This window comes from Eleutherodactylus coqui, chromosome 5 (genome assembly GCF_035609145.1).
Source record: "Eleutherodactylus coqui strain aEleCoq1 chromosome 5, aEleCoq1.hap1, whole genome shotgun sequence".
NCBI lineage: Eukaryota > Metazoa > Chordata > Amphibia > Anura > Eleutherodactylidae > Eleutherodactylus > Eleutherodactylus coqui.
The window spans coordinates 53,505,824-53,650,002 of NC_089841.1; the positions used below are offsets into that span (position 1 = coordinate 53,505,824).

General features: G+C 42.7%; 1 protein-coding gene across 1 annotated transcript; it reads right to left on the minus strand.

Annotated features, from left to right (window-relative positions):
- Positions 1–32,457: 32,457 nt before the first annotated feature.
- Positions 32,458–93,530, minus strand: ONECUT2 (one cut homeobox 2). The gene is made up of 2 exons (XM_066601834.1): positions 92,429–93,530; positions 32,458–32,744 (listed from the first exon to the last, which is right to left on the minus strand). Exons 1-2 carry the CDS (start codon positions 93,528–93,530, stop codon positions 32,458–32,460), a joined length of 1,389 nt encoding a protein of 462 aa, XP_066457931.1.
- Between the last annotated feature and the right edge of the window lie 50,649 nt (positions 93,531–144,179).

Genomic DNA, 144,179 nt, shown 5'->3' on the forward strand with positions numbered 1-144,179 from the left:
GATCCATGGTGACGGGGACGCTAGCAACGGAGCAGGTAAGTGAATAACTTCTGTATGGCTCATATTTAATGCACGATGTACATTACAAAGTGCATTAATATGGCCATACAGAAGTGTATAACCCCACTTGCTGCCGTGAGACAACCCCTTTAAACTTACAAGTCTTTAAAGTCTTTGCTTCCCAGGGGATAGGTGACAAATAGGACACATATCAGCCTCAGCTGCTCTCTCCAAATGTGAACATGTTTTTATGGGCTTACACATTTCGTTGTTCCAGTCTCATCCTCGGGTTTCAGAACTACCCATACATTAGTTCATTAGGTAAATCCCTGGTTTAGGATTGGACAGGGAGGTAATAAGTGGGCAAATACTATGAATATTAAACACTCCATCTTCCTGGGATCCCCCTCCTTCCTGCAATAGAAGTTCTTGGCCAGTTCAAAGCTTACAGAAAAAAAAAACAAGTCAACCCTGTGGGCATTATATGTACACAAATGTATACATCCATGTTATATTTTCATCACAGAGGTGTCCATCACTTTTTTTGGCTATTGGCCATAGCCATCAGCACCCCCTACCTCCTCCTGCCATTGGGCATGGCCAGCGTTTTGTTGCCCATGTTATCTGTGGCAGATACCACATCTCTTCTCAGTTTCCTGGTTTCCATAGAGTGCAAGCATGCACCCAGTCTTCCTCTTAAAGGGCCAGCATGTGCATCCAGCTTTCAGTCCCCAACTAATCCTGACAGTTCCTGGGTTATATAGGGCTACTAGTCCCATCAGCAGGTGCCTGAGCTATCAGTTTCTAGTGTGCAAAGGTGCTAACTTGTTTCTTATCTCCTGGTAATAGACCTATGCCTGAACCACACAGCTTTTCAGATTTTCTCTATTCCTGATCCCGGCCTGTTTCTCTATTTAGCAAGACATCTGCCTGCCCTGTCCCTTGGTTTTCTCCTATGCAAGTTATACATCAGGCCTGAGTCCGGTTTGTTCCTTAACTACATCTCTGCCTACACCCTCTGGTACTGCGTTACGGAAAACCTGACCAAGTGTTTCAGCTGTCACTTATCTGAGACAATTTCTGGGGTAACAGTCTGGGGTCCCCATAGCAAAGACTAGATCTAATTGGCGGAGTGAAAATGTGAAAACTAGGGATCCTCAGGTGTTGCCCCTTGATCTAGCCCCAAGTCAAATCAGTTCTGAAACTAAGTGGATCTATATCTCCTGCTGTGGCACCATGATTATTCAAAGGGGAGGTTGTTTGAGATGCTAGAAAGTTCAGTGGTCCTGACCATTTGCCTGTGTAAGGTGCAGATATATAGGATGACTGATGGTGACCCTATATGTCATTTCTGAATATAATGGCATAACCACCTGGTTGAACCACCTACAGAAGTATTTGATATCGATTATTGAGGATTATTCGCCCATTAATTTATATAATATCATAGTACATGCACTGCTTGTTTCTGCTCCAACTATAACATCTTCATTGGGTTCATCTCTTTGACAATTACATAGTTAAAAAGTATGTAAGGCCGAAAAAAGACATATGTCCATCCAGTTTAGCCAATTACCCCCTAATGTTGATCCAGAGGAAGGCAATAAAACTTTAATGAGATAGAAGCCAATTTATCAAATTAAAGGGAAAAAATTCTTCCTGACTCCAATCTGGCAATCAGAATAATCCCCGGATCAACAACCTTTGTGAAGTTATTAATGATTATAACATGTAATATTGTATCTTCCAAGAAAGAACCCCAGGCCCCTCTTGAACTCTTTTATCGAATTTGCCATCACCACGTCCTAAGGCAGAGAGTTCCATAGCTCACTACTCTTACAGTAAAGAACCCTCTTCTGTGTTGGTGCAGAAACCTTCTTTTTTCTAGACGCAGATGATACCCCCTTGTTACAGTCACAGTCCTGGGTATAAATAGATGATGGGAGAGATCTCTGTATTGCCCCCTGATATATTATTACATAGTTATCAGGTCACCCCTCAGCCATTTTTTTTCTAAACTAAATAATCCCAATTCTGATAACCTCTCTGGGTATTGTAGTCCGCCCATTCCATTTATTACTTTAGTTGCCCTCCTTTGTTCCCGCACAAGTTCTTATATGTCCTTCTTGAGTAACGGCGCCCAAAACTGTCCACAATATTCCATGTTTGTTCCAACCAGTGACTTGTAAAAAGGAAGAACAATGTTCTCATCCTGTGCCCCTAGACCTCTTCTGATGCCCCCATGATCCTATTTGCCTTGGCTGCAGCTGCCTGACACTAGTTGCTCCAGTTAAGCTTACAGTTAACTAAAATCCCCAAGTCCTTTTCCATGTCAGTGTCTCCCAGTGATTTACCATTTGGTGTGTAATGGTGACATGTATTTCCTCTGTCCATGTGCATTACTGTACATTTATCAGTGTTAAATCTCATTTGCCCCTTTTCTGCCCCAACTTATCCAGATCCTCTTTCAACCGCCTTGCATCCTCTCTTGTTTACATATTTTTTTGTAATCTGCAAATATTGCTATCTTACTGTGCAGTCCTTCTACCAGGTCATTAATATATATATATATATTAAAAAGAATAGAGCCCAAAGCTGACTGCTGTGGTTCCCCACTAGTAACGGTGACCCCCTCCAATACTGACCCCTGTAGTTTACCCACTAGTAACAGTGACCCAATCAGAGTATGTACCATTTATAACCACCCTCTGCTTTTTTAATGCTGACCAGTTACTTACCCACTTACACACATTCTCGCCCAGACCAAGCATTCTCACTTTATATACCCACCTTTTATACGGCACCGTATCAAATGCTTTGGAAAAGTCCAGATACACAAGATCCAGTGACTCTCCGGTCCAGACTAGAAATTACCTCCTCGTAGAAGCTGATCAGGTTGGTCTGACAGGAGCGATCTCTCATAAACCCATGCTGATATGGAGTTATACAGCCATTTTCCTTGAAGTACTCCTTCAAACATTTTACCCACTGTAGAAGTAAGACTTACCGGCCTTTTTCACCCCTTTTTGAATATCGACATCACATTGGCTATGCGTCAATCCAGTGGAACAGACCCAGTTAGAGTCCTTAAATATAAGAAACAAGGGTCTGTATACAAATTACTTAATTCCCTTAAAATCCGGGGGTCTATGTCACCGGGACCCGACGATTTGTCTATATTAATCTTTTTAAGATGGCTCTGCACTTCTTCCTGGGTTAGACTAGTGACATTTAGTGGAGAGTTTACATTATCACTCTGCATCTCATCTGACATTTCATTTTCCTCTGTGAATACACTGGAGAAAAAAACTATTTAATAGATTTGTTTTCTCCTCAGCACTACAATTTCTCCTTCATTATTTATTAAAGGTTCCATTAATAATCTCAAATTGTCCAGATCCTGAAGCAACAACCACCTCCACACCATTACACGACCACCAACACTTTGTCAGCCCATTCTACAAGAAGCTCATACTTCTTACTGGGTCTGGTTCTTATGTTAGGGGCAATACTGGAGGAAAGAATTGCCCTGGCTCCTTCCCAGGTTTACCTGATACAGCGAGGATCCCATCCATGGCAGGATATGGTACTGCAACTTAGTCCGATTCATTTGAAAGGGGCTGCTGACCTGCACTACCATCTACAACTGCAAAAATCGGTCCCTTTGTTCAGTCAATCAGAAGTAGACCTGGTAGTTGGCTTCCCACCAATCACACACTGAGGTCCTAAGTATGGGTCATCAATTTCTAAATTCATAGCTACCATGTTTGTTATAGTTTCTGGACAATAAAAGTAAGTGTCCCTTTTAAAGTGAATGCTCCCCAAGCTTTAACCATGTTCAGCCGTTCACCCCCTCCTCCTCTTAGAATGATCTTTTCTTATGTTCTCATGATCCATTCAGAGCCAGGATAAGGCCAACTTGTGTAGTCCCCCACATCCCCATAGCCTCTATTGCAGATGAATGATCTCTGGGGTATATATGCTCTTGATTATAGGGAAAAACTTGGATAATTGCATTGATAAATGTATGTAATAACACACAAATATGGTATTAACCCCGTGGGTATCGTACAGGTTTTTTTTCTATGCATTTTGACAGTCATAACTTTTTTTTAAAAAATTTGTGACTATATGAGGCTTTCTTTTTGTGGGATGTGTTGTACTCTATGTAGGTGACATTTTTTATATAGTTGCAAGAAAAACTAAGTGAACTCTTTGGAATTTCCTGGATTTCTGTATTGATTACCAATCAACTGTGGTCCAATTTTTATCAAAGTCAAAATTATAGAAAAACACAATGCAACATAATACACAGACAGTTCATGTTATTTATTGAGTGCATTAAGTAATTATCCATAGTGCAGGTAGAAAAAGTCAACACTTGAATCTAATAACCTGCAGATACCGTACCCCTTTAGCAGCGATCACCTCCATTAAATGTTTCCTGTAGCTACAAATAAGATTTGCACAACACTGAGGAGGAATTTTGGACCGTTCCTCCCTGCAAATGTGTTTCAATTCATCACTATTTCTGAGATGCCGTGTGCGCACAGTCCTTTTCAAGCAATGCTACAACATCTCCATAGGGTTAACATCAGGACTCTGACTAGGTTATTCCAAATCATCTTTTTTGGCCAATCTTTAGTTGATTTAGGCCCAATGCCCACAGGCGGATTTTCGCTGCGGAATTCACGGCCACACGCCTGCCACGAATTCCGCAGCAATGTCCACCCGTAGACATGCTATGCTAAAAGATTCTTCCCTGCCCAGGAGCGGAAATCAACTGTGAATTTCCGCTTGCGGGTGAGAATCGCAGCATGTTCTATTTGGCACAGAAAACTGCACGGATGGTTTTCATTGCAGTCAGTGGAAGACGTCCATCCTACAGCACTTCCGCAGTGAGCACTGCAGAAGTAATGTGGGAATCCGCCTCATAGCCCAGCGCATCATGCCCTGCACTGCACATGCGCGCCGGCTCACCAGCCGACACACTGGCCGCGGATCTGCACAGGTGAATATGGGTCTCTGGGGGTCACTGCCGGGGCAGCGGGTCTGATTCCACTATGAGATTTCGCAGTCAGAATCCAACCCAGATGTGGGCATGAGGCCCTACTTGTGTGCTTTGGGTAGTTGTCTTGTATCACCCACCATCTCTTTAGGTTGAGATCATAGATTGCCGTTACAGTTGTAACAATACCAAATATGGCTATATTATTTTATATTATGGGGCCTATATTTTTTATTTTCATTCTTTAAATTTTCCATAATCAAACAAATACATATGTCATAAACACAGAAATACCCGAGGTAAACAACCTTACCTACCCACTCACTCTTGCCCACTGCTCCTAAAAGCATCACTCCAACAGGCCACAAAGCAAGCATCAAATAGAGGAATTTGTTATTATAGAGCCATTAGTATAGATGTGCAATATTATACTTCCTTCCAATATAGATTTAGCTTTGCAAATCTCCACATCCTATGGATCAGATCTACTTTTGCCTAATTACATATATCCTTCCCTCTACATACAGTTGTTCAGGCCACAAGGTGTACAGTAGACTCTGGATCAGATATAGGTGTGATGTACATTGGGAGGAAAACAAAGACCAGCCAGAAATGTTCCTTATTGCATCTTTCCACTCTTCTTCATATAACACACCAGTATCCTCCTGCCATCTTAATTTAAAAAGATCTTGAGTGATGAGATTCGAGCAGCCTTTCGATAACCAATATACCTTCCAGATGCAACCCCTACATTGATATTCAATAGGATAAATAGCTATTTAAGGCAGGGTTTCCACATACCTACCTACAAAAGTGTGCCAATGCATCAAGCATGTATAAGAAAAGTTGAGCAAAATCTCTATTTGTAATATTGCATAAACATTAGAGATGAGCGAGCACGCTCGGATAAGTCAGTTACTCGAGCGCTCTTCTCGAGTAACTGCATTCTTGTCCGAGCGTGCTTGGGGGGGCGTTGGGGAGTGGCGGGTGGTAGCGGGGAAGAGAGTGAGAGAGATCTCTCTCTCCCCCCGCTGCCCCCCGAGCACGCTCGGACAAGAATGCAGTTACTCGAGAAGAGCGAGGCTCGCTCGAGTAACTGACTTATCCGAGCGTGCTCGCTCATCTCTAATAAACATGTAAAAACATGTCAATCAAATGATGGAGCGCCATCTCTGGAAGGATGAGCATATGATGAATACATAAATAATTGGACAAAATATGTATGAAAAATTATACAAATAGAGGAATTTCAATAGAAACTTGGCCTGCAATACCAAGCTGGATCACTGCAGAGAGCGGAGTTGTCTGCCTCTGGTAGAATTCAGCTCAACAGTTCGGTGAACATCTGATAAGTGGGGATCCCAAGTGGCAGACTCACACTGAACAGCTATTGATAGTCTGTCTTGAGGATAGGCCATCAATAGCTCATAATTGGACAAGCCCTTTAAATAAAAGCACACAAAGACTGGTTACAGACAAATCTTTTTCTCTCAAAAAAGCTGCCGTCCATGACTTCAAGTTGAAGAGAAGTTGGTTGATCCAACAGGACAATAACCCAGAGCACAGAAGTCAACTTAGATGAATGAAAAAGAAGATTGTGTTCTAAACTTAAAACAGGTTTCCAGGGACATAGTGGTACAAAAAGTGCGCTCAGCTTGCAGCAGTAAAATCACAGAATACATACTCCTCCTTCCGTTTCTGTCTCTCCGGTCCTTACTGAACTTCACTTCCGAGAGGGGAGTGATAACAACCTGACACTAGGGCACATGAGTACTACAGCTGAAGGCAGCCAGTGATTGGCTGCAGTGGTCACACGGCCCTTTTGTCCAAGACATTATCACTGTTATTATGTTACATAGTGAAGAACAGCTGAGTTTGGAAACCCAGCAAGTTGGGAATGGCGGGGGCGTGCGAATGGGTGAGTATGTAGTCTGTGATTTTATTGCTGCAAGCCGTGAAAGCTTTTGTGTAACACTATGTCCCCAGATAACCCCATCAACCCTATGGAGATACTGTGACATGACTTGAAGAGGGCTGTAGACACAAGGCATCCCAGAAATATTAATGAACTGAAACACATTTGCAGGAAGGAATGGTCCAAAATTCCTCTTCCACATCGAGTAAATCTTATTTGCTGCTACAGGAAACATTTGGTGGAGGTGATTGCTAAAAAGTGGGTCCACGGGTTATTGAATTTAGATAACAATTATACCACATTTTATTAGTAATCAATGGAGGAATCCAGGTCACTCCACAAGGTTCACTTGCATTTTCTTGCAACTGTATGACCCCATACTCCATCATAGGCCATATTATGTAAGTATTCTACCCTCAAAGCTTCTAGAATATGATGCCTTATAGAGGCATATAGCAGCATATGGAGTATATGGAAGCACATGGAGTGCCTATAGGGGTGCCACAAAAGAACCATAAGGACTCTGCATGCTGCTGTGTGGTCCCCATGCCAAATTCATGGGCCCTAAGACTATCTGTATCTATTTTAGACAGAAACATGGGTACTGTCTTCTTTCATATCCTATCCTGTTCTCCAGTGATACCATAGGCACCCGTATATCAGGAAAAGATGCCAACAGCTGCATCTCCGTGATCCGCTTGGTTGTTGATGACTTACATTCTGAAGCGTTGCTTTTTTTTTTTCTTTCATCACTAATGAATTTTCCTTCTTTCCCTGACATACTTGGAAGTGCACTCTACTATGCTACACATTAAACTCCTCTCCGCTCTTGTCTCCCCCCCCCCCCTCCTGTCATTTTAAGTATGATGCACAATGTGTGAATATCACCCACTGCAGAAGCTATATTATGTTCCTCTGGTGAGCATGGTGCATTTCTGGAGGAAGTCTTAATCGAGCACTTAAGCTGTAATACTCTGGAGGAATGCCCTGCGGAGAGCTCAGTATCCTGAGCACTGCTGAGCTGGTTTCACCACTTTCCCCTAAGCACTTTTACTGCAAGCTGATTAGACCATTAGGGTTTACGAACGTCTTTTACTTCCTTACATGCCTTTTGTTTTCAAGCTTAGGAGAAAGTGTTATGTAATTTGATCGCTTTAGATGCTCTTGTTTGTTTCAATCTACTGTATTAATTTATATTGCTCTTATTATTGCTTTACCAAGAGAGTATATAATTGGAATCCTTTAGATAAAGTCTTACTCAGACTGATCAATATGTTACAATTTGGTATCATACGACCAGAGAGCAGTTGTCTTTCTATAGATGTGGTGCATCGCGAAGGTGTTCAGCCCTCTATAAAGATTTATCTGGGTTACAAATGGCGCACATAGTTTTTTAGTCAACGGGGCAAAGTTATTAAACTGTTTAGGCCAGGTTGCTGGTGTATAAAAATCACATATATTGGCGAATGCCATCTTGTGTGCTCAAATGTGTTACTTCTACAGGGTCGTAGCTTCCTATGGCCCATCAGAGTTACTACAATGGACTCAACTGGTGGAAGTGGAAATCTACGCTAGCACATACGAGAGGAGATGTCAGTTTAGGCACACAGGGAGACAGACATGAGTCTAATGTATGAAAGAGCTGCGCACTTCTTGGTAAATTTGTAGTAGTGTTTTCAAGTGCACGTGAAATACCAGTCTTAAATATGCCTTAGGCCTCAGTCAGACGGGCGTTTTGTCGCGCGATTTGCGCATGCGTCCGGCGATTTTATAAAACCATTGCTTTGCAATGGTATCGAACACATGAGCGCTTTTTATGCGCTCGTCCGATAAATTATAGAACAGAAATCCCAGATCGCACCTATCTGTGATCTGCGATTCCTGTTCTCTTCTCTATATGCGCTCAATGGGGCATAAAAATATATACTCACCTTGTCCCGGCAGACGGAGATCAGCCGCGGCCGCCGGCAGTTCTCCTGAACTGCTCTGAGTAGTATTCAGCATTTAAAATCCCCGCCTGCTGAATGACCAATCAGAGGCAGCTCTCACTCACACCCATTCATGAATTCATGAATGGGTGAGTGAGTGCTGCCTCTGATTGGTCACAGCCCTCACCAATCAGAGGCAGCTCTCACTCACACCCATTCATGAATTCATGAATGGGCGTGAGTGAGAGCTGCCTCTGATTTGTGAGGCTGTGACCAATCAGAGGCAGCTCATTCAGCAGGCGGGGATTTTAAATCCCCGGCTGCTGAATACTACTCAGAGCAGTTCAGGAGAACTGCCGGCCGGCCGCGCTGAACTCCGTCTGCCGGGACCAGGTGAGTATATATATATTTTTTATTTTTACACATTTCTGGATGAATTTCCAGGAAGGGCTTATATTTTTAAGCCCTTCCTGAAAATTCATCCCGCAATCGCCCGCAGCGCATTGCTTTCAATGGAGTCGGCTGTATTGCCGGCTCCATTGAATTCAATGCGCTGGACAGCTCCGGCCCGTTTCTATTGAAACGCAGCTAGGAGCAGTTTTTTCGGGCGATTTTTCGGCCCCGGTCACGCGATTTGCGGATGCGCATCCGTCATGCGATCCGCAAATCGCGGTAAAAAACGCCCGTGTGACTAAGGCCTAAGGGGCTAAACAAACTCCGTTTTATGTACAGATTCCAGAAGTGTGTCCCAACTTGACCGTGGGTCTCCTGACCCAAACTCCGAGCATCATACAAGCGTACGTTCAGGTCAAGAGACCCGCAGTCAGGCTGGGACACACTTCTGAAGTTCGTACATAAAATGGAGACAACATAAAGCAGTTTGGTTAGCCCCTAACTCGGCTCACACCGCATTTTCCATACAGTTGGCAATATATGTCTGAAAGGTGACCGGAGCATGTACTATACAGTGCCCACTGACTTCTACAGGACAGGTGTATTCCAAAACTGTGTGCTCTGACCATTTGTCTCTGAGGTTTATGTCTAGATATGACTATGCTTTTTAGTTCAATCAATATCCTGGCAGAGTGTGTGCCAGACAATCCCATCCAAGTGTATGCCAAGAAAGACACTTGTTTGACAAACATCTGCCCATTAATATTGAGGGACAGGGCTCATGAAATCCCACCAATGACCTATCATAAGGAAAAGCCATCAAGGCCCAGAAAGCCCCTTTAACCCCTTAGTGACATGGCCCAAGGACGCAACGATTTTTGGGGGATTTTTATTTCCACCCTTCAAAAGCCATAACTCTTTTATCTCTCTCTTAACATGACCATATAACAACTTATATTTGGCGTGGTGACCTGTAGTTTTTATTGGTACCATTTTTTGCATATAATCTATTGTATACATTTTATTACATTTTTTTAGACTACAGGAAGAAAAAAACACTTCAATTCTGCGATAGTTTTTTTTTTCTAGAGTTAATCATGCAGCATAAATAAATAATTCATTTTTTTCTGTGGTTTGGTACGATTACGGTAATGCAAAACATATTTTTTTAAGTTTTTCCAATTTTGCTGTGTTTTTTTGCAGGTGAATTCAATAAAAAAAGGATTTTGGCTCCATTTTTTTTATAGTTTTTGCCTAACAGGATAAAATATCTGTTCAATTTTTGGTACGGGTCATTACAGATGTGACGATACCAAATGTGGGTTTTTTAATTTCTTAAGGAAAGTGTGCAAAAAAAGTTTTTTTTTCATACTTACTATGTTTGTGGTTTTTTTTACTATCTTTATTTATTTTTTGACATTTTTATCCCCCTGTAGGGATCTTGAAGCTGTGATCCTATCATTGCCTCTGTACTGAAATGCATTATTGCTAATCATAGCGATCACAGACCATTGCAGATCTGGACACCATTGTCTGGCATCCAGTTACCATGGCAACCCACTGGCCCTGCATGATTACATGGAAGCAGTTAAGGTTACGTTTACATGTAGCAGAATTAGTGCAGATTTTCCACCATGAAAACACGCCAAAATCCACGCTATTAGGTGCAGATTTTGACTTGGATGTTGATGTAGATCTGCAGCAGACTTCACCCATTCAATTGGCAGGGTAAAATCAGTCGTGGATCCGCATTATAACCGTATTGAAATCCACAACATATGATGTGGATTTTACTGCCGATCCACATCAAAATTAGCAGCGCAAGACATGCTCCAAATTTTGGTTCAAATCCATCCTAATCTGCTACGTCGGACAACCCCTTCAGGAGTTATCCCAAGACTTATTTCATGAACTGTGTTAATAGATGTTTTACAGTTAATTGCTTTGTGTGTCGCCCTTTTTGGGTATCTTCACATGTAGCTGAACGGTTGCAGAAAATCCACACCAAAATCCGCTTCAAACTCCAAGCCAAATTTATCCCTTCAACTGAAAGTGTGAAATCTGCTGTGAATCCACATCAAAATCCGCACCAAATGAAAGGTACTATCTGGTAAGCAAGTGAAACTGTAATATCAGCTGGTTGTTTTGGCTAAGGGAAGGAACCACCATTTGTTTTCTATACGGTTGTGCTTTTGCCATATTACTAGAATTGTGCCTCTCTATAAAAAACATCAAGCATGACCTGCCTCTGTGAATCAGAACTGTAACCACCAAGCGTGTATTAGAAACCAGTTTCTGCTCAACTTCTGTGTCCTCGAGTCATTAAACCGCCAGCATGCCATTATGCAGCTATAGTTTAGATTCCTAAAGATGACTCTGTGACAATTGGTCGTTTCTACAATATCAAGAAGGTGTCCAGTTGAAAACTATTGATGGTCTATTCCTTAGGATAGGTCACCAATGGAACAGCCGTGGGGGTCTGTCGCCCAGAAACTTCGCTAATCAGCTGTTCGCTGGTTTGGTGCACTTGGGAACTGAGCTGATTTCTGCAGGAAGCAGACAGCTCTGCTCTCACTGCAGTGGTCAAAGAAGGTATTGCAGGCTAATTTACCATTCATTAGAACTTGGCCTGCAGCAATCATCTTACTGCACATATTCAGTGCCCCAGAGAATTGCTGGTGGGATCCTGAGCGTAGACCCTGCTGATCTACTATTGATGCCCTTTCCTGAGGATAGACCATTTATAGTTTTCAATTGGACAACCCCTTTAAAACTTACCAAAGATATGCCTGGGAATCTCCAATAGCATTGAGTGCATGAGCATTGCATATTTGAAGCCAATGACCGTACAACACAGTCCACTGCACAATTTTGTGCACAACTTCTATTGCTCGCAATAGTAAAAAAAAACTACTTTACCAATATACAGCTCCCTCCATCGTACAAACATGTGACCCAAGGTGCAGTATTTGAGGTATAAATCAAAAAGATATTGCTGTATTCATTTCAAGAGAACTTCACAATTGAAATTAATTAAAGAGTGCTCATCTTGCAGTTTTTGATGCTTTTGTAAGGTTAATATTTAATTGCAGGTTTATTTAATGAGTACAAGCGATTAGATAGAGCTGACGATGCAGCCATGATAATGACATCCAGCACACCATCCTAATAGATACTTTTCTTCGATTCTAAGCATTTAAGGTCTTGCTCACACTTGCTTTTATCTCTGTTTTGCATTCCCATTTCTCTGTTCCATTTTTGAAGAAGGGAAACTAAATAAAAGCCGATCAGTTTTTATCCCATTGATTTCAATGGGTTTTGAAAAAGCTGAATGCTTAGCATTGGCTTCAGTTTGTCGCATTTCCATTTTGCTTCAGTTTTTTAGTAGAACATATAATGCGTTCGTTCACATCTAGCGCTGATTTCCACTAGAAAACAGGATAAAATAGTGCAACACGCAGTATTATTTCATTCTATAGATTCCAGCAAAACGCTAGACTACTGGCTGGAAATCGAACTGACCCATTATGGTCAATGCAGGTCCGTCGGTCCTGGAGCAGAAAATTGGAACTCCCGAATGCTGATGTGGTAAGCCCTTATTTGATCCAGTAGAAAACAGAAGCAATTAATTTATGTCTCCAGCTCCGTTGAGTTAAAGACACCATTAGAGATGAGCGAGTATACTCGCTAAGGCACATTACTCGAGCGAGTAGTGCCTTAGCCGAGTATCTTCCCGCTCATCTCTAAAGATTCGGGGGCCGGCTGGGAGCGGCGGGGGAGAGCGGGGAGGAACAGAGGGGAGATCTCTCTCTCCCTCCCCCCCTCCCCGCAACTCACCTGTCACCCGTGCCGGCCGGCCCCCGGATCTTTAGAGACGAGCGGGGAGATACTCGGCTAAGGCACTACTCGCTCGAGTAATGTACCTTAGCGAGTATACTCGCGCATCTCTAGACACCATGCATTACAGACACTGCACATGCACCGCACTTCTGGGAAAACTAAGGCAACTAATAAGAGGTATATAGACAGTCAAAAGATGCACCAAATTTATCATCCAGTAGAGTCAATGTGCTTTAAGGCTAGTCTAAGTTTGCACTGTCTAGCTATTAGACAGTATTAGTAAATAGTGTTGATTGAGCCAAACCAGTAAATCCTGTATTAAGTCGAACTTTCCTAAAGGTTCGGTTAGGTACGAATTTGAACCGAGCTTTAGGAAAACTTCTACCCAAAACAGGGCTCTACTAGTTTGGTTTGCTCAACACTAGTCCTGACTACTCGTGTATAACATTGTAAAAGAGTCATAAACGCCCTGTATAACACTCTGAGAGTGTTATACAGGGCGTTTCTGACTTTTACATAGTGTTATATACCAGTTTTAGGGGTTGCGGTAGACTTTTGGTTCGGTTTGAACTAATTCAGACTTAGACAAACATTTTGTAAAAGTTCCGGAAATAGGCTGAACTCAAGTTTTCAAAAGTTTGCTCACCACTATTAGTAAAAATGAAAATTTCTTTCTATCTGCACAAAGCAAAATACCCATGGCCAAAATTTTCTTGGTAAAGTGTAAACCGAATAACAAGAGAAATGCAGTGCCAGGGTTTGCTGAACACATCTTTAGGGTTTAACATCGTTACCTTGCTGCCGTTTGGTTCCCCAGCCAAATTTCTGTTTAAATACCTGTTTCATGATGTCATATGCTTGAGACTGCCAGTCACAGTCTATTGTGATGACATCATTATGAATGACATATCATCATGCACATGTATTACGGGGGTATTCAGCGTATTTACTATTGATGACCTATCCTCAGGATTCCCACTGATCAGTTGATCCTCCAGCCCACTGTCAGTGTTGTGGGCTGGATGTCCACATTGGTGGACAAGGACAAAAGTGTAATCAATGGCATCACACCCATAGAATTAAAAGAGAGCGATGCCTTTTAGTACAATTTTGGCTTCTCACTGCAGTGAGGAGCTAATACAACGCATCAGTCTAATACAATGCATCACTGCCATTGATTTCAACAGGAGTGACGCCATCTATTGCACTTCCACCCCTGACCACTGATGCGGACGTCTGGTCCCGCCGCTCTGACAGTAGTGCCAGAAGATCAGCTAATTGGTGAGGATCCTGAGCGATGAATTCCTGCCAATCAATTATTCAAGACATATATTTAGGGTAGGTCATCAGTAGTAAATGTCCAGAATACCCCTTTAACAGGAGAAAAAGACTTGGCAAGGACAACCAGGTAGGAAGCTCCTCTGATTAAAAAACAGCAGATTTGGAAATTCTTTTAAAAGATCTACTATCAGTATATCTGGATTTATTCTATGGCTGATAATTAGAAATATCTGTCAGCTCTTATTGATGGTGGATTAAAGAACGTTTACGACACCAGTCAGATGTGTGAACCTCCAAACTGTCAGGTAAAGAGGGGATATAAAATTCATAGGGTATATTTATGCATTTTTGATGGCTGTGTTTTTTAGTTTTTTCAATACTGATACATCTATGTAATCGGAGCGTTCATACAGAAAACAAATCATCCAATACAAGTGAATTAAAGCTGTTTATTTGACATTAATTGCAGAATTTACAGCACTACCATTTAATGATAGGAATTAAATAATCAAAGAAACCAATTGAAGCAACATTGCAGACAAAACATTCATGTGTAAGAATGATGGCATCATACAATCAAATAAATAAAAAACAATAGCAAAATACAAAATATTTTTTTCAACACTTTTTTTGACTTGCTAGAAGTATTCTGGGGTTTATCCAAGGATTTAAAGTGCCCCAATGTATTGTTGGCAACCCAAATATCTGTATTCAATCAGTGCAGTTGCAGAAAAAAAGTAAAAAGTTGTAATAGGCCCATTTACGATTCTTCAAAAAAAAAAACATAAATAGACAAAAAACTGTATAAAATGCCTCGAAGAGAAAAGGAAATTACACTTGAAGCAAAGCCCCACCATACATTGTGACAACATGATACCCTTTGGCAAAAAATATAAATAAAGTAAAGTATTTAAGCTAATGTGCTACTAGTTATGACATAATGCCAGTTAAAATGCAGATTTGTTCCATATAAGAGAGAACTTTTTGAAATTCACTATATATATAATTTGAGGTCTATAGGTTAATCCTGGACAAACTCCCAATATTCTATGACTGTTGTGCTTTGTCTCCACTTTTATCTATTTATTCCTTTTTTGCTAATCTATACAAAGTAAAAAAGGGAAGCTGATATTAAGAATTTCCGATTTTTCAACGATACAGCAAGCTTAAAAAATGTAGCACCAAACCCTACCGCCCAGGGGTGTAACTATAGAGGGTGCAGGGGATGCAGTTGCACCCGAGCCCAGGAGCCTTAGGGGACCCATAAGACCTCTCTTCTCCATATAGGGAGCCCAGTACTATTAATAAAGCATTATAGTTGGGGCCCTGTTACAGGTTTTGCATTGGGGCCCAGGAGCTTCAAGTTACACCTCTGCTACCGCCTATCAGGAAGCTGCCAAATTGGAAGAGCCACAATGGTGATAATTAAAAAGTATTTCTCCACCACTAATTGTTATTTACTCAGAATTTTCAATTTCTAAGTTTAGCAAAAGTATTTTCTTTATATTTTTGTATTTGTTCTCACATCCTATTGTGTCCCTCCTGGAAGATTAGTGAGACACAGAGGCAATCAGCAGTTAAAACTCTCTCATTTGATTACAACTGCTTATGCATAAAGGAAAAGTATAGAAGCCGCTGTGCAGGTATAGATATATATTCATCTATTGGTAATAACTTTGTTGACCGTGCATGTGTTATGAATGGGGAAAGCGGAATAAGGGCGATCGGCCTGTGTAAACAGGCGTTCATCTATGTAGGACAGTCTGTTTACTGAGAGTAGAGGTGGGCAACCAAAATGATCTCCTCCCCACTTCGCCTGCTTTTATTGAGCAATGATCGATACTGCGTGAAAGCACAGCAGCGATTATCATTGGGACAATTGTTGGATGCTGAAATGCTCGACAATCATCTCATATAAAGGCCCCCTACCCACTTCCAGACACTTTTGCTGGTGGCTTCTCCTGAGAACAAAAGGATCAAGCATTAAAATTCAACAGGCTTGATCCTTCTTTTCTCCGACACATAAGACAGCTGATCCCACTGAAACATTGGGTCAACTTTTTGCTTATGTTTACGGTGGACTTTATAGATTTAAAAAGGTTTTTCTAATCACATCAATGACATTTTGTCTCTTAATTGTCAATTAGATATACCATAAAAGTTTTTTAAGTGATGATCTAACTGCTAAAGCTGCAATTGAGCTTGAGAAGAGGGAATCAAACTCCTAAGGAGAAATAGTCATTACTTTCCATTAAAGTAGAAGCTATATAAGAAAAGGAGGACCCACTCTGATTAGCTGTGCACTGGCCAATGTCTTTATGCATTGAGCTAATTTTTGGAGGAAGCAGACAACTCAATTCCTACTGCGTTAGCAAGACTTGGTATTACAGCTTCAATGGGAACTTGGGATGCAATACCAAGCCTGGTCATTGCAGTGGGAATTGAGCTGTCTGCTTCCTGTAGAAATCAGCTCAATACATAAGGGCAGTGACCAGCAAACAGCTGATTGGCAATGGTCCTTGGTGACGGCTTCTCCCTCCATAGACTATTGATGGCCTATCCTGTTATAACCGGACAACCTTTTTAATGGGCAGTCACCACACAATATGGAACCCTTTTCCCAGAATTATTGTCAGTCTTAGTAATAAGAAATTGTTTATGGCATGTATGGTTGATGTGCCAGGCAACTGTATAATATTAGAGCCTCTGTAAACTGTGAAGTGTTGTTAACGTGAGGGCACTATGAGATATATCATGGTAGTCAACAAAATAGAACAGTCATATGAGTAAAATATACTTAAGTAGTTAATATACTGTAAATGTTTCAAAAATGTTTTGGAATATCAAAAAAAAATTCTCTTACATGGAACAAAATTAGTAATTCTACAAATTAACAGCAGTTGATCAATGACACTGATGATAAAATTAGTTGCTAAGTTGTCCCATTGAGTCATATGGCTACTATGCCAATACATCATGGCTGAAAAGTTAACATTAAGTTGCAGTGATAGTCATTATTTTGAGTTAATAAGATGAGCACCTAAACTGCAAAAACTCTAATATGAGCACAGACAAAATTTGACCAAGGGATGGTCCACTCCCACAGATCAATATGTGCATCTAGTATCAGCTGCAACTATTAGGTGAAATAGCTAATATAGACATACCAATGTAACAACTTTTACCCCCCCCCCCCTTCTTTATTTCAGCTAAGGAGCTCAAAATTTAAATTTGTGTTCATATTATAAAGTTTGAGAACTTGACAGCCATATATACTGTATATGAAGAGGAATATTTGGCCACATTTTAAATTATAGCTTCAGACAAAAACAGAAAATTCAGCAATAGGCTGGCCATATGCAATAGATAGCTGTCTGCTGATATTAATAACTGTCCACCACTATCTTGGTTAATGCCGCCATACATATGCAAGAGTGGTTGAGCGTGCATGTGTTTCGAATGTTGGAAGGAGAGAAAGCTGATGCCAGACTCTTCTGCCAAGGGCTTAGCTTCCAGAGAACAATAAAATGGGGCAATTGTCATCTAACTACCCAATCCTTACTTCTCTCAACATCTGCCAACTGGGAAGAGTTGGTATACCTCCATACAAATTAATTGATTTGCTGGACACAGCAACATTGGCAGATGCAGCATTTAGACATCTAAAGCGTATGGCCAACTTCAGACCTCAATAGATCTCAAAAAGTTTATTTATCCAAACATTTGCAGAAATCTCACTGTCCTTTACCAGGCTGCAGCCAAAACCTGTGTCGGCCCATTACAGATATGACATGAGGCAGCTGGCAAACAGAGTAGGAAATATTACAAAAGCTAACCACGGCAGTATTGTTTCCAGTGTCGCCTGCGAGGTGCTCCATGTCAGAGTTTCTTGGCTGTCATGTTGCCACAACCAACACAGGCTTAATCGCAGACACGTTGGGCACTATGTAAATCTATGGGATTGGTCAAAAGCTGAATTTTCATGTTATACATTAAAGGGGTTATCCAGCCCCCCAAAATATTATGAAATTGGCTCGGCCTGCTGTATAAAAATAAAAAAACTCACAGAACTCAATCCCCTGACCTAACTGTTTCAACTCTACCAGGCCCCATGCTGCTACTTCCTGCAGTAGTAATCACATCACCAAAACACAGACATGTGACCACTGTAGTCAATCACTGGCCAATCACAAGTGAGTTGGTGATAGGTGGCAGCCGTCACATGTCCCTGAGCTGGTGACATCATTGCTGTTGAAGGAATCTAGAGAGCAGCTGGGGATCAGGCATTGTTGAAACTGGAGTGGCAAAGGATCAGGTGAAGTGAGTAAACATTTTTTCTATGTTTTAACAGCAGGCTGAACACATTCTAATATTTGTTTGGCTGGTTAACCCCTTGAAGTAAAGTTCTTGCCTACTTTTTACTTATTCCACTTCAATGGGACTGAGCATACAAAATACTATTACTGTCTAATAATTATAAAAGGAATCCTTCAACTTAATAAGATTTTTTTTTCCACAAGAATCAACACATTAAAATTACATACAAATTACACCCGGATTTGGCAAATAAACAAAAAACTCAGATTTGACACATAGAAATTTATATATTTACGTAAACAATTCGATTTCGCATTTTGGTACAAGTCTTAAAAAGAAATTTACAGAAAGAAAATAACAAAAGTTGCATTAGAGGAAATGAAGGACATTTTGGATAAAGCTTTGCCCACGATCAAAGTGATGGAAAAATGTTATTTATACATTTTACACAATTTGCCCTGTCTTCTTTATGGTCCAGTTAATTGTGTGGCTAAATAAATAAATAAATAATGAGTTTCTTTGGCAAAACAGCGAATGAAATATCAGTCAACCACCCATTACATTAAGGTAAACATTCGGAATACTGGAAAAATAGAACATAAAATGTAGTATTCTAAATTGAAAATCAATACACGAGCATTAACTTAGATGGCATTTTCTTTGGCAAAACTTGGCGCATGTTTGTGGACCGTATCTGTATACATTGTACATAAATGTGGCCGGATACACGTCAACTGGTGGTGATGGAAGAAAGTTTGGTAACACTGGAAATGTCAATGTATACATGAATATCCTTGATTAAATCTATTTCTTTGGCAAAAAAGTGACATATATATTAACACGCACATATACAAATATTAACATGACATTAAATAGGAACTTTCAGCAGACAGAAAAGCACATGAACCTTTGGTATTTTTAGCTGTTGATTTGACTGCCCCAGTCATATTGTACAGTTAGTGAAAAAAAACGGAAAAAATCTGTACAAAAATTAACTTTATTAGGAACAAAATAATGAGGTTGTGAGGAGGGATGAAAAAGCCAATGCTGACATGCAAGATGTGAATTAATCTGTATTACGAGAAATTTGCATATAATTTGGGGTAAGAGTTCACCCTATCTAAGATGGTTCAACTATCTTGATATTTGGTCTAAAGGTGTTCAAGGAGTACTACACTAGATAGATGATAAATAATAGATCAGTGGGGTTTCCATTGCTTGTCCCCTTACTCCATCCAGCTACAAAGTAGAGTATGATTGCAATCATGGGTATTGCCAGTCCATTATGGGAGTGACAGAAACAGCCAAATACTCCAGTGATTGGACCTTTATCAATCTGACATGGATCACCTGCCTAGTGGATTGGTGATGTTTCAGACAGGAATACCCCTCTAAAGAGGACAATACATGATGCAATTTCTCAGCATAATGCCAGAAATAAGTATCAAGAATGTTGAGATATTGAGTATATTTAAGCATGCCCCTCACGATACAAGTGGCACCTACAATCAGAAGGTGTCTCATTGATCATTGGTGTATTGCCAACATCAAAGAGATGAAAACCCATTATCAAAAATAATAGGAGTTTTTGGTTACATCTCATCGATTACGTCTTGGACTTTTACTGTTAGAGTGGCCTTGTGTGATCTTACCATGTATAAGGAGATATAGATCACTTCTCATAGGGAAAGGGAAGACTTGCTTTTCCTCAAGGCCAATAGCACCTTGGAGTCTAAGAATGGAGGAGATGTCTCAATGTCTGAAACTACGATCAAGATATCTTAAAAAAAAGTACCCAACAATAATAATGGTGTCAGGGTATTGATGGGCATAACCTCCATTATAATAAGACTCTTACTGTATCATTTTATTCTATGAGGCCTTATGGCTATCTCACGCTACAGACGTACAGGCACCAATGGATAAAGAGCAAGTTGTAGACTTCAAATTAAGGAAAACTTCTGAAATTACCCAGAAGTCATAGCAAAGATGGCCCTAATTAAAAATGGCACAATGCAATGTATAAAGATAGTCTCTGGTATTTAACATCTTAATGATAAACATTATGCTTTGCTATGGGGGCTGAAGTATTGACTGTAAAGAATGAAATCTTGAGAATTACAAAAACGTGGTACAGTTCAAAAAAAGTATGGTGTATTCAGTGGCAACGATCTATGGGTGGTAGACACCGATTAGCTGCTGCTATACATAGGACACTTTATGCATTGGGTATCAGGTAGATATCGTATGTGCACTTGTTTTATGTATGAAAGTTTGGTGATACTTATGGTGGTCTTGTGATTTATGTACAAGTAAAACTTAGAATTAATTAAATATTGGACCCAGTACAATAAAGGTACATTATAAAATATACCCCATTTGCCATCTTAGTAGCAGTTTATTTTTAAGTCCAAAATTCTGTGCTGATTCATTTTTAAAAATACTGTATCTTTAAACCACCTGGAGCTCCATTTAATCCTATGCGTAGCTACAGCATTAAAGGAGGTCATCTGAAGAAGTTTTTTGCTCTGTATTGCGTAAAAACATAAAAAAGCATATGCATCCCACCAGATGCCCCAACGCTCCATTTTTGATGGGCTCCCATGCACTCTACTTCCTGCTGCAGTGATGGTGTCCTGCATATGATTGCTAGAGCCAATCATCAGCTCGCTTCGACAAGTGATTGCTGTAGTGGTCACTAGTGATGAGCAAGTATACTCGCTAAGGGCAATTGCTCGAGCGAGCATTGCCCTCAGCGAGTACCTGCCCGCTCGAGACAAAAGGTTTGGGTGCTGGTGGCAGGCAGGGAGCTGCGGGGGAGAGCGGGGAGGAATGGAGGGGAGATCTCTCTCTCCCTCTCTCCCCCCCGCTCCCCCCTGCTGACTGCCACTACTCACCGGTCCCTCGCGCCGGCACCCGAACCTTTTCTCTCGAGCGGGCAGGTACTCGCTAAGGGCAATGCTCGCTCGAGCAATTGCCCTTAGCGAGTATGCTCGCTCATCGCTAGTGGTCACATGTCCCTTTGTTGGGAATTCATTGCTGTGGCAGAAAACAGTAGGCGGAATATGCCTTCTTTTATGCTTTTACATCCAGAGAACTTTTCAAGAAACTTTTTTTTTTACTTATGACTATGCCGTTAAATAAGATTCTAGTGTGTACAAACACCACTAGGGGGAGCTAGGGATCTTTTACATACAGACTTGAGTTGACTGGAAGATGTTCGCAGTACGCTCTAAGCTCTCTTTCTCTCATTGTGACTAAAAGCAGTTCGCATTGTATTTATTAAATCTACTCTTGAAGGTGATCAAGGACGTTGGAGCTCGGTAACTGAAAAATGGAGCTCCAACCCCCGTAGAGGTGTAATATGAAATTTATCAGCAGAGTTATAAACCTATTTAGGTAACCAAAGCCCAAATGGTGATGAAAGATGGACGTTCACTCCAGTGCACGGTGTAACAGTATTAAATGATATAAGTAATAGAGATGAGCGAACACCAAAATGTTCGGGTGTTCGTTATTCGTAACGAACTTCCCGTGATGCTCGAGGGTTCGTTTCGAACAACGAACCCCATTGAAGTCAATGGGCGACCGGAACATTTTTGTATTTCGCCGATGCTCGCTAAGGTTTTCATGTGTGAAAATCTGGGCAATTCAGGAAAGTGATGGGAATGACACAGTGACGGATAGGGCAGGCGAGGGGCTACATGGTGGGCTGCATCTCAAGTTCACAGGTCCCACTATTAAGCCACAATAGCGGCAAGAGTGCCCCCCCCCCCCACTGTCAGCATAAAGATCGTCCTCCTCTGGCACAGCTGTAACAGCTGTAGCAGAGAAGAACGATGTTTGCCCATTGAATTCAATGGAACCGGCAATACAGCCGACTCCACTGAATGCAATGGGCTGCCGGCGATCGCAGGATGAATGGTCGGAAAGGGGTTAAATATATAACCCCTTTCCTGCAATTCATCCAGAAATGTGTTACACTAAAAATATATACCGGCGTATAAGGCGACGGGGCGTATAAGACGACCCCCCAACTGTCACCTTATACGCCGGTAATACAGTGGAGCAAAGAATAAAAAGCATTACTTACGTTTTTAGATGATCTGCGGCGCTCCTGCAGGCTGTCACTCCCTCCTAATCCACGGCAGACAAGCTTTCTCCACGAAAGACTTTAAATCCCTGCCTCCAGAAGCACATGTGCCTTCAGCCAATCACAGCCAATGACAATGATGTCATTGAATGGCTGTGATTGGCTGTGTTTCTGGAGGCGGGGATTTCAAGCCTTGAAATCCCCGCCTCCAGAAACACAGCCAATCACAGCCATTCAATGACATCATTGTCATTGGCTGTGATTGGCTGAAGGCACATGTGCTTCTGGAGGCAGGGATTTAAAGTCTTTCGTGGAGAAAGCTTGTCTGCCGTGGACCAGGAGGGAGTGACAGCCTGCAGGAGCGCCGCAGATCATCTAAAAACGTAAGTAATGCTTTTTATTCTTTGCTCCACTGTATTACCGGCGTATAAGGTGACAGTTGGGGGGTCGTCTTATACGCCCCGTCGCCTTATACGCCGGTATATATTTTTAGTGTAACACATTTCTGGATGAATTGCAGGAAAGGGGTTATATATTTAACCCCTTTCCGACCATTCATCCTGCGATCGCCGGCAGCCCATTGCATTCAGTGGAGTCGGCTGTATTGCCGGTTCCATTGAATTCAATGGGCAAACATCGTTCTTCTCTGCTACAGCTGTTACAGCTGTGCCAGAGAAGAAGGATTTGTCTTCTATATGTTCTCAATGGGGTCAGCGCTGCTGCCGCTGGCCCCATTGAGCGCATATAGAATGCATCCATAGCGAGCAGCGGGAGGGGCAGACTTTCATATCAGGCGGACACCTTATCTCCCCAGCCACTCACAGCAGGGGGGTGGTATAGGGCTTAAACGTTGCAGGGGGAAGTTGTAATGCCTTCCCTGTCTTTATATTGGCCAAAAAAAAGCGCTAACGTCTCAGGGAAGAAAGTTTAATTTACCAGAACACCGCATGGTGTTCGTTACGAATAACGAACATCCCGAACACCCTAATATTCGCACGAATAGCAAGCTCGGACGAACGCGTTCGCTCATCTCTAATAAGTAAGTATTCTGAATTTGGGTTACATCAATAAGATTGTAGTGACCAAAGAGGCTTTGAGGTCCAGGATAACAAGGGAATGTTATATGAATCTAATTGGAATAGACGATTCTTGGGCTAATATTGACTGTTAATAAAATAATAATATGAAGCATGGGTGTGTACAATGAGCTGCTACTTGGGGGAAACAGATACAATGAGGGTATAATGATAATTCATTTTTAGGAATGCATGACTTTTGGATCACAACAAATGTAAAAAATATCCATTTAAACTGTATCTGTCCTATAGATTAATTTTTAACTGAATTATTATAAATACTGGCTTTGCCTAAAAAAAATGGCTACCTTTTAAAGAGACAGATACATTTTAAATGCTTAGCTTTCGGCTAGAAATATTTATACAGCAATACAGAACAAGCTAAAAACGAAGTAGCACAAATGTTGAAAATATTTGTATTTTTTCAGTTAAAAAAGGGAAAAAAAATTACAATAAATTAACCCCTTGCAGGCTGGAGCCTATTGCTCAGCAATACAAGCTCACTTGACTAGCCACGAAGGGTTTAATACAGATTGTTTCTTCAGCAAAATAAGAAAAACTGTAAACGTTTGGGCTCTATTTCTGCAACTCTTCCCATTTATCGAATAAATAAATTATGTAAAAAAAAGAAAACGAAAAAACAACGTACATCATTTCATTATGAAGCGCACCTTCTCGACTATTACAAAAGCACAACCTAGAACGTATAAAGCTTTTTTTTTCTTGAAATCACGTTTACTAAAAGAAACAGCGAACCATTTATTACATACGCTATAATAACATTACTCTAAACACTATTATCTATGAGGTATATCTGAGAAAATTCGGTAAGGAATTTGTGCGGCCTACCTGCGTTACATCGCTGCCTGTTTTCATTTTAAAGCTTTGAAACCGTAAAAATATCAAGTAAAACAATCTATACACAGTAGTAGACATTGACAAGACAAGGGGATTCCAGGGTAGGAGGAACTTTGGTATTATTACTTTTGTTTTTGGTTTGTGTTTGCTTCTTTTTTATTACATTTCTGTTTTTTGATGGTATTCTTTGCAGAAAAGTGAATTCATTCCATGTAAAATATCCTGGTAAGGTATGGAAAATAGGGATCTACAGTTGTAGAAATGTATTTGGTTCAAGCAAGGCACTCATACCACAGTTATATTAAACTCGGAGTGTGTATATCTCTGTAATGGGGTTTATTCATACAATTTTTGCTCGGAAAGTAAAAACTTACACCAGTGGCCCATGGTCTAACTTATATATAAGAATGCGAGGCTGATTTGGACATTATTTCAAAAAAGGTGATGGGTATTATAACACCGAGTTTTTATCTATCAGTTGTGTCCGGAGTATGTTTTTACACCAGAACCGGACGCAACTGATGCCATTTTGGTGCAGTTTTTGCCCCAATCCGACATCTATGAATAGCTGGCCAGGAAAACACTGCATGCAGTGTTTTTCTACCCGGTTCAGTTAGGCAAAACTGATGCACCAGATGCCATTACCTGTCCCATAGAAAGCTATGAGATCAGATCTGGCATCAGTTTCCTTCTGGCATTTCACTACAATGCCAGAGGGAAAAAAAGCAGAGTATCTGACATATTAGAGCCCAGTCTAATTGCAGCGAACAAGGACGCGGACTGCACCAAAAACACATTGGCTCAATTTTTGGAACTTACATGGACTTTTGCACATGTTACATGAAAGATTCAAGACCTAGCTTATTTCTCAAAGAGTTTGGTTATACATGTTCAACCACTTTTACTCACTCATTTATTTTTAGACCTGTCCAATTCGAGGTGGGGGGGGGGGGGGGCATTTTTTTTGCTGCACATCAATAAAGCCAGCAACCTTCAACACTTTATTTTTTTATGTCTATATAGAATTGCCATTATGTCCATTTTATTACTGATACTTATGGAGTTTTAGTTTATTTAAATCTGTCCTATTAAACAAATCAGAATATATAAAGTATTTGTAATTCTATTTATATGGAATGTGATGTAATTAAAGTGGGACTTAGGGCTTAGTCAGACGGGCGTTTTTTGCCGCGATTTGCGGATCGCATGACGGATGCGCATCCGCAAATCGCGTGACCGGTGCGCGCAAGTCGCCCGCAAATCGCCCGAAAATCTGCTCCTAGCCGCGTTTCATTAGAAACGGGCCGGAGCTGTCCAGCGCATTGCATTCAATGGAGACGGCAATACAGCCGTCTCCATTGAAAGCAATGCGCTGCGGGCGAGCCCGGGATGAATTGTCGGTAAGGGCTTAAATATATAAGCCCTTACCTGCAATGCATCCTAAAATGTGTTAAAATAAAAAAAAATTGCATTCTCACCTTCTGCCTGCAGCTCCGGGCAGCCGTCCTGCAGTGGGTGTGAAGGGGGTGTGAGTCAGACCAGCCCCCTGATTGGCTCAGCGCTGAGCCAATCAGAGGCATGCCTCACTCACACCCATTCATGAATTCATGAATGGATGTGAGTCAGACCTGCCCCTGATTGGCTCAGCGCTGAGAGGCAGCAGTCACTCACCCATTCATGAATTCATGAATGGGTGTGTGAGTGAAACCGGCCTCTGATTGGTCAGGCTGTGACCAATCAGAGCAGATCATTCAGCAGGCGGGGATTTTAAAGCCCCGCCGGCTGAATAGTGCCGAGAAGCAGTTCAGGAGAACTGACAGCGGCCGCGGCTGGACTCCGGCTGCAGCGGAAAGGTGAGTATACAATTTTTTTTTATTTTAACACATTTTAGCATGAATTGCAGGGAAGGGTTTATATATTTAACCCCTTCCCGACAATTAACCCCGCGCACGCCGGCAGCCCATTGCTTTCAATGGAGCGGCTGTATTGCCGCTCCATTGAATTCAATGGGCAAACATCGTTCTTCTCTGCCACAGCTGTTACAGCTGTGGCAGAGAAGAATGATTTGTCTTCTATATGTTCTCAATGGGGTCGGCGCTGCTGCCGCCGGCCCCATTGAGCGCATATACAGAAGCGAACAGGAATCGCAGATCGCAGATAGGTGCGATCTGCGATTTTTTGTTCTATAATTTTTCGGACGAGCGCATAAAAAGCGCTCATGTGTCCGATACCATTGCGAAGCAATGGTTTTAAAAAATCGCCGGACGCATGCGCATGCGCAAATCGCACGAAAAAACGCCCGTCTGACTAAGCCCTTATGGAAAAAGTAGTAAGTCTAAAATTAAATATAGAAATAATACTAAGAACAATGGGTTAAAAGAACTACTAAAATGACACAATGCTTATTAGAATCATTAGCAATGCTTTTATGTTTAGTTATTAAATCAGAATTTCGAAAAGCGACAGAAGATTTGCTTTGATCAAGTGATTAAATGATTGTGTCTGATATTAAATACAAACTTATTTGGTTGCTTAAATGGACCTTGGAAGAAATATTGTCTTTCTTCGTGTTTTCATATTTGGTTATTTTGAGGTGTTCTAACACACAAAAAAAGCATGCTGCAAAAATCTGGACTGATCAGTATCAATTTGCCTTATGCATGTACAATTTTGCTTGATGCAGAAAGTATAACTGTAGCAACCTTTAACTTGACATTAACCCTTTCCAATCCAATTTGTACCCTGGTTTTCCTAGGGGGCTTACTCTTTTTCTGCCATTATACAACGACGCTATCTGCTGGCTAAAGCCAGTACTGCATGAGGTGACACGTTGGATAGGCTCCAACAGCAGAGAGGCTGGCAATATACATTAAGAGAACCCAGACGGACGTCTTCCAACATTGGAGCTGTACAGCCTTAAATCATAATGTCTTCAGAGGTCAGACAGTGGATTGGAAAGGGTTAAAGATGAATAGAACGCAGTGTGTTAAATGCCACATTAAAGTTTGCTGCATCTGGATGAATCTAGTGTACTTATATAGAGATGCAGCAAACATTAACTTGATATTTAACACATTATAATTTAACTACAATGCAGTAAATTGAGTTATCACGATGTGCCAGCCATGTTAAAGATTGCTAACCTGTAAGTAGGCTTTTTTGGTTAATTTATGTTTTGCTTTCACACAGAGTTTTCTTTGGGTTATCTAAGCTACAGCTGTATATATGTACAAAAATGTGGAGCTTATTTGGTGAAAGAAGGGCCTAGGATATTCTGCCATGCTTTACGCTCATGTCTAACACCAAAGGAAATAGGAATATTGAAAATGGAGCAGATGCTAGCAGTAGACCGCACAAGTGAAACAAATCTTTGGTATCTTTGGTATCATCAACACGATTTAAATTACAAAAAGGAAAAAAGTCAGTGAGGTAGCCTATTCTTGGTTCTCACTAGGAATAGATTTTCTTTTCTTATAACACACATAGTTCATTCTTGGAAGCAGCTAGTTTAAGGGTTCTCTCTCTTTTTTTTTTATTTTTGGTTTGGAATGTTTTTGCATTTTTTCATTTCCCTATAGCTTATAGAAGAAGCTGGAAAAATATAGTTTCTGAAAACAAAAAAATCTTTGGTAAAGAAAACGGGTAGTGTTGTTGTAATGTTTTCCGACATTTACAAACTTTCAAGCCATGATCCATCACTTGTCTACGAAACTTCACTCTGTTGTTTTGGTCAAACAAAATAATTTAGTGCTTAAGTTGTTTTAAATAACAAATATAAACTATACAAGCGCACCTTCTGCGAGGAAGCGGAATAATAAATTAAATAAATAAGTTGCCCTACGACATAAAAATGCCGAAAAAATATTTGTCTCCCCCTTTCATAACAAAATAGTTGAATAACTTAAATAATTTAATTACAGATCATAAAAAGATATTGTAAAATTAAATATTAAATTAAAATATTACATTTTTGGATTTTTTGGGGGAAAAAAAAAAAGTTTTGTTTCTGGAACCTGCATTGTCCCTGTGTGTAACAAAATTTGACTGCTTTGCAAAAAGCAGTAAATTAGGGACAACAAATGTATCTTTAAATCGTTTAACCTTAGTGTAAGATAAAATGAACAACAATTTTTATCTTAAATGTCAATGCAAGAATTGACATAAAATAATAGTATAATAATTATATTTTGGAGTACAGGGAAAATAAGATTAAAATATTGAGTGATTTACGTTAAATTATAAATAATTAAATATATCAATTATAATAAATAAGTATAAGCCAATGTAACCAATAAATTATCACAACTTCAAAAATAATGCTTTTGTGACAAGCAGTTAGCAATTTTCTTTTTGCTTACATGAGAAAGGGTTTTTCTGAGTCTCAATTGCCTTGTCTGTAATGCAGAAAGGACTGTAGATCTCTGTAACACAAGCAGGTTTCAGTATTTTTAGTTTTTTTCCCCACTGGTTTAGTTATTGTCAGGACTTTGGATTTAGCGTTTGTTAAAAGACATTTAAATAAAGCTATTCAACCATATGAAATAAACACATTCCTTTGTTCTTTCATGGATAATTAAACAATACCCAAGATTTCTTGAAAGTTGAACTCATCTTGGCTGTGCCCACGATATTAACTGACAGACTTTGCATAAGATGTTGGGATACTAAACACCATTTCTTGAGGATTCTTAGCTCATGGTTAAAAGAACACTCCAGGAAAAACAATGCACAGTCCAGGCCTTGGAGAGGCAACTTTTGGCCTTCTTTCGAGGTCTGAGTAGTGCTGTGCCTCTACAAGGCCTGCACTAAGTATTACAGACTTATCAATTTTTCCTGTAATATTGGTTAGGTTGGTTTCACATTTGCGGGGGGAATTCTGCTTTCCTGCTCTGTTTGGGGAGCAGAAAAGGAGAATCCCAATGACCAAATAGCTCCGTCTATGGATGGAACCGAACCGTACCGAGCGGATCACATTGACTATGGGGTCCACCGGCTTTCCGCCCAACTTTTGGATCAAAGAAAAGTGCTACATGCAGTGCTTTTTCTTCCAGTATTTTAAGACGCATCTGTGATGAAACTTCGGTCCATAGGTTCCGACACAGATGTGAAACCACCCTCAAGCCATTAGTCATTTAACTATTGACCACACTAGTGTTTTCCAATTGTGACATTTAATATACATTTTTAGGGTATTGGAAATTAATAAAAAACACAAAAATCAATTATATAAATATTATTGAAGACATTTCATCGGTTGAATATATATGATATATTCAGATTAGTATTTGAACATCTCATACTTTCCAACAGGGATGAATAAATAACGTAAATTCTGTAAGCAAAACATCAATTATGTTTGCTGTTGTAAATTATAAATTTTGATTAATAGCTCAAAAAAAAAGAAAAATCCAGCCAACTAATTTTGAAAAAATAATTTAGAAAATTTTGGATTTTTATATTTAACACCTACTTATTAATAATAAGAAACTGAAATGATTTTTGTGTAAATACCATAACAATTTTTTAAAAATTTTCTTTTGTAGGTTCAGTTTATAAATCAGACCTTATCCTAATGCAAATTTAAACCATTAAGCAAGTAAATGATCAATTTTAGTGCTAGATTAAATACAATGTTACACACCCACCCTGAATTACTAACGGACAAGCCATGGGTTAAACATTCCTCAGCCTATAAAATGGCCAGAATCCGTTGACCACATGGACTTTACCCGGGATTAGTAAGTACATTATTAACCTAGGAACAAAACAGCTGCCATCATTGTGTTTATAGAAGTTGTGTTTAGACAAAGCCCATCCCTTTAACAACTATCCCAACATCTTAGGCCTTAAATCTGTTGTCATGAGTTATTCCAAGCGGTAATATACAGTGTGTGGTGTAAAATAAACCATTTTCTTTTTCTTTGTTCAAAAAAGACAAAAGTATCACTAACAAAGCTTACTAGTGGCACTTGAAGCCATGTAGCCATGCAAGAAGACAATTATGAACTGAAAACAAAAAGTTGTGAGAACTCATCTTTGGTATTGCAGCTGTTGAGGTTCATGTCGGTCAATTCCTTGTTCTTTGAAAAAACTGCATAGGCACAAAATAAAGACAATCTTCAACTTTAAGAGGACTAAGTTGTTAGATGAAGCAGCGAGCACATAGTGTAGATTTTCTTTTCTTGGTCGCATTTTTCCTTCCAACCCTTGTAAACCCTTATTTCAGAGATCTGCTTCCTAAGGTGTGTAAGAGGTCTATCCAAACACAGTGTGTTGATACTTTTCCTGACGTGCTTCCTTTCTTTCGATGGAACAGTTTTGTTTCAGAAGAATTAGGTGCAGAAAAAAGTTTCTTTGGTTTCGATTAAGTAGTACATAAAAAAACAGTCTCAAGTGTCTTTAAAGGAACATTATAGCCTTTGGCTTTTGCTTTGGAACACAGACTCGAGTTTTCAAGGAGAGGGCCATCCACTGGTAAAACGTCAACACAAAATATTAGATTTGATTTTGAAGAATGTCTATGAAACGGGAAAGGCTGAGTGCCCAAAAGAGACATTGTATATTTTTGGTTTTCTGTAGAGTAAACTTCCAAAAAGAAAAAAAAAAGAAGGAACATATACTGGAGAGTTGTAAGCTATCTGGTTTTCTGAAGTAATCACAGTACGTTTAGGCTGTAAAACTTTTGGTTTTACTTTTTCTTTGGTTTGTTGTGTTTTTGGTTCTTTGGTGTGTACGGTACCTTCTTCTCCAGATAGAATGAAAGAAATAGATAAATGAAAGACTATTTTGGTGGCACTGAACTAAGACCTGACACAATCTAAGTACTGAAAAAAAAAAGAATTGAAATGCAGATATTTTTTCTTGTAGCTACCCATCTCCGTTACATAGATAGAAATAAAGATCGCTAAAGTGTCATGATGAAACGGCAGAAAGTAAAAAAAGGAAAAAAAGAATAATAAAAAAGTAAACAATATGTCTGGTGATCTACTGTGCAGTTAAGGTGTCTCCTGAGTAACTATTGTATCCTTAAAAAAATGCATAAACCATGGATTATTAAAGATTATGTACTGTAGTAAGGAAATAGAACAAGAGCCAGTGATTGTTTCTTGTATCTCTATAAATGAACGTCCTTTTGTGCTTAACACTGTACTTTTACAATTGTACTTGTGAGGTTTGAGAGAATTGCCTGAAAATAATACGGCTGTAAAATAGATGAAAACATTAGAAAATAAGCTTAAAAAAATAAATGAAAAACATTAAAAATAAGTCTTTGGATTTTTGACATTGTGCTCAATTATGGCCTTTGTGTAAGATGAAAAGAAGAGATGTTTTTGTAGAACTCTTGTGCTATGGATAGAATTGGATGAAACGAGTTATTGTGTTTTGCTGGCTTACATGTTAAACCTGACGCCATGGTCTGTCGAGCATGTGACGTGTTGTAATGACTTGAGTATTATTTGGGGTTTCCAATCAATGTCAAGATGTGGACTACTTGGAAAATGTCGAGAATTACTTTGCTGACCCGGTGGACTCTTCTTACCACCTCCATGGTTCCCAATGGCAGATGAGGCCTACTAATAAGCTTTTTGTTTTTCCCACTTGAGCCCAGTAGAATTTTTCACGAAGAATCAGATTGTCACCAGTGAATGGCCCCACCAATAACAACAAAAATATATTATATATATCCTTTTTTCTCTTTTTTTTTGGGTTAGAATTGAGTTGTGCCCACTAAGAAGCCATTATCCCCCTCATGCTTTGGTACAAGTGCTGGAGTTTGATGAACTTCCCCCTGTACTTAAATCGTCCTGCCATTTTTCCAAGCTCCGCCTCCTGGCATTCATGAAGAAGTTACTGACTGTAGTGAGTTCCAAGCCCAACTGCTGGGAAATAGTGATTTGCATTTCTTTGGACGGGCGCTTGTTTTCTTTAAAGATGGCAAAAAGTGTTCTTCGTTGGAGATCTGTGAAAACTAGGCGGGATTTCTTCTGTGTGTTGTTTCTGTCTTTGTTCGGTTCTTGCTCTTTGCGTTTACATGCTTTGAGAAGGAGAAAAAAAACAACAAAGTATTAAGCTGACAGTAATCACTGGGCTGAGTAATAACTAAAACTGCATTGTAAGTACACGTACGGAATATTGAGAGCTTAGAATGATAAGAATTTGGGGTAAAATTCACATTTCCCATAGAGGATATTGGTCATAATACTGTATATATTATAACTAGAGATGAGCGAGCATACTCAATAAGGCAAACTACTGGAGCGAGTAGTGCCTTATTCAAGTACCTGCCCGCTCGTCTCTAAAGATTTGGCTGCAGGCATGGGTGACAGGTGAGTTGCGGCGGTGAGCAGGGGGGTGCAGAGAGATCTCCCCTCTGTTCCTCCCCGCTCTCCCCCGCCGCTCCTTGCCCCCTGCCAGCACCCAAATCTTTAGAGACAAGCAGGCAGGTACTCGAATAAGGCACTACTCGCTCGAGTAGTTTGCCTTATTGAATATGCTCGCTTATCTCTAATTATAACTCCTTAGGCCTTAGTCAGACGGGCGTTTTTTCGCGCGATTTGCGGATCGCATGACGGATGTGCATCCGCAAATCGCGTGACCGGTGCCCGAAAATCGCCCGAAAATCTGCTCCTAGCCGCGTTTCATTAGAAACGGGCTGGAGCTGTCCAGCGCATTGCATTCAATGGAGCCGGCAATACAGCCGCTGAGCCAATCAGGGGGCAGGTCTGACTCACACCCCCTTCACACCCACTGCAGGCCGGCCGCGCGGAACTCCGGCTGCCGGGAGAGGGTGAGTATATATATTTTTTTTATTTTAACACTTTTCTGGATGAATTGCAGGGAAAGCCTTATATATTTAAGCCCTTCCCGACAATTCATCCCGCGCACGCCGGCAGCCCATTGCTTTCAGTGGAACCTGCTGTATTGCTGGCTCCATTGAATTCAATGGGCAAACATCGTTCTTCTCTGCCACAGCTGTTACAGCTGTGGCAGAGAAGAAGGATTTGTCTTCTATATGTTCTCAATGGGGTCGGCGCTGCTGCCGCCGGCCCCATTGAGCGCATATAGAGAAGAGAACAGGAATCGCAGATCGCAGATAGGTGCGATCTGCGATTTCTGTTCTATAATTTATCGGACGAGCGCATAAAAAGCGCTCATGTGTCCGATACCATTGCAAAGCAATGGTTTTAAAAAATCGCCGGACGCATGCGCATGCGCAAATCGCGCAAAAAAACGCCCGTCTGACTAAGGCCTTAAGATGTAGAATAATTCTGGGCTATTTTAACATGGGCTCATTTAAATAGTGTAAGCGCAAACATTTTGGACATTTGTAATATGTAGAGCTGAGATATCAGACACTCATTCTAGAGATTTCAACTCAAAGGCCATATTGAAATACCAAGTAACTTATGGAATACCTAATGTATTGAAAAAAAAACAATCAATACAAAACTGTTTTAGAAGTAATCAGTACAATCAATAATGTTTTTGTTGAATAAAAAACTAAAATATTCTATAAACGTTTTTTTCCCCACTGCGCCAAAAATTTCCCATCTTTGATCACAAAGTGCTATTGATTATACAAATGCTCCTAAAAGTTACCAATAAACTGTTTTTGATAATGAGGATTTTGAGGTGATTTTCATGTTTCTGATGTCTGATATCCTCTAAGAACTGCTGTGATCTGCAAGGGGTTGTTTTAAAAAAAAGCTAAGACTGCTTTGAAATCATGAAAGAAGTAATACTCATTTTACCGATCTTCTGCCACTTTTGTTCTGATGCGTACCGGAATCCTCCACCGGTTTCTGCTGACACACATATGTGACTGCTGCAGCCAATCATTGGCTGTTCTGGTCCCTGTTTTTATAAACATGTGATTACTGTAGACAATCAGTGGCTGTAGCAGTGTGATTAGTGATTGGGTGCAGTGGTCACATGTCTGTGTCAACAGAAACCAGGAAGTACAAAGACCAGTGAGGAACCCCAGGAGGCATCAGACTGAGCGATTGAGTATTCTTTCTTGTATTATTTTAAAGCACTTTAAGCATTTCTTTTTTATTTTAAGTGGATGGACAACCCCTTTAATTGAATCTCCCTACACCAGATAAATGATGGTATCAGACACTTCCATTAGTGATGTCCAAGTATATAGACAGTAATCTGCACATTTCAATTGGATAACTAATTGGAGCCAAGTCTCCCTTGGAAGCATTTGGAAATTGCCCTCGCCTTGAATATACAAATTACCTAACGTTTCTTCTAGAGGGAAGAAAATAGTCTTTCTAGTGCCAATTAATTTAGGTAGCTACCCTATAAGTCAATCTCTGACCAATAGAACCTTGAAACACAGCTAGGCATCTTAGCCAAGCCAGTGTCCAAAGGAGAGACCCTCATCTTTATACAGCTGTTTCACCGACTTGTAGGGTGACGCTAGGAAGACAGTTTTCTTCCTTATGGAGGAGAGCTAATTTGCATACTTTTTCCCATGCCTGTAACACGTCCTACCAGCCGGGTCTCTTCAATGAGAAGCGGCACTCCTCAAGTGCTCTTTTTGATGAAAGTATATTGATTGTACGCTATACAAACACTTGTACACTGGATATAACAAGCACAAAACACCATAACAACTATTACATCACAAAAATATTTCCATTTCTTTGCCCCATGGGACAGGTTTTTACCAAAGACCATCTCTGCTAATTTTTACTCTCCAAGTAGGTAAATGGCTTGTAAAAGCTGTCTCGTATAAGGTGACCAAAAGACATCAAGAATTAGGGATAAAAACACTAAGACACCATAAACAAAATACCATACTACCAGTTCACTAGGGAAAATCACTTTGTACCACAGGCCATTAGGTGAAGAGGTCACTTGCCCATTGGTTCAATTCATTCATCTCACCATGGACTGAATACAGACCACCAATAGGCAACCAAAGACTGACCACTATCAATGAGTATGATAGTCTTGACAGTCTGGATTAGAATTTCCTAGCTCCTATGCAAACCTTTGGCTTTCCATGTAGTCATGTGTTACTCCCTTCCATCTACCTTCTCTCCTAGAAGGGGACAGCAAGAGCAGAGTAACATGAGTGCAGGATCAGACTACACAAGTTTTGTTTGTAGTCTGAAACCATGGAGACAGATAGGTCTGCATAGGAGCTGTATACACTAAAACGGTAGAGTATTTTTAATCAAGCCTGCATGCAACATAGCTTCATTTTTTAATACTTTAGATGCATTGTAGCAATGAAAAATGTGTAGAAAGGTGAACACAACCATCTGATTCAAATATTTTTAATGCAACGCACATTGAAAAAAGCGTACCGAAGCGGGATCCTGCTTTTACTGCTGTGCTAAACTACGGCAGTTTATTTTTATCAGGCATTTCAGTAATTCAGCTGGAATATGGGGAAGGCAGAGCTTTTAGCCTCTTAGAAATGCTCTTTATGGCTGTTAGTGGATCTCTGGTGCTAAAAGTATATGTTATATAAAGCAGGCATATATATAGACCAAAGAGATCCAATGACTAATGGACTCTTTTATGTCCTTAAAAGCCAAACTTTGCAGTAAAATGAGAATCTCTGGCTGCCAACATTTCCTAATAATGACAACACAGTCACAATCAGTGAACAATTAAAGGACCCCCCCCCCCCCCCCTCCAAAGATATAAACAGTTCTCCTCATTGTATTGGTCCTCTATGCTGGTAACATGTGTTGGGTGACATCCACTAATTGCAGCCATTATATGGACATTGAGAGTATATTCATAAGGGGCAGTATGGTGCAGCAGAGAACCACACCGTTACAGCACCGCTGCAAGGCCATAGATACATTTGTGGTCACACAGTAATAATACGATTCACTGCTACATGATGCCATCTCATATGAATATACCCGGAGGCTCTAACCCAACTTTCTATTGACTTTAAATAAAATAATCAAGAGGAAGATAGGTTCCACCCACGCCTAACAGCTTGCTGGAGATTGGCTAATGAGGAGCTGACAGGCATCTCATTTGCATACCCAGCCACTGGCAATAAACGTGACTAACGATCTGCTAAAGCAGAGTGATGCCAGTCATGTCCCATACAAAACATAATACAAAAGCCTGATAGTATAAGAACAAGCACTTACAGGATTTCATGAAACTGGAGAATTCTGGAGCTGCGCAGTAACATCAAGTATAAATATGGAAAGAAAAGAAATAGCATTAAAACTTATATTAATGTGAATATATGACATAGTATTTACAATCTAGAGCAAGGCTCGGGGAAATGTGGAAATTTTGGGCATCAGCTGATGGCAATAATAATCTGTAATCAATTAAATCAGCTGGTTCTGTCTACACTTTACTGTCAGCCAAAAACCAGTACAGATGCTCTGGAGGGGCAACAGATACCGGTATCTATATGTTATTATATACACTATCCTATCAAAAGTAATGGAAACCCGAGCAGGAATCAAAAATAGTATTTATTTCAATATGTTGAAACTTAGTGGGGCTCGTTTGGCACTAATGACATCAGATACTCTCTGCGCACTTTGTACTAACATTTGATACACCAAGGGTGGTATTTCCCTCCAGTCATCCTGCAAACGTCTGGCAACTTCTCTCAAAGATGCATCAGCTGGTTTACAATGATACAAATGCATCATCATTGGATAGTTGAGCAATGGAAGAATGTTCTATTGAGTGACAAATCACAATATTCCATCTTCAGATCAGATGGAGGTATCTTGGTGTGGTGGGAAACATCTATTGTCTGAGTGTGTTGTGCCAACAGGTAAGTACGGCGGAGGATCTGTTATGCTCTGGGGATGTTTTACGTGACATGGTCTCGGTCCGTTGGTTGTAGTGACAAGAACCATGAACATGGAGGTGAACCTGACATTATAGACAATAATGTGCTGCCGACAATGTGGCAATACTCTGGGAATGGTCAGCCATACTTACAAAAAGGCAACGTGCCTTGTCACACATCAACGCTGTTACACTTTGGTTTGAGGATATGGATGTTCCACAAATGGACTGGCTGCACAGAATCTGACCTGAACCCTACTGAACATCTTTGTGTTGAACTGGCACATCGAGTCAGGAAATATGAGAGAACTTGCCAGACATTTGCAGAACGAATGCAGGGAAATACTAACTGAAGTGTATCAGACATCAGTAGAAGGTATGCGACAGAGAGTATCCGATATCATTAGGGCCACGTGTGTGTATAAATACTGCATATTAGTATATAGCATATACTTCATGACATTGAAAACCCAAATTGTGGGACATTTTAAAGAGGTTTGTCCAGAGTTAGATAAAAGGGTCTGCTGCTTTATCAGAAAGAGTGTCTGTCTGTTTATGGGTTTTGTCTGGTATTTCATCTCGTCTGCATTTGAATAAATGGAGCTGACCTGCAATACCAGACACAGCCTATGCACAAATGTGGTGCTGTTTCTGGAAAAACAGCAGACCCTTTTTTTCCAGTTCTGGACAAACCCATTTAATAGGATTACATCTGAAGACACATACTTACATGAATCCAGTTTGAGTTCAGCAGTGCCGACACCTCTGTTTAAATCTCAGTTCTGACATCAGGTTATTTGGTATCAAGTTTCTTCTCAAGGGCGCTGGCTTAATTATGGAGATGAGTTGAAGAGCCAGCCCCCTGAATGACATCACCAATGAGAGGAGGGGAGAAGAAGCTTGATACCACATGATCCACTGTTGGAACCGGATGGAAGTAGAGGTGTCAGCACCGATGTCCCCGAAACCATTTGAATAAATATGTGTCTTTTGGTAATGCCTTCAAGCTCAGTCCAGAAATGTTTCCAGAATAACAATCCTGCCAAAAATGAGGCTTTAACCAGATATGACATTATATAATATATTTTCCCACCAAAGACTGTTAGGCCTACAAATCTGTGTTGTATGCATGTGTATTAGGGCACCCATGCTCTTCTACAGGCCCATGCCGTACCTCCAATTTTAAATGTGGCATTGCTTATCATATTACAGAGGTATTCTCCCTTGGAGGAGAATCCAAGACCTCACAGAGGGACTACTACAGGTCTGGGGGTACGTTTCTAGGGACTCAACGTGACATTAATTAGGGTCTGTGCTAACATCTTTGCCATATGCATGAACTCCTAAGGCCCATTTAGACACAACGATTATCGCTCAAAAGCCATAATTGTTCTGTCTAAACGCGTGGCAATCATGCACTGTTCGTGCACTATTCGTTCATCGCTGATTTCTAGCAAGCTAGAAATCACTGATGATTTTCTCAGCAGACAGCACTGATAGCATTCTTTCAGCCCATATCCTGCTGGGACTTCTCAGCAGGATACCAGCTGAATGCTCCAAGAACAATGCAGCTGTCAGCGCTCCTGCTGTTTCTTGGAGCTATCAGCTCAGCGGGATACCAGTTTCAAGCTTCGAGAACAAAGCAGCTGTTTGCATATACAAAACAGCTGCTTTGTTCTCTGAATTATCAGCAGTGTCCTGCTCCACCTGCATTTAACTCTTTTAGTAGCTAATTAGCTACTTAAGAGTTATGCAAAGATGATCGCTCACAATTGTCACTCAAACTGTAGTTTGAGCGATTTTTCAGCAATCATCTTTCAGTGACCACCTTTATTCGGTGGTCTAAAGCTCTGCTGACATCTCGTTTTTTTGTTTCTGTCAAGGGTATAAGTTGGGACTATTTCCAAACGCATACCTCTGATTATTAGACAATCAATTGCATAAGTTGGCTATTGACTCTCATAGTATAAAGCATATACCGGGTAACATGCATTTTATTGTCTTGTGCCCCTCTGCATAGAAACGTTTAGCAGACTATGCTTTCCTGCACATAGAAAAAACAGTACAGTAATGCATACCGGCCCACCGACACTCATCTAGTAGACGCTAGATGCAGGGGGGCCAATGGATACATTTAGTGTGTATGCAAGCTACTAACCTAGTTTATCCATTAGCTGTATGCAAAACATCTGTGAGATATGTAGTGACCCTTATCTGTTTCTGTATTTCCCATTCACTACACTATCCTACCAAAAGTATTATAGTCTGGGGATGTGTTACATAGCATGGACTCGGTCCGTTGATTGTAGTGACAAGAACCATGAACACTGTGTAACCTGACATTCTAAATCATAATGTGCTGCCGACAATGTGGTAATACTCTGGGGAAGGTCAGCCATACTTCCAATAAGAGAACGCGCCTTGTCACTGATCCAAAGCTGTTGGTTTGAGGATTTGGATGTTCCACTATTGGACCGGCTACACAGAGTCCCGACCTGAACCCTACTGGACATCTTTTGGACGAACTGGAACGTTTTGCCAGGAAATATGTACAGCATCCATGTTCTTTGAGAGAGCTCTCCAGACGTCTAAAGGGTGAATACAGGGAAATATCACCTGAACTGTATCAGATGTTAGTAGAAAGTATGCCACGGAGAGTATCCAGTGTCATTAAGGCCAAAGGAGCCCCACTAAGTATTAACAAATCGAAATAAACACTATTTCTGATTCTTGCTAACTTTTGGTAGGATAGTAGTGTATGATGGACAGTAAGCTCTCATGAATAGGGATCCCAGTAGTTTGATCAGTAGTGATCATATGTGTTGGCAACTTTATGGGACCTCCCATTGAAGAGTTCCAACTGAAATAGCTGATAACACGGAACAATAGATTGCCTCAATTTTATAGCAACTTGTTGAGGTTTAATGGTTCTACTATAGAAACAAAAAAAGGACCCTAATGAGATTATTTTGCCAACAGTGTAGGCGTCTTCTCGGCCTGATATATCATCTCAGTTGACTTGAGCCGAAGGATGGAGCTCACTTCTTAGTTGACTACATTGATTTATGGCTATAAGTTGACAGGTAAAGGGATAAGAGTTGGGTGGAAATGTTGCACCATGTTTGCTAACAGACATATATATGGAAAGTCCTCGATAATTGCATTCAGCTTCCAGGAAGAGCTGGCCGGTGAGCACCCATTACTATTAATAAATCACTATAGCTTCATTGTGGTGCACATGCTCTCAAGGCTGCGGGGGTCTCTTTAAAATACCATGATAGCTTAAACCTTTCACAGCTAAATGTAAAGTGACCACGTCAGCAGTCTAACATATAGGATGTGCACCTACTATTACCGCACAAGGGCCTTGTAGGTCATCCGTCCCTACAGTAAAAGGATCTCTTATCCAGGATTTTGGCACTTTTTGCTATTGGGATAAAATATCCATAAATAAAGCTGAGATCTCATGGTGATAATAATACACAAGTTTATACGTCATACACCAAAAATATAAAGAACCATATTTTTATTCTCAGGCCCTTGCCCCAAAATCCCCAAATTTCCTGTTGTTTCAAACCCTTCAGTCATCCCCTCATATCATGCTGTTAAAAAAAATCAATGTTAATATCTAGTTCCATATGTACTGCATAGGGTTTGTATGGAATTACAAAAACAAGACTGCTTTTGTTGCATTAACAGCGCCTCACCTGGCCCATTAGCTGTGCCTGGAATTACAACTCAGCCCCATTTGCTTGAACACTGAAATAACACACAGTGATTAGACGAACGGTCTTGCCACCTGAGGCTTTAATTGGTCCCCCCTTGGCCTATAAAGAGGCTCCTTGAGTGTGATGACCTCTTCTTTCGCTTACGTAGAGCTTGTTGGCCACTAGACACCTCTACAATGCAGAGAAGAGATTTCACCCCGTTACCAGAGTCTGAGAGGGGCACATTATTGGGATGTGAGAAGCTGGACAGTCGTATTGATGAATTGTCCCCCACCGGCCGCTCTGCCCAGACTGTTAGGGGGTGTTGGGACCAGTGGATGTGTGAGGACACACACACAAGAAAAATGAGCTCAGGATGCCCTCGACAGACCACCAGTAGAGAGGATCGTCTGATCGTCCAACAAGCACGAGTAGCTCCAACTGTTTCGCTGTCCGCCATCCAGAGACAGGTGGTTACATTGTTACACCCCTGTGTCTGTCAGAACCATTTCCAGATGCTTGGCTGAAGGACACTTTTTCTCATGATGCACATTACACCCACCGTTACCTCTGTAGGTTTCATTTTGTCACTGACGACGGCCGTGTCCATGTCTGGAGACCTAGAGATGAGCACCTCAATCCTGCCTTTGCTATGGAGCGGCATACGGCCCCCTCTGCTGGCGTGATGGTCTGGTGGTCTATCGTATAGGACAGTCGGGTCACCCCTAGTAGTGGTATGAGGGACAATGCGAGCTCAGTGATATGTTCAGGACATCCTGCAGCCACAAGTGTTCCTCTCATGGTGGCTTTTAAGAGGCATTTTCAGAATGATAATACTTGCCACTAATAGCATTGCCACATTTTTGTGGCCTGCGAGCTGCCAAGTTTATAGTCAATAGAACATGTATGGGACCATCTGGGATGCCAACTTCTACAGCCTTCACATGATCTAGAGCAGTGATGGCGAACCTTTTAGAGACCGAGTGCCCAAACTGCAACCTAAAACCCACTTATTTATCGCAAAGTGCCAATACGTCAGGGGGCGGGGCTTATCACGACATATGATTTTACCCCCGTCGTTCTAAAAAGGACAGGGCCGCTTCAAAATAGACAGCGTGCAGATTTTGACTGCTTTTTGGATGCAGAAATACTGCAGAATGTCCTCAGGGGAAATTTCTGTGGAAAATTCTGCAGCATTTCCGCATCCAAAAAGTAGTCAAAATCTGCACGCTGTCTATTTTGAAGCGGCCCTGCCCATGTCCGCCACATGTAAACATTCCCCACCACACAGCAGCCCCAGCGGTAATAGTGACACCCCCCCAGCAGCCCCAGCGGTAATAGTGACCCCCACCGCACAGCGGCCCTTAGCAGTAATAGTGACCCCCACCCCCAGCGGTAATAGTGACACCCCCCAGCACCCCCAGCGATAATAGTGACCCCCACCCAGCAATAATAGTAACCCCCACCCCACAGCGGCTCCAGCGGTGATAGTGACCCCCACCCCACAGTGGCTCCAGCGGTGATAGTGACCCCCACCCCACAGCGGCCCTAGCGGTAATCGTGTCCCCCACCCCACAGCGATAATAGTGACCCCCCCCAGCGGCCCCCAGTGCATTAGGGACACCCCCCAGTGGCCCCCAGTGTATTAGGGACACCCCCCAGCGGCCCCCCAAGTGCATTAGAGACGCCCCCCAGTGCAGTAGTGACACCCCCCCCCAGCGGCCCCCCAGTACATTAGGGACACCCCCTAGCGGCCCCCCCAGTGAATTAGGGACACCCCCTCAGCGGCCCCCCCAGTGCATTAGTGACACCCTCCCAGCGGCCCCCCCGTGCATTAGTGACACCCCACAGTGCGCCTCCCGAGACCCACATACTTACCCCCCCCTCCTGTAAGCTCAGCTCCTCTTCTGGTCAGCGATGGTCCCGGCATGCATATTAACTTTTTCTTCCCCACTTCTGCCTCAATAGGTAATTCCCAGCAACCTGATTGGTTGTTTGGTGAATCAGCCAAACCAAGCAACCAATCAGGTTGCTGGGAATTGCTGATTGCTGCAGAAGTGGGGAAGAAAGTGTTAATATGCTCCCGGAACACATTCTGACACACACGCTGCTGGACACCGCCCCCTCCCGGCGGAACCAAGTAGTAGGAGACGTCGGGGTAGGGGGGAGGGGGATTCCAGCTGCAGACTGAAGTCAGTGTGTGCCGGGATCAGCGCGGCTAGCAGTGCCGTTTGTGAATGCCGGCAGGGGAGCCGCGGCCCCTGCTGGTATTCACAAGTGGTGAGCGGCCGATGTGGCGCGTGCCAGCAGGGAAGGCTCTGCGTGCCGCCTCTGGCACACGTGTCATAGGTTCGCCACCACTGATCTAGAGGCTCAGTTACAGCAAATATGGAGCGATATGTGCAGGATACTATACAAAACCTATATGCCTCCATGCCCGCCAGTATTACACCTTGTATCCAAGGTAGAGTTGGCCCAACAGGGTGCTAGATCCTCCATGCCTGCCAGTATCACATCTTGCATCCAAGCAAGAGGAGGTCCAACAGGGTACTAGAAGCTCCATGTCTGCCAGTATTACACCTTGTGTCCAAGGTAGAGTTGGCCCAACAGGATACTGGAGCCTCCATGCCTGCCCCATCACCTCTTGCATCCAAGCAAGAGGAGGTTCAACAGGGTACTAGAGCCTCCATACCTGCCCATATCACATATTATATCCAAGCTATAGGCAGTACAACATGGTACTAGAGGCTCCATGTCTGCCTGTATAACATCTTGCATCCAAGCAAGACGAGGCCCAACAGAGTACTACAGCCTTGATGTCTGCCCGCATCACATCTTGTATCCAAGCTAGAGGTGGCCCAACAGGGTACTAGATCCCCCATACCTGCCCACATCACATCTTGTATCCAAGCTAGTGGCAGTGCAACAGGGTACTAGAGCTTTTATGCCTGCCTGGATCACATTTTGTATCCAAGGTAGATGCAGTAAAACAGAGTACTAGAGCCTCCACATCACATTTTGTATCGAACCTAGAGGTGGTACAACATGATACTAGAGCCTTCATGCCTGCCTGTATCATATCTTGTATCCAAGCTAGAGTTGGCACAACAGGGTACTAGAGTCTCCATGCCAGCCTGTATCACATCTTGTATACAAGCTAGAGGCGGTACAAAACAGTACTAGATTCTCCATGCCCCCCCGTATCACGTCTTGTATCAAAGCTAGAAACGGTACAACAGGGTACTAGAGCCTCACTTCAAGGAGTAAGTTTTCCACAATAAATGATTCTTTTGCTCTGGATTCTGACAACTCCTTCTAGGGGAGGGATTGTTTTTGACAAAAAGAGTGTACCGTATTACATGTTATATTACTCTAAACTAAATTGCAGCACTTTATGCTAAACTGTATTATATCATATTACATTATGCTATATTATATCACATTATGTTATGTTATATTACATGCTTTGATATGCTATGCTATATTATATTTATGCTCTGCTATTCCATACTATAGTATAGTATATCATATATGATGTATAGCATATTAGTTTATGTTCTGCTACACTATACTACATTATATTACATGCTATACTGTACTACATTAATTTATGCTTTGCTGCACTATGCTATACTATATCATATTGTGCTATACTGTACTAAACTATATTACCTTATTATACTATGCTGTACTATAACATATTACACAATGCTGTGCTATTCCATATTACATCACATTATACTAGGCTATCCTGTGTTATATTGCATGTTCTGCTATACTATATTATTTTATGTTATGCTACATATTATATCATATTGTGCTATACTGTACTAAACTATATTATTTTATCTTATGCTATACTATAACAAATTATATCACACTATATTATGCTTTCCTGCTATACTATATTACTTTATACTATGCTGTGCTACGCTATACTCTATTATATCGTATTATGTTATACTGTACTAAACTATATTACTTTATGCTATATTATGTCATACTACAGTAAATATACACTCTATAAAGATACAGGAACTATCAACATTTTATATGCCTTGCGATATATAGATACATGTATCCAACAGATGACACTTATGCATAGAAGCCATTATTTGGAAAACACTTCCTATGTACCTTCGGCTTATTCTCCGGTGGGGGAGGGGATGAGTAAATGCATGAATTCTGGAACACTCGTCGGTAAAGCATTTAGCTTGGTTACCGTAAGGGGTAATTAATCATAGCATCTTCAAGACAGAGGCTTCTTTGGTTTTCATGTGAGTGATAACATAGCAGTGTGCTTAGCGTGTGTACAAGAAAACACGTGACACCCCCTCCCCATCCCCCACCCTGTACAGAAAGTGCTGGGTCGGCAGGATTGAACACAATAGAGGAAGCCATAGCCCTGCAATGGATACGGCGAGCGAGGGAAGGATGTCGCGCGGCACTTGTGATATCATTTCATTAGGGAAGCCATGTGGATTTCTATGTTGGTATGATCTGTAAAACTGGGTCTTAAAATCAATTTGATTACCTCTCTGAATTAAGTATGCATAACCGAGAGCAATGGAGATCAATATAAATCAGGTTAAGTAGTCCGCTGTGTACAAAACCATTATGTAACGAGAAGCTATCTGACTGAGGATACAAATAAACACATTGTCATGGCTGGCTATGGCATCCGTATTACTGCGGCGACCTGCGCGCTCTGTAGGCGTCCCCATATAGCTTCATGGTAGAATTGATGGGCTAAGTCAATCGCGCTTCGAACACCTTAAACAAGTCTTGAATCGGCTTATAAGGACTAATGCTTGCTTCTACAATCCTTCATCCATGTAGGCTGATGGTACATCTCCTTGTTCATACCGGAGATGTACAGCCATGGAAGTGTGACAATGTGGGGGCTTCATGTGACCCCCTTGTGTGTGCGGCCGAGCATCATCCTGCTGCCTCTTGGAAGCCACCATGAGAGGAACACATGTGTCTGCAGGACGTCCTGAATTTATCGCTGAGCTGTCATTGTCCCTTGTACCACTACTAGGGGTGACTGACTGTCGTATGCGATGGCCCCCCAGACCATCACACCAGCAGGGGGCAGTGTGCCGCTCCACAGCAAAGGTAGGATTGAGGCGCTCACCACGAGGTCTCCAGACACGAACATGGCCGTCGTCAGCACCCAAACTAAACCTGGATTCAAAAAGTAGAAAAAAACCTCCTGCGCTACTATGTCAGATTGATCAGTGGTTTTACTTACTTTGCAGGGGAGACCTGAGGTCCACCAGGTTTCCTCTATATCCAGGTTCACAGATCAGCCAGTCCTCAAGGGATGGAAAGGATGGCTTCTAATGGTTTATTCTACAATACGCGGTTCGAAGGCTACCACTTGCCTTTTTTTTCAAGCGCTATCATATCCACATCAGAACAATTTATAGAACATGGTAGATGGATATTAAGATAACATGATTGGCACTTACCAATTGGCATGTTATCCTGATTTCCTTAATATACCACTAGAAGCCATCCTTTTCATCCCTTGATGACTGGCTGATCTGTGAACCTGGATATAGGGGAGACCTGGCGGACCTCAAGTCTCCTCAGCGAAGTAAGTAAAACCACTGATTATGAATGTGACAAGCATGCATAGTAACGCAGGAGCTTTTTTCTACTTCTCAATCCTACTTTCTATGACCGAGGTTTGATGTCCTTGGTTTCTCCACTGTCGCCTCCCTGCTGGTGGGGATTGGTGCTTGTGACTACTCTTAGAGGCCTATTTGGACCTTTGGTGTGGAGACCTGGCATGTAGACGGGTTCCCCAAACCGTGTAAGTCCACTTCTATCTATTACACTATTTGTTATTCCTTTACATATTGATCCCTCCTTGGAGTACAGATAATTGTATCCATTCTAAACCTGGATTCGTCACTGAAGACAACCTGGTTCCATTCTGTAGCAGTCCAGTTTTGTTGTTCATGACACCACTGCAAACGGAGGCAACGATGGGTGTCAAAGGCCGTACGTGTATTGGGTGCCGTGAGAGCAAATATCCTCCAGCTAACGCCTGGAAATGGTTCCAACGGACGCAGGTGGCTGTAATGATTGCGCCACCTGTCTCTGGATGATGGACAACGAAACAGTTGGAGCTGCTTGTGCTTGTTGGACAATCAAACGATCCCCTACTGGTGGTATATTGAGAACACTTTCATGCATCCACCAGTTGATACGACCATCCAGCTTCTCCTATCTCAATAATGCAGCCTCTTTCAGACTCCGGTAACGGGGTGAAATCTCTTCTCTGCGTCGTAGAGGCGTCTAGTGGCCAACAAGCTCCACACAAGCGGAAGAAGAGGTCACTACACACAAGGAGCCTCCGAGAGCCTCTTATAGGCCAAGGGGGAAACCACTTTTACAGCATTAGATGGGAAGACCATTTACCTTCTGTGCACAAAACAGCGCTAAAATATGGTCGTCTGAAGAAGCCCTTAGGGTGGATTTACACAGGCGAGTGCCATATCAGTCTGATAAACGCAGACCGATGTCACACATGCCAGCTTGTGATTTTTTTTACGCAAGTGTGATGTGTTTTGCTCTCATAGAAAAGAATGGGCGATTCTAAAACAGAACACGCTGCAACTTTTCTATCTCGCCACATCTCTGCGAGAGAAAAACTGCACGTGTAAATAGACCCTTTTAAAGTAATGGTTTTTTTCCCAATGTGATTTCTGTGCATCTCGTAATGCACAGAAATCATGTGAGAAAATCGTTTCACACGGGATGGAATTACATCGCAGGACGCAGCCAAATCCGCAGCTGCAGAATTCCCCATTAAAATCTGCAGGTCTAACTGCGACTTTTGATACAGAATTGCAGGCGGGTTTTAAGCCATTTTTAATTCCGCACAGAATCCGCAGGTAGCCGGCAGATTTTACCACAACTTGCGGTGTGTGATGCGGCCTATCCCATCCTGTGTGAAAAGTCCCTGAGTGGGCATTCACAAGGGTGAGAGTGAGTTCCGTCTGACACTCTCCGATGCAACCTGCATCCTACAGCACATGGACACCCCGTTCATGGGAAACCGCACATCAGCAAGTTCTATTCTCGTAAGAGACTTGCACAAAAATGGAACATGTGGCAATTGTTCTCCTTTTCACAGTATTAGGTCTCATCACACGAGCATTTTTTTCGCCCACGACTAGGTGCGTGAAAAGGGCACTTCTAAAAGAACCAATGGGTTCCTATAGATGAAAAAATGTTTGTGTGACCGAGGCCTTACTGTGAGAGAGAAATTGCCCATTGCAAATAATGGGTTGTATTTTCGTGCAAGTGTTCTGATCTTGCAATGCACAAAACTCACAGATTTTTTTGTGAATGCACCCTAAATGCACCCTTATACTACTGGCTGTAGATCTGCCGCAATAATCTCTCAGTTTTCTTTGTACGTTTTCCGGCAGTTCAGCAGACGGAGGCAGGAGAACATCTGCTATATCTGCAGAGAAATCTGCCTCAACCACAAGAGAAAAAATAGGTTTAATTGAATCGGTTCTAGTGCAGGAATTACAATTAGATCTCCACCATTGTGTAAAAGTGCGGAGTAATTAAGCTAATCTGATTGCTCAATTAGAGCAATATACAGCCGGCTGCAGAGGATGTGATGTGGAGGGAGGGTTATCTAACCCAATGAGAGCCATCAAGTTATTGAGCCGGACCATTCTTGTGGGGTAAAATAAAACATGCGAACATTCACGATATTGAGCAACCGTCACACGAAATGAAGGGGGAACTATTACGCAGTTAATAGAACTTGTTACTATGTACATTGAATGGACACTTTATTAGAAACCTTCATCTAGTAGCATCGTGGCGTAGATTCTACTAGGTGATGAAATTGTTGTGCAGGAATATCGGCCCCAGCGGACAGGAAGTTTCTTGCAGATGCCACAAATTACATGAAATACTAACATGTTCTGACCAGCTGACTGGAAGGGGTCATCGATTCCTGCTGCTTGCACCAAATTCTGACCTTCCATCAGCACGGGGCAACAGAGATCCGGATTCATCTGATCTGGTGATGTTTTTCTGCTGCTCAGGGATACAACTTTTGCGCTCTTTTCCCTACTGGAGTCTCCCTTTTCTGTTTCTCTTAGACAGTAATCACAGCATATGGGAAAAGAAACTCTAAGCTGCGGTAAATTCCACACCAAAAGCGGCTACATGCAGATTTTGTTGCGAAACTGAAAATGCCTTAAAACCCACCTGCAATTCTGCATCAAAATTTGCAGTTAACATAAAATAGTAATATAGTATGCTAGGCTGAAAAAAAGACAATGTTCCTTCAGTTCAGCCTGTTTCCGACCCCCCATGTTGATCCAGAGGAAGGCAATTTACCCCACTCTGGGGGAAAAATTCCTTCCCAACTCCATAATGGTGGTCAGAATAAACCCTGGATCAACACTGTTCAGAGAAGGTTCCTTCCTGATTCCAAGTCTGGCAGTCAGACGATCCACAAATCAACAACCCCGCTGTTACCTAATGTCTATATCCTGTAATATCCTTCCGCTCTAGAAAGACATCTAGTCCCCTCTTAAATTCCTCTATGGATTTTGCCATCATCACGTCCTCAGGCAGAGAGTTCCACAGTCTCACTGCTCTTACAGTAAAGAACCCCCTTCTGTGTTGGTGATGAAACCTGCTTCCTTCTTCTAGATATAGAGGATGCCCTCTTGTTACCGTCACAGTCCTGGGTATAACGAGATCATGGGAGAGATCCTTGTATCGTCCCCTAATGTATTTATACATAGTTATTTGATCGCCCCTTAACCGTCTTTTTTATAGGGTGAATAATCTCAATTTTGATAGTCTCTCTGGGTATTCCAGTCCCCTCATTCCATGTATTAGTTTAGTTGTCCTTCTTTGTACCCCCTCAAGCACTGCAATGTCTTTCCTGAATACTGGTGTGGGAGTACAGTTAGACCCGCAGACTTCGGTGTGGGATTCCACAGCTGCAGTTTGGCTTTCTCCTGCAACATAATTCCGGCTGTCGGAAAGGTCCCCAAAGAGACCTTTACACGGGCGATTAATCACTGGAAATAGCAAATTCAGGCGATAGTCATCCTGTGTACACCCGGCGGCCGACGGGGCACCGAGCGATAATTCGCTCACTAGTCGTTCGTTTTCAGCTCTTCTTTAAAATTATCATTAGTTGATGAATTCTAATTATCATTGAATTATAAATATGGATGAAGTTATAGTGAGCTTTCAAAGCTACTCAGGATTCTTCCTCAGGCATAATGAAACAGATCCAAAGAGGCATGCATATATATACACATACTTATGACAAGGCACAGACATGGATGTGATATGCCATGCAAAGCGAACGGGCAGTGAACAGATGTACTAAATGTTGACCATGCGTGGGAGGAGTGTAGAAATAAGTAATAAGCACCTATCAAAGAAAAGTAAAAGTCGCTACCATGTGGGTGCATGATGTCTTGTGTAAATGCTCCCAACAATTCGCCCGACAACAGTGAAACTGAAGAACAACTGTTGTTCAACCACATCTAGTGATTATTTAGAAGAAAGTCGCCCCTTGTAAAGGTACCTTAAATTTCTCACTTACTTAGTGGGGGGTAACGGTTCACTCAACCCCCCAAATCAGTGAACCATCACCCCCCAAGTGAGAAATTTACTCTCTTTGGCCCTTTAAGTGCCATTATGAGAGCTAGTTTACATTTTCTTTTCCCATATCCTGTGATTCTTAAGTCCGGACCAGTTGGATCTCTGAGACAAGACCAGTATGCTCTCCTGCTAGGATGTCCACTTGTGATGGTGGGATCGGCTGAGAAAGTCATCACAGGTTAATTGCTATAAGGCTTCCAGGGATTTATGGTCTAAGGAGTTTGTTCTGGCATTTCTGTCACACCACATGAGTCCTACCCTTATTATACCAAACAAATTTGCATATTTTCCAGTTGCAGCACTGTCTTTGAAGTTAAAGGGGTTGTCCCGCGCCGAAACAGGTTTTTTTTTTCAATAGCCCCCCGTTCGGCGGGAGACAAACCCGATGCAGGGGTTTAAAAAAAAAGGATAGTACTTACCCGAATCCCCGCGCTCCGGTGACTTCTTACTTACCTTGCGAAGATGGCCGCCGGGATCTTCACCCTCGGTGGACCGCAGGTCTTCTGTGCGGTCCATTGCCGATTCCAGCCTCCTGATTGGCTGGAATCGGCACACGTGACGGGGCGGAGCTACGAGGAGCAGCTCTCAGGCACGAGCGGCCCCATTCAGAAGGGAGAAGACCGGACTGCGCAAGCGCGTCTAATCGGGCGATTAGACGCTGAAAATTAGACGGCACCATGGAGACGAGGACGCTAGCAACAGAACAGGTAAGTGAATAACTTCTGTATGGCTCATAATTAATGCATGATGTACATTACAAAGTGCATTAATATGGCCATACAGAAGTGTATACCCCAACTTTGTTTCGCGGGACAACCCCTTTAATACTGTATTTCTTAGACAGTAATGGTGCTGGAATTGGGTTATCTGCTGTTATAGCTCATCCGTGCTAAGGAACGACAAGTTGTACATTCCAACATAATTTCTGACATCCTCCTTTGACCCCTTTCAGCAACAAGTTGTTTCCATCCACAGAATCCTCTTTTGCTGGACATTTATCCTCAGTCACGCCATTCTCGGTATACTCTGCACACCATTACACAAAAAAAACCACGCGGTTGGCAGTGAGATCCTGGCCCCGGCTACTCTATCAATGACCAGGTATTGTTGAAAGTCGCTCAGATCGCTGGATCTTCCCATCTAATGCGGATTTCCACTAAAACTGAAACACGGAAAACTTGTCATGTGATTTTATGCTGCACTCCGGGGTCATGGGGAGAATTTCCATACAGGGAAGCGCCAATCGTTAAAGGGGTGATCTTTAATAAAGTTATTCAGTGTATACGGTAATTGCGAGATTTCATGAAAAACCAACCCAATAAGGATAATTTAAAGGTACAATGTCACCAAAAGTTTTTTTATTAATTAAAAACAGATAGAGAAACATTTTCCATTTTTCTAATCTGTCTTTATTTTTTATTCTATTGTCTATACCTGACGGGGCGGCCATCTTTCCTGAACTGCATCTAACCGCATTTCGGCCTCTTTCACACGGGCGATATCGCTGCTATGTACACATGATTTTGTAGCGTCGGTGATCCTTTTTTCTTCGTTGTTGCTACCTGCAATTTTCTTGCATGATTTTATAGCGCATGCTGCGATTTTGTAGTCTCACAATGTAGCATTCTACAGAACATCGCTCATGTGAAAGAACCAATTGGAAACCATAGGCTTCTCATATATGCGATTTGTAGCGATGTCGCATTGCTGCAAAAGCGTGCAATTTTGTAGCCCCTGTGAAAAAACCTGAGGCTTCATTCACATGAGCGTATATCGGCTGCACTTTCACGGCCCACGCTGCCCATCTGATGCATTGGTTTTAGCCTGACTGCTAAACTCCCACCCCCTTCCCTCGTCCTCTCCGTCCCTTGCCGGCTGTTTGCAATGGGAGGGGGTGGGATAGGGCAGGAGCTAGTTGCTAAGCTCCCACCCCGTCCCGCCCCCTCTCTGCCCCTTGACAGCTGCCAGCAATGGAAGGGGGCGGGGCAGGGTAGGAGCTTAGCAACTAACTCCCGCCCCCTCCCCTTGCTGAGAGGTGACAAGGGGGTGGAAAGGGGGAGGCAGTTTAACAGCGCTGAACTGTCTCCCCTTGCCCGACGGAAACCCCGGGCTTGGCGTACACTCAAAAGAATGGGTCTGAGATTTGTGCGTCTCGCAACGCACAAATCTTGCACGATTTTCTCACCAGTGTGAAGGCCCCCTTAGGGAGCTGACTACTGCAAAGTTTTCTCTACAGATCAGGAAATAACAGAAATCAGGAAATAACAGAATATAATTAAGCTCTGTTGTCAGTTTGCAAAAAACAGGATTTTAGGATTAAAAAAAAAAAAAAACTTGATAGAAAAAAAACACTAAAAATTCTTATAAATGTTTAGCACAAAAGTGTGATTGTATAATTATAATTATAACTAGACTGACCCCGATGTTTGCTACGCGAACATAAAATGTTTCAAAAATGGTGGCTGTGAACTTCTAAATCTACTTGGTTAGGTGATTATTTAGAGGGTCACTTTGTATTTGGAGTACCTATCTAATATAAAAAGCCTACAGGTCTCTCTCTGTTTGTCTGTCTTTCTGTCTGTCTCTCTGTCTCTCACTCTGCCTGTTTCTTTCTCTCTGTTTGTCTATCTCTCTCATTGTCTGTCTCTCTGTCTGCCTCTCTCTATCTGTCCCTTTCATTGTCTGTCTCTCCCTCTGTCTCACTTTCTTTTGTCTCGGTATCGCTCTGTCTCTGTCTGTCTGTCTCTTTCTGTCTCTCTCTGTCTGTCTGTTCCTTTTGTCTGTCTCTCGTTCTCTCTTTCTGTCTCTATAGTTCTCTCTCTGTCCCTCTATCTCTCTCTCTCTCTGTCTCTCTATCGCTTTCTCTGGGTGTCTCTATCACATTCTCTCTCTGTCTTTCTATTGCTCTCTCTGTCTATCGCTCTCGTTCTGTCTGTCTATCGCTCTCTCTCTGTCTGTCTATTGATTTCTCTCTGTCTGTCTATCACTCTCTCTTTGTCCTTCTATCACTATTTCTCTGTTTCTCTCTGTCTCTCTATTGCTATATCTCTCTATTTGTCTCTCTATTGCTCTCTCTGTCTGTCTATTGCTTGCTCTGTCTCTCTACACTCTCTCTGTGTTTCTCTGTCTCTCTATTGCTCACTCTCTGTCTGTTTCTCTCTGTTTCTCTATCGCTATCTCTGTCTCTCTATCGTTCTCTCTTTCTGTTTGTCTCTCTATAACTCTCTCTATCTCTGTTTCTCTATCATTCTCCCTCTGTCTGTTTCTCTATCGCTCTTTCTCTCTGCTTCTCTATTAATCTTTCTCTCTGTCTCTCTATTGCTCTCTCTATCTCTGTCTCTCTATTGCTCTCACCCTGTCTGTCTCACTATTTATCTCTCTCCTTCTGTCTATCGCTCTCTATCTGTCTCTCATATCGCTTTCGCTCTGTGTTTCTATCACTCTTTCTCTCACTGTCTCTATTGCTCTCTGTCTCTCTATCGCTCTTTCTCTCACTGTCTCTCTATTGCTTTCTCTCTCTATCACTGTCTTTCTGTCGCTCTTGGTTGGGCAGTATATGGTGCAGCTTAGCAGTGTATTCCGTGTTGCTTAGCAATGCTTCACTCATTCCAGCGCATGCCTGAAGCTCAGCAGCGCCGCCTATAGACTTAACATTGTAACTTTCAACCCGACTTGAATGTATTAAACTCACATTTGATGATTTTACGGCACTGGTGAGCATGTGTGTCATCTAATGACACCAACATCACACAGCAAAGGTACAGCAAAAGGGTCAAAGTGTGGTGCAAGAAAAAGCATGTAGGCTTATTCATATTAGATAGGTCATTTTTTGATGAAACCTTCCCTTAAAGTTAGCAATAAAAATATCTTCCTATCATAATTTCTATTTTCCAGGGTTGCAGCATCAGGAAATGTTAGCGGACCACCGGAGTGGTTTAGTGACCCCTGAAGTCCTGAAAATGTTGTCCTCACTATAGCCTAATGGAGCTCACTAAACATTTCCAATGTTGAGCATTCTCACGCACTCTCTCCCAGGAAGCCGGCTAGCCTGAATGTATTTCTGGAGTGTACAGGGTGTACATAGAATAGAGGGGAGGTGGGCACAGAGCAAGGAATAGAGGGGGTTCGCTCCTATAGCGTATGCCACCACAACATCTTCGGCATGACCGTAAGCCAGTAGTTCCCTCCATTTTGGCTAATACTATGGGGTCTGTGAAGAGCGTTTGTACTGTTCAGGGCCACACAGCCATGGAGTATGGGGAAGAGGCTACAGGCCCTTCTACCAAGGCTGATGATTGGACACATCGTCCCATCTGAGTATGACCCCCGATCAGCCAATGAATGAGAAAACGGTCGTTTATTGGCTGACTGGATCTTCTACGTGGACAAAAAAATCTTGCTTGTCGGCAGCACATCTCCTAGTGTAAACTAGGGGATTTGCTGCCAACAAAAACTATCTGTATGGGGGCAAACAAAAGTATTACCTCTTTTAAGACAGAGCCCTTTTTTTAGATTTCTTCTCATTTTCAAAAAATCATAACTTTGTTATAAATGTATTTGTCCGTTGACGACGCTGTCTGAGGGCTTGTTTTTTGCGGGATGAGTTGCATTTTTGAATGGTACTATTTAATGTAACATATAATGTGCTGAAAAACTTTTAAAAACTTATAAGTGGAATGAAATGGGAAAAAAACACAATTTCGCCATCTTTGCAGGGTATTGTTTTTATTGCGTACACACTGTGGCAAACATAACATAACGTTATGCTATGAGACCGTATGATCACGACGATACCAAATTTATTTAATTGTTTTTTTTTCCTGTACTACTTTTAAAAAATAAAATATATTTTAAAAATCATGTATATTTTCTGTCGCCATCTTCTGACCGTCATAACTTGTTTCTGTCGATAGGGTTGTGTGAGGGTTTGGCTTTTGTGGGACAATCTGTGGTTTCTATTGGAACAATTTTGGAGTGCATATGATGTTTTGATTAGAGATGAGCGAGTATACTCGCTAAGGCACATTACTCGAGCGAGTAGTGCCTTAGCCGAGTATCTCCCCGCTCGTCTCTAAAGATTCGGGGGCCGGCGCCGGTGACAGGTGAGTTGCGGCTGGGAGCAGGGGGGAGCAGGGGGGAGAGAGAGTATCTCCCCGCTCCCCGCCGGCCCCCGAATCTTTAGAGACAAGCGGGAAGATACTCGGCTAAGGCACTACTCGCTCAAGTAAAGTGCCTTAGCGAGTATACTTGCTCATCTCTAGTTTTGATCACTTTTTATTACATTTTTTCTTGGAGGCAGGGTGACCAAAAAAGCTAAATTCTTACATTGTGCATATTTTTTTCTGACAAGTTCACCATGTGGGATATTTAATCAGTCATTTTGGTAGATTGGATTTTTGATGCGGCAGTACCAAATATGTTTTGAGCTTTTTTGTTTTGATTTTTTTATTATGAATACGGGAACAAGGGGTGTTTTTGAACTTTAGTATCCTTTATCTTTTATTATAACAAAAAACTTTATCTTCCACTTATTTTTCCTTTTTTTTGTAGTACCAATAGGAGACTTAAACATGCTTATACCACATACCACAATACTTCAGTAATGCAAAATTTATGGTATTTCTGCCGGCATCCTATTAGGACAGACAAGTCCAAATAGGTAGAAATGCATGGCAGACCAAGGGGCCTTCAATCCGAACAGCACCTCATGATCTCATCAATGGAGGGGGGGGGGGCATTCGGGACACGCAAATCCCACTTGGGTCAACAGCCATGATCCACATCAGAACTGATCGTGGCTGTTTCCAGCACGTTTCAAAAACAGCTGGTACCCGCTGTGTATGGAACGGGATTGGCTTCCAATCAAGCTCCATACTAATCCCGACACATTGGAAGGCATAGTTGTGTGCCCAAAAGCATCAAGGGGTTAACAATTGTTTGTCCCTCTACTCATCTTGCTCCACCCATAAACACTCCCAAACCCAGTAGAAAGGCCTCGTTTTATGCAAATGTTCATTAGCACCACCACTGTCATAGTCTGGCCATAGGAAAATCCAATGAAAAAAGAGACTATTTTTAAAAATTCCAGTTTCTAACAATTTTATGGCCCCTACATAATTAGCACATTTGCGTTAGGGCTCCTTTAAGGCTGTAGACTGTGTTATTTGTTTTGTTGAAAAAAGATGGAAGCAAACTGAAAGCTTTCCTTGAAAAAAAATTTAAAATCTATTGCAATCAAAAGAGGAAAAATGGAAATATTTAATTCCATTTTAATTGAGTTTTTCTACTCCAAGTACTGAACCGAGAGATGAAAAGCCCTAATGGAGCCAAGTTTTGCTTTTGAGAAAGATACCAATTTATTCTCATGTCAAATGAAAAATAATCCTTCCCAACATAAATATGGAAATTCTTACACATTTCTGCATCAGTTACCCATATCTGATCAATATAATATAAACAGCTCTCGATATCAGGCTTTTCAGAAACCTGACCGCATCCAGAGAAAGTGCTATAGTCTTACAGCTCTCACAGGCACAACACACTTTTTCTAATGTCTCCAACTTTCAGCCCTAAGCAAAATTGGCAGCTTTTTCTAATTCCCCAGGATTTCATAGCATGTGAACGAAGCAGCTCTACAGTATATTGTGAGTGAAGCAGCTCTTTCTCCCCTCTAACAGCAGGAGTCTCAGCACCTTATCCATTCCCCAAGCCAATCAGATCCATGCAAACTTATTCTTGTCTGTCTAAATTTAGCCATGCACATTATGGGCTACTCATGTTTCAGCCATCCATCAAGCATACTGTATACATTTTAAAACATATTTCTTGACGTACCCGTAGCATTTGATCTCCCATATGTTTATGTATGTTTAGATTTTTGTTTGACAGAAAGGCCTAGCATTCCACTCTTTTTTGCTAGACCCATACTTGTCTCTTACATTACAGTCAATCGGAAATGTAAAGCTTATTATGCTTTTGTTCTCAAATGCCTAAAAAAAAAAAAAAAATTACAAAAGATTTTATACTGAAAACCGTATAATTTTTATTATGTGAAATTGGACACAAACATATGGAAACATTTAAAGTACCGGTAAAAAACATACATTTAGACGTATCCTCTTAATTACTTGGCCCTTTTTCCCCCATTTTTGATTTTTCTACCCACATTCAAAGTATCATAACGCTTGTAGTTTTGTATTGACATAACTGTATGAGGGCTCGTTTTTTACGGGACATGCTGCATTTTTCGATGGTACTTTTGATATACCATATAATGTTCTGAAAAACTTCTGAAAAAGTAAAGTGAAATTTAAAAAAAAAGGTATTCCACCAGCTTTGGGGAATATTATTTTATGGTGTACACACTGCAGCAAAAATGACATAACTTTATTGTCTGTAAGATACCGAATTTATAAATTTTTTTCTTGGAAACAGAGTGACCAAAAAAAACCACAATTCTGACTTTGTGTAATTTATTTTCTGACCATGTTCACCGTGCGGGATAAATAATGCATTACTTTGATACTTCGAACTTTTACAGACGTGGCGATACAAAATGTATTTATTTATTTTTATTATTAATTGGGGAGGGGGTTAAACTTTTATTACCTTTTATTTTTTCTAATAATTAATAAAATGTTTTTGAAACTCATTTTCACATTTTTTTAGTATGGGGACTTGAATCTGTGATTATTTGATCACTCCAAAGTAATTATATAGCATTGTGACAGACACTCTATCAAGATGTGCCATAGGCATGCCTTGATAGGCAATCAGTCAAGGCAACACTGGGGGCCTTCAGAAGGACCCAGGCTGCCATGACACCTGCACGGCTCCCCCGATCTCACCGCGGGGGGGCTGTGCGGGACCCCTGAACGATGTTCGGGGGATTTAAATGCCGCTGTCAGAATTGACAGCGGCATTTAAAGGGGTCATAAACAGCAGACGCCCGCACTGTATGATGTGCCATAGGCATGCCTTGATAGGCAATCAGTCAAGGCAACCCTGGGGACCTTCAGAAGGACCCAGGCTGCCATAGTAATCAAACTGCACCTCACGATTGGGGCATTTAAAATCTGAATTGACAGTGGCATTTAAAGGGTTAAAAGCTGTGATCAGTGTTCATGCTGACCATGGCTGTTGTTGGTGTCTGCAAGACAGCCAACACCTGCTGTGTATGCAGCGGGATCCTCTCAATTTCACTCCATACAAACCCTGTATGCCCATAAATGTATGTCCTGGGGCTTGAAGGGGTTAAATTCATTGCCATCAGCTAACTAACTAATGTATGTAGGGGTATCTTTTTCAGAACCTATGCATACTTGGCCAAGCCGAATATGTATGTATACGGAGGAGGCGATTTACCATGGAAGGTGATAATAGAGTTGACCATACACCTTCAGTAGCTTTTGTTCGAACTAATAGCTACTGCAGTTGTATGGTCTCCTTTATTATCACCTTCGATGGTAAACCAGTTCTAGTTTTGGTATTGATAGACGGTGGAAAAGAATGAATGGGATATACTGGGCTTTAACTCTTGATGACGTATCCTCAGAATAGGTCATCAATAGTTGATCGGCAGGGGTCCACTGCTCTGGATTCCCATTGGTCAACTAATCGCTGGGCCCACTGTCAGTGTAGCAGGATGGGATATCATCATCGGTGGTCAGGGCCAAAAGTATAATAGAAGACTATGTTCCCACCGAAATCAGTGGAAGTGCTGCCTCCTATTACACTTCCGTCTCTGACCCAACGAAGAAGCAGCACACCCACTGATTTCAGTGGGAACGAAGCCTTCTATTTAACTTTTGGCCCTGACCACCAATGACGACGTCCAGCCTGCTGCACTAACAGCGGGCCGGATGATCGGTGGGGATCTAGAGCAGAGGACCCCTGCCAATGAACTATTGATGACCCAGTATAGATGTCTCTACACATTCCATTGGCTGGCAACAGTTTTTCCTAACGTCCTCATATACATGCTCGCTTGAAGGAACAAAGGAAATCCAATTGCTGTCAGGTAAACCTGGGACGCCCCCATACACATTAGTCAGCCAATCCCACTGAAACTGACAGGTTCCTCTAATATGTATATTTATTTTATAATCAACCTTTTATGAAATATTCATCCAAATTGTCACTTTTACACCAGATCTTGGTTGTGGGAACCTTATTGATTGCAATACGCCATCAGTCTACAATGAAGAGGCGGCTACCCAAGTAGGTTTGATCTTACGTCTTAGGTTCCAGTCTAGGGGAGTAAAATCTGACAATCTTATTTGCTCACAATGAAAAAAACAAAAATTTTCATATTTTCCTACATGTTTCAAATTAAATAGTTCTTACTCATGGTATGCCTTTGCTAAGACCTGTTTAGTTTGAAACGCGTAGGCAAAGCAAGTGAATCGGTGGTCTGCCAGCCACCATTGTTGTTTTTATCGTGAGCAAATAAAGTTGTTGGATTTTACTCTTCGGTCTGGGAACTTTCTTCTCCTATCATTGCAACCACAGATGAGCCAGCATTAGTCCAGATGGGAATTAACTTCTGAGGGGGGGTTATTTTCAATACATCTGCACATGCATATGAGGTATTGGATTTTAGGTTTCATCTTAGTAAATCCTTAAATTGCTTTTTACAACCCAATTAAGCAAGTCTGTAATAAAAAAGGATGTTAACAGCAAAATGACCAGTCTAAGCTTATGAAGGGGAAGAACGGTAAAAACGATTCAGTTAAAAAAAAATGCATATTTTTAAATGCTTCTGATGATAGTGTATTATATATTGATAGCATAAATCACCCACTGACCCAGCAGCATCAGTGACCCTGACATGATGAATGGATACCATTGTTTTATCAGAGATATCGGCTTTCTCCATAACTGATCATTATATTAAATGCTTCAGTAAATAGTCAATGACCCAAATATCGCTGTAGCCCCTCTTATGACCCCTTCCCAATTCCAATTTACACTACTGAACTATAGACAATATATACATAGAACTACAGTAGTAAGACAAATCGCATTATAGCACAGAGGTTCATTTACTTTTCCTCCCAGCATTGCGGATGATCAGCTAATGTGCTGAATAACACTAAAGCTGTTTGTGTATTATTAGTTACATTTAGAGATGAGCGAATGTACTCGGATAGGCACTACTCGTCCGAGTAATGTGCTTTATCCGAGTATCTCTCCGCTCGTCCTGAAAGATTCGGGGCGCTCCGCTGCTGACAGGTGAGTCGCAGCGGGGAGCGGGGCAGAGCGGGCGGGAGAGAAGGAGAGAAAGATCTCCCCTCCGTTCCTCCCCGCTCTCCCCTGCAGCTCCCCGCTCCGCAGCGCGTCCCGAATCTTTCAGGACGAGCAGAGAGGTACTCGGATAAAGCACATTACTCGGACGAGTAGTGCTTATCCGAGTACGTTCGCTCATCTCTAGTTACATTGTGTCTGTATTAGGGCCTCATTCACATGGGTGACTTTGCGCAGCTAACTTACATGCGCAGCAAAAATTGACTATTAGAACCAATGGTTTCCTATGGAAACATTCAGATGAAAGAATGTTAGCCGTGCAAAAAAAAATCACACCTAAAAAGATAAGACATGAGCAACTGAAATTCCCTGCTGCATGAAAAGATAGGACCTGACCTATCTTTGGTGTGCAAAGCGTAGAAGCTTCCATGGACTCTTATGGGAGACTATGCAAGGCAGCTGACAAAGGGAGAATAAGGGATTCCCAAGCAGCATGATGCCGGTGTTCCCCTGCGGGGAAGATTAAGAGCTTTCCCAGTAGCCTGATGCTGGGGTTTCTCTGCAGGAAAAAAGGAGGAATTCCCCAGCAGAAGGGGAATCCCTCCATCTCCCCTGCAGGGTAACCCTGGCATTGCGCTGCTGGGGAATCCCTTAATTTCCTCTACAGTCGAACCCCGGCATGATGAGATGAAGGGGGTCCCAGCGAAGAAGGGAAGCCCTGGGGGAACCCCCTTCATCTCCACGGCAGGACTCCTGCCATCTCTCTCTCTTCAGCAACACATCTTATCGGCCAGTCCTGGTCGTGTCAACTCCCACTGGAGTTGATTGCCTCCCGATTGTTTTGAACATTTTGCCCCCCCCCCCCCACTTAACGCTCATTGGTATCCGAAACGCATAAATATGTGTGAGTGATCCTTGACTGAACAGTCCCTGCTGGTCTATGAAAGAGCACTCACGTCTCCGGTCTCCGACTGGCCTTGGAAGCTGTTCACTTGAAGAACGCTCGCACATGTTTTTGTGCCTTCAGTGGACTCAGGCACTGATAAGTGGGCATTAAAAAGGGGGCAAAATTTCAAATACATGCCCGCCAAAGAACTTCACACTCTGTAGGTAGTTGGTGATTATTAGCGGTATAAAAACGTCTGGTCAGCAAAGATAGGACATCGATGGCCAAATACGCCGACCGATGTTTTGACGCGTCCAGAAAAGATAGGTCTTGATCTATCTTTCGGCTGCAATCATCTGGCGGCTCCCATAGGCTTATATGGGAGCTGCCGGGAAAGGGAGAGGAAGGTAGTTTAGCAGCGGCTAGCGCTGCTGAACTATGTCGGCTGTCTCAATTTAAATCATAGACACCATACTGAGCATTTCTCCCGACCGAAGGAATTCCGGGCTGCAAATGAAGAAAATGAGCGTGACAGCATGCAGGGTGCAGTTTAAAATTGCTTTTATTCCTCCAAACCGCTAAGACATACCACGTTTCGACTCCTGAGAGTCTTTTTCAAGTGATTGAGTCACTTGAGGAATAAAAGCAATTTTAAACTGCGCCCTGGATGCTGCCACGCTCATTTTCTTCATTTGGAACAACTGTGGGATCTTTTTGGATCAGATTCCGTGATGTGGCTCTGCATGTATCTGTCCAGCTATATGGAGAATTAAGTTGTGCTGTTGGCAATCTCTGTTTCCCTAGAATTCCAGGCTGTGGCGTATATGCTCCATAACTGGCCGTGTGAATGGATGAGAAAACGCAAATTTTAGCAGCAACTTGGAAATTTTTTTACTTTCAATTTCACATTAATCCCATGATGCATCAGCACAACATTAACTGAGGCCAAACTATTTATGCCTGCTGAGGACAGTTTAATTAGTATCATCCCCTGAACATCACCTTCTAAATAAACTACAGCCCATTAGCATACAGTCAGGAGGATGAGCCGTGATCTCCTCTATTATACCTGTGTGACTGGAGCTATGTGATCATCATCAGTAACTGTGATAGGAGTGTCTCCATGCCTCCCTAGGCAGTTTCTGTGGCAGATTCATGTAGCAGCATCACACAAACAGAGAAACTGATTAGTTTCCAACAGTAGAACCCCAAGAAAATGTGAGCTGGTCAGAATTGCCATCACATGACCATCTGAGGAGAAAGAGACCATGAGTTTCAGAAATAACTTACCAAGGCAACACTACCTCACTTATATGTACTTGGGGGATAGCTACATAATAAATGAATAATAACAGACGTAGCTCTGAGCACCATGTAATACCCCATTTCCCCTATAGGGTTGCTGTAGCAGAACTGAATGCTTGCTGATATTCTTCGATAACAGCTGATCACTGGGCAGCGCAGTTACAGGACACCCCAGAATTAGTTTAAATGGAAATTAATTAGCCACAGCCCCTTCATTTTAAAGGGCTACTGAAGGTCTTTTTACAAGGAGCATTTAATCACTGGAACGAGCAAACACATCATTGGCTACCCAACAACATCCATTTACATACGTAGATATTAGTTTAATTTTTTTTTGCTATTTTTTGTCTTGGCTCGGTCAGTCAACCGTTGGCCTGTCAGGATGGGTTCAGACTAGAAATGAGCGAGCACCAAAATGCTCGGGTGCTCGTTACTCGGGACGAAATTATCGCGATGCTCGAGGGTTCGTTTCGAGTAACGAACCCCATTGAAGTCAATGGGCGACTCGAGCATTTTTGTATATTGCCGATGCTCGCTAAGGTTTCCATTTGTGAAAATCTGGGCAATTCAAGAAAGTGATAGGAACGACACAGCAACGGATAGGGCAGGTGAGGGGCTACATGTTGGGCTGCATCTCAAGTTCCCAGGTCCCACTATTAAGCCACAATAGCGGCAAGAGTGGGCCCCCCCCCCCAACAACTTTTACTTCTGAAAAGCCCTCATTAGCATTGCACACTTTAGCTAAGTACCACACTACCTCCAACAAAGCACAATCACTGCCTGCATGACACTCCGCTGCCACTTCTCCTGGGTTACATGCTGCCCAACCCCCCCCCCCGCACGACGCAGTGTCCACAGCGCACACCAAAGTGTCCCTGCGCAGCCTTCAGCTGCCCTCATGCCACACCACCCTCATGTCTATTTATAAGTGCGTCTGCCATGAGGAGGAACCACAGGCACACACTGCAGAGGGTTGGCATGGCTAGGCAGCAACCCTCTTTAAAAGGGGCGGGGCGATAGCCCACAATGCTGTACAGAAGCAATGAGAAATATAATCCTGTGCCACCGCCATCAGGAGCTGCACACGTGGGCATAGCAATGGGGAACCTATGTGCCACACACTATTCATTCTGTCAAGGTGTCTGCATGCCCCAGTCAGACTGCGTTTTTTTATAAATAGTCACAGGCAGGTACAACTCCGCAATGGGAATTCCGTGTGCACCCACGCCATGGGTGGCTCCCTGGAACCCCCCCGCTGTACATAAATGTATCCCATTGCAGTGCCCTGGACAGCAGAGCTAACGTCAGATTAAATGCAGGTGGGCTTCGGCCCAAACGGCATGCCCCAGTCAGGCTCAAGTTTTTTATAAGTATACACAGGCACGTACATCTCCCTAATGGGAAGTCCATTTGGACCGACAGCATGGGTGGGTGCCAGGAAGCCACTGGCGGTACATAAATATATCCCATTGCAGTGCCCAGCACAGCTGATGTAATGTCAGCTTTAATGCAGGTGGGCAAAAAATTAATTGGATTACACTGTAGGCGAGGGCCAAAAAAAATTGGTGTACCAACAGTACTAATGTGCCTCAGAAAAATTGCCCATGCCCAACCAAGAGGGCAGGTGAAACCCATTAATCGCTTTGGTTAATGTGGCTTAATTGGTAACTAGGCCTGGAGGCAGCCCAGTTAAAATAAAAATTGGTTCAGGTGAAAGTTTCAACGCTTTAATGAGCATTGAAACATATAAAAATTGTTTACAAAAATTATATGACTGAGCCTTGTGGGCCTAAGAAAAATTGCCCGTTCGGCGTGATTACGTCAGGTTTCAGGAGGAGGAGCAGGAGGAGGAGGATGAATATTATACACAGATTGATGAAGCAAAAAGGTCCCCGTTTTTGATGGTGATAGAGAACGATGCTTCCATCCGCGGGTGCAGCCTACGTATTGTTTAGGTATCGCTGCTGTCCGCTGGTGGAGAAGAGAAGTCTGGGGAAATCCAGGCTTTGTTCATCTTGATGAGTGTAAGCCTGTCGGCACTGTCGGTTGACAGGCGGGTACGCTTATCTGTGATGATTCCCCCAGCCGCACTAAACACCCTCTCTGACAAGACGCTAGCCGCAGGACAAGCAAGCACCTCCAGGGCATACAGCGCGAGTTCAGGCCACGTGTGAAGCTTCGACACCCAGTAGTTGTAGGGGTTAGAGGCGTCACCGAGGACGGTCGTGCAATCGGCTACGTACTCCCTCACCATCCTTTTACAGTGCTCCCGCCAACTCAGCCTTGACTGGGGAGCGGTGACACAGTCTTGCTGCGGAGCCATAAAGCTAGCAAAGGCCTTGGAGAATGTTCCCCTGCCTGCGCTGTACATGCTGCCTGATCTCTGCGCCTCCCCTGCTACCTGGCACTCGGAACTGCACCTTCTGCCACTAGCGCTGTCGGATGGGAATGTTACCATCAGTTTGTCCGCAAGGGTCCTGTGGTATAGCATCACTCTCGAACCCCTTTCCTCTTTGGGTATGAGAGTGGAAAGGTTCTCCTTATACCGTGGGTCGAGCAGTGTGTACACCCAGTAATCCGTAGTGGCCAGAATGCATGTAACGCGAGGGTCTCAAGAAAGGCATCCTAACATGAAGTCAGCCATGTGTGCCAGGGTACCTGTACGCAACACATGGCTGTCCTCACTAGGAAGATCACTTTCAGGATCCTCCTCCTCCTCAGGCCATACACGCTGAAAGGATGACAGGCAAGCAGCATGGGTACCCTCAGCAGTGAGCCAAGCTGTCTCTTCCCCCTCCTCCTCATGCTCCTCCCCCTCCTCAACGCGCTGAGATATAGACATGAGGGTGCTCTGACTATCCAGCGACATACTGTCTTCCCCCGCCTCCGTTTCCGAGTGCAAAGCGTCTGCCTTTCTGCTTTGCAAGGAACTTCTCAAGAGGCATAGCAGAGCAATGGTGACGCTAATGATTGCAGCATCCCCGCTCACCATCTGGGTAGACTCCTCAAAGTTTCCAAGGACCTGGCAGATGGCTGCCAACCAGGCCCACTCTTCTGTAAAGAATTGAGGAGGCTGACTCCCACTACGCCGCCCATGTTGGAGTTGGTATTCCACTATAGCTCTACGCTGCTCATAGAGTCTGGCCAACATGTGGAGCGTAGAGTTCCACCGTGTGGGCACGTCGCACAGCAGTCGGTGCACTGGCAGATTAAACCGATGTTGCAGGATCCGCAGGGTGGCAGCGTCCGTCTTGGACTTGCTGAAATGTGCGCTGACCTGGCGCACCTTTGCGGGCAGGTATAACAAGTGTGGGTAGCTTTTCAGAAAGCGCTGAACCACCAAATTAAAGACATGGGCCAGGCATGGCACATGCGTGAGGCTGCCGAGCTGCAGAGTCGCCACCAGGTTACGGCCGTTGTCACACACGACCATGCCCGGTTGGAGGCTCAGCGGCGAAAGCCAGCAGTCGGTCTGCTCTGTCAGACCCTGCAGCAGTTCGTGGGCCGTGTGCCTCTTATCGCCTAAGCTGAGTAGTTTCAGCACGGCCTGCTGACGCTTGCCCACCGCTGTGCTGCCACGCCGCGTGACACCGACTGCTGGCGACGTGCTGCTGCTGCTGACACATCTTGATTGCGAGACAGAGGTTGCGTTGGAGGAGGAGGAGGAGGGTGGTTTAGTGGAGGAAGCATACACCGCCGCAGATACCAGCACCGAGCTGGGGCCCGCAATTCTGGGGGTGGGTAGGACGTGAGCGGTCCCGGGCTCTGACTCGGTCCCAGCCTCCACTAAATTCACCCAATGTGCCGTCAGGGAGATATAGTGGCCCTGCCCACCTGTGCTTGTCCACGTGTCCGTTGTTAAGTGGACCTTGGCAGTAACCGCATTGGTGAGGGCGCGTACAATGTTGCGGGAGACGTGGTCGTGCAGGGCTGGGACGGCACATCGGGAAAAGTAGTGGCGACTGGGAACCGAGTAGCGTGGGGCCGCCGCTGCCATCATGCTTTTGAAAGCCTCCGTTTCCACAAGCCTATACGGCAGCATCTCTAGGCTGATCAATTTGGCTATGTGCATGTTTAACGCTTGAGCGTGCGGGTGCGTGGCGGCGTACTTGCGCTTGTGCTCAAACAGTTGCACTAGCGACGTCTGGACGCTGCGCTGAGAGACATTGCTGGATGGGGCCGAGGACAGCGGAGGTGAGGGTGTGGGTGCAGGCCAGTAGGCACTCGTGCCTGTGTCCTCAGAGGGGGGTTGGATCTCAGTGGCAGGTTTGGGCACAGGGGGAGAGGCAGTGGTGCAAACCGGAGGCGGTGAACGGCCTTCGTCCCACCTTGTGGGGTGCTTGGCCATCATATGCCTGCGCATGCTGGTGGTGGTGGCTCCCCAGCTGATCTTGGCGCGACAAAGGTTGCACACCACTGTTCGTCGGTCGTCAGGCGTCTCTGTGAAAAACTGCCACACCGTAGAGCACCTTGGCCTCTGCAGGGTGGCATGGCACGAGGGGGCGCTTTGGGAAACAGTTGGTGGATTATTCGGTCTGGCCCTGCCTCTACCCCTGGCCACCGCACTGGCTCGGCCTGTGCCCACACCCTGACTTGGGCCTCCGCGTCCTCGCCCGCGTCCACGTCCTCTATGCCTACCCCTACCCCTCAGCATGCTGTATTACCAGTAGTGCAGAAACAAAACGCTGTAATTAAATGTGCCGTTTATTGGCCTGTGGTTGGAGGCTGACTTCGCTTACGGAACGCACAGCAGAGCCAGGAAAGAATTTTGCGCAAGCCTGCTGTAACACTTAGCTGGCTGCGTATGAATTAGGACAACTACCCCCAGCAGAGACCCAGTACACTGAGGACGGTCACAGGCAGCCCAAATAGATTTTTTTTCCCAAATGTTTTTGGAAAGGCCCACTGCCTATATACTAAATATGTCTTCTGTCCCTGCCTCACCACTACTGGCCCTGGACAATGTAAAATTACTGCAGGACGCAATGCTCTGCACGGCCGATATACAAAAAAAAAAAAAAAAGTGCAACACTGCAAAAAGCAGCCTCCACACTACTGCACACGGTTAGATGTGGCCCTAAGAAGGACCGTTGGGGTTCTTGAAGCCTAAAATAACTCCTAACGCTCTCCCTATAGCAGCTCCGGCACCAGCAGCACTTTCCCTGATCTCTGTCAGAATGCATCTGTGGTGAGCCGCGGGAGGGGCCGATTTATATACTCGGGTGACACCTGATCTCGCCAGCCACTCACTGCAGGGGGGTGGTATAGGGCTTGAACGTCGCAGGGGGAAGTTGTAATGCCTTCCCTGTCTTTCTATTGGCCAGAAAAGCGCGCTAACGTCTCAGAGATGAAAGTGAAAGTAACCCGAACATCGCGTGGTACTCGCCTCTAGTAACGAGCATCTCGAACACGCTAATACTCGAACGAGTATCAAGCTCGGACGAGTACGTTCGCTCATCTCTAGTTCAGACGTAACGGAATTGGTACAAGTTTTCCACAGTGGAAAATTCCCATCAAATTCCGCATCAACTGAAAGGGTGAAATCTGCTGCAGCTCTTTGGCAAAAAAAAACGTGAAATGGTGTGGATTTTGACACAGTTTTTGGTGTGGATCTGCGCCAAAATGCGTAACATGTAAACATAACCTCAAGGGAGGCTGGAAATGCTTGGGAATGGTCTCTGAATGACTGAACGTTCGCTTTTTACACGCAATGGCTGGCAAACGACGAACAATGATTTTTATGCCTACATAAGGGTGGCTTCCCATGGATATATTTGCGTTACACATTGCGTGTGCGGAATTAGTGCTCGCAATACGGAGAGTATAGAACCCATTCATGCCAATGGCTTTGTTAACAAGCGGGTGCAAAAAAATAGCACCTGCTCTATTTTCCTTTCTAATTGCACACCGAGGGTCACCATAGAAGTCTATGGGAGGTAGACAAATGCGCATATAATACGTATGAGGATGCGTGTAACACTGCGCAAAACTGAACACATCTGGACCTTATTAGGTTAAATAGCCCTTTAAATCAGGGCAGGGGGGTCGCTCATGCATACGAACTGGCCCCCAAAAAAGTACAGTACAATTCACCGATATGCGGGCAAATCAACATGAGGCGTGTATATTTGCGCATACGCTTGTCTGAAGCCGCCCTAAAATAAATGGCGAACGATAAGCAAACGCATTATCATTTGGCCATGTTCACACTGGAGAATTATCATTCATTCTTGCACCATTCAACGATTTTTTGAACGATAGCCGTTCTGTTCAAAAGGGCCCTTAGTGGAAAACCGGTGCAAATACGGTCCATATTTCACGCTCCGTATCTTCCGGTGTCAATATGCATGGTTGTGCATGAGCTCTACCCGCTTGTTTCCTCTCCCTGGTGTAATAAATGTGTCCCGCAGTCTATTATTAGCATTATTACCCATGCACTCCCTAAATTTGCGGCACATTCCAACCAGTTCATCAAACAGACTTCTATCCCAATCGATAAATTTGTGAACGAATAGCACCGGCGAAAAAAGAAAATCCTTCAGAAGCTCGATAATGTTCCAGCGAGCCAGTTCCGTTAATGACTTCATCGCCTTTCATTTGCTGCATAAATGAGCTTCAGCGCTGAGCTGAGACGGAATGAAGCCGACTATGTCACTCATTACTTCTCCTCCTCAGCCCGTTCCCTCCAAAGTAAATTAATGATGTGATAAAGTGAATGACAAATCTACATCTGCTGAGAGGGGCCGGGGCTCGGGTATTTTGAATAATTCATTTCCAATCGGTCATCATGCCAACATTTATAACATATTGTATTACGGACTGGCAGAAGCAGAGAGCCTCGTACTGCCGATGAATTATTAACGACGCGCTGGACTACCAGGCCGGCCTCGGATTGTAACCAACCTGCATCATAAGTGGAAAAAAACATGAAAAACAGGAGAATGTAGCGAACACATGAATGATGTATAATATGGTCTCTGTTAGATCCATTTCTGCATGATAGCAATTACAACCGCCATTACTGCTCTGCGCCGGGGAGGGGGGGGGGGATATCAGCAGCAAATAGCAAATCTGCCTAGACGAGCAGTGATATGCCCGGGTTTCTAATGAGGAATCAGCGCCGTTCAGTAGCGTCGAAATACTAGGTGACGACTCTTGTGAGAGCGGCATTAGTGGCCGTACTGCCGCAAAGCCTTCCTGGAAGTAATATACGGATGTAGCAATCGTTAACATGACTGGCAGATTGGGACAACCTGTCGGGTGCAGATGTTTAAAGAACATCATTTGGACCCACTTACCTTTTTCTTTTTACAATGCGGAAATAATGGATGACAATCGCACTTAGGGCTTATTCAGACAACTGTATGCGCAAATACGCTCGCCGCAGCACAATGTGTTTGCACATGAAGGAGGTTAAGTGAGGTGCATTTGCAGAGCCAGTTCGCACACCCTTCCCATGGAACAAAAGGCTACTTAGCCTGATGAGGTCCAGATTTAAGTTCTTTTCCCCGCGTTTTGCGCAGTGATTCCCACTTCCCCTTGCGTATTTGCTCACCTACCATAGACTTCTATGGGGGCCATGGCTGCACCAAATGCAGAAAAATAGAGCAGGTCCTTCTATTTCCTTGCGCGTAAAAAACTCACCCATGAGAACAAAGTCATCGAAAGCAATAGGTTCTATTCTCCGTGTTTAGCACGCGTATATTTTACATGCACCAAAACAAGCGCGAATACGGTTGTGTGAAGAAGCCTTTCAAAAAAGCAAAAACACACGATAATTGCATGAAAATCAGTCCATTTTTCACGGATACCAATTGCATTTGCCTAATTATGGTCTAAGGGTGCGTTCACACGGGCCTGGCACTAAAAGCCACCTCAGAATCCGCACCATTTGGAGGTGTGCCCACATTCATGTGCCACACAACCCTTTCGAGGATTAAAAGTCTATTTAGCCTAATGAGGTCTAGATGTATTCTGTTTTTCATGGAATTACGCAGCATAGACTTCTATGGGGCCCTTGGTGCGCAAATATGCAGGAAAATAAGAGCTGGACCTGTTTTTTTGCGTTTGCATGAAATGCTTGTACAAAACACGCTCATGGGAGCAAAACCATCGTCATCAACGGGCTTTATTCTCTGCGCATATATATTATGTGCATAACAACACGTGCAAATACAGTCGTCTGAAGAAGCCTTTAGGACTCGTTCAGACGAGCGTGTTTTTAGCGCCGCTCCGATCACGCATCTATAGGAACCAATAGGTTTCTATAAAAGCGTTCACATGGACGATGGTTAGATGCGCTGAGTCAGCGCATCTAACAAAGATAGGACATGCGACTGCAAACATGCATGTTGGCTCCAAGGTGCGTGCAAAGATGGGGCATGTCCTACCTTTGCTGTGTGCTTTCCATATGCTCCTATGGGAGCCTCGAAAGCACGCAGCACGTGCCCCGGATCGTGTGAACAGGTGACTTCACGGAGCTTGAAGTTGCCTCTTTTACGCGATCTTTTCAGGATTATAGCAAATCTGCTTTCTTGCTGCTTAGCAGCACGAAAACAGCGCTCATCTGAACAAAGCCTTGGAATGAGATGACTCACAATCATGGCCGCTTACCCCTTTAAATGTCACAGTGAATGCTGACTGCAGTATCTAAGGGGTTGATAGAGAAGTGCCATCTGCGACCACAGGAACAAAGGGTCCCAACAGAAACAGAGGACTTTTGGCCTGGCATTACTTTCAAAGCAGAAATATAAAGATAATACACTGCAACACAGAAGCACTGCGGTGTATTACATGAGCAATCCTACAAGGACATACAAAAAAAATTCGAAAAATGAAAAGGGTTTTTCAGTGAAATACTATTGATGATCTATCATCAGGATAGATCATCAATAGTTGATGGGCTGGGGTCCGCCGCTCAGGACCCCGACCGATCAGCTGTGCTGGCCCTTGCTGTCAGCGGCACCATAACACAGAGTTGGGAATGGAAGCCTTTGCGCGACCTCCGTTTAGTGGCTGGCGCTTGTAACTGCAGGCACGACTCTGATTGAAATCAACGCGAGCCATGCCTGCAGTTACAAGTGCGGGACACTACATGGGAGGTCGGCAGGGAGGTTTCTGCTCCGACCTCCCATGTAGTGGCCGTTGCCTGTAACTGCAGGCACAGCTCCCATTGATTTTAATGAGAGCCGTGCCTGCAGTTACAAGTGCCGGCCACTACACGGAGGTTGCACAGAAGCTTCCACTCCAACCTCTGTGTTATTGTGGCGCTGCCAGTATGCGCCTGCTCGGATAATCGGTCGGGTCCTGATGATAGTATTTCACTGGAAAACCACTTTAATTAAACAAAAGTAATAAAATTATTTTTTTGCACTTATTCCTTTATTTTGTACATAAAAAGTAAGTATTTGGTATCACTTCATTCGTTACAAGATGCATCACTACAGTAAGGCATTATAAGACCACCATAAAGAAAGAAAACAGAACCAAAAAGCTGACATGCTGTTTTCTGTTCGTTTGCTTCTGAAAACAAAAAGGGCTAAAAAAAAGTTGTAAGAAAAGTGACACCAATGAAAACTACAAGTTGCCTCAAAGAACCACAAGTGAGTGGAGCACTAAGAAGGCTCCTGATCTTTGAATGCAGCGAGACCAAAAGTTGTTTTCAAAAATGGTGGGGAGATGTAAAAAAGTAGCACAATTTTGCACAAGTCCAGCTTGCAAAAGACTTGTGAGACTTTTTGAGTGGTACACCACTTTCTGGCACTTTCCCATAAATGGGGCGTGGCTTGTTGTGAGGGGGCGTGGCTGCTCAGATCAACACGTTTCTTTATAATTGACATATAATTTATCATTTAGATGTCGGCGCACAGAGGAGTCGGGATGCGCTTAAGATATGAAGAGGAGTGCGCCTCTTCATATATCAGACTCATCGTGTGCTGGTGGAAATTAGGATGACATGAGTGTTAGAAATGCCAGTTTAAGTAAATTTCTATCAGTTTTTCTTGTGAAGTAGAAAAAAGTAGAAAACCTAAAAAGAATAATTTTGGCAACACCAAAAGACGTCAGAATGAAGTCATGGCGCCATGTATATTGCACAGGAACGTCGTTACTAAAATGTAAAACAACAAAAAGCAATGATGGATGTTTGGTGTTTTTCTCTCTGTCCTACGAAAACTATTTTTTAAAGTCATGCTATCCATTACTTGTACCCCAAAATGGTGATACTAAAAAATACAACTGGCCTCACAAACAAACTGGCTATGGTGGCAGAAAAATAAGAAAGTTATGCCTATTTTAATGATTCAAAAAAATCCCCAAATTCAATGTGTTATTAAATACCAAAATAGTCCTTGTCCTTAAGGGGTTAAATGTACAGCCATTCAGTTAAAAAAAATTAGCAAATAATCGTTTCCCCTGTAGAGGGCGCTAAAGGGAAGTAAGCAGCCAACAGCTAATTCCTCAGCAAAATTGGTAATTTTGGGAGCCATGGGAGGTATATGGTTGCTATGAATAATGCTGCTTAGCAACCCATTTAAAGGCTGTAGTAATTAGGCAGTGTATCCAGGGCAACCAGATTGTCACAAACGAATCTACTGCTTAGCCGAATTAGTACTATGCTAAGAGCAGGAGAAAAGAAAGCAGCCTTGTCCAGACAGACCTCCTCTCATTATGCCTTATTAATCAGATTCTTTAAGAGGACAATCCCTTTAACCCCTTAAAGACCAGGGAGTTTTGGTCCTAAAGGACTAGTCCCTTTTTAGCGATTTTACTCATGTGGTGGTTTTATGGCCCTTTTTTTTTTCTGCTCTGCCAAAATTATATTTGCTGCATTTTTTGTTTTCATCACACACTGCTATATTTTAGTACTTTTTTTCAAAGAATTTTTTTTCAGTTTTTTTTATATGAGGGATAATGTGTACAGTAAGCAAAAAAAAAATTCTATTTATAGTTTTTTAAAAAATTATATTTACGTTAAAATAAAATCCAGGAATGGATTCGTCGCTTTGTTTTGGGTGTTTTTATATACAATTTGTATCATCTCGGATTACACGGCGGGTATGGCGAGGGTTTATGTTGGCGCTTATTTTTACTTATTTTTTTGTAACTTTGTATTTTTAAACATCTATGTTCCCCATGATGGTATAAAAGACCTCTGGGGGTCATTCCCACAGTATGTTTTTTTCTCTCTTTCACACTGTAACGGGTATATTCATAGCAGCCCCAGTTACACAGGAAAATATCCCCCTAGTGTGACAGTAGTCACTGTCAGAGCCGGTGAGGGGTCTACTAAGACCCTGTCGCCCTGACATGCCGTAGGTCACTAGTGATCACATGATCGCCGGGTCCCTGCAAGAAACTGCAGTGATGCTTCCTGCATTCTCTACATAACCCTCACAGAGTTCTATGTAGCTTGTACAGTAGAAGGCAGGTGTAGTTAAAAACCGCTTCTGTGTCCTCCTCCGGGTCCTCGGCTGTATCTGATAGCCGAGAACCCAACCTATTCCTGCAAGATCGTCGGAGCTTTTATCCTGCGCCATATTTTTACTATCGGCTGTGATTAAAGCCTAATAAATTTACGGCTCTTGGTCCTTAATGGCTTAAAGGGGTCATACAGGATTAGGCAAACATGACCTGTTTGTCTATATAACACCGATGTGACAACTGCACCATGAGAAGGAGCAAATCGGAGGATCTATCATACAGAGTATGTGGTCGCTGTCTCTGGTCCTGAAAGCCAAAGAACTACCACTCTCCTATGATGCTGGAAACCATCTGTAGCAGAGCAATATACACTGAGGGGACCCTTTATTACAGCCCCCCTGACCCAGACCCTTTCATGATTGGCGCTTCCCTGTATGGAAATTCTCCCCGTGACCCCGAAGTGCAACATAAAATCATGTGACAAGTTTTCCGTGGATCAGTTTCAGAGTGAATCCACATTAGATGGGAAAATCCAGCGATCTGAGTGACTTCCAACAAGGCCGGGTCATGGGGCTAGACTAGCCAGGGCCGGGATGTCACTGCCAACCGCGTGGGGTTTTCTCGTACAGCGGTGTGGAGAATATACAGAGAATGGTGTGATCGAGGAAAACATACAACAAAAGGGGTCAGAGGGGGATGTCAGGAATCATTCTGATTCACAGGTGCTGCACAGTCAAGGAAACTGCTATTGAACACAATGCTGGTACTGCAATTAATGGGTTCCAATGCACAACTTGCCGTTTCTTAGCACGGATGGGTTATAACAGCAGATGCCCAGAGAAACAGAAAGGTGAGACTCCAGTGGGGAAAAGAGAGCTGAAAGTTGTATCACTGGGCAGTGGAGAAACATCACCTCGTCAGATGGATCCAGATTTCTGCTGCACCGTGCTGATGGGAGGTCAGAATTTGGCGCAAGCAGCATGAATCGATGCCCCTTCGTGTCAGCTTGTTTGAACATGTCAGAAACTCCGTCTAATTTGTGGCAACTACAAGAATCTTCCTGTCCGCAGGGGCCGATATTCCTGCAGAACGATTTCATCACCTATTGGAATCTATGCTACAACGAACTGCTGCCATTCTGAAGTTTGCAGGAGGTCCAACGCTCTACTAGATGGGGTCTCCAATAACGTAGTCATTTAGTGAAGATTATATTCTTATTTGAGGACAACTAATAGCTGATTTTGTGACTGAACCAATTATGGTTTAATCGTTTGTGTTTTAAGATGACTCTATGGGTTAAAGGAATATTCTAGGACCTCGTAGAACATATTGTAAAGATAATAACAAGAAGTGAATAGAAACTAAAATACGGCATATGCATGATTTGTGAGCTAAAGAACTTGGACTGATACATTGCAACAAACTACTAGATTGTATTTAGCTCACAGAGCATTGTTGAGATTGCATCCAACTGTATCAACTTCTCAGCTGAGAGCAGGACTAGCTATGTACAATGTATCAGTCTGAAGTCCAGGCTGCTGAGCTCACAGAGCATTGTCTATACTAGATATAATTGTATCCACTTCTCAGCTGAGAGCAGGACTAGCTATGTACAACGTATCAGTCTGGAGTCCTGGCTGTTTAGCTCACAGAGCATTGTCTATACTGGATACAATTGTATCCACTTCTCATTTGAGAGCAGGACTAGCTATGTACAATGTATCAGTCTGGAGTCCGGGGCGGTTTAGCTCACAGAGCATTGTCTATACTGGATACAATTGTATCCACTTCTCAGCTAAGAGCAGGACTAGCTATGTACAACATATCAGTCTGGAGTCCAGGCTGCTGAGCTCACAGAGCATTGTCTATACTGGATACAATTGTATCCACTTCTCATTTGAGAGCAGGACCAGCTACATTATGTACAGGGATTAATAATGTTCACTGACAGCAAACACAGATGGTGAAATTGGTGAAGAACTGAATCACAAAGTTGTAGAACTTTTAACCCTTTCCAATCCACTGTCTGACGTCTAAAGACATTCTATTTGAAGGCTGCACAGTTCCAATGTCAGAAGACATCCAGCAGGGTATTCTTACTGTATATTACTGGCTGCTCTGTTGTTGGGGGCCTCTCCAGCATGTCCCATACCGCAGTACTGGCTCTAGCCAGCAGATGGCTCCATTGTATAATGGCAGAAAGAGAAAGCCCCCTAGGAAACCCTGAATCCAAAATTGGATTGCAAAGGGTTAATTTATAATATGATGAAAATGTATTTTCCTAAAACCCCTGAAACTCAGAAAGTTATCAAGATGCTCAACAGGGTTGACTGCCAAAATCAGCTCTGTTGCATCTGTACTGTTTAAAGGGATTGTACCACAATCACAAGTAATCCCCCATCCACAGGATAGGACATAACGTGCTGATCGTGGGGGTCTCACTGCTGACACGCCGCCCTCCTCACTGTAGAGTTACTGCACTCCCTGCAGTCAGAAGGAAACTGAATAAAGCTCTGGTCACAGAAGTGCTATATTCACTTTCAGGACTTATTCAGACGGCCATATTAATGCATTTCGGCACACCCATAAAATGCGGCCACGCAAAGTATTGGATTTCAATGGGTTAACTCAGACAAAGGGTTTTTTGTAATGCCTAAAAAAATCACGCAAAAAAATAGGACATATGTGACCGTTTTCGGTCGCCTTTTTTTATACGGCATGTGAAAAGATAGGTCTTACCCTATCTTTTGACGTGATACACAGAAAGCTCCTATAGACTTCTATGGGAGCTGGAAACAAGGGAGGGGGAGGGAGTTTCCCTGCATACAGTGCTGGGAAAAGAAGACAGCTTGCCCTAATTAGGCATTTAATTGCCATTCTAATCCCCGGGAAGGATCGCTAAAATAAACCGATCGATCGGCTAGCACAGAAGTATCAGCCTGCAACTTGCTCTTTCCTCCCTTTATTTTATTTAATGCGAATATACGATCCTTACAGGTGAACGTATTACGCAAACAGTTGTGTGAACGGCTTTACTAGAGAGTGGAGCGCTGTAAAACTTTATTCATGCAATTATATGATGCATACGGTGAACATATAAACACATACGGTCATTTGAAGGAGGCCTTAATGGAAATGAATGTCCATTCACATTGACCTCACTGCAGAGGGAAGAAGCGACCACTGCAGTGACAGGCAGAGCAGCGGGGGTCTTAGCGGTTAGCAAGTTATCCCCTATCCTGTGGATGGGGGATAACTTGTAATTATGGTACAACCCCTTTAAGACAATCCCACCGGTATACTTGTATTCCTTTGTAAATCCACAGGTAACACATTGCGACTTAATCATGTGTTGTTGCAAATGACAAAGTCAGTTCTGCTACATCTGCACTATTATACACCCGCATGCTATGTATCTGGACCCTTTGATTAACCATTTGCTTATCAGCAGTCACATTGTGCATTACTCCAGCTTTCTAGAAACAATATAAGGGCACAAAGGAAGAAGCTGTAATGCCACATATTGCCCATAGGTGGAGCTGTTGACCAGGCTGCGGTGGATTTGGAGGCTTTGTGTAGCTGCAAGCACTCAGCACAGCTTGTAGAGCATCCAGGCTTTAGTGCCAGCAGAGTGGCAGCCATGTGTGCGGCCAGCAGTGTGGGCCATTATAATGCACTGCGCACGTGAGCTCACCCCCCTGACTTGCAGCCACTGGCAGTGATTGTGTTTCACTGCTTCTCCTGCCCCTCCCCCCTGTGATTCAGCAATGTGGAAATATAAATAATTGATGCAATATTTTCAGTGGACACAGCACAAAGTGTGCGAGGAGGAGTAGTGTCATCCCTGCAGGAGGAATACAATGCCAGGGGGACCTCTCACTGACCAAACCACACCAGAGACTGACACCACCCCCTGGTGTACACACTGAGGTATCTCATCATCACCCAGCCTCCACCTGAAACTAATGTACATCAGCAATGTCTCCAAAGTAAAGATAGATGAATACACACATGGATGGATAGATATAAGATAGATAGATATGAGATAGATAGATAGATAGATATTGGTAGATAGATAGATATGAGATAGATAGATAGATAGATAGATAGATAGATAGATAGATAGATAGATAGATAGATAGATAGATAGATAGATAGATAGATAGATAGATAGATATGAGAGATAGATATGAAATAGAAAGATATTAGATAGATAACAGAGATAGATAGATATGTAGATAAATCTGAGATGAATAGACAGATATGAGATAGATAGAGAGATATTAGATAGATAGATAGATATTAGATAGATAGATAGATAGATAGATAGATAGATATGAGATAGATAGAGAGATATTAGATAGATATGAGATAGATAGATAGATAGATAGATAGATAGATAGATAGATAGATAGATAGATTTGAGAGAAAGATATGAAATGGATGATAAATATTAGATAGATATGAGATAGCTATGAGATAGATAGATAGATAGATAGATAGATATGAGAAATAGATAACAGATAGATAGATAGATAGATAGATAGATAGATAGATAGATATGAAATAGATAATAGATATTAGATAGATAACCTATAGATAGATATGTAGATAAATCTGAGATGAATAGACAGATATGAGATAGATAGATAGATAGATAGATATGAGATAGATGATAGATAGATATGATAGATATGGGATAGATAGACAGATAGATAGGAGATAGATAGATAGATATGGGATAGATAGACAGATAGATAGATAGATAGATAGATAGATAGATAGATAGATAGATAGATAGATAGATAGATAGATAGATAGATTTGAGAGAAAGATATGAAATAGATGATAAATATTAGATAGATATGAGATAGATAGATATGAGATAGATGGAGAGATATTAAATAGATAAATATGAGATGAGATGAATATATAGATATGAAATAGATGATAGCTATGAGATAGATATTAGATAGATAGATAGATAGATAGATAGATAGATAGATAGATAGATATGAGATAGATAGATAGATAGATAGAAAGATATGAGATGGATGGATGTTAGATAGATAGAAGATAGATAGATAGATAGATAGATAGATATATAAATAGATATGAGAGAGATATAAGATATATAGATATGTGATAGATAGATAGATAGATATGAGATAGATAGATAGATAGATAGATAGATAGATAGGAGATAGATAGATAGATAGAAAGATATGAGATGGATGGATGTTAGATAGATAGAAGATAGATAGATAGATAGATATGAGATAGATAGATAGGAGATAGATATGAGATAGATATATAGATAGATAGGAGATAGATATATAGATAGATAGGAGATAGAAAGATGGATAGGAGATAGATAGATACGAGATAGATAGATATGTGATAGATAGATCTTTTCATCACCCACTTCAGTTCCTCTGTAACATGAGATTACAGCACTGTACATTACAGCTGGGCAATAAACCAATCTATATAGTACGCTGCCCATTGAGCTCAGTGCACCACAGAAAGCACAACTTTTTTAGAGATTCTGCTGGAGCCTGTAGGGAACCATAACAAATTCAGTTCTTGCAAATCATTTCTAGGTCTAGTTGCTGCTGGCATATTTTTTTGTCAAATATGACAAAATATGTGACGACTCTTTAACGTAGATGCGACCAAAGCCTAATGTTCACTACATGTGACTCAGCAGCAGCAAACGATGGAAATGAGGACAGAATGTATATTGATGAGAGCTCTACTGTGTCTCCACAGTGGCAGGACAGCCGCTGTGCTCTTATACTACATGCTTGCTGGACTCTGCTCTTTGGTCTCTGTAGAGCAAACAGTCAGAAGGGCTCCCTCATCTGTCTCTATCTATGTAGCAGCTAACAAGCTAATGACTTCTGTAGATAACTCTGATTGTAGAAGGAGCAACCCTCAGTCATTTCCATCAGTGTGGCTCTGCTACACATACCGATGCCCAGATATGACTCTATTAATATGGAGACATTCCTTTAATCCGGTATCAATTACATTTGTTTCCTGCAAGATGAACTGCAATCTCATAAAATCAGAAGCAGAAGACTGATCGGAAATAAAGTGAGACCCCTCTGATTAAAAGCAGAGAATAGCTCTAGTCAGTTTCATAAAATCTATGGCCACCTAGTGATCCAGAATGTCTGATAATCTGGAGATTGGCAAATCTCATTACTGTTGGATAAAAGGAAAGTTTCCATGTAGACAGGTAGAATATTACACATTATATACATATATATATATATATATATATCATACAGTAGACAGATCGACAGATAAATATGACAGAGAGAAATAAGAAAATTAAAGCCATTCTCACACCAGCGACTGTAAAAACACTGCGATTTTTACGCAGCGTTTTACTGTGTGCAGAGTTGCATTTCCAGATGTTTTTGTGCGCGAATGTCTGTGTATTTTGCGCAGTAACAATGCTAGGGTGTTATTGTATCTTGTCACCACCCGGAAGCTAGGGGTTTGACAGGGCTTCAATGGAAGAACACCCCTATCACACCAATGCTGGCAAGCAAACTCATAATGTCAAAACTCCCCCCCCCCCCCCCCACTGGCATAGTGACATGCCTAAAAAAAAACTCAGCAAAACGCAATATTACGCATGCAATAGTGTATTTACTGGGTTTTTTAGACACCACATTTATTTCAATTGGCAATTTAGTGCGTGAAATATGCACTGAAACACCAAAACTAGAATATGATGCATGCAAAATATGCAGTGCAAAAATGCTAGTGTAAGAGGACCCACTGACATACATAGAGCTGTGTACTAAGCGGTAAAATAACCGCTTGTGCGAGAAGGGCCTAAGAGATAGACAGATAGATAGATAGATAGATAGATAGATAGATGGATAGAGGGATAGATAGATAGATAGATAGATAGATATGAGATAGATAGCTAGATAGTATATAGATTGTATATATGAGATAGATAAATATGAGATTTCAATGATAATGTAAGAATTTTACGAGGTTCCGATTTGCTTAGTTCCAAATCCAAATATTTGACAGCGGCATTTAAAGGGTTAATAGTCGCGATCGGCCACGTGGCCGATTGCAGCTATTGCCTGCGTAGTAATAAACAGCTGACGCTGGCATTGTAAGAAGAGAGGTCGCGCCTCGATCTCTCTTCATACATACCCCGACGCTGAAGGACGTAAATGTACGTCCTGAAACAGGAAAGAGGTTAATAAGTTAAGGAAAATTCAATATTAGGCCACCTGCACACGGGCGGATTTGCGGTATTCAGAGTGGTTGTCCACATCCGGATTCCACAGCAAATATTGCCCAAAACATGCTATCGAAAATTCCTTTTTTCTACACACGAGCGAAAAACAATAGCGACTCTCTGCTCACTGAGGAAAGTCACGGCATGTTCTATTTTTAAGCGGATTCCGCGTGGATGGCCTCCATTGTAGTCGATGGAAGTTGTTCAACCTGTGGCCCTTTTACAATTGATATTGCGGAAAGGTCGTGGATGACACAGCGATGACACAGGAAATGCAGGGTTTTAAAAGAAAAATCTGTACTGTGCATGTCCAAAAAGAAGAAGAAAGGACAGGTATGCGGGGATAACGGCTGAGCACAAGAACGGATCCCGCTGAGGGTTCCCACATACAGAATCTGAACAGGTCATGTGCCACTGGCCTTAGGGTCTACAGAAAACAAAATAACCGGCAAGTACTCTACGGGGCAAAAAAGTTTGGGAACCTCTAGTGTACAGTGATAGATAGAAATAAAGATAGATAGATAGATAGATAGATAGATAGATAGATAGATAGATAGATAGATAGATAGGAGATAGATAGATAGATAGATAGATAGATAGATAGATAGATAGATAGATATGAGATAGATAGATAGATAGATAGATATGAGATAGATAGATAGATAGATGAGAGAGAGATAGATAGATAGACAGATAGATAGATAGATATGGTATAGATATGGGATAAATAGATAGATATCAGATAGATAGATAGAGATATGAGAGAGATAGATAGATAGATATGAGATAGATAGGTAGATATGAGATAGATAGATAGATATGAGATAGATAGATATGAGATAGATAGATAGATATGAGATGGATAGATAGATAGGAGATAGATAGATATGAGATAGATAGATAGATAGATAGATAGATAGATATGAGATAGATAGATAGATAGATAGGAGATAGATAGATATGAGATAGCTAGATAGATGATAGATAGATGATAGATAGATGATAGATTGATAGATAGATAGATAGATAGATAGATACAAGATAGATAGATAGATAGATAGATATGAGATAGATAGATAGATAGATAGATAGATAGATAGATAGATAGATAGATAGATAGATAGATAGATAGATAGATAGATAGATAGATAGATAGATAGGAGATAGATAGGAGATAGATAGGAGATAGATAGATAGATAGATAGATAGATAGATAGATAGATAGATAGATAGATAGATAGATAGATAGATAGATAGATAGATAAATAGATAGATAGATAGGAGATACATAGATATAAAAATATAAAAAATAAATGGATAGGTAGATAGACAGATATAAGATACTAAAAAACTAGATAAATTTAAAAGAGAAAGATATTGGAAATACATAGATAGATTGATAGGAGATAGATATTAAATAGTCAGATAGATATGAGCTAGATAGATATAAAATAGATACATAGATAGATACATGGATAGGATATAGATAGATAGATAGATAGATAGATAGATAGATAGATAGAAAGAAAAAGATAGATAGGAAATAGATAGATATAAGATAGATAGATAGATAGATGGGATGAGGCCTAGTCTACATTGCTCATGCTCAACTACATCTCCCAGCTCTACAGCTCTTCGCTATTATTATTACTGACCATATAGTATATAAACTTCTGGAGACCTGTAATAACCAGAATAGGCATCCTGTATAAAAACTACAGGGCGGCCACGGAGAAGTATCCCAGCACCATACTCTTATGAAAGCTGTATAAAAGAAAACGTGTCCTTGTTGTCCCTAGCAACGAATCACAGTGCAGCTTTCATTTTACCTCATGTTTCATAAGAGTACGGTGGTGGCCTACTTTTCCGTGGCCCACCTTGTATTATAGACAGGAAGTGGACATGTTGCTCATAGCAACTAGTCAAATTATCGTTTTCCTCCAAGTTGCTTTAAGCAGTTGCCATTAGCAGCGGCCCCCACGGTGCTCATCCATGAGGTCCCATCTGTATGAACAGGGGCATAACTATAAGGGATGCGGTTGCACCCGGGCCCAGGAGACTTAGGGGGCCCATAAGGCCTCTCCTCTCCATATAGGGAGCTCAGGCCTATGAATAAGGTATTATAATTGGTTGCAGACTTTGCATTGGGGCTCAGAAACTTGAAGTTACGCCTCTGGGTATGAATATCAATATTCAACTATGTCCGCCATGTTAAATGTGTTTTCCTCCCAGATTGATTTATGACAGAGATGTCTGAACAGAAGGCCAATCGCTGGGTCCCCCCTGGATGATCCCAAAAACAAGGGTGCCCAGTCCAGCACAATCGGCAGAGGAGAGACCCCTCATGCGAGGTCGATCTTGATTCTAGTGTACAATCCTCCTATAGACAAACCAGAGAATCACGCATTTGTAGTCACTTTTTCAATAGTAATGGGGTTCCAGGTTCCCCCGGATTCTTGGAATTGCCCGTTGTCAGATCACTTGATAGTCCATGCGGTCTCTGCATGGAAAACCCCTTTAAGAAGCAGTAATCCATCCCTCGTGCGAGCGGCGGGGTCTGTAACTTTGCGGTTTTGTATCAGATCAATGTAATCAATAAGAAAGGTTTCCCTCTCCTCCATCACAGGACGGCGGCTCCCCATCCACAGCGATAACACATGCAGATCAATGAGAAGACCACAAACCCCCACAGGTCATCTCCATATCTCCAACCCTCAGGATTGTTACTGGCCCTGAGAGCTGACAATCTAGCCCCTTATTATAATTGCTCTCTTTAGATCTCTCCCATGCAAGACCAAATAAATGAAACATCTCACGTCACCATCATATGTTTTACCCCCTGGATAATAAGTGGCTCTAGGAGCTGACACTCTAGACACTACTTTTTTACAGTCACATATAGTGAAACCCCAATCATTTCAGACTAATCAAACCACCACACTGGCGACATTCTGAAATAGGTCAAAAATGACAAAATTAGGTTATGAAGAGGCAGCGGGAGGGTTAAAGCCCTGGTTGGCGGCCACCCCATACTGAGCAGTGTTATCGCCAGGCGTTATTATCAGTCTCTTATTGAACCCCAGCAAAGATTAGAGAAGTCAAATTCCGCGTCCTGATGACATTATCAGGGGAGGGTGTATTTTATGACCCACACAAAGACTTGTCTGTTTTCTCCACTTACCAGGCCATGATCCGCCGCCAGCGGTGCACACCACGCACGATATACTATATGTAGCCTGCATCATACATAGCCTGCTGATGTGCCAAAGTCTCTCTTTCTGTACATATATATATCTACACAGACGCACACAAAGACCACACTCTATATAACATATACCCAATCCTGTATATAGTATACAATATATACTTTATATAATGAGGCATATTCATGTGGAACACAGTGTATGATTGGGGCCTTGGGGGGGCTTCATCTTATACATTTGGGGATACTTGGTTAGAAACATGGAGAAACTCTGCTCCATATAATGTACAACATATACTCTACACTATATATAGAAATTATATTTACACTGTGTATTATACAATATATGTAATATACAAAAGATATCAAATATACATACTATGTGATATGTACAACATAATATATATATTATGTAAAATACACACACCATATACAATATATTTAAACTGTTATCTACTATCAAACCAATCTATATACTCTATATAATATGCAACGCATATAATATATATATATACAGTATATACTAATTTAGAATATAATATAGTCTATGCATTATATAACTAAGCTCCATAAAAAATGCACTCTACATAATCTACAATAGATACATTATATATACCTAATATAATCTACAATATAATATAGAGTGCATGCATTAAATAGTATATTATATAATATATACCTACTCTCCATATAAAATGCACTCTATATAATCCACAATAGATATAATATATACCTCACATAATCTACAACATTATATAGAGTGTATTAAATAGAATATTATATAATATACACTTTCCATATAATATATACACTCTTTATAATCTTCAGTGCATATAGTATGCATACTATACATCATACAATGTAATATATAATGTACAATATGATGTATACACTCTATATCATATAGTATATACACACAAATATGAGATAGTGAGACATGAGATGACAAAAATATGTATTTTGGATTGGGTAAAATTACTGAGGTGTCCCCAGTCCTATAGATGGAGGAGATTTTGTCTGTATTGGGGGAGGGGGATTTACAAGGCTTTGGAGGAGGGGGTCTGAGAAGTCCATTTTGTCTCTATACTGGAAATAAGACAGATGACTTGCAGATCAATATCTTGTGGGTGCGCTGGTTGTGTACTGGGTGCGACTAGTAATAAAAGACGGTTCTATATATTCCAACAATCAATTATGAGAGCAGAGTATAAAACTAGCTTATAGAATAACTACAAGTGACCAATCCTAGAGGTGGCGGCAGTGCAGGCCTTTGCCATCACCTCATACACGGCCACACGGACGAGTTTACATAGATTCAGGCACAGAAACCTTCTCGGCCAACCTCATCTGGATGGTGCTAAATGCACAGAATGTCTAGTACTTTATTATATATCTTCTACTGTATTCGAAAAGAAAACTGATAACGAGGGGGAAATCTAATGCTCATAATAAGAAGCCTATTGCTGTTATTATCAAAAAGAAACACACACATATATATATATATATATATATATATATATATATATTTATATATTTATATATTTATATATTTATATATATGCAGGAAAAGTATGCAATACTGAGGTATGCAATATTGACATTACTAATATTGGTATTACTAGTAGGATTTTGGTTGGACTGTTGGACTATTGATATAATTACTGTTATAGAGATTTTGAATTGGTCTTTTTTTATTCTACATTTTTAATTTATTAACTAAACAAGAATATTATTAATGTGTTTGTGTACGCATAGAAATACCATGATTATTAATACTGTAATTCTCAATTACTCTTATTAATAATAATATCATCACTTCTATATTAAAAATTACTTAAGCTAAATCCATGACCAACGTTTAGATTAGACACCTTTGTATAAACATAAAGAAAGAAAAGAACTCAAGGGAAATTAAAATCTGAGCTTTGGAAGCTGAGTATGAAAAAAAATGACAATGAGGTGTAAAGATATGGAATCTTAAAATGTTTTAACAATAGAGTATAGACAAAAATTGTCAAAAATCATTAGTTACGTTTAGTAAAACCATATGTGCTTCTATATAGAAAATCACATATAAAATAGGTTAAGTGTGTGGATACAAATAATGAATTAAGTAAAAACTAAATAAATAATAAAAATCAAATTCCAATAGAGGATAAAGTATCAACAAAATTCATTACATTTCCTTAAAAAAAAAATCTAAAATTCTTTAATATCGTAAAAAATAAAAAACAGTTGCATATAGATGCAGATGGCCTGATAATCCTCCTCTATCAATATTATATGACTTATGATAAGGCACAAAAAAAAAAAAATATATATATATATAATAATTGAAAGGGGTGCATGACATAGTTGGAATTAGTTCATTAATTTCATTAATTAGTAGTCTTTTTTTAGAAGCCTCTCACACTTGGAAACTCAATTCTACCCCCCAATCTATATTTTGGTTCACCCAAGTTTCAGGGGTGGGCTTGAGGGTCTGCCAGGAGGAGACTCATCCAAAATCAATAAACGTGGAGATGGGTTGGATCAAATCTTCTTAAGTGCACTGTTCTAATCATGGGAATGTATTGAGAAAGGAACATGAAAACAAACAAGGCCCATCGTTATTTTCTAATATCAACAAGCCCCCTCCGTAGCGAATAAATATTCAACACCTCATTCCGCATCCCACGAAAAATCAATCCTAACGCGCCTATGGCGGCCTAGCAGCGACGTAGAAGAAGACGCCTATTGTAGATATTTATACACTTATTTCTTAATTTTCCGGCAAGGATTTTAACTGGTGATAGAGGAGCAGAACAAAGGAGATTTATCACCACTGCTCAATGCAAAGGGCAACTCCAGCTCCTTCACCTTGAAGAGAAGCGCCTCAGCTTGGGGGGTATAGGACAAGAGCGTCTGATCTACAAGACCCCAGACTCCAAGATTTTCGCCTGTTTAACCCAAAGCAAATGACCCCTATTCTTCCTCTACAGAGCTGAGATTTCTATCAATAATTCATGGAAATGGCTTGTGTTCACCCTCTGGCTCTTCATTCGCACAATACCCTAAATCCATTGATACAGCCATACAATAGCCTGACAAGCAACACAGCGCGATGTGATCGCAGCAAATGGTTAAACAGCGCAGTTACCTGGTGCTTTGGGTCTTATGTTAACCTTATATATGCTTTACTATAGGACTATAAGATGCATTGGAAGATACATATGTCAGACTATTAGATGCAGGTCAAAAAGTGAGTCAGAAACATTCGACATCTCAGATTGTGAGCATTAAATACCTGCATATACAGGACATACCTCTGTATAATGGGGATACTATCATCTAGTGCAGATATCTCTATTCACAGGGGAGAATTCTACATAATGGGACATCTCCCTGTCATGGGGATACTGGCTATGTATTGGAAAACTTTCATGGACTGTGAAAATTCAATTTACAAGGTATTTGTCTATGTACTGTACTGAGATATTGCCATATATTGTGAAAACCTACTAGGGAAACCTCAGACACTTATATGTACGGCAGGAATTTCTATGTGCAGGGGATAGGTCTATACAGGAAATACACCCATGACATTGGTATATTATCACACGATGTGAATATTACCATAGAGTTGGACTACTTTGAGCTGCTTCAGATCTTTCTACATATTGCAGATATGACCATTTACAGGAGTACTTGGAGATATTTTAATTTGCCAAGAAGACATTCCTGTACTAGGGATACTTCCATATACTAGTAATATTTCTATATAATGGGGATATTTACATTTACTAATAAAATCTTTGTAAAGTGGATACTTTTTACTAGCAACACCTCTTTATGTTTGGGGCACTTCCATAGACGTACGTCCACCTATTAGTAATACCTCTATTACTAGAGATACTTCCATTTACTAGTAATTACTTGATCTACTGGAGTTACTTCCATCTACTAGTAATACCCCCATGAACTGGGGATACTTCCATTTACTAGTAATTCCCCCATGAACCAGGGATATTTCCATTTACTAGTAATACCTCATTGAACTTGGGATTCTTACATTTATTAGTAATTCCCATATGTACTAGTAATACTTCTATTTAGTAATAGTACTGCCAAGTACTGGAGATTGTTCTATGTACTACAGATATTTCCATACATTCAGAATACTTCTATTTGCTAATAACACATTGATATACTAGGGATACCTCGATGTACTAGGGATACTTCAATTTACTAGTAATAGTTCCATGTAGGGTAATACTACTAAATAATAATACCTCCATATACTGGGGGTACTTAAATTTAATAATAATACCTCCATGCACTGTAAAAATTTACATTTACTAGTAATATCTCCATGTACTGTGGATATTTCAATGTACTAGTAATGTCTCCATGTACAGGGATATTTCCATTTACTAGTAGTATCTCCATGTACTGTGGATACTTTTATTTACTAGTAACGCCTCTATTTGTTGGGGGCACTTCCATAAAACTACATCCACCTCTATTACTAGGGACACTTCCATTTACTAGTACTTTATCTACTGGAGTTACTTCCATGTACTAGTAATTCCTCCATGAACTGGGAATACTTCGATTTCTTAGTAATTCCTATATGTACTGGTAATACTTCTATTTAGTAATAGTACCACCCAGTACTGAGATTCTTCTACATGCTGCAGATAATTCCATACATTCAGAATACTTCCATTTGCTTATAATACTTCATTATACTGAGGATATACCTCCATATACTACGGATATGCCTATATACTAGTAATATATCTATGTAGGGGAATACTACTTAATAGTAATATCTCCATTACGGGGGATATTTCAAATTTACTAGTGATTTCTCCATGCACTGTGGATATTTCCATTGACTAGTAATATCCCCTTGTACTGGGGATACTTTTACTTATTAGTAATATCTCCATGTACTGTAGATATTTCCTCTCAATAGTAATACCCACACATAGAGTGGATATTTTCATTCACTGGTAATATCTCCAAGTACTGGGGATACTTCCATTTATTAGTAGTATCTCTATGTACTGGGGATACTTCTATTTACTAGCCATTTCCATGTACTAGTAATATCCCCACATACTGTAGTTATTCACACTTACTAGTGATACCTCCACATTCTGTGTATATCTCCATGTACTAGTAATAGCTACGTACTGTGGATATTTCCATCTACAGGTAATACCTCCATGCACTGGGGATACTTCCATGTATGGGGGATACTTCCATGTACTGTAGCCCCTTCCATGAATTGGGGATATACCCATATATTGGGGGTACTTCTATAAACAGGAGGATTTATTAGCAGCCCTTTTATTATCAGCAGCAGTTTGCAAGCAATGATTAATATCACCAGCAGATAACAAGCCCCTATAGTGTGGTGACTCTATACGTGACCAGCATGCAACTAGGACTCTTCTCCTTGTCTAGCAGAGGCCTCTTTTTTACAGCCTTCTAATTAAGTGGAAAAGGACAAATGCTGTGAGTTTAATTGTCAAGTGCAGAGCTGGAGAATGCCAGCCACAAGTATATTACAGACGAGAGGACGTGGCGAGCCTGGCATGTTATAGCCTTGTATAAAGGTCATTATACCATGCAGGACGGTGACACAGAAGCCGCATCTATGAATTACTGGATTTGTAGTGTCTGGAGCCAAACTGCAGCTAAAAATATCCCATTGATCTGCTGTATTTTTATTTAATCAATAACCAATGATTAGCATTATACAGGAGGCAGACACTTGGAAGGCTTGCAGAATGCATGAGGACATGCTGGAGATAGTGTATATGAATACCATGCTGCACTCTTATGGATAAGGTTATGACATTGTCTATGCATGTCATAGTGCATTGTTCTGTAGTCATAGTGCATTGTTCTGTAGTCATAGTGCATTGTTCTAGACGGCTCTTTTGTTCCCAACCATACAAGGTGCACAATCACCTTTCACACAATCATTTACCCTATGCATGCACATTATAGTCCACTATAGCAAGCTATAATATATGCAGATTAGCAGTCCACCACCATGCATGTTTCCACAACAAAAATGTTTCCACTGCAGTGCGATCTTTGCAAAACATCATCTCTCATAACAGCATAATTCATAATAAATACATTCTCTGGATTCTACATAGATTTCATTTTTATTACCACAACAGTCCAGAAGCAACCCCAGAACAATAGATGGGTGCAGTTCACCCACTGGCCACTAGAAGGCGCAGATAAACACACACAATTCTCATAAGAGGGAATCTAAAAATCAATTGAAAGCCCTGAGATTTTTTTTTTTCTCTTTTTGCTTTTTCTGGATGTTTTCCACACTGTAGCAAGAGTATAATATGGACATAATATACCGAATGACGAGATTATAAAGACGTGATGTTGAGTATTTTTAACTCTTTTATCTCCGAATATTAAAAAGCTGCTAAACTTGGAGACCAAATGCACTTGCTTGTATAGTGGCTTTTAGGTAGCCTGTTGTTCTCTACTGTATATCGAATACACGACTCTGCAGGCTATACAGAGGCTCAGTTCTATGCCTCTATTGGGGCAGTGAGTGGCAAGACCAAATATGACCATGCTCCTTTTCCTAGGTGGACTGATCTGCAAGAATGAGTCTAGTTTATGGGGTCCAAGTTCCATTTTTTGGAAAACCGTCATTAAGGCCTTATTCACACGGGCATATGCAATTTTGTCCCGTGAAATATTCAGCGTTTTTACTGCGCGCATATTAGGTGCACATACATTTTTTTTGCACGCGTATTCCATTCGTGTTCACTGCTTTTTATTCACACATGCAAAAAAAATGCAAGCGAGCCCAATTGATGTCAATATTTGTTTTTTCTACTATTAACATGTGTAAAACTGCAGCGAATATGCAAGCAACTGCTTCATTTGACATGATCCCATAGACTTTAATGGGCAATTTCAGTCCATGATAGGGACCAAAATAGGACATGCTGCAATTCTTTTCATATGCATAAAAAACTCAATGCTGAATACACCAAGTGCAAATCAAGGGGGTTTATATTGTTCATATTACATGCATAAAATATACCAGTGCGAATAAGCCCTAAGACAAGTCCAGATGCAGACATGGTCTCTGCAGTGGCACAGAGCAAGCACTGGGCACAGTGTATGGTGGTGCTAGAAGAAGCACTACTGCATCTTTGCTACTCACCTGCAAGCCTGAGAGCTGACATCCTCTGGAACTCCGGCTCCTGCAGCCATTTCCACATTCTTCTAAAAGTCTCCCTCCCAGATTTCAGTTTACTCCAAGGTTTAGGGTTCCTTAGCAGGTCTGATAGGGTACCCTGTGACCTACACAGAACCCTCTGGGCAAAGATAGCCTGGGGGATGCTGTACCTTTTCAGCTCTGCTGTAATTCTTTGAGCCACTTCTTTGGTATTAATTTCTTCCAATTGTCCAGAGTTACTGAGTTGGGATCCGGAGGAGGAGGGCGGCCTGTCACGGCTGGAAGTCAACACGGGCCCGTGGGATTGAGCGGGGTGACCGGTGTGGTGCATCCCATTGATGTGGGACATCATGGCAGAAGGTGGAGTGCCCAGACCCCTAGAGAGGTGCTGTTCCCCTCTTGCCAGCATGGCAGTGTGGGCATCAAAGTTTGGACTGAGCATTTTCTCATGGCCAGGTGGTCCATAGTTATGGAGACTTTGTTGGGTATTGTGGATGGAACCCAAACCATTGCCCAAAGGGCTGCCTGTCAAGGGGGATAAGCTTTGCCCCATGCCAGTCATGTCCTTGTAAGGGCTGTACAGGTTGTTCATGGCTGGGATCCCTCTATCATCCCTCATGAGGGTGAAGCTACCACTGACGTTGCCCGAAAGCCTCTGGTGGTGGTGGTGGTGATGATGGGCATGGTGATGGGGGTGATGGAATTTGTCAGACACAGTAGAGATAGGGGGCAAAGGCTGCAGTGGGGTTAAGGTGGTGTAGGTGCTGCTCATGCCCATCCCAGGGGGTGAGGAGTCACAGGGCATACTCATGGCATGGTGCAGAGGGATGGACAGCTCTGGCCGGTAGTCCCCAGCCCCGTCCAGGATGGAAGCCATGCTGGAGACCATTGCTGACCTGGAAGATGGGATAGTGAGGTCCTGGTGAATCCTTCGGTGATGGTGAGGGCTGTGGCTGCTCATCAGATCCTGCTCATGGCTGTTTCCACCATGCAAACTGCCAATACTGTCCATTGTCATCTCTGGGTTCATGGTGCAAGCATCCAGATCTTTGGTTAGGCATCTAAAGGCGTTATAGGCGGTCTTCATTCAGTCCATGGGTGGGTGTGGGGCAGTTTTTAAGGCCTCTGGGGTAGTTAGAGGGTGAGTGGGTGTCAGGGTGAGTGGGTGTCAGAGTGCAGTGCTGAGTGCAGGTTAGGGGGCAGGGGGTGAGTGTGTGTGTGCTGCTCAGCGAGCTCTATCAGACGGGCCAGTGCTGCTCCTGGCCATGTCCGAGCCCTCTCCTCCTCTTACGTCTTCTGTGTAGACAGCCGGAGCTGTCCAGAATGGGTTTGCTGAAAGCGCAACCTAGCCTGACTGAGGAGAGCCGCAGCGCCGCGACGGACAGGCCGCTACTCCAATCAGCGGGCACACTGACGCGCAGTGGGCCAATCAGCACGCGCCAGGGCGGGGCCTCCCCGTTTCAAGGCTGGTTGAGAGGTCCCTTAGCATTGCTCCAGTCGTATACAAGGGGAAGAAGCCAGGGAGGACTGCTTAAAGATGCAGTGTTCCTGTTTAAATGGAAGCAAGTGATTTGAAAGTGCACTTCTGTCTGCCATCCTCAGCCCACATCTTGTTGTCCTTAACAGTTTATTTACACAAATCATTTGGAAGATCTGCATGTCAAATGATATTGATTAGGGAGTGATTGTATGGAAATATTTAATGGAAGTAGTATCAAGCCATCGTTTATATATCCATCCATCCATTCATACATCCAACTGCACATCTATATATATCCATCCATCTAGAAATCTAGCTATCTCATATCAATCCATCCATCTAGAAATCTATCTCATATCAATCCATTCATCCATCTAGAAATCAATATATCTATCCACCTTTCTATATCACAGCCACACAGCTCTGCATACTTGGATAGGTCATTGTCACATATAGTTCTGCCAGTAAGTCTTGTCCATGTATGCTGTATATGAAGGGCTCTATTATTTTGTGTGTCCCTATTATAATAGTTAATCACTGGCAATGTCCAAGTTCTCTGTAGCCATTGTCTTTTGCACCCCAGATTCTAGTAAGGGGGTACAGACAACATTTCTGCAGTAGACAATACTTTAGAAAAGCACCTCATTCACATGGTAAAGCTCTCAGTATGGAGCAGGACACAGGAGCAATTTGGTGCATTGAGTAAGAGAAAGGCACACGAGTTGGGATGAGGGGACAATAGGACCTGCTCAGAAGCTCAGGCTTTGGAAGTGACAGAGGCTTCCCGAGCAGGTTGGTGTCCCCCCATTCTGGAGATTTGGGCTGGCTGAGGTTGCGCAGATGTTGCCTTTGTTTAAAGGCACAGTAATTAAGCAAAGGGTGGACAGAAGTTTGAAAAGCGTGACCTATTTTCTTTTGATCAGCTGTCAAAGGAAGAGCAGGGGGTATCCTTAATACAGCCCCCTCTGACCACTTCCAGCTGTTATAGAAAACTTGGGCAAGGAAAGAAGGAAACTGCAAAACCTCCAAACCACTGTCAGCCCATACAATGCATTGTGAAGGGGGCATGTGTGCAGGGGGCACCCTGATACTGTATACAAGGGCAACGGCCACAACGAGGAGCAGCATCTGATGGAAAAGTGTCTGCAGATACCAAATATACAGTATAAACCAGCAGCAAGTACAGTGCTGCATAAATACAGGTGCATCCTGTATACCTACCTATTACTGTAAATGGGGAAAAATTAATGGACACATACATATATACACAAAAATACATTCTTCTATATCTATCTTATAAGAATATCTATCAATGTATTTATCTACCTATATACTGTATCTACAGTACCTATCCATACATGCATCTATCTAATTTATAGCTATATCTCTTTGTCTATATGAGCTATCTATCTATCTATCTATTTATCTTGCATTACACACACAGAAAGATAGAAATAATGTTAACTGCAACTTAGAAATACAATATAATGTACATACCATAACTTAACTATGCCAATAAAATAGATATATATTTAGTAGAAAACCGTAAAACAAACAGTGTTATGTGCAACAATATCCTGTACAGCAATTGATCAAGCTTTTACCATCCATACGAATTCTATGCTTCTTGGCAATCCACTAAAATATTGAGAGATAGACAGATAGATAGATTGATAGATAGATAGATAGTCCCTTCATTGGATCCTAATTGCTGATCTAATAAAGGGACTTCATAAGATGATCAGGAGTATCTATCTATCTATCTATCTATCTATCTATCTATCTATCTATCTCATATCTATCCCATATCTATCTATCTATCTATCTATCTATCTATCTATCTATCTATCTATCTATCTATCTATCTATCTCATATCTATCTATCTATCTTTATCCATGCACACACGCACATGTATATAGCATTTTTATCTATCTCATATCTGTCTATCTATTTTTATACATCCATATCATATTACATATTCATTACTTTTTCAGTATTCTCTGTGTTCCTCCATACATCATTCCTATTCCACTACTTCATATTACAGAAGACTAATTAAAAACCTGTGTGTCCTAGAAACGTTCTAAATAATTAAATACACAGTTAGGTGCAATAGTAAATCCACACAGGAGAAAGCAAGGGAGACCTTACAGACCTGTAATATTTCACGGTGTGAAATGAACTCTATCTATCTATCTGTATATATATATATATATATATATATATATATATATATGTATATATATATACACATATATGTGTATATATATATATACATATATGTGTATATATATTGTATATATTTGGTAAGATAGTCATTTACAACACACGATTATACAGTCAGCTCCCTGGTAGCACTATCAACAATTATTGATTCACCTACTTAAAATGTAGCCAATGGCCACTCAATGAGCTTTTCTTGCTGCAGAACAAACACAATGGAAATATTGTAAGACAGTTGTTTATACTTATTTACACAACACAATTAGCAAAAAAATTGTAAATACAAAAATAAACTCAAAATATGGTAAAATAGAAAGTCCCTACTGGCTATAACTAAGTAAATAAATCAATGAATAAATGTAAGCTGTAAATAAATTATTAAATAAATACGTAAAAAGAATAAAAATATCAATTGTTTTTTTAACATTGTTTTTCTTTTACTTTTAATAAAACTGAAGAAATAAATAATTTCTTTCTCTCTATATTTTTTTCCATTTTATCAGGACTGAGGGGACGTACAACCTCAATAAAGTTTATTCTGAAAGTAAATGCAGGAGACAAAGTAGTTTTTAGGCTTAAACTATTTTATTTCTGTATCCCCCCCAAAACCATCTGGCCTGTGAGTAGAAGCTATTGATCAGCAGCAGAATGTGTGCAGTGCAGACCCCATGCTAATCTATAGCGTTGCTGACAATCAGCATAGGCGGTGGGTTACATCTGTCTGTGCATCTCCAGGCGGCTGCACCGTACACATAATATATGTCACCTTCCCGCTTCTGGTAAGTCCTCTCCACCTTCATAGGTTGCAGTTGGAATTGTTGCATCGCATTGTATTTGTAATATTTTTAAGGAAAATGAGAATGCTGCCTTGTGCATGGAAATATGGCATGTGGAAGGCCTCAGGCGCATGTAATAAGCTGACTATAATTGCAGAACCGAACGGCCACCTCTGTAAATGGGGCAGCAATAATAGACGATAAGATATATACTACCGGTAGGAATAAGTAATTACGGTCAAGCAATGTATGTGACTATAAAGGTAATACATTGGAATAGAGATAGATAGATAGATAGATAGATAGATAGATAGATAGATAGATAGATAGATAGATTGATAGATAGATAGATAGATAATGTATTACTATTAGGATATCCCTTTTTGCACAGCCCTAGTCTGCACTTTTGAAGAGCTGCAGTACAAGGACCCCAAACCCCTTCTATAAGCAAATGATCCCCACAGCCTCTACTAACAAGGTGTGTGTTTTGGGGTGTTGCAACATCAACTTGAAAGGATACTATTACTGACTCCAATGCTGGAGTACCATCACAGTTTCTAGAGGTAAGTAGCCCCCACATGGTTTATTACCGTCTCCACGTTTCGAGGCACTGTGGTTACGGGCTTTACTACGAGATATACCAGTTTCTTCTTAGAGGTGCTAATTATCGGGATACCCCGATTTTTACTTGTAGGTTTGCTATTGCCTTTCTTCTTCTGGGATGTCTAATGCTCCAATATTGGGGTTTCCCAGTATCTACTAGTGTTCCTGTGCAGTCCCATTATAGTGGTATCCTAAAAAGTGTCTACTATTAGTTTTTTATTATTGGGATGGCTTAGTATCTACTTGTACAGTACGGCACATTTATTATTAGAGCTCTACTGTTGGGATATAAAAAGTTTTACTTCTAAGTTTGCAGTAAAACAAGAGCCCCATTTTTGTGGTATCTAGTGTCTACTAGTCGGTTTACTATTAGATTTTCACGTTTGGGATATCTTAACCTCATACTGTACACTTTTTGGGTACATTTACCTTATCAGCAGAGTCTGGAACCTTTGACTCCCCTGCAGGTTGTCCCTGTCACACAGGAAGGACATCAGCAACATTTTCTGAGTAATGTTAAATACTCTTGTATAAAAAACACAACAGTATTATAGAGGTGACACCTTTATTGGCTACTAAGAAAAACTATATATGCACGTCTTCAAAGCTGCTAAATGTTCTTTCATCAGACTATAGCCTGGTAAGCCTGATGAAGGTATTTAGTAGACTATAAAACTAGTATATAATTGTTCTGGTTAGCCAATAAAAGTATCACCTGTATAATACTTTTGTCTTTGTTATACAAGTGTATTTAACAATACTGTGATTTGTTTTCTGGCTAACACAATACCACTCTATTTTTGCTGTACATCCTGCAAAAGAGATTTACAAGCTAAATATTATTTCTGTGTATCTTATCTAAAGTGACAAGAACTCATCCCATTACCTGCTGCTACAACTTACTGTGACTATGGAAAATGCAAATTATCTATCTATCTATCTATCTATCTATCTATCTATCTATCTATCTATCTATCTATCTATCTATCTATCTATCTATCTATCTATCTATCTATCTATCTATCTATCTTATTGTATACAACAGTATATAGCTGCTCCTTCTGAAAACTGCACAGAAGAGTCTCCAATAACTTTTTCTACCCCAGGATCAGTGAAGATTTTGGCTTCAGTATGCTCTTTGGGTTAACCCTTTGCAGGCTGTGCTGTGCGAGAAAGCTCCCCTGCCCCTCAGTTCAATGGGTTATTATAGTTGGTAACTGCAGTCAGGACAGGAGGCACAATCCGGCGTGAGGTGTCTTTGTTCGGCTTAATTTAAGCGTGAAATCTTCTTGTGACTGACTAAAGACAGGACAAAGTTACAGCTGAAGGAAGAAAAAAAAAGACACTGAATGTCGCTGAAAGGGCGCAGATTGAGAAGATGTTACAGGATGCCCCCAAACCATATCCTTTAGTGTCTCTATCTATCTATCTATCTATCTATCTATCTATCTATCTATCTATCTATCTATCTATCTATCTATCTATCTATCTATCTACCTATCTATCTATTATATATATATATGTGTGTATATATATATATATATATATATATATATATATATATATATATGTATATATATATATATACACACACATATGCATAGAATACAACTGTTTTAAGCAGGTCTGTACACAAGGCTACAGAGTGTGAATTTCTTTTCAAATATGGAAGACATCCGATTGGCTTTAAATTTGTTCTGCAGCAGGACAAGTACACCAAAATACTGCCAACGCCATTAGGAACTTTCTCCAGCATAAAGAGGAACAATGAGACCTGGAAGTGATGATTTGTCCCCACAGAGTCCTGATCTCAACATCATCCAGTCTGTCGTGGATTACATGAGGAGACAGAAGGATTTGAGCAAGCCTACATCCACAGAAGAGCTGTGCAGTTCTCCAAAATGTTTGGAACAACCTTCCTGCTGAGTTCCTTCAAAAACAGTGTACAAGTGTATCTAGAAGAACTGATACTGTTTTGAAGACAAAGGGCAGTCACTCCAAATACTGATGTGATTTACATTTCTTTGTTCATTCTCTTTGCATTTTAATTGACAAAAATAAACTATTAATTAACACTTTGATTTTTTTTAAAGCATTCTTACTTTGCAGCATTTTCTCCCACACCTGCCTAAACCGTTTATACAGTAGAGTATATATTTATATGCTGTATATATGGAAAGTGAAACTGCTTCCTTTTTTACGGTATTTGCAATCTGCATATGAAAGTGAAATTGCACTAAAGCTAAAAGTTTGGGCAATTGGCAGGAGGTGGGAGGTTGATATAGTATCATCAAGTCCTAGGAAATGTAACCTATTATATGAAATGTATCCTATTATATTATAATTGAATTTAGGTTGTGCTTAAATATGTAATAGTATTATGCTTTACCTTTTGAATATTTGGACCCAAAATTGCAAACACTGATTAGTATCTTTATTATTGTCAGTCGATACTCATTGCTTTTCTATGTATTTTTAGTATATATATGTATATGAATGACGTTTATTTTCTATTGATGCAAAATTCTACTGTTCTGTATATTTTCATGGAAGTGGCATAAAATTAATACTATATATATATATATATATATATATATATATATATATATATATATATATATCATTTATTTTATGTAAAGAACAGAATAGTTTTCCATCCATAGAAAGATGAACATCATCCAAATACATTTTATTGAAATTTTACACACACACACAGAGTATAGTCATTTCTTTTAGGCAACTTGCATGAAAGGAATAACGAACAGTTGAATTTTTCATCAAAAGAAAAGTGAGTTTCATCCAAATCCTACTGAACTGCAAGGTTTCTGTCCTTTCTGTTCAGCATCTGCATGTTCAGATGAATACTTAGTGTAGTATATGATAGTTATACATGTTATACACTATATCAATAGTAACTACTGTAAAATAGAAAAAAATAGTAACAATGTACTGGATGAATATAGATTATTGCACGGCACTCGGGTCTAATAATAGTGACATTAGAAGCTTATTCTATGCAACTGTACTAATGGCACTGCAGAAACTCCACTGATTTTATTAGTTACCATTTTTTGTATTGATTAATTTTATGATTTTATAAGTATTTTCATATTTGTATATATTTTATTTATTGATTTTATTCATTTAGATTTTTCTATCACAAAATCAGTATAACAATTATAGTAAACTGAATAAATATAGATCAACAGATATATTCATTATGTTATGTTTTATTTTATGTTTTAGCTCACACAAAGTATACAAAAAAACTGTGAATGTAGTAGATCGCACATTATTAATATTCTTTTTCAGGGTTCTGCTGCTTAGATGTAATTAGTCACTGATAAATTAGGCAGCTGTAATAGTGAAAATTCAGCAAATCAGTATCGATTTTTAACTCTTCAGCTGCCGGGGTGTAGGGTAATGATTAACTTCAGGTTGTTGTGACTCCTCTCATTGCTTTGTCCACCCCGGTATATGCGGGAGACGCTCATGTTCTCTGGATACAAACTGTATCCCCAGCCAGACCCCTGGGCTTCTAGGGGGGTTTACAGTTGAGGTAACACGCAAATTATGTTCCGAGGGTGCAAGGATACTAACAAAACTGCTGCTTGCTAGTAAGATATACAGTAGAGTCGAGATCTATAGTCAAATATCTGCTTTTACACTTCATTTCCAGAATTGTGTTAAATTAGTGTTAGTTCTATTTGTTTTGTATTAATTAGTATAGTTTTTGTTATTTCTACATGTAATATATTTGAAAAAGGAGCAGAGAATTGTAGCATTGTAATATATTAGGTATCTTATGATGTGCATTGTGTCTCATTATTGCCTGATACGCTTGTATTAATATATATTTGGTCATTGTATTATATTTCTAAAGATATATATGAAACAGGGTATATATATATATATGTGTGTGTGTGTGTAAAATGTGTGTGTAGTGTTACCAGTGTTAGTGTAAATACATGCTACATGTTAATAAGATTTGGTAATTAAAGTAGAAAAGTAAATACATGCATTAGCATACATTAATACATACTATATGATTGTATAAGTAATATTATAGGCAGTATTTTATATATGTATGTATGTATATATACATACATACATATATAAGGACTTCTAGCTTGAGCCATACAATTGAGTTTGACATTTGAAGAAAAAAAAAGAACAGCATAAAAATATTATATAAGAAGTTATGATAAACTAAAATGGATACAAATAGCAGCCTGCACAGTATTATTTAAGAAATAATTTATAAACAGCAGTTTTACGCGTGCACATGCACAAAGATGCGCACACGCACAAAGACACGCACACGCACAAAGACACGCACACACACAGACATCTACCATTGCTGAATTCCAGGTATTCTGTATACATTGTGCTACTTCTTGTTGTTGTGGTTTGTCCCTAAGAGAGTGATGGGACTTCCATGATGTCTCCCTAATAGATCTGTTTGGTAAGTTACCCCAACCCCATGGCAGGACAAAATGAGAGATTGATTTATTGACAGTTTTTGGGATCTTTCACATGGGACCAGAGTTACGCTGCAGGTCAAAGCCAAATCCGCAGGTATAAGGGCAGCTTCACACTAGCGTTTGCTCGTAAAAGAGGTTTGGAGAGGGCTATAATCAGAGTTTTGCGTGTGTGTTTGCGCATATTACTGTCATTTTTGCGCACGTAGAACCAATTCACACATGCGAGGGACACACCCTTTATGTGGAATTGAATAGCTATTAAAGCCTAATAAGGGCTAGCTGTCTTCTTTACCTGCGTTTTGCAGTGTTTCACCCTTTCTTTTGCGTATTAGCACACCTGCCAGACTTCTATGTTAGATATAAATAGATATATGAGATAGATAGATAAATAGATATGAGATAGATGATCGATAGATAGATGAGATAGATATGACATATATAGATATGGGATAGATAGAAATGAGACAGATAGATAGATATGGGACAGATAGATAGATGCCAATTGAGCTATCAGTATTAATATCGGATGAGATCAGAGTGCCTGAGGAAAACAACAAAGCCTAACGGAAATATAGTAGAACATACTGTATAAGGGCTCTTTCACACGAGCATAGGCGTTTTTACGTTTTCATGTATATGCAGTTTATTGGCATGAGTGGACGTTTTTCATCGTTCACGGCCAGCGTTTTCTATCCCATTCACACGACCGTAAGCATCGTTTTAAGTGAAAAAATACGTTGCACCCCGGAAAACCCTCGCTCTGCAAAAATCCTTGTGATGCCTATATAGAGTCACCCTTAAGCTTTTCGCAGCATTGGACGCTGCTGAAATGCCTCCCCTCCCCATTTTTATTTTTTTTCCAGCTCCAATAGAAGTCTATGGGAGCCGCCGACGTATATCTGACAAAAGATAGATGAGATAGATAGATAGATAGATAGATGAGATAGACAGATAGATAAGATGGATAGATAGATGCCAATTGAGTACGGGCGCAACGATTTTCGGTCGGCTGTTTCATGGCCACAGGGCAGCCAAAAATCGCGTGAACGAGAGGCAGCCATGACCAAGTCATGGCTGCAACTCTAGTTTTAACGCCCACTCAGACGGCCGAGGCTGTGCCGCATTTACGCCGCAGCCCCTGGATATCGCCGGCCAGAAGGGGGGAGTTTAGCTCTGCTTAGCAGAGCTAGTCGCTCCCCATCTGCGCTTCAGCCTATGGGAGCTGCCGGCAAGGGGGAGGGGGGCTATTTTTTCCGGCCGGACGTTTTTACGCATCGGGAATACGCCCATCTGAACTGATGCATTGGAAACCAATGCATTAGATGGGTAGCGTACATCGGCTGGATGTGAAAACATGGCCGATATACGCTCGTGTGAAAAAGCCCTAAGGACCATACAATTTTTTCTGCAAGGTAACAAGTCACCATTAAGACGAACCTGTATGTATGGAATCTTAATACAACACATGAAATCCCCTATTACAAACCTGGAGATCCATATTACAGACCTGGAGTCCTTTATTCTGGTTGCAATAAATTTTGTCCTCATTGGTTCCTTATTGATATTTAAGAAAAGAGCTCAGTATAGGGAAAAGTGGCTTTATGGGTACCGTAGTAGGGATCTGTACATCTTGGATCCATAATGCAGTAATGTGTATACCATTTTACATCAGCTGAATTCTCTGATGCATCAAGTGCCAATTGATACACATGTTGATTGGTGTTCTGTTCTTTTAATTTTCTTTCACATGGGTTGTGAATCAGCTTAAAGGGCTTGTCCCACTCCTTGCTGTTTTGCTGCAGGAAGTAGACAGCTCCATACATTGCTCAGTGACCCAAGTTGTTACTACAGGCTGAGTCCCATTCGCATTAATAGGATTCAGCCTGCAGTACCAACACGGGCCACTATGCAATATACAGTGCTGTCTGATTCCTGCAGCAAAACAGCTGGAAGTAGGATAACCTCCTAACATTATTCATATGGGCTGGCTATGCAACTCTTTGTTCACATGGGGAATGGTACAGAAATGTACAGAAGACCAGCAAGCATTTTTATGCTTGCTGAAAAACACAAACAAACTAGCATTTGCTCCTTCATTAGCTGACAGGTGGCAGTTTTACATGGCCCAGTTGCTGGGTGAATGAAAGACCTTAATTCTAAGGCTCCACGTTGATAATTTACTCACGTTTATTGTAGCGCATATCTAGATGTAGATGTTCGTCCTGACGTTTTGCGAGGCCTTATTTTAACGCCGTCGGCGCTATCAGGGGAAACAGGCCCGCTCCTTCCGCCTTCCTGGAACCGTGGCTCGGCCCGGAGGGCCCAGGATTACCCTCATGCCGGATCTCACGACCTGCATTTACACTCGGCTTTTCCCCAGCCGCTGCAGCTCCCGCCCCCCTGGCCGGCGCCTGGAGCGTTTGGACTTTGTCATTTTTCTTCCCAAGACTCGTCTCTGCCAACTACCGTGGACTTCAGCAGGGGCCGCCTGCTCGGGCTGTGCCCGGCCTCCTGGGGGTCCCGCCTGCCCGCGCAGGCAGCTAGGACAGGGTTTTCAGCAAAGGCTGGGAGGCGCTCTCAGGGGGGTGTCCGCAGCCCCCCAGGTGGCTTCGTACACCTCTTGAACGTGGTGCCCGGCCGCTCGGAGAGCAGGGTCTGCCCGGGCAGCCAGCCTGTCGGCCCCGCGGCCTGGACAGGCGGAGTGGGGACAAGCCTAGGCTACTGGCAGGATCAATCGGGTAGCCGCCGTGGGGAACAACGGGGACGTCTATATTCCTAAGGGGTAACATGAAGACGCATTTTGTAATCAATGTAATTTTTTTTTGCAATAATAATCACAAAAGTACAATTTTTCTCCGATTGTGCATGTGATATTATGTTACGATGATTTTATACAAGTTCACTGTCCATTTTAGATCTGCCTCCTGGGATCTCCGCTGATCAGCTGTTCACCAGACCACTGTGCTCATGCACTGAGTTGATTTCAGCAAGAAGCAGACAGCTCCATTCTCACTGTAGTGGCAAGACTTGGTATTACAGGTCATTCACTTCAATACCTGCAATACCATGACTGGCCACTGCAGTGGGAACAGAGCTGTCTGCTTAGTGCAGAAATTAGTTCAGTAACAGGCCTGGTGAACAACTGGTTGGCGAGGGTCTCAGGTGGCAGATCCCTGCCCACTCTATTATTCATAGTCTATCCTGTGGAGAGAACATCAGTTCTTTAGAGAAGGGCAACCCCTTTAAATTTCAAAAAAATCTGATATAAAACAGTGTAACACATGGCTTGAGATAAGTTGCCATGGAGCCCTGGCTTAAAGGGATTGTCCGCGTTGTAGGTTCTGTGTTAAGGTAGCCTAATGGGGTTGATTTGAAAAACAGTGCCACCCCTATCTCCAGGTTGGGTGTGGTAATGCAGCCCAGCCACATTCACTTCAATAGATCCGAGTTGCAATTTTAGACATAACCTTTGGTCACCTGTGGCACTGTTTTTGGAAGAAAGCAGCCATGGTTTTCAAATTCTATGCAACTCTTCTAGTATGACTGCATTTTAGGGATCTATGGTGATGGATGTGGTTTCAATGGAATTACAAGTTGGTTCTGCGGTTGTAATACTGTGAGGGTATATCTAAACTTGGACTTTGATAATAATTTTGGACTTTGATTTGAACTTGAACTTTGATAAAAACATTGGACTTTGATATGCTAAAGACTTTACAGTTAAGAAAAAGAAAAATGGACTAAAAAGGGACGGCGTATGGTGAACAGTCAACAGAACTTGCTTACCATAGTCCCTGTGCCCCACGTTGGGCGCCATTTATGAGGGTTAAAATTTCTAAGTGCAACACCAATCGGGCCCACCCCACTTGCCCCGTTGCCGGCCGTAAGAAGAGACACCACACACAGGAGTCTGGTCTAGCTCCTCACACGGGAGAAAAAACTGCGCACTTTATTACAGATTACATGAGATCTTATACCCTCTGCCCTCTCACCACCAAGGGGTGATGGGCTTATAACCATATATGGGCAGTCCGGTTTTCTGGCCTGAGACAGTGAAAATTATGTACATTTGAACATCTTGATATCTTGTTCCAGCGCTTCTGGGAAATCGGCCAAGTACATGCGGCCTTGTGTCTGGTTCTTCTTCTCTGAATTTAAGATACATCTCTTGCAAAACCTTGGGATATCTGATGTAAGGCGACATTTAAGTTTTTTTCATTTGGAATTGAATAAAACTTGCATACAGGTATAAAAGCATAAAAAACACATATGGCAATATATATATATACCCTCACAATACGAATGCTAAAATGTGTTGAATAAGAAGCCTAAGAGCTCTAAAAGTTAGCATAGTGCCCTAAAGCAAAACTTGGAACGGGGCCCACCTCCAGCTTGGCACTCCCTAGGCATTTTCCCCTCTTCCTTTGTCTCCATTGATCTGCATTCAACTGTCCACCTTGCTTGTCATTGGTTGCTGGGCCCTTTAGCTCCGGGGCCCCATAGGATCTGCTGGTACTTACAGTTTGTGCTGCCAGATATGACGGAAATGTGCTGCACGTTTTTACAATAATGTTGTGATGCACCAGATACAGCGTGTCATCCACATAACATTCTACATACGTGACCCCCAAAAGTAAGAATAAAACCTAAAGGAGAACACGTATGAAAGTGTCGTCCTGCGGGAACGCTCAAGGTTGCTAGGTAACAGGCTGTCAGAATGGTCTGCATTTAATATATGAGTTCCTGCAGCAGAATTCTGACATCCATCCTTGAGAGAACAGGGCGCAGGGATGGCAAGGATGGCCCAGTGCAAGAACAGTACATGGACCCAGGGGTGCCCCAAGACTCTATGCTGCCTGAGGCAAAGAAAGAAATGGCGCCCTTCTGGCAAAAAAAAAAAATCCCTCACATTACAGGAATTGAAAGTGATAAAACGCAACATACCCAACACATGTGAACCATGAAGACTTGTCTGCAGTGACAGAGTAAGACAGGGCTCACATGAGCGGGTCGAATTCCATATGCAGGAGGGCCACAGCGCATTCTATCTGTGAACCTGGCCAGTGACCCTGCGTAGGCAAGTAACTGTACTGTGGATGACCGCGGAGGTACGCACTACAGTTTTTTTTTGTTTGTATTTCCCACACCATTGATTAGCGATGACACGCAATGTCAATTGCATAGGGGTTGTGTGTCGCACGCATCCATTGACATCAATGGAGGCCATCTGCGCAGAATCCACGGTGAATTGAATATGCTGTGATTTTTCTTCCGCTTGTGGAATAGGCAATTCGCACCTGCGGGTGTGAAGGAAATGCCTTTCAATGTCTGTGTTTTACCACGGATCGTCTACTCGGACAGTGATCGCAGGATTCGTTACTCAAATCTGGTTATGTGAGACCGGCCTAATAGTGCCACAAATAGTGGAGCCAATAGTAATAGTGACTCCAATAGTAATACCTGATTAGTGGTCTCAATAGTCATAGTGACCCTTGTACTGGTCCCAGTAGTAATATTGACCACAGAAGGGGCCCCAGTGGTAATAGTGACCCCCATAGTGGCCTAATATTAATAATGACCTCCATAGTGATCCCAGTATTAATAGTTGCCCCACTATTAAAAGAGATGCCCATAGTGGCCCTAAAATTATTAGTGCTCCCTATAGTGGCCACAGTAGTAAAAGTGTTCCAGTTAGTGGCCCCAGTAGTATTAGTAACCCCCATAGTGGTTCCAGTAAAAATAGTGTCCCCCATAGTGGCCTCAGTATTAATAGTGTTCCCCATATTGGCCCTGGTAGTAATAGTTATCCTCATAGTGGCCCCAGTAATAATTGTAACTCCCATAGTGGCCTCAGTAGTAATAGGGTCCCCCATAGTGGCTGCAGTAGTACCGCAAGAGTTACACCATAGTTGGTCCAGTAATAATAGTGTATCCTCTATTGGCCCCAGTAGTAGTAAGGGACCCCCATAGTGACCCGTATAATGGGTTCAGTAGTAATAGTGTCCCTATATTCGCTGCAGTTGTAATAGTGATGCCCATAGTGGCCCTGGTATTATTTTGTGTCCCCCATAGTAGCCGCAGTTAATATTGCCCCTATTCGCATCTTCTCCTAATAGAGTCTGAATGAGCGTGTATAAAGGCCCGCTAGACGACTGCTGATCTTGTTGATTGGATTGATTGGAGCAAATTGCTTTATGTTAAAAGACCTTTACAAGCAACCCAATAGACAGCAGGAAGTTGTTTTCTAGTGGGACCATGGACAGCTGTGCAGTTAGCTGTGTCTGCCCTAGATATTCTTTAAATATGTGTTTCATTTTTAAGATGGTGCTTCATCCAGATAGATAGATATGAGATAGATAGATAGATAGATAGATAGGAGATGAGATAGATAGATAGATAGATAGATAGATAGATAGATAGATAGATAGGAGATGAGATAGATAGATAGTCAGATATGAGATAGATAGAAGATAGATAGATAGATAGATATGAGAGAGATATATAAGATAGATAGATAGATAGATAGGAGATGAGATAGATAGTCAGTTAGATATAAGATAGATAGAAGATAGATAGATAGATAGATAGATAGGAGATAGATAGATAGATAGATAGATAGATATGAGAGAGAGAGAGAGATAAGATAGATAGATAGATAGATAGAGAGAGAGATAGGAGATAGATAGATAGATAGATAGATAGATAGATAGATAGATAGATAGGAGATAGATAGATAGATATGAGAGAGAGATATATAAGATAGATAGATAGATAGATAGGAGATAGATAGATAGATAGATAGATATGAGAGAGAGAGAGAGATAAGATAGATAGATAGATAGATAGAGACATTTCTCAAATTCATTTAAAACAATAAACTCATTTAGAAATCGATGGCAGCAACACATCTCACAAAATTTGGGCAGGGCTGTGTCTACCGTTGTGAGGCATCCCCTCTTCTTTTTACAACAGTCTGTAAGTGTCATGGAAGTGAGGAGAACAATTGCTGGAGTTTTTGGAGAGGAATGTTGTCCCATTTTTTGTCTGATGTAGGATTCTAGTTTCTCAGCAGTCCTGGGTCGTCTTTGCTGGATTTTTCGTTCCATAATACACCACATGGTTTCTATCAGTGAAGGGTCTGGATGGGAGCATATGTTTTTAAAAACCTCTATATACGGCTCAGCATTGATGGAGCCTTTTAAGAATATGTAAGCTGTCACCTGCCATAGGCACTAATGCAACCCCATACCATCAAAGATGTAGGCTTTTGAACTGTGTGCTGATAACAAGCTGGATGGTTCTTCTCCTCTTGAGTCCACAAGGCACACCATGCGTGGTTTCCAAAAAGAATTTGAAATTTTGTATCATCTGACCAGAGAACGGTTTTTCGTTTTGCCTCAATCCATTTTAAATGAGCTTTGGCCCAGAGAAGACGCCAACATTTCTGGATTGTGCTGATATATGAATTCTTCTTTGCACGATAGCACTTTAACTTACATTTGTGGATTACATGGAAAACCATGTTCACAGACAATGATTTCTGGAAGTATTCCTGAGCCCATGCAGTGATTTGGATTACAGAATCATGCTTTTAAAGCAGTGCCTCCTGAGGGCCTGTAGATCTCCAGCATCCAATATTGACTGTTGGTCTTGTCCCTTGTGCACATGATTTTCTCCACATTCTCTGAGTCTTCTGATATTATGTACTGTAGATGGTGGGGTATTCAAAGCCTTCACAATTTTACACGGAGGAACATTTTTCAGAATTTGTACCAAACTTTTTAGCCGCAGTTTTCCACAGATTGGTGAACCTCTGACCATCTTTGCTTCTGAGAGACTCTGCCTCTCTAACATGCTCTTCTTCTACACAGTCATTATTGACCCTTCAGCTATTTTTAATTAGCACAACTTACATTTCTAGCCTTTTGTTACCCCTGTTCTGATTTTTGTGAGATGTGGTGCTGCCATCAACTTCTAAAGGAGTTAATTTGTTAAAATGAAATGGAAAAATGTCTCACTTCCCCCTTCTGATATGTATTGTGAATAAAATATGGTTATATGTAGAGATGAGCGAGCAAACTGGCTAAGGCAAACTACTCGAGTGAGTAGTGCCTTATGCAACTACCTTCCTGCTCGTCTCTAAAGATTCGGGTGCCGGCAGGGGAGAGCGGTGAGTTGCGGGAGTGAGCAGGGAGGAGCGGGGGGAGAGAGTGAGAGAGAGATCTCCCCCCCCCCCCCCGTTCCTCCCCGCTCTCTCCCGCCGGCACCTGAATCTTTAGAGACGAGCGTGCAGGTACTCGCATAAGGCACTACTCGCTCATCTCTAGTTATATGAGATTTTCAAATCATTGCATCCTTTTTTTCCTTACATTTATTCACATTTTACACAGCGTCCCAACTTTTTTGGGAATTGGGCTTCTAGATAGATAAAATATCTTGGGGCTATATATATATATATATATTGTAATTACTTTGTTTGCTGGCTATAATACATCCTCCACAGTTTCTCGCTATTTCATTTTTAGCTCCTGGTTTACCCCAATAAATGTCTTGTGTCATTTTACTGCATTGTGAGGTGTTGGAACATAATGAGGTCAGTGGATGCATACATGGCCGCCGTCATCCCAGCTGGTCAAGAGGAAGCAGAGGTCATCGCCTCTGGTAAATGATATGAGGTGTTTATATATAGATGGACACTGACTGTGCACAGAGCTTTATTAGGAATCATCTCCTACCTGCAGAGCATTCCTCCTCCTCCGTGTGTGCAGGGATTTGGCTTTTTCTGCACCGGGTGTAATCATTACTGTGTTTGACTGCTGAATAAACATGAAGTCCTGGACAAGATGGATGTCTCTGCTTCACAACCCTTTTACAGGTCTTAATTGATGGTTCCAGTTGAACTCTTGCAGATCTCTCATACGTTTTATGTACTTGAGCGGAAGTCGGAAGGAGATGATTTGTTCCTTGGGAAGTAATTGTTGTGTATTTATATAACATAATCAATCATCAGTCAGAGACCCCTTTAAAATTTATAGAGCATTTCCGCCTAAAAAAAGACCCCAAAGAGAAGTTAGTCTTTTATATGACATTGCTGGGTTCATCGATTCATACTGCTTGTGTCAAATTCTGACCTCCCTGATTCTGATCAGCATGGTGTAATAGAAATCTGTATTTATCTGACCAAGGAGATGTTTTGCCGTCTCTTTGCTAACTGGAGTCTCACTTTTCTATTTCTCCTAGATGCAACGGTGCCGGAACTGATTGTCTGCTGTTATAGCCCATCCGTGCTAAGGAATGACAAGTTGTGCATTCGGACACCTTAGTTGGAGCATGACTGTTGAATGTAGCTTTTATTTCTTTGACTGTGCAGCCATGTTCATTAGAATGATTCCTGACATCCTCCTGTGACCCCTTTTGCTGGTTCTTTGCATCCACAGGATCCCCTTTCACTGGATGTTTTCCTCGATCACACTATTCTCTGTATACGCTCCACACCGCTGCATGAGGAAACCGCACGCGGTTGGCAGTGACATCCCGGCCCGGCTAGTCTAGCCCCGATGACCAGGCCTCGTTGGCAGTCGCTCAAATACGTGGATTTTCCCGTCTAATGTGGATTCACACTGAAACCGATCTACGGAAAACTAGTCTTGTGATTTTGTGCTGCACTCCGGGGTCATGGGGATAATTTCCATACAGGGAAGCTCCAATTGTGAACGAGCTGGGGTACATAGCAGCCCTGTCAGTTAGATGTCCACTCCCTGTTAGCAGAGTATCCGGGTAGGGGAGCAGGGTGAGCCGAGACCAGCCGTGTGCCAGAAAACAGGTGCGTGGCAAGCTCAGAGCACTGTATTCTGGTGCACTAAAGAGGTACTGGAAATTCCAGAAAGGCATTGATGATGCTAGCAGTGATGCAGCTAGTGCACCACAGCTGTGAAAAGCTTCCCCTCATGTAAGGAAATGAAGTGGGCCTAAGTTCAGCCCTCTCTTTTCTGAAAGCTCAAGAACCTTCTCGGTTCCCCTAGGCACCTTCTAAAAAAAGGATGTGACACAGCAGAAGGGGAGAGAACACACCAGAGAACAGCAGCAGATGCGGCACACAGAACCAACTTTTAAAGTGACAGTTCTAGAGCAGCAGCACAGCAGGCTGCATACCTATAATGGGCGAAGTGATGAGACATTAAGAGGGTCCTGATGACCAGGGGGCCAAAGATGATGACAGCAGTATGCAATGTGGAAGAAGACAGAGACTTTTTTCCCACACTGGACTTGGTACCAGAAGCTGCTAACAAAGAACAACCTGCTAGTCATGTGAGACCGGTCTCTGAGCTTACTCTGTACTTTATTATCTGCATGTGGAGAAACGCAAACATACAATATGTGGGGGAAATCTTTCCATCGCTGGCTGATTGTATGGTAGCCACCTTCAGCAACACAACGTCTTGCCTATTTCCATAAAATTGAATACACTTACTATACATGGATGAAATTGTTTCTTTTCTTGTGTTGATATTTGATTTTTTAATTCTTCCCATGATCTATCATTTTGCTCAGCACTGCATCAAACACACCGACATGAGTATTAAAGGGGTGGTCTCGCGAAACCAAGTGGGGTTATACACTTCCGTATGGCCATATTAATGCACTTTGTAATGTACATTGTGCATTAAATATGAGCCATACAGAAGTTATTCCACTTACCTGCTCCGTTGCTAGCGTCCTCGTCTCCATGGTTCCGTCTAAATTCGCTGGCAGCTTGCTTTTTTAGACGCGCTTGCGCAGTCCGGTCTTCTCCATTCAGCACGAGCCGCTTCAGTGTGCTCCCCGCTACAGCTCTTCTGCGCATGCGCAGACGAGCTGTCACTGCTCGGGAGCGCGCTGGAGCGGCCATTCTGCACCATCCTCTGTTAGAGGAAGGTGCAGAAACTGGAGCTGCCCAGCCGAGAAGCCCAGCCGAGAAGCCCAGCCGAGCCCAGCAGCCCCGAGAAGCCTCCCAGGTAAGTGATGGGTCGGGGGGGGCTGCCGCTGCGCCGGGCTGCGCCGGGCTGCGCCGGGGGGGCTGTCGCTGCGCCGGGGGGGGGGCTGCCGCTGCGCCGGGCTGCGCCGGGGGGGCTGTCGCTGCGCCGGGGGGGCTGTCGCTGCGCCGGGGGGGGGGGGGGGAACTAGCGCTAGGCCGGGGGGGCTGTCGCTGCGATGGGGGGGGGCTGTCGCTGCGATGGGGGGGGGCTGTCGCTGCGATGGGGGGGCTGTCGCTAGGCCGGGGGGGCTGTCGTTGCGATGGGGGAACTAGCGCTGCGATGGGGGAAGTAGCGCTAGGCCGGGGGGGGCTGTCGCTGCGATGGGGGGGGCTGTCGCTGTGATGGGGGGGCTGTCGCTAGGCCGGGGGGGGCTGCCGCTGCGATGGGGGGGCTGTCGCTAGGCCGGGGGGGGGGCTGCCGCTGCGATGGGGGGGCTGTCGCTAGGCCGGGGGGGGGCTGCCGCTAGGCCGGGGGAACTAGCGCTGGGCTCCGGAACCTAGCGCTGGGCTCCGGGGCCTTCACCTGGGCTGAGGGTCTAGCGCTGGGGAGCCGGGGGCTAGCGCCGGTTACCTGCTGTCTGGTCGGCGGCTGCGGGGCGTCTGGTCGGCGGCTGCGATGCGTCCGGTTGCCATGGAGACACAGCTGGCGGCGTCTCGGGAGCGCGCACGTCGGGCTGCAGCGAGCGACGGGGAAAGAGCCGGCGGCCATCTTGAGGAAACTTATATAAGTTGCTGAAACGCTGGAACGGTAAGTACGAACCAGCTAGAAATGTCATTTACAGGGGGGCTTTGTAATGTATGTTTAATGGGGGGGACTGGGCAAAAAAAAAATTTAACTGCTTCCTCGAGACATCTCCTTTAACCGCCCAAGGTCACATGACCTTATAGGATTATCATATTTTCTGGTACGTAGAACACAGTATACTACTAGTAGCTGTATCCCTATACTGGTGGCATACGTCCTTTGCTCTCCTGTTGACATTTGAACCCACACGCAGGGCTATGTATCAACATTTACACTGCATCTGCATAATACTAAAATCCTCAGTGACACAGGGGGTTGTAACAGGCTGATGAATGCATATAATATGTGGCTGAAAAGCAAATAAATACTATCTCAGTGCTACAGAGCATGATAAGAAGTCATCTGAAATCTATATAACATGGCCCTAAGGATTTAAAGCTTGGTTCCGGGACCTGAATGACTATTATATTAGAGAATTATATCATAATCAGCCCCATCATATACTAGCAGGAATAACTGCAATAATGAGCCTGTAGAGTTAAAGACAGATCATGGTAGATCCTATAAGAGCAACAGACACAAGAGAGATATACACTGAATGTCCACTTTAATAGAGCCCCTAGCCCTCCCATGATCAGCGTATTCCTGTATGGATATTATCCCGGTGACCCCGGAATGCAGCATAAAATCACCTGACAAGTTTTCTGCGGATCAGTCTTAGTGAAAACCCACATAAGAGAGTTGAGACTCCAGGGGGAAAACGAGCAAGAAATTGTATCAGTGAGCAGTGGAGAAACATCTCCTGGTCAGATGAATCCCGATTGCTGTTGCACCGTGGTGATGGGAGGTCAGAATTTGGCACAAGCAGCATGAATTGATGACCCATTCCTGTCAGCTGGTCAGATCATGTCAGCACCTCAATCTAATTTACGGGTAACTATAAGAAGCTTCCTGTCCACAGGGGCCGATATTCCTGCAGAACAATTTCACCACCCAGTGGAATCTACAGCATGATGCATTTCTGAGGTTCTGAAGGCCAAAGGAGGTCAAATGTATTACTAGATGGAGGTCTCTAATAAAGTGGCAATTCAGTGTAAATGACTCCTATATTCTTCTGACAGGACCCAATGGGAATTCCATGTTCTCACGGTACTTTGGGTGCCACTGCATGTTGATTGGTTTGGAAATAACACAAAAAAGAAGCCTCTGCATCTTGCACTGGTAGCTTAGTCCTTGCACACGATGTAACACCGTGTATCAGTCTTTGCAGTGTTCTGCATGGCTTTAGACCTAGAATGCTTAGTTCAACAATGCAGTAGATTAGCTAATGATCCTTTCAAGGAAATGCAGAGAAGCTCCGCTGTTCCTTCAGCTATTGAATTTCACAAAATACCAGCTATTTTCTCTTGTTTATCAAATGCATCCAATGTATCTGTGGTTAGAGTGACTGCTTTTCCTGTCAAGTGCTTTACTTAGTACTTTTACTTCCACCTCTCCTTTTCGCCCTAGCTTTTAAAGAAAACCTCATTGTATCTCTTGATGGTCCTACATCTACGCTTCACAAAAAAATTATCCTTAATTATCCTGGAGTGATTGTTAATTATATCCTGCATTATACTCTAGAGCTGCACTCACTATTCTGCTGGTGGAGTCACTGTGTACATACATTACTTATCCTGTACTGATGCTGAGTTACATCCTGTATTATACTCCAGAGCTGCACTCACTATTCTCCTGGTAGAGTCACTGTGTACATACATTACTTATCCTGTACTGATCCGGAGTTACATCCTGTATTATACTCCAGAGCTGCACTCACTATTCTGCTGGTGGAGACACTGTGGACACACATTACTTATGCTGAAAAAGAAAAACCCGTCCAGAGGAGAGCCAATCTGGATGTGCCAAGAATGTTCCCTGGGATGATTTTCCGCTGTGTTAAAACTAGTGTGGTGGCCTAGAGTTAGTGGGGCCCCTCCATAATGTTATATGTCTGTCTCAAGCCATTGTCCTGTCAGTGTCTCAATTGTGGAATGCATCAGAGTTATGTGTATTGCCCTTCTGCAGCACTGAATGGATTCATGTCTGGGTTACGTCTGGAAAATGTATCATGTTGTGTGTCATGTGACTATGTCTTATATATGTGTTTGCAAGGATGTTATGCTAAGGAGTCTATGCTATGTTGGTCTTGCAAGAGTTTGTAGTCTGAGTTTGCAAGTGAGAGAAGTCTGACACCCACACTACAGTGATCAGCTTGTGTGTGGAGAGAATGGAGGAAGCTGAGTGATTCCCTTCTGCTTGGCCTTGGACCAGTCTACCCAGGATATGCCGCTGCTACCACTAAGTACTGAGTGAGAGGGAAAGACCGCTACTTGGTGAGAGAAAGGCACCAGAAGCATGAGTGTTGACCTGTAGAGAGTTGGAGAGAGAGAGAGAGTCACTGGGAGCTGGATAACACAGATAACTAGGACTGTGGATCGTCCGGAATACCTTGAGAATCCTCCTTGTCACACCACCTTCTCTGGTTGTATCTGTGCCAAACTGTTGTTTTAAAGTGGACTGTTGCTAAAGTTACAGTAAATGGAGAATACCGACTGTTCCCGGTTTGTCCAGAACATTTTCCCTGTATGTGGACTACTTTATTCTACCGTCAAGGTTCACTGCAGAGGACGGAACGGTGGTGTCCCGAGTGACAAAGAAGACTACAGGTAACCTCCGGTTACTTTTCCCTGTGACCTCACTCAGCAGTAACTTGGTCGGATCCCGAGCTACCACCAGGGGAGAAAATGGTAGACCCTCGTGACAAGGTCTTTATCTACCCCGCTATCTCCTCGGCTGTGGGCCCACTCCTCAGATGCTGCACTGGACACCATACATTCCAAATAAAATACCTGACCACTACACCAACTAAGAATAAAGTAAAGGAGTTCATTCCATCTAGATCTCTGAAGACCCTATAACACCACCTAGCATAGGTGAGCTCAGCTAGCCATGGCCAATCTTTGGAAGCCACTGCACTGTTTTATACCACTATATTAAAAGGACCATGAAGCAGGAAGTGGTCCATGCTTTCCAGCGTGTTCCACACACCTCCTCGGGATAGTCTGTTTTCTCAGTGCTCCTACACTTCAGATTGTCACTTACACTTACCTATAGCTTACCATGGAAGCAGCGCCAAGCCAAGTCCTAATACTGTAAATGGATTCTTATAGAATTTAAAGGAATCAGCCCTACCCTCAGATCCCGACTTTGGCCGTCCCCGAGGGCCAATAGTCCCTGGAAGTGAGTTGCCAAAACCTTCTTCAAGCAATTTCCTTGACAGCATCCTGGTTTTTCACATACCCAGACTCCATCGGCGTATAACCTTTCTGAACCAGTATAACATAAGCCAGTATAACATTTAGTCACGCTATATGGCTGTGATACTCACACATAACGGGACAAAACAAAACCATTGACTTCAGTGGTTTCTTTTTCGCTAGTAGTATTCTCACCCATTAATAGTACAGGCGAGAAATCATAGGACTTGCCCCATCTTTCACATGTAGTTATTAGTACTAGGGCAAGAGCTATCATCCCAGTGTTTTTTTCCAAAGTTGCATGCTATGGTGCGGAGTTTGAATGGCTGGAAAAAAAAAACCTGGTTCATGCTCAACTATGCTCCATAGCGGCGAGCAAAGTTGCACATACGCCCATGTGTTTTTGCCCTCAGAAGCCTGGCAGGACTTGGTTAGGCTAACTTCACATGGACAAGCGTGATATGGGGCCGTGAATCCCACCCTCATATCGCACTCGCCATCCATGTGAAATCCCTGTGGATGTGAGGTGTTTTCATGTCAAGACAGCCTCACATCACTTCGGGGAAGAAGCAATCGTCCACCGCCAGCCACGGCAGGAGGATCGTGGAGTTTCTCCCATTGTTTTCAATGGGATACCTTGCATCGCATAGCATGCACTTAGCATGTGGTGCAATGCTGGGCCGGTCCCATTGAACATGCCACGATTTGTTTCCCGCATCACATCGCATCGCTGTACCATGCGGGAAAACATTGCTCATATGTGTGACCCTATTCAAAGGAATAGGGTTCACAATCGTGCGAGATTTATGCTTCTTTCAAAGTACAAATCTCATGCAATTGTGATGCCCGTGTGAAGGCGGCCTTACTGGGATTGTGCCATGTACTAACGCCTCGCCTTACTTGGAGCTACTCTATACTAGCAATCAAACAATCGCATCTTCAAGTCCCCTTGAGGGACTAAGGCAACTCTCACACAGACGTTTCTTTCCACGATTACAGGGGCGCTTTGCCAGGGCCACGTGTGAGAGTGGCCTAAAAAATAGAGTAAAAAAAAGTTTAAAAAAAAAAAACCAACATAAAAAACCCTGAAAAAATGATTCTTGAATTGCTGTTTTTGCCAATCCTACTCTCAAAAAGTGGAATAAAAAATGATAAACGGTCATCTGTAGCTCAGAATGGGAACAATTAAACTACAAGTCGTCCCAGAAAAAAATATATGTCCTCAGCTATGTCGATAAATGAGTTTATTTTACTTTGTGTTTTTAGTTTGCAAGAGTAGTAACACAGTTTAGTGCATCGACTTGGTATCGCCATAATCGTGCTGATCCAGAGAAAAACAGCAGAATGTATTTTTTACCTTAGGGCTTGGTCACATGGGCGCATTCGGGCGCCGATGCGCCCGTCTTCCTGCATGAAGAAGACGGCCGCACTGCAGGTGCGGACATCTCTCCGCAGCAGTAGAAGAAAGAACACATGACCGGCATCGTTCGATCTTGCTGCGTGCTCTTGCATTGCAGCGGCCATTGTTTTGAACAGTGGGAAACCCCATACCGCGCTTGTCAGTGTGAAGTTAGAGTAAGAAAATAGCGTGGTCATTAAGGTACAAAACAGGCTGGTCACTAAAGGGTTAATGAAGAGAAAATTATTATTATTTTTTTTTAGGAGAAATGACATAATTTTTTTTCAAACATTTGGCCCAAATTCATACAGTAATTTCCCAGCTTCTGCGGCTTCAGATAAATCATGATAGGAGCTCAGAATGAGCAATTAATACTTGTCCCTTTATTGCTCGTTAGTCTCTATTTGTTTGGATGACACAGCAGTATGATGAATGGAGAAGAGAGTGGAATCTAGGAAAAACGCCACGCGTGAGAGGTAATATCAGAGAATGGCGCTCCTCAGTAATACTAATGGGACAGCTTACAGAACGGATCATGATTAATGCGCACTGCGGAGAACATCTACAGCTTCCTTTTAATTTATCCCCTAAGGGACCTTTCGCACGGGACGGAATTACGCCGCAGGACGCAGCCAACTCCGCAGCATTCCACACCAATATCTGCAGGTCTAACTGTGGATTTTGATGCAGAATTGCAGGCAGGTTTTAAGCCATTTTCAATTGTACATGAAAATCTGCAGGTAGTCTGTGGATTTAGGTATGGAATTTACCGCGGCTTGCGGTGCGTCGTGCGGCCTATTCCATCTCGTGTGAAAGCTACCCCACCACCCAAACTTTGCTTTTCCAAAAGGATGCCATGGCTGCCAATGCACCCACTGTATGCTCCGGTGAGAGATTATATGACTTACTAGCTGATATACCCGGCTTCGCCCGAGTTAATTTGGTGCTGGTGTTTATCTGGTGTTCACACGGAAATCTTATGAAGTCGTGGTTACTTTAGAGATACCGGAAAAACATATGTTCACCATTTTGCATAGTTCTCTGTGTTACCCAGAAAACACCACGTGGAGGTAACCATGCGACGTTTCCTTTATATAAAATGACATCAGGAAGTGAGAGAATTAGATTCCATACGTAAAATGTGGACGCTAATTCTTTTGCGCATAGAATTGAATAATGGAGTTGGGACCCATAAGCTTTTTCTATTTATGACATAATCAATGCTCGTGCCAAATTTCACGTTTCTATGACACCGGAAAGTGAGAAAAATACATTCCGTACGTAAAATTTGGACGCTAATGCTTTTGCGCATAGAATTGAATAATCGAGTTGGGACCCATTAACTTTTCCTATTTATGACATAATCAATGCCCGTGCCAAATTTCACGTTTCTATGTGAGAAAATTACATTCCGTACGTAAAATTTGGACGCTAATTCTTTTTCGCATTGAATTGAATAATCGAGTTGGGACCCGTTAGTTTTTCCTATTTATGACATATTCAATGCCCGTGCCAAATTTTAGGTTTCTGTGTGAGAAAATTACATTCCGTACGTAAAATTTGGACGCTAATTCTTTTGCGCATAGAATTGAATAATGGAGTTCGGACCCATTAGCTTTTCCTATTTATGACATAATCAATGCTCTTGCCAAATTTCACGTTTCTATGACACCGGAAAGTGAGAAAAATACATTCCGTACGTAAAATTTTGACGCTAATTCTTTTGCACATAGAATTGAATAATCGAGTTGGGACCCATTAGCTTTTCCTATTTATGACATAATCAATGCCTGTGCCAAATTTTAAGTTTCTATGTGAGAAAATTACATTCCGTACGTAAAATTTGGACGCTAATTCTTTTGCGCATAGAATTGAATAATCGAGTTGGGACCCATAAGCTTTTTCTATTTATGACATAATCAATGCTCGTGCCAAATTTCACGTTTCTATTACACTGGAAAGTGAAAGAATTAGATTCCGTACGTAAAATTTGGACGCTAATTCTTTTGCGCATAGAATTGAATAATCGTGTTGGGACCTATTAACATTTCCTATTTATGACATATCCAATGCCCGTGCCAAGTTTTAAGTTTCTATGACATTGGGAAGTGAGAGATTTAGATTATGTACGTTAAATTTCGACACCAATTCTTTTGCGCTAGAATTGAATAATCGAGTTGGGACCCAATTACTTTTCCTATTTTGGAGATAATCTATGCTCGTGCCAAAATTCATGTTTCTATGATATCGGGAAGTTGGAGAACTTTTGGCGAGTCAGTCAGTGAGTCAGTCAGTCAGTGAGTCAGTGAGTCAGTCAGTCAGTCAGTGAGTCAGTCAGTCAGTCAGTCAGTCAGTCAGTCAGTGAGTCAGTGAGTCAGTGAGTCAGTGAGTCAGTGAGGGCTTTCAGCTTTATATATATAGATGACATCAGCTGGTTTTCTTGACGCAGTATCCCATATATCAGGTCAGACGAGCATTTGTTTGCGCTCATCTATGTACGCAGCTATTAGAACTATTGGTTTCCTATGATGTGTTCACATGTCCGTTTTTTACAGGCGCAAAATACTCGCACCTGCAAAAGATAGGACATCTGTGCCTGGTAAGGTCCATGCTGTGCGTAAAGAATCCCCGCTGGGAGTCCCTTCGTCACTGAACACTGTGACAGCTGTGGCAGAGGACCGCAATGTTCTCCCATTGCTTTCAATTGAAAGTAATGGGATGCAGGCAACCCCTGCAGTGATTTTTGGGGAAGGCCTTGAAATATAAGCCCTTCCCTAAAAATAAGCTCTAGCTGAATGAAAAAAAAAATTAATACATCACCTATCGGTACTGTCGAGGCTCCGGCGCTTCTTCACTCTGGCTGCCCAGCAGTGTTCTTCAGCATTTTCTCCTGGCTGAGGATTTAAAGTCCCTGCCTCCAGAAAGCGCTGTCTCTAATTGGCTGAGTGCTGTGACCAATCAGAGGCAGTTCTCAGCTGTTATTCAATTTTTTAAATCTTCGACCAGAAGAAAATGCTGCAAAACACTGTTAGGGAGCCAGAGAGAAGAAGCGCCGGAGCCTCAACAGTGCCGCTAGGTGATGTATTAATTTTTTTTTCATTCAGCTAAGGCTTATTTTCAGGGAAGGGCTTATATTTCGAGGCCTTCCTCAAAAATCACTGCAGGGGTTGCCTGCATCCCATTGCTTTCAATGGGGCCTGCGCTGCAGCAAGAAAGATTGCATTGCACTCCCATGATATGCAATATCCAGGTGAGTGCAGTGTGATTTTTTATTTTTCCTATTGCAATAACATGCGATGCATTTTTCTCCCAAAACACAATGCACTTGAATTTAAAAAAATCACGTTTAGGCCCCCTGTCCACGGGCGTGATTTTGCCGGCGGTAAATCGCCGGCGAATCACGCTGTCTGAAGTTTTCCATAGCATTGCTATGGAAAGCGCCAGCCCCGTATCCACAAGCAGAGAATCATTGTGATTCCCGGCTCGTGGGCGGCAATTTGCAGCATGTTGCGAATTGACGCGATTCTTGGCAGTCAGCCTATCTGTCAGATAGGCTGACAGTGGAGATCCGTCTACCGGCTCCTGCTCTCGGGCGTCGGAGATCTGCCGCGGGATACTGCAACACCCGTGGACAGGCAGGGATTTTTGAATGTTTATGGGGGATCACTGATGACGTTCTGATTGGGCCGTCTCACATTGCTTTCAGCCAACATGTAGTAGGTGCGTTCTCATAGGGAACTGAATTAGTCCACAAGATGTAGCAGAGTTGCATTTAACTACGGAAGGTGTTCCGCAGAGCGTTTTGTAGAATTTCTTTTTTTTTTCCCAGCAGACTTTTGCAGAATTATAGAATTGCATCTTGTTTGAAATCTGCAATAACAATTCTGCAAGACGTCCTTAGTTCCGCAGCGGAAAGCTTTTCTGCCGCAGAATTTAATCTTGCAGTTTTGAAGTAAAGACGCACGGATTGTAACAGTTTTGGAATACAAGCCCCATAGGGATAACACTAGTAATTATTAGGAAATTATAGTACCAGTGTTTCTGTGGCACAATGCACCACACAGCTCTGCTACATGCACGTCACACACACACAGTCCTACTACATGCACATTGCACACACACAGCTCTGTACATGTACATCGCACACACAGCTCTAGTACATGCATGACACGCACACAGCACTGCTACATGCACGTCACACACACAAAGCACAGCTACATGTACATCACGCACAGCTCTGCTACATACATTTTTCATACAACAGGGCTGAAAAGCAGCACAGCCTGCATACACTGATCACCGCCTGGTCATGTGACCCCAGACTGCTTCCACACATGTGACTGATTACATGACGGTGACATCATAACAGGTCCCGAAAGCACACAGCTGCTCTAGGTGTTTGTTAGTATTCCATCCCCTACAAACACCGTGGCCTCAGTTCCTATTGAATGCTAACGAATACCTAGTTGGACAGCAGCGGTGTGCTTACAGGAACTATGATGACGTCACCGTCATGTGATCAGTGACGTAGCATGTAACTCACTCACTTGGGATGAGGGACCTTTGATGACATTACTGTCATGTGATCAGGGGCAGAGCATGTAACGCACTTACACTTGCTCCACCCCTGATCTTTTAGAGTGAGTTACATGCTCCGCCCCTGATCACATGACGTCATCACAAGTCCTATTCCATAGCAACTGAGGCCGTGGAAGGTGGCCTCAGTTGCTATAGAATAGGACCTATAATGACATCACCGTTATGTGATCAGGGGCGGAGCATGTATCTAACTCCAGATGATCAGGGGTGGAGCAAGAGTAAGAGAGTTACATGCTCCTCCCCTGATCACATGACGGTGACATCATCAAATGGACATCAAAATGGCAATTTTTGGAGCGGCTTCGCCGCATGCTTTTCCGTTACAACCGGCTCTTCCATGGAGAGGAGCAAAGCCGTAACGGGAAAAAAAATTTGATATGCTGCAACCTGGGAATCCACGCTGCAGCGCCGGCTCATCTGGCTTTGCCGCAATGGATTGTCCGCCCTGTGTGCACAAGATTTTTGACAAATCACATCCATATGGCTGGCCAATCCCGGGATTAGCAGCCACAGGCAGATTTGCCGCGGCAAAATTCTGCAGGGTAATTACACAGGAAATCCGCCCTGTGCGAACCCTACCTTACTGTCTCTTATGTTTGTTTATTTGGACAAACCCTTTCGAACCGACCTATCTTGGCATTCAGAGTATGGCTGCCTTCACACGAGCGTGTTTATGTGCGTGCATAAGTGCACACAAAAACACACGTCTATTATAAGCACTGCATTCCCTATGGTGTGTTCACATCTCCGTGTTTTACAGGCGTGTGCCTGCAATGATAGGACATGCATGCACCATAGTGAATGCACGCATTGACTTCAATGGAGCCGCGGCTGCTGCTGGCGGCTGCATTGAAGGCAATGGTCTGCCGGCACCCCTGAAGTGATTTTCAGGGAAGAGCTTTAAGTATAAGATCTTCCCTGAAAAGCATCCCTTTAAGTGTAAAAAAAAATTAAATATATATATATATATATATATATATACCTTCCGCCACTGCCGTGTCCCCTGCGGGGATGAAGAACACATCTGCCACATGCGGCAGATGTCTTCTTCATTCCCGCGAGGAATAAAGAATTGCCTCGCCTTGTCACAGATTGCAGCTGCACTAGAGGATGTTGCTGCCGACACCGCGTAATTGTTTTTCAGGGAAGGGCTTTAAATATAAACCCTTCCCTTAAAAACAAGCCAAACTGGTGTAAAAAAAAAAGAAAAAACATTCTTACCTTTCTTTTGCTCCCGGGGCTCAGCCGCGATTAGAGATCAGCGAGCACCAAAATGCCCGGGTGCTCGTTACTTGAGTCGAACTTTTCGCGATGCTCGAAGGTTCATTTCGAGTAACGAGCCCCATCGAAGTCAATGGGCGACTCGAGCATTTTTGTATATCGCCGATGCTCGCTAAGGTTTTCATTTGTGAAAATCTGGGAAATTCAAGAAAGTGTTGGGAACGACACAGAAACGGATAGGGCAGGCAAGGGGCTACATGTTGGGCTGCATCTCAAGTTCCCAGGTCCCACTATTAGGCCACAATAGCGGCAAGAGTGGGCCCCCCCCCTCCGAACAATTTTTACTTCTGAAAACCCCTCATTAGCAAGGCATACCTTAGCTAAGCACCACACTACCTCCAACAAAGCACAATCACTGCCTGCATGACACTCCGCTGCCACTTCTCCTGGGTTACATGCTGCCCAACCCCCCCCTGCACGACCCAGTGTCCACAGCACACACCAAAGTGTTCCTGTGCAGCCTTCAGCTGCCCTCATGCCACACGCTAGCCTCATAGCCACACCAACCTCATGTCTATTTATAAGTGCGTCTGCCATGAGGAGGAACCGCAGGCACACACTGCAGAGGGTTGGCAGGGCAAGGCAGCGACCCTCTTTAAAAGGGGCGGGGCGATAGCCCACAATGCTGTACAGAAGCAATGAGAACTCCAATCCTGTGCCACCTCCATCAGGAGCTGCAAACGTGGGCATAGCAATGGGGAATCCATGTGCCACACAGTATTCATTCTGTCAAGGTGTCGCATAGCTCAATCCACACTGCAAGGGGAAAACCGTCAGCGCTCTGCCATCTACCCAAGTCAGTCAGTGTCTTTGTGCCAGACAGGTCAAACACCGCGATGGGAACTAAGTTTACACCAACAGCATAGGGGGGTCCTATGAAGCCCAAGACATGAACAAAAAATTGATCTGAGCGGCCAAACATGGCAGACTTGCACCGCGCCCACGACATAGGCCTCGGCCCACAGCTTCAGCAATCCTAGGCAGGAAGGGGACTTTCACTGCACCAAGGAGATAGGCCTGTGCACAAACCCTCAGCAATCGCGGGCCTACAGCAGACTCCTATGCTAGCGTAGCTGTGCACGTCGCATTAGCGCTGTATTGCTCCTGTAGTTTGTCCCAATGCAGTGCCCCGGATAGTAGAGCTAACATCAGATTAAATACAGGTGGGCTTTGGCCCACACTGCATGCCCCAGTCAGACCAGGGTTTTTAATACATAGACACAGGCAGGTACAACTCCCTAATGTGAAGTCCGTGTGGACCGACAGCATGGGTGGCTCCCTGGAACCCACCAGCGGTACATAAATAATTCCCATTGCATTGCCCAGCACAGCTGAGGTAACGTCAGGTTTAATGCAGATGGGCTTCGGCCCACACTGCATGCCTCAGTCTGACTGGGGTTCTTTATAAGTAGACACATGCAGTTACAACTCCGTGTGGACCGACAGCATAGGTGGGTCCCAGGAAGCCACCAGCAGTACATAAATATATCCCATTGCATTGCCCAGCACAGCTGAGGTAACGTCCGATTAAATGCAGGTGGGCTTCGGCAGACACTGCATGCCCCAGTATGACTGGAGTTTTTAATACATAGACACTGGCAGGTACAAATCCCTAATGTGAAGTCCCTGTGGACCCACAGCATGGGTGGCTCCCTGGAACCCACCGGCGGTACATAAATAAATCCCATTGCAGTGCCCAGCACAGCTGAGGTAACGTCAGGTTTAATGCAGGTGGGCTTCGGCCCACACTGCACGCCCCAGTCAGACTGGGGTTCTTTATAAGTAGACACATGCAGTTACAACTCCATGTGGACCGATAGCATACGTGGGTCCCAGGAAGCCACCGGCGGTACATAAATATATCCCATTGTATTGCCCAGCACAGCTGAGGTAACGTCCGATTAAATGCAGGTGGGCTTCGGCCGACACTGCATGCCCCAGTCTGACCGGGGTTTTTAATACATAGACACAGGCAGGTACAACTCACTAATGTGAAGTCCGTGTGGTCCGACAGCATGGGTGGCTCCCTGGAACCCACCGGCGGTACATAAATAATTCCCATTGCATTGCCCAGCACAGCTGAGGTAACGTCAGGTTTAATGCAGATGGGCTTCGGCCCACACTGCATGCCCCAGTCTGACTGGGGTTCTTTATAAGTAGACACATGCAGTTACAACTCCGTGTGGACCGACAGCATAGGTGGGTCCCAGGAAGCCACCGGCGGTACATAAATATATCCCATTGCATTGCCCAGCACAGCTGAGGTAACGTCCAATTAAATGTAGGTGGGCTGCGGCCGACACTGCATGCCCCAGTCTGACCGGGGTTTTTAATACATAGACACCGGCAGGTACAAATCCCTAATGTGAAGTCCCTGTGGACCCACAGCATGGGTGGCTCCCTGGAACCCATCGGCGGTACATAAATGTATCCCATTGCAGTGCCCTGCTCAGCAGAGCTAACATCACATACAATACAGGTGTGCTTCGGCCCACAGTGCATGCCCCAGTCAGACTGGTAATATGTACCTTAACAGCAACCGTGTTGGTGGGAATGTGGTGGCGACTGCGGACCTAGTAGCGCGGTTTTATTTAGTTGGTTTTCGGAATGTGGCCAGGATTAAGAGGGCCGTAGCGGGGGGATGGTGGGGGGGCTCTCTTGTTGTGTCGGTAAAGGTGAAATTCTTGGACTGCCACCAGACGGACCAATGCAAAGGTATTTGCCTAGAATGTTTTCATTGTTGGAGGAGGAGGGGGATGTTTTTGAGGCACTACGTGTCCTCTCCACGTGTCCGTGGTTATATGCACCTTAACAGTAACCGCGTTGGTGGGAAATGGCCTCGCCACCATCATGTCTTTGGGAAGCCTCCGTTTCCACACCCCAGTGACATAGCATTAGCAGCGGTATAGGCAGAGCCCAGAATTAGTAACATTTCAGCGGTAGCATTAGGGACAGGCCCCAGTAACATATCACTAGCAGCATTATAGGGGGAGCACAGTATTAGTTCCATTTCAGTAGTAGTAGCAGTCAAGACAGGCCACAGTAACATTCCCGTTGCAGCAGTTTAGGGAGATAGTCTCTTTCACATTTCAGTATTTGCAGTATAGACAAGGCCCCAGTTACATTTATGTAGCAAAAGTGTAGGCCAACCCCACACACCTTGCTGTAGCATGAGTGCAGGCGAAGCCCATAAAAATTACTAGGATTACACTGTAGGCGATGGCCCAAAAAAATTGGTGTACCAACAGTACTAATGTACCTCAGAAAAATTGCCCATGCCCAACCAAGAGGGCAGGTGAAACCCATTAATCGCTTTGGTTAATGTGGCTTAAGTTGTAACTAGGCCTGGAGGCAGCCCAGTTGAAATAAAAATTGGTTAAGGTGCAGGTTTCAACGCTTTAATGAGAATTGAAACGTATAAACATTGTTTACAAAAGTAATATGACTGAGCCTTGTGGGCCTAAGAAAAATTGCCCATTCGGCGTGATTACGTGAGGTTTCAGGAGGAGGAGGATGAATATAATACACAGATTGATGAAGCTAAAAGGTCCCCGTTTTTTATGGTGATAGAGAACGATGCTTCCATCCGCGGGTGCAGCCTACGTATTGTTTAGGTACCGCTGCTGTCCGCTGGTGGAGAAGAGAAGTCTGGGGAAATCCAGGCTTTGTTCATCTTTATGAGTGTAAGCCTGTCGGCACTGTCAGTTGACAGGCGGGTACGCTTATCCGTGATGATTCCCCCAGCCGCACTAAACACCCTCTCTGACAAGACGCTAGCCGCAGGACAAGCAAGCACCTCCAGGGCATACAGCGCGAGTTCAGGCCACGTGTCCAGCTTCGACACCCAGTAGTTCTAGGGGGCAGAGGCGTCACGGAGGACGGTCGTGTAATCTGCTACGTACTCCCTCACCATCCTGTTACAGTGCTCCCGCCGACTCAGCCTTGACTGGGGAGCGGTGACACAGTCTTGCTGGGGAGCCATAAAGCTGTTAAAGGCCTTGGAGAGTGTTCCCCTGCCTGCGCTGTACATGCTGCCTGATCTCCGCGCCTCCCCTGCTACCTGGACCTCGGAACTGCGCCTTCGGCCACTAGCGCTGTCGGATGGGAAGTTTACCATCAGTTTGTCCACCAGCGCCCTGTGGTATAGCATCACTCTCGAACCCCTTTCTTCTTCGGGTATGAGAGTGGAAAGGTTCTCCTTATACCGTGGGTCGAGCAGTGTGTACACCCAGTAATCCATAGTGGCCAGAATGCGTGTAACGCGAGGGTCACGAGAAAGGCATCCTAACATGAAGTCAGCCATGTGTGCCAGGGTACCTGTACGCAACACATGGCTGTCCTTACTAGGAAGATCACTTTCAGGATCCTCCTCCTCCTCCTCCTCAGGCCATACACGCTGAAAGGATGACAGGCAAGCAGCATGGGTACCCTCAGCAGTGGGCCAAGCTGTCTCTTCCCCCTCCTCGTCATGCTCCTCCCCCTCCTTCTCCTCCTCCTCAACGTGCTGAGATATAGACAGGAGGGTGCTCTGACTATCCAGCGACATACTGTCTTCCCCCGCCTCCGTTTCCGAGCGCAAAGCGTCTGCCTTTATGCTTTGCAGGGAACTTCTCAAGAGGCATAGCAGAGGAATGGTGACGCTAATGATTGCAGCATCACCGCTCATCATCTGGGTAGACTCCTCAAAGTTTCCAAGGACCTGGCAGATGTCTGCCAACCAGGCCCACTCTTCTGTAAAGAATTGAGGAGGCTGACTCCCACTACGCCGTCCATGTTGGAGTTGGTATTCCACTATAGCTCTACGCTGCTCATAGAGTCTGGCCAACATGTGGAGTGTAGAGTTCCACCGTGTGGGCACGTCGCACAGCAGTCGGTGCACTGGCAGATTAAACCGATGTTGCAGGGTGCGCAGGGTGGCAGCGGCCGTGTTGGACTTGCGGAAATGTGTGCTGAGCCGGCGCACCTTTCCGAGCAGGTCTGACAAGCTTGGGTAGCTTTTCAGAAACCACTGAACCACCAAATTAAAGACGTGGGCCAGGCATGGCACGTGCGTGAGGCTGCCGAGCTGCAGAGCCGCCACCAGGTTATGGCCGTTGTCACACACGACCATGCCCGGTTGGAGGCTCAGTGGCGAAAGCCAGCGGTCGGTCTGCTCTGTCAGACCGTGCAGCAGTTCGTGGGCCATGTGTCTCTTCTCTCCTAAGCTGAGTAGTTTCAGCACGGCCTGCTGACGCTTGACCACCGCTGTGCTGCCACGCCGCGCGACACCGACTGCTGGCGACATGCTGCTTCTGACACATCTTGATTGCGAGACAGAGGTTGCGTAGGAGGAGGAGGAGGGTGGTTTAGTGGAGGAAGCATACACCGCCGCAGATACCAGCACCGAGCTGGGGCCCGCAATTCTGGGGGTGGGTAGGACGTGAGCGGTCCCAGGCTCTGACTCAGTCCCAGCCTCCACTAAATTCACCCAATGTGCCGTCAGGGAGATATAGTGGCCCTGCCCGCCTGTGCTTGTCCACGTGTCCGTTGTTAAGTGGACCTTTGCAGTAACCGCGTTGGTGAGGGCGCGTACAATGTTGCGGGAGACGTGGTCGTGCAGGGCTGGGACGGCACATCGGGAAAAGTAGTGGCGACTGGGAACCGAGTAGCGCGGGGCCGCCGCCACCATCATGTTTTTGAAAGCCTCCGTTTCCACAAGCCTATACAGCAGCATCTCCAGGCTGATCAATTTGGCTATGTGCACGTTTAACACTTGAGCATGCGGGTGCGTGGCGGCGTACTTGCGCTTGCGCTCAAACAGTTGCACTAGCGACGGCTGGACGCTGCGCTGAGAGACATTGCTGGATGGGGCCGAGGACAGCGGAGGTGAGCGTGTGGGTGCAGGCCGGGAGACGGTCGTGCCTGTGTCCTGGGAGGGGGGTTGGATCTCAGTGACAGGTTGGGGCACAGGGGGAGAGTCAGTGGTGCAAACCGGAGGCGGTGAACGGCCTTCGTTCCACCTTGTGGGGTGCTTGGCCATCATATGCCTGCGCATGCTGGTGGTGGTGAGGTTGGTGGTGGTGGCTCCCCGGCTGATCTTGGCGCGACAAACCTTGCACACCACAGTTCGTCGGTCGTCTGCACTCTCAGTGAAAAACTGCCACACCTTTGAGCACCTCGGCCTCTGCAGGGTGGCATGGTGCGAGGGGGCGCTTTGGGAAACAGTTGGTGGATTATTCGGTCTGGCCCTGCCTCTACCCCTGGCCACCGCACTGCCTCTTCCAACCTGCCCTGCTGCTGCACTTGCCTCCCCCTCTGAAGACCTGTTCTCAGTAAGCTTAGCAAACCAGGTAGGGTCAGTCACCTCATGGTCCAGCTGTTCTTCCTCCGAATCCTCTGTGCGCTCCTCTCTCGGACTTACTGAAATTACTACTACCTGACTGATAGACAACTGTGTCTCATCGTCATCGTCCTCCTCACCCACTGAAAGCTCTTGAGACAGTTGCCGGAAGTCCCCAGCCTCATCCCCCGGACCCCGGGAACTTTCCAAAGGTTGGGCATCGGTCACGATAAACTCCTCTGGTGGGAGAGGAACCATTGCTGCCCAATCTGGGCAGGGGCCCGAGAACAGTTCCTGGGAGTCTGCCTGCTCCTCAGAATGTGTCATTCTCATGGAGTGAGGAGGCTGGGAGGAAGAAGGAGCAGCAGCCAGAGGATTCAGAGTTGCAGCTGTGGACGGCGTAGAAGACTGGGTGGTCGATAGATTGCTGGATGCACTTTCTGCCATCCACGACAGGACCTGCTCACACTGCTCATTTTCTAATAAAGGTCTACCGCGTGGACCCATTAATTGTGAGATGAATGTGGGGACCCCTGAAACTTGCCTCTCTCCTAATCCCGCAGCAGTCGGCTGCGATACACCTGGACCAGGAGCTCGGCCTGTGCCCACACCCTGACTTGGGCCTCCGCGTCCTCGCCCCTGTCCACGTCCTCTAGGCCTACCCCTACCCCTCAGCATGGTGTATTACGAGATTAGCAGAAATAGAACGCTGTAATTAAATGTGCCACTTATTGGCCTGTGGTTGGAGGCTGACTTCGTGTACGTAACGCACTGCAGAGGCAGGCAACAATTATGCGCAAGGCTGGGTATTAATTCACCAACTACTACCCCCAGCAGAGACGCTGTAAACGGAAGACACTGACAGGCAGGCCAAATCTTGTATATTTTTTAACTTGGTGGGAACAACCACACTGCCTGTGATATACACTGTATTTCGATTGGCCAGAAAAGCGCGCAAATTTCTCAGAGATGAAAGTGAAAGTAACTCGAACATCGCGTGGTACTCGTCACGAGTAACGAACATCTCGAACACCCTAATACTCGAACGAGTATCAAGCTTGGACGAGTATGCTCGCTCATCCCTAGCCGCGTCCTCTCTGCACTGTCCCCGGCTATGCACTGAAGTTCTTTCAGCAGCCGGGGAATTAAAATCCCCGCCTGTTGAAAGTGCTGCTTCTGATTGGCCAATATATATATATATATATTTCTTTTTTTAACACTAAAAGAGATGATTTTTCAGAGAAGGGCTTATACTTAAAGCTCTTCCCTGAAAATCACTTCAGGAGTGCTGGCAGACCATTGCGTTCAATGCATAGACCTTCACACATGCGTGTTTTTTTTGCGTACAGGGGTGTGCACCCATGTACACACTTATGTATGCACACGCTCGTGTGAAGTCACCCTATGGAAACTTTTTGAGTTTGTTTTCATTTTTTTATCATCAACATTTTCCTAGACCTATGATTTTTTCTATATTGCTATTCTGAGCTCTGTATGAGAGCTTCTTTCTGCATGAACCGTGCGGTATAACTAACATGTTTCTTTTATCCTACTGGTTGGCACAATTATGGTGACACCAAATGTGAATGCTTTTTTGTTTTTTTATTACTTTTGTTGAGTAGAAGACTGTTTAATGTAAAAGTAAAAAATTTCTGGGACACCAAAACCCATATGTGAGCTTGTGTTTTACAGGACAAGTCCTTTTATTAACCCCTTGGGGGACATATAATTTATTGCTTGATTTTTATTTTCTTTATATAGGAGAATTTCTGTGAATGTTAATGTTATCATAGTGGTGCTGTTAAATATCCATTTTATGTCTTTTTTACTATTTACAAAAAAAAAGTTAAACATTTTTTTCATCAGTTACTTATTGTTTTGGGGCAAAGGCTGTTTTTTATTTTATTCGTTTCTTATTGTAATTTAATTAGCATTTTCGTCCACTTAGGGGGCTAGAAGCTGCAATCCTATGGACACATATGTTATTCTTTGGAATATATTGGGGGGAATTTATCAAAGTCTATGCAATAGATTCTGTCGTCAAAAAGTCGCAATTTTTGCAAACTTGCAACTTTTTGTGGTTTAGTGATTTCCACTTCACTTCAAAAAGGGACAGGGTTTGATTACAGCGAGCGTTTTAGATAGATTTATGAATTGCACCTTTTTAAAAAGTCTCAAAATTTCTCATGCTGCAGAGAAGGGGGCGGCTTAAAATAGTTACTCCACTTTACCCAGCAACTCAAACTGATGACAGTTGCAACAAATTTATCATATAGCTTGCGCCTTTTGATCCATTTCTCACAAAGACAATGCTGTCTGAAGCAGAACTGTACTTCAGACATAAATATCATAGTAATTGTACTGACCCATTTTTGCCGCAGTGCGTATAGTGTAAAAATAAGACCCCCTCCAAAGATGATGGAATTGTGTTTTTTCAATTTCGTCCTGCAAAGAAACAAGCCCTCAGACAGCTACACCAATGGGTGTAAGAGAGTTAGGATTTTGAAAGAAAGAGGAAAAATCAAAATTGAAAAAAAGGTCCCACCATTAAGGGGTTAAAGCTACAGCCTGCTTGTCTAACTTTCCTTTAATAAGTATGATCACCTTTATAATCACAGCTTGATGGTCGTTGTACTTCAAAGGAGCAGAGAACGCTTTTCTTCTTCGACTCCGAAGAAAAAAAAAGTATGAAATATAAGTGAAGACCTCAAGAGCATACAAAGTACCGGGCTTTGGAGCATGAAGCAAATAAGGGCAATGCAAAACCTAAAAGGTCATAAACAGAATTTCAAAATCAATGAACAACTTAAAAGCCGGCCTGCCGAGAGATCTCAAGTCGTGTAAATGTGATAGACTGATTTAATAATGACTTGTACTCTCCACAGAGCCGACCGCTATGGCGCTCTCCATTGAAATCTCCAAGAACAATGCACTAACTGAGCCAATTGTTTGAATAGCAGAAACGGTTATCCGCTCTTGTGAGAGATAGTTAAGCTCTAAAGCTGACCATGGAGCTAAACCGTCCAGGGAAACATGAAAATGCAACCAGTTGGGGGTCAAACAGGTAGACTGTAACATTTTAGTTACCCAGTTTTGGAAATGTGGACCATTGGATATTATGATTTTTGTCCTCAGGGAAATCAAATCCAAATGTTATGTTCTGTCTTTGGCAGGGGCAGACTAATAGTCATCTATTGCCCTAGTACTAAAGGGAAGGTCCATTTTCACAACCAATTTCGGTAATGAGTTGTTTCCATCCCTAGGATACCTTTTTGCTGGATGTTTTTTCTTGATCAAACCATTCTCAATAACCTCTGAAAACTGTTGCATGAGAAAGCCCCATGTGGTAGGTAGTGAAATCTTGGCCCCGGCTAAACTAGCTGATGTGGCCCCAGGGTCAGGTGGAAGCTCTCCCCTGCTCACTGGAGGAGAATGGTAGACTGGTCGAGCAACCAGGAGCACCTAAGGAAGAGAGAAACCCAACTCTTGTAGAGTCACCATGTCTCCTAATCTCCATTGTTGGAGGCTAGCGCCGGCAAGGGCTTGTGACCTAGTTTGTGGTGGGCCTTGTCTGGAAAAAAGGCACATGGGGTGATAGTCGCCCAATAGCATCTAAGAAAGCTTTGGAAGCTGCCAGACTCTATGTTTTGCTAGGTTTTCTGTCTAATGTGAATTCACACTGACACTGATCCATGGAAAACTTGTCACGTGATTTTTATGCTGTACTCCAGGGTCACGGGTCTAATCATCATACAATGAAGCTCCAATCATGAGAGTGCTGGGGCTCTACTAAAGGACCAGATCAGTGCAGATTTTGCAGAATAAAGGTGACATGCGATTTATATCATAGATAGGATGGCTGTTTTGTTCTATTACCCCCTCCCCCCCCTCCACAAAAAAACAACTAAACAAACAAACAAAACTAAAAGTTAATCAATAAGTTATGTGCACCATTAAAAGGTGCTATGAAAAAATACATCAGAGCTAATAAAAAAAACTATAATACCGCTACATCAACAGATAAAAAGATAAAAAATATATCTGGGGATGGGGCAACACAAAACAAATTTTTCCATATAAGGGCTTTTTATGCTGGATGAGTTGTAATTCAAACACACCATTACTGGGTTCATGTACCCTGTTTAGGGTGGCAAATATTAATGGACCCCAAGTCTCCTAGGCCAAGTTAGACACATTTGTATAGAGATGTCAAGTTAGATAGTTGTCAGTCAAATAAGTATCCCGTCGGTGGCTATGTAATGCATATGGGTCACTTCATCTAGACCCTAAGCAATACAAGAATTGTCATTAAATCCCCCACCTTCTTATGATAATGAAATGTCTCGGCTCAACCTGTCCCAGTTTATACAGCAAAGCCATTTTCTGTGAACATGTCATTTTTTGATGATGCAATGGAACACTAGTATTGAACCAGAAATCTGGTCTAAGTTGCACTTTTTTGGGCGCATTTTTAATTTAGACAAATTTAACCAAAAAGTCAAAAGTCAGGACTCTATACCCTCCAGCAGAGACCTTAGGTCCCATTTCACACCCCACCAGTATCATCCAGTAGACACAATCACAGCCCCTCCGGAATTGCACTCCAATGGCAGAGCTTGATGTTTTCGCTCTTTACTTGGTAAAGGGCTTTACTGCCCGGTAAATTAATTGGATACACTGTTAACATTTGTTACATTTAAACTAAAAGCATTCATGAACTTTTGAAAATGTAAAAAATATGTGTAATCCTGCCTTTTGACTTTTGCTTACTTCTGAAAGTTGTGACAGTGCGACCTTGGGATTTGGCACCGCACAAGTAACCAATAGGGGTTAGTGCTGCTGATCTGTGTTTTTAATCAATTAAGACATATTTACTATAGATTTGTGCTAAAAAGAGATGTTTCACTTCTCATGCCACTCTTCAAATGGGGTGGGGCTGGAGTGGAGGGAGGTTTTTAGACAGATGTAGTAAGGACTGCGACTTTATAAAAAGTTGCCAAATTTGTTGCAATCTCCTTCCGGTAGCTGGATGGTGTACAAAGTGACTCCACATCTCTAGATATATTTAAAAATCTGACAAATGTATTAGCATCATGCGACATTTGATGAATCTGTTGCACTTTAAACAGGAGAAGTAGAAAGAAAGCTGCTGGAAAAGTGGCATCAAAAAGTCCCCTGATGATAAATCCCCCCCCCCCCCTACCTACCATTTTGATCTCCAAAAGCACCTATCCATGACTTGCCTTAACTACGTTCGACCCGTACAATTGCACAGGTCACCAGCTTGTAGGGGGACACAAGGTGGGTATAGGCTGGGGGCAATCATCCTCGTTAGGTCTGTCTCGCCAGATTATCTCCCTACTCCATGCGGCAGCATCTTAGAGAGCTCCATGAATCATCCTCCTCCTGGCTCTATCTCCTCCCCTCTGATGGTCTGAGCCCACCCTTATAAGACGATTACTTAGTTCTACTACTATATTTATGCTAAGAAGTTGGTTCTGGGGCTGTATTTATGTTATGAGCTTGGTTCTGGTATTGTATCTATGTACTGAGGTTGTTCTGTATAGAATTTATGTAATGAGCTTGGTTCTACTGCTGTATTTATGTACTGAGCTTGGGTTTAATGCTGTATTTATGTACAGCATTTGATAACTGAGCTTGGTTCTGGGGCTGTATTCATGTTATAAGCTTGGTTCTGGTTCTGTATCTATGTACCAAGTTTGGTTCTGGTGCTGTAATGATGTATTAGTCTTGCTTCTGGGGCTGTATTTATATTATGAGCTTTGTTCTGCTGCTGCTGTATTATGTTATGTTTCTGCACAAGTAGAATAGAAGCAACACATACTTTTTTTTAAGACAGTGTGGTTGGGGACCAAAGAAAGTCCTCAGAGGGCGCCATATAGTCCAAGGGCAGCACTGCACCTACCCATCGCTTGAAGGATCAGATTTCTTACACACTCAGGCCCTTTCTGTACACAGAGAATAACCACAGCACATATGCACAATGACATGTTTATTATTAAAATCAATGCATTCATGACTGTGTTTTGGCACAGAGGTTCAAGTGTTGGCACATTACATCCATCGATTACTAAAAAAACAAAAAGAAGTGAAATCATTGCTGTTTTTATTCACAAAATACCGATACATTTCAATATGTAGAAGACTTCTACAATGTAAGAAATCTAGATTCCAGACCGGACAAGAAAATATTTACATCCGAGAATACAGAATATGGCCTTCATATAATAATTGCATTGTACAAGTCGCATAGAAAACACCGTACCAGATCTGTACAGATGAACGGGCGATGCCAGCGGACATTCACAGAGAAGCTAATGGATGGTAGAATTGTGCTGTGCTGATAAAGCGCATCCCCCCCTAATATAAACATGGAACAGCTGATAGAAGTCATTGAGTGCTTCCTATGTGACCATTGTTGAAGGGTATGCCAAATTTTGCGACATTCTTTTCCCTTTAAGGGTACATTTACAAGCGGAGGAAATGCTGCGGTTTTTCTACGGCAGAATAAGAGGCAGAAACTCCGCAACATTTTACAAGTATCAGCAGTGTGGATGAGGGTTCAAGATATGCCACCCCCCCACCTCAAAAATAATCTGCATCGTAAATTAAACTGCGGTGTGAATTTTAAACGCCGATACGCACGCAAAAAGGCCTTGTACATAGCACAAATACGTTGTGCTGAGGTGTGCGCAAAAATGCATATGTCCGACTGATTGAGCCTTCAGCTTACTTGCACATGGACTGATAAAAAGTTGCGCCGGATTTTCTAGGACGCAACTCATATCTCATCCGTGTCCGACACCGCACATTGACATTTCATCGGGAAACGGACAAGAATAGGACGTGCCGCAATTTCTTTTACTCGGACTATTCATTCAAGTAAAAAAAGGCTCATGATCGGATGGCAAAAAAATGTCCGTGTGCAAGTATTCTAAGGCTACATCCAATGGTGTGCGTTTTTGCTGCATTTTTACAAAAAATGCAGCAAAAACTACGCGCATTGTTAAAAATCACAATAGTTTTTTAGAACTTTCTGTTAGAACATTCTGTCCCCAAATCTGTGTCGAAATTTGTGCCATTTATGGAAATCCGTGCTGTTATATGGCACAAATTCTTCCACATATTAGATTTTTCATATCGCGAAAAAAAAGAATTCACGTTTCAAGTCTTGACGCGGAACCAACGCCAGGCAGCCGCACACGGATTTGTCCCACTGACTGGCCTAAATCTACACACAAGTTCAGGGCAGAACTCCAAGTTTTGTGCTCGGATTTCTGCCATGGATTAAATGTCAGATCTATGTCGGAAAAATCCAACGTGGATCTGACACTTAATTAAATTGAGTGAACGAGGCTTAAAGTATCTAAAAAAATGACTCAACTTTACAAGTAATCTTATAAGAAATCTTCTGTTTTGTGTACGCAGCTCCTCTGTGGACGCCATGGTCACAGGCTGCTAACAACCTTTAGAGTCATACTTCCATCTTGTCCATATTTCTTACTAATATACTGTATATCCAGTAGGAAGGGGAATATATCACTGCAGGATCAGACTACATAGAGTTTATTTGTAGTCTGTTACCATGGAGACATATAGATCTACATAGGAGCTGTAGACTTAAAACGGTAGGAGTTTTTTAATCAAAAATAACACTTTTTTTTGGATGGCAACAATAAAAAATGGTTGCAAAGGTGGACATACTCCTTAAGGCTATAATTGATTTTTGGCAAGGCTAGATGACAAACAACATGGCCACCAGAAAAGTTGGGTGACAACCAGTGTAGGAACTGTAATGGTGGTCATATCGGTTGTCTTACAACTTTTCTAAAACAGATATAACTAAATTAAGGGGCCCAATAGATAAGTGGATGACTCAAGGACTTATATCTTTTGTTTTTTTATAGTAGAAGTGAATGTGCTCTACGTATACATTTCGCTGTGTGCTTAAAGTGAACCCTGTAAGAAGGTTTATAGGAAAACAAAAAAGTAACACAGTGGTAGCAGAATTCCTAGACCCAAAGAAATGGGTATAAAATCAACAAAGTCAGACAGTGATGCCATTCAGTAGGCCCTTAATGCAAATTAGCTCTGATGAATTTGCATAAAGTCCTGCAAAATGAAGTCCTAAAAGGAAAAATAACATTGTCTCTCTACATTTCGTTTTACACTTAATACAGATACAGGATTGTGTTCTGTCTATCCATCAAGCATGGCGGACAACGGTTCACTTCAGCCATATCGGTCAACAGATCAATGCACTACCATACGACCGCATAATCAGGTCACTAATGTGCCATATGTAGAAAAATACAAATGATCAAATTCAATGGATGAATAGTATGACTAATATATAGTATAACCATCCCAACAGCCGGAGTGTCTATACGTGCCGATGGAGCGCCATTTATGGTAGATGTGGTCTCACATTGACTTAAGTTAAGACATAACAGTAGTAACCTGAAGGGGTTATCTGATGGATGGGCGTCCACCGCTCAGGATCCCAACCATCGGCTGATTGTCTGGCCCGCTGTCCAATGCAGCAGGCCGAAGTTATCATCAGTGGTCAGCACTGGAAGTGCAGGTGCTAGCTTCACTCCCATTGAAATCAATGGGAGAACCGCACTGCTATGGCACTTCCTGCTTTTCTCATGGTCAGGACGTGACATCCAGTCCTGACCAGGAGACATGTAGGAAGCGGAACAGAAGCGTGGCACTCCCACTGATTCCAATGGGAGTGAAGGTAGCACCTGCACTTCCTCCCTTGTCCTCCAGCTGGCAAAGATTTCCATGTGTGTGAAAAGAGAAGCCAAAACGCATCTAATAAAAGAAGGAGCATGCACCTTGGGGGGCATTGTGCGCTGATTGGGATAATATTAAGACTGGCACATAAAATGTCAGTCTTAAAGCGACCCTCTGGTTTCAGGACAAAATTCTATCCTCGGACAGGAGGTGTATTACCTGTAGTAGTTCTTCTCTGCCACCCCTCCAATCGGCCGGCTCTGTGTCCTATTTTCGGCCATCTGAGATGGCTGTAGCAATTTTCTATCCAGCTAATGCACGCTGTGCATTGCTCTCTGATTGACCAGTGCTGATCACATGAGCAGCTCTGGCCAATCATAGAGCTGGTATAGTGCATTTGCAGTTTAACATTACCTATGCAGAGTGGGAATTAGCTACTCTGAAGATTGTGTCGGACATCCTGGATGGCTAAAAATGAGACCTGGAACTGGTAGATTGGAAGGACGGCAGAGAAGAATAACTATAGGTGATATACGCCTTCATCCTGGGACAGAATTCTGTCCCAAAACTGGAGGGAACTTTAATAAATGACCCAAAAAGTTTTTTACAAAGTTGCAAAACTTTTCATTATAAAAGGACTAAACCTAATTTATGTAATAACAGAGAACAGCTTTAGGCATCTACAATAAAGACGACTCCACCTGTAACCCCACGTTGGTTTTAGATCATTAATGTTCTGTAGCAGGATAAACTAAGACGTATTATGTAATAATAGCATATAACATACTGTATGATGAAGCTTCATCCCATGCATCAAGGCAGGAGCCTCCAGTAATGGAGACATCTGGCATTTTGTGCTGGAAAGAAAAATGTGGTGGACTGCATTATTCTTTCCAGAACAAAATGCCGAAATGAATTAAAAATTGCTGAAACTGAGCCCTATTGGTCTCTGCTTCAGCAGTTTCCATTAGGGGCCAAGATAGGTTCAGTTCAGGACTCATCGTGGGGTGCCATTTTCAGGGTTTCCAGAATTCCATTTTTAATCCCATGTTTTCAACCAGAGACATAACTTGAAGCTCATAGAATCGAAAATGAGGGTCCCTGAATTATCACCTGTCATTAATAGGCCCGTTTCGCCTCATATGGGGCAGAGGAACCTTTTGGGGTCCAATTGGGACTGTTGCCTGTGCACCTGCTATAGTAAATAGCTCAGTGTGCTTTTTATACTATCGGCATCTTCATACATGGCTGACGGGCTGTTGGGCACCCTTGGGTGGGCCTAGTTGTGATCTCTTCTGTACACCTTCTATTTACGCTCCTGCTATAGGCAACACGTTTCATGTTTGACTAGTATTCATAAGTAAGTGCCTATGTTCATACTTAACACAAATTTAAAGGGGTTTCTGGGCAAAAACTATTGATGACCTATCCTCATGATAGGTCATCAATAGTTAATTGCAAGAGACCCGCCACTCCGGATCTCTGGCAATGCACCGATCTTCCAGCCGGATGTCAGTACAGCTTGTAGGACATGCATCAAAGAAGAATGGGAAGGAAGTGGCCTCACTGGCTTCATTCCCGTTGAAACTTCCATGGCCGTCCCCAGTGTCAGAAGTGCAGGAAGTGTAATAGCCGCTGATTTCAATGGGAATGAAGCCAACTGGGCGACTTCCTCCCATTTCACTTATAACACATATCCTGCCTGCAACACTGACAGTGGAACGAGCGAATGGCACATCGCCAGGGGTCCTGAGCAGCGGGTGTGGCTTAAAGGAGTTTTCCCCAGAATAGACCATCAATAGTTAATCAGTTGATGAACTATTGATGGCCTATTCTGAGGACAAATCCTTTAAGCCACACCCCATTATAAGTGGAGCTACTTCCAGAATGGTGGTAATGCATAAGTCCTGCCCCTTTTACACCCTAATTCTTTGGATAGTCCTATTAAAATCAGGGCCATCGACAATTATACATTATTTCTTGGCGCCATTCGTCTCTGAAATATTAGCACTTTGCGGCTCGTTTACGTAATGTAAAAATGGCGCAAATATATCAGAAAAATTGAATACTCTAAATATCCCCCACAGTACCATCAACCCAATTGACTTTTTTATGCGCCTTATTAAAACAGCCGTTTCCCAAAAAAATGGCGTGGACAGAGACTAGAGCCTTCCCTTTCTGCACTAATTTATTAAATGCCATACGCCATTTTAGAAGTGTGTCTCAGATGCTGCGAAGGAAGAAGCGACGACCTCCTCCACAGCGAACGAATATTTACCATAATGACTGGAACTGTATCAAACGGATTAGACATAATCACCGAGCCCGCATTAAAGCTCGCATACAATAACACTTCTGACATGATTTACTGCTTGGTTCGGATGGAGGGTGATGATGGCGAAGTATCGGAATGCTGTGAAGACTCCTGATTGATGAGATACATGACAATAAATAATTAGCAGCAGATGTAGGAATGAAAAGAGTGTTTTTCCTATAAAATACTTTCAGCGTCATCCTCCATTTAGTGAAAATGAATAATTCCTCTGTTGCTAAAATTGAACGAAGAATAAAGTGTAGCTCTGCCTTTAATTCACATGGAATCTTTAGTCTGGAAATACAAAATCTAGCATTTTTATTATACATCTTCTTTACATTTATTTATTTTTTTTGTTAACTTGTATTCGGAAACCATCAGCAAGCTGCTGCGGACGGATCTGTTAATCTAATTATGTGACTTCCTATAGAACTTTGAGGATAAAATGATATCCTGCTATGAATGGGTCTGTTTGTCTACTTAATGCACCCTGCTGTACTGATTTTTTAGCTATGCGTAGCTTAAAAGGAGTTGCCAAGTTATAAACTAATGGCCAAACAATGAGTTGATTTCTGCATTATGCCGACAGCTCCATTTCCACTGCAGTGGCCAGATTTGGTATTGCATGCCAATTTCCCAATGTGAGCAGGGCCTGCAATACTATGCCTGGCCACTGCAGTGAAAACGGAGCAGTCTACTTCCTGCAGAAATCAGCTCAGTGCACAAGTACACAGGCTCAGTAAACAGCTGATTGGCAGTGATTTGGGCAACGGACCGCCATTGATCTACTATTGATGACCTATCCTAAAGATAGGCCATCAGTAGTTTACAACTGGACTACCCCTCTAAGCAAGTATTCATTTGGTCATCCAACATGCCCAATTTTTCTTTTCTGTTGGGGGACTGTCAGGAAGCCTCCATAGACATTAATTTGTTTGCCAACCCAATTGTATTAATTGCAATCTGGCTGTTTAATCATTGCTTAGCCATAATTAAAATAAGATATATGGATATGGTATTTAACCTACTTGTTTATGGTTTCTAGTCAGAGGATGCCTGTACATGCTGTGTACATGATCTGCTCTAACCTCAAGGGGGATCACCACTAATTGGCAAGTTGCATCGGAAATTGCGGGGCAGCAACGGAATTTGCTCTTTAAGTCTGGGTGTTGGTTGGCAATTAGCAGTGATCCACATGAGGCTAGAGCGGTTAATGGTTGCGTGTAGGGGCACCTAAATAATGAAACATACAAACAGTCACCAAGTAGGACTATGGGCCATTCATAGCTGGACGCCATTATGCACTAAGTTACTAAAGTACTAACTAGAAGCACAGCACAAGAACTGATCGGTCAGTAGCAGCTTGCTGATGGTTTTCAGGGAGCACAAAGCCATTTATTCAGTAAAACTGTAAAATCAAACTGCAAAAAAAAGAAAATTGCCGTGTATTAGGCACCAGCCTGATTTCATATCTACTGAATACAGAGCCAATGGAGATCAAAGGAAGAGCTTCACTTTCCACATTACAAAGTACAATTATTGCAGACGTGTCAAACTCAAGGGGAAAAGAGAGCCGTATGAACAGGTTAAAGTTTAGTAAGGAACACAATATGGTCTGAAGGCAATTTTAGGTTCTGTTATGCTGGAAAAACGAGAGCAAAATCTCCTACAGAGGCGGTGCGGAGACCAGACCTTCCTTTGGATGGTTCATCTCTTATGGTGATCTTGTAAAGTGTTGGTCTGGCACAGTGGACCTAATAACTTTACATGGCTGACATACAGTAATATGTCAGCTGTGTATACGAGGGTTGGCTGTCAATGTGCTCTGACTCATAGAGGTCTACAAATCTTTAGTTTTGGGGTGCAGACACACTTTTTTCACTTTAAATACATGTATTTTGGATTGGCTATCATTTTTGCGGAAAAGTTTGATTAAGAGTTTTTCATGCTCGCCTTCTGCAGCTTCTATATATCACTATTATATAGACACTGAAGACTTAGGCCTCTTTCACATGAGCATCATTTTAACGCTCAGATAGCCATGCTAAAACATCCCAGCTATCTGCACGTCACGGCTAGTATTTGCGAGTATGCTGCTCCCCCTCCCTCTCCCTTCCTTTGCCCACCGGCTCGCATAGACTGCTATAGGAGTCTATTGGAGCTGCTGGTGTTTTGCCATCAAAAGATAGGACAAGTCGTAAACCAATGAACGGCCACTATTTAAACTGAACGATGAGCGATCAGCATAAAAGATGAGCGATGCCGTGCAGTTTAAACAGTGGCCGTTCAATAGCGAACGGCCGCTATGAATCTCAATGGAGAGGGACGGGGGAGCGAGAGGAGAGAAATCTCCTGCACTGACCCGACCCCCTGCTGGCCGTTACGTGTGCTAGCCAGGTGTGCTAGCTCCCGTGCAGGAGCTCAGGAGCGTGGAGA

Bases quoted from the DNA above. Each gene is read 5' to 3' on its own strand.
- ONECUT2 (XM_066601834.1), bottom strand. From the start codon at position 93,530: ATGAAGACCGCCTATAACGCCTTTAGATGCCTAACCAAAGATCTGGAT. The intron at 32,745-92,428 runs GTGAGTAGCAAA...TCCTTCTCAAAG, and splicing joins GTCAGCTCTCAGGCTTGCAG to CATGTAAACGCAAAGAGCAA.